The 129,153-nt window shown below is 40.5% G+C and overlaps 2 protein-coding genes across 2 annotated transcripts; both read right to left on the reverse strand.

Moving 5' to 3' along the window:
• Positions 1–10,553: 10,553 nt before the first annotated feature.
• LOC113544265 (protein eyes shut homolog) lies at positions 10,554–60,796 on the reverse strand. Its single transcript, XM_053230726.1, has 8 exons — positions 60,700–60,796; positions 41,589–41,708; positions 38,075–38,185; positions 33,036–33,158; positions 32,363–32,476; positions 31,860–31,973; positions 31,392–31,505; positions 10,554–11,548 (listed from the first exon to the last, which is right to left on the reverse strand). The coding sequence occupies exons 1-8, from the start codon at positions 60,794–60,796 to the stop codon at positions 11,379–11,381; spliced, it is 963 nt and encodes a 320-aa protein (XP_053086701.1). The 3' UTR covers positions 10,554–11,378.
• A 4,015-nt stretch (positions 60,797–64,811) lies between these two features.
• Positions 64,812–67,466, reverse strand: LOC128317648 (uncharacterized). The gene is made up of 2 exons (XM_053230887.1): positions 66,887–67,466; positions 64,812–66,532 (listed from the first exon to the last, which is right to left on the reverse strand). Exon 2 carries the CDS (start codon positions 66,331–66,333, stop codon positions 65,122–65,124), a length of 1,212 nt encoding a protein of 403 aa, XP_053086862.1. The 5' UTR covers positions 66,334–66,532; positions 66,887–67,466; the 3' UTR covers positions 64,812–65,121.
• Between the last annotated feature and the right edge of the window lie 61,687 nt (positions 67,467–129,153).

Genomic DNA, 129,153 nt, shown 5'->3' on the forward strand with positions numbered 1-129,153 from the left:
AACAAGACAGGTAAAGATTGGAAAAACGTTACCTGGTCAGATAAATACTGCTCAATTTCTGCTGCAAAATGCGGATGGTCAGGTCAGAATTTGGGGTCAACAGCATGAATCCATGGACTCAACTTGCCTTGTGTCAACATTCCAGGCTGTGGTGGTGGTGTAAAGGTGTGGGGAATGTTTTCTTGGTACACTCTGTGCGCATTAATACCAACTGAGCATCAATGTGAATGCCAAAGGCTATCTGAGTATTGTTGGTGACCATGTGCATTCCTTTATAGCCACAATCTACTATCTTATAATGGCTACTTACAGCTTGATAATGTGCCATGTCACAAAGCACAGGTTGTCTCAAACTGGTTCTATGAACATGGCAATGAATTTAGTGGCCTCCCCAGTCACTAGACCTGAGTCCAATAGAGCATCTTGGGTACAATGGGAGATTCAAAGCAATAATATGCAGCTGATAAATCTGCAGCAATATGTGTTGCAATCATGTTAACATGGACCAGAATCTCAAAGGATGAGTTTCCTCTAAAAGTATTGAAGTGAAAAGGCCAATTCTTTTGTTTTTGCTACATAAAACCGTTTATTTTTGCTAGACATTTGGGATTAAGATCAAAAGATGAAACTGAGGTGATTGAATTTCAGCTTTCATTTCCTGATATTTACATCTAGATGTGTTAACCTTAGAACATGGCACTTTTTGTTTGAACTGACCAAATTTTCATGTGATCGAAAATATTAGAACATGCGACTGACAGATGTTTCTAGTTGCCCAGGTGTGCCCTGTTAGATTATTTTTTAAACAATTAATAGCTCTGAGTGTCTACTCATGGTTTGAGCCCTTTGGTTTCGCTGTGAAGACTGCATTTTTTGTTGAAAAAGAATAAACCAACATTGCCATTGCAAATGCCATTACACAAGTATTGGTCATAGCCCAATAACAATTTACAATGTCCTGAAAAAGAAAGAAACCTCTGGTGTACTAATAACCAGAAATCGAACAGGTCGGCCAAGGAAAACAGCTGCAGCTGATGACAGAAACATTGTGAGAGCTGTGAAGAAAAACCCAAAAACAACAGTCAGTGACTTCACCAACAACCTCCACAAGGCAGGAGTAAAGGTCCCACAATCCACCGTTCGAAGAAGACTTCAACAGCAGAAATATAGAGGTCATAACACAAGATGCTAACCACAGATCAGCAGTAAGAATCAAAAGGTGTCATGGTCTGGCCAGATCCCGTATATCTCCATGTTTCTCCATCCTTGTGTTCCCACTGTTTTCTCTCCCTCCCTCTTCCTCGTGGTTCACCAGCTTATGGCTCCCACACAGCCAACCCGAGTTCAAGCCCCAGTCTAGCCAACACTCAAGCTCAGCTTCACAACCCCTACCCCGTGGTGCATCGCATGAACACCTATCTCCCATACTACTAACCCAGGTTCGACTCTCGACCTTGTTTGACATTGATTTTCAGCTCCCTTCCCAGACACAGCCACCCTCCTCATGTTGTTAATAAAACCCTACTAACCTGCTTTCTGTGTCTATGGTCTGCTTCTGGGTCCTCTTGTTCTGGCCAACATGGACCCAGCAGAACCAGGTCCTCGTCATGCAACCCTAACCAACCACGATGCCCTCCTTGGACGGCATGAGCAGCAGCTCTGTGAACTCACAGAGAGCCATCATGCCATGATTAACCAGATTGGGCTTCTAAGCCAGCAACTCAGTTGCATCCCCCCCCCAACCAGCCCAGGTACTACCTCGTCCCCAGCCAAATCAAGCTACCCCTGTGGCTCCCTCTGCTTCCTCTCTCAGTCCACCCCAGCATGAAGTGCACATCCCAGACCCTGAACCCTACGCAGGCAACTTAGGGAGGTGCAAGTCCTTCCTCCTCCAGTATTCACTCGTGTTTGCCCAGTAACCGTTAAGCTACGCTACCGATGAGGCTAAGGTGGGGTTGCTAAGGGGGAGATGCCCTAGCCTTGGCCACTGCTATCTGGGACAGGCAGCCTGCTCTGTGGCCCTCCTTCAGCACCAAACTTTGGAAGGTTTTTGACCACCCAGACGCCTGCTCTCCTTCCACCAGGGGTCCCTCAGTGGGGCGGAGTATTCTGTTGAGTTTCGGGTTCTAGCTGCCGAGTACGGCTGGAATTTGCCCCAGGGAGCATTTGTGAGCAAACGAAGGATGAACTAGCCCTAAAAGATGAGTCAGACTCCCTCGACCAACTAATTTCTCTTGCTATCAGATTGGATAACTGCATGCAGGAGTGACAGAGAAAGAGTCAGTCAACCGCAAGTGCCTCTAGCCCCCAGTCCTCCCCCCCTTTGATCATCTGACAATCCTGCCCCCAAGCCTCTGCCTAGTCCCAGAGTTCCATTGCCTAACTCCAAGTCACCAGGGGAAGAACCTATGCAGTTACTCTTATTACTGTTATTACTATTACTGTTAACACCCTGGATGGGAAATTCCTGGCTCAGATCACCCATTGCACTGCCCTGTTGCTCCTTGTGCTCTCTGAGAACCATAAACAGGTTCACCTGAGCCTCATCTCCTCTCCATGTAATCTGATGGTGCTAGGCTATTCTCGGCTGAAGAAACACAATCCCCAAGTAGACTGGTCTGCTGGGATGGTTGTGCACTGGAGCCCCTTTTGTCACTCCTCATGCCTGAAATCAGCCATTCCACCCACTGTAGCCACTACAGCTTCCCTGGCTCCCACTCCTCCAGACCTCTCAGAAGTGCCCCCTAACTACCATGACCTGGGAGAGGTTTTTAGCAAGGACCGGGCCCTTTCATTACCACCTCACCGCCCATACGATTGTGCTATCAATCTGCTCCCTGGGGCCATCCTTCCCTCGCGTTTGTATATATTTGTATATCCTGTTCCGTCTTGAGAGAGAGGCCATGGAGAAATATATAACTGAGCCCTAGCTGCCAGCATAATCTGACCTTCCACTTCCCCCCTCGGGGCCGGCCTCTTTTTCTGGCCAAAAAAGACAAAATAATCCGCCCTTATTATCGGGGTCTCAACAACATCACTGTGAAAAACAAGTATCCCCTGCCGTTCCTCAATTCTGCTTTCGAGCTGCTGCACAGGGCCACTGTTTTCACGAAGTTGGACCTGCATACCACCTGGTCAGGATCAGAGCATGGGATGAGTGGAAAACAGCATTCAACTCCCCCCTGGGCCACTTTGAATATCTGGTCATGCCTTTCGGCCTCACCAATGCTCCCACGGTGTTTCAGGCTCTCGTCAAGGACATACTCCGGGACTTCCTGGACCACTTTGTATTTGTCTGCAGTGGCTTCTGGAGAACTGCTTTTGTTAAAGCAGAAAAGTGTGAGTTTCATGTCCACACAGTCACCTTCCTGGGGTATGTCATCAAGAGCAGACGAGTCAAGGCTGACCTTGAGAAGATCCAGGCTGTACTCGAGTGGCCCAGACCCACTACTCACAAGCAGCTTCAGCAGTTCTTGGGGTTTGCCAATTTCTATCAGTGCTTCATCAGAAACTACAGCCAGGTTGTGGCACCCCTCACTAGATTCACCTCCACTTCCACGCCCTTCAGCCGATTCAAGTTTCAAGAGGTTTATTGTCATATGCACAGTGAAAACACAATGGCTTAGACCATACAATCAAATTCTTACTTTGCAGAATTCTTACTCCCTAAGAAAGAAGAAGAAGAAAAAGTAAAATATACGTAAAATATAATATATATGTAATATAAAAAAACATAAAAAAATTTACAGATCCTGACATGGTAAGTAAGGTGCTCTGTGCATTGTGTGACAACAGGATAACAGTAGGGTGATGGGAAGTGAGGTGATTAGTGTTTGAAGTATTGTTCATGAGGCTGATTGCTTGTGGATAGAAGCTGTGATAGAAGCTTTTTTTTTGTCCTTGATTTCACACTCCTGTAGTGTCTCCCTGACGGCAGAAGTGTGAAAAGACTGTGTTGTGGTCAAGCGTCTCAACTCCCATCAGGCACGCTGGGCCTTGTTCAACTTTACCATCACCTACCATCCTGGCTCCTAGAACGCTAAGCCAGATGCCCTGTTGCACCAATTTGCCCCAGAAGAGGAGGCTCTACATCCTCACACCATCCTCCCTCCTTCTTCTCTGGTGGGGGTAATCACGTGGGAGATCGAGGCAGTGGTGAGAGAGCATAATGCACCCAACCCGATCTAGCTAATGGTACCCCAGTCGTTTGTTTGTCCCTGTCTCTGAGCACTCCCAGGTCATCCAGTGGGTTTACTGCTGCCAATTCGCCTGTCACCCCGGCTCCAATTGCACCCTTGGCCTACTGAAGCGGCACTTCTGGTGGCCGACCATGGAAACTGACACCTGGGCCTTCATCGCTGCCTGTTTGGTGTGCACCAGGAGCACTCACACTGCCTGCCTGCAAGTCTGCTGTGACCTATGCCTGTTCCTAGCAGCCCCTAGTCCCATATTGCCTTAGACTTCCTTGTGTTCCCAGTGTTTTCTCTCCCTCCCCCTCTGTTTATGTTTTTGTGTGTGTGTCTGGGGGAAGCACTCCAGTTCGTGCCTCACCTGATTACAGATTGACCACACCTGGTTCTCATCTACTCACCCAATCAGCAGCATTTCTAAGCCCTGGTTCTTCAGCCACCAATTGCCAGATTGTTCTGGCCTCAGTGCAGTACACTTCCTCAAGTTTTCTTTAATGTTATGTCAAGTGTTTTCTCCTTCAAGTTATCCCGTGCTTATCCTGTGTTTTTCTCCTCGTGTTCCAGTTTCCCTGCTCATCCTGCCTGTCTGCTCATTCCTGGTTCTCTTCCTGCTATGCCCAGCCCTATACTGTCTTCCTCATGGTTCGCTGTATATGACTCCCACACCCCTGACCCAAGTTCAAGCTCCAGTCTAGCCAACACTCAAGCTCCCTCACGCTCAGCTTCATACCCCCCTCCCCTGTTCAGCATTGCATGAATGCTTGTCTCCCATGCTGCCGACTTGGGTTTGAATCTGACACTGATTTTCAGCTCCCTTCCCAAGCACAGCCACCCTCCTCATAGTGTTAATAAAACCCTTTTCACCTGCTTCCTGTGTTTGTGCTCTGCTTCTGAGTCCTCTTGTTCTGGTGTCTGTGACAGAAGATCTCCAGAGCCAAAGAAGCTCTGGAAGATTAACCTCTAGATTAAAGTGATGGAAAGGCCAAAGTGTGGAAAAAGAAAGGATCTGCTCATGATCCCAAATATGAGCTCACTGGTCAAGCATGGTGGAGGTAGTGTCATTGCGTGGTCTTGTATGGCTGCTTCTGTGACAGGCTCACTAATCTTTATTGATAATGTAACTCATGATGGTAGCAGCAGAATAAATTTAGTAGTCTACAAAAACATTCTGTCTGACAATTTACAGAGAAATATATCCAGTCTAATTGGGAGGAACTTCATCATGCAGCAAGACGATGACCCCAAACACACTGCCAATACAACACAGGACTTCATCGGGGGGAAAAAAATGTGGAAGGTTTTAGACTGGCCAAGTTAATCATGAGACTTTAACCCAATAGAGCATGCATTTCACCTCCTGAAGAGGAGAGAAGTAGAAAAAGAGAGAAGAATGCAACAGTTGATGTTGTCAGTGGGTCACCAGCTTGATACAGTTATTGCAAGCAAGGAATATGCAACCAAATATAAAATGTTATTTACTTTAAGACTATCTGTTCCTATACTTTCGATCACCTAAAAATTGGGTAGCCTGCCACCAAAAGTGACATGTTCTAAGTTGTTTAACACATCCAGATGTAAATATCAGGAAATGAAATTCATCTTTTGATCTCAAACCCAAATATCCTCAGTGTATAGCAAAAACAAAAGAATTGGCCTGTTCCAATACTTTCAGAGGAAACTGTATCTACATATTAGATCTTATATCTTTAGATTAGATCTAAATTGTTCCAATAAAATAAAGTAATTTCTAACATTCATCAACTGAATAAATATTTAAATAACAAAATACATATTTTGGGGGGGCATGGTGGCTTAGTGGTTAGCACGTCTGCCTCGCACCTACAGAGTTGGGGGTTTGCGACCCTGTGTAGGATAGGTGTTACAGAAGATGGATGGATGGATGGATGGATGGATATATTTCTTGGTTATATTAATTTTAGAGTATTTAAATATGGTCATTTAAACAAAAATGCTAAAATATATGCTCAAAAACCCTTGACGGGCAACCTTAAAAAAAGAAAAGTCAAACCTCCCTCCCAATGGCTACATCAAACAGAGATCCGAGAAATAAAATTAAAAATCTGTGTGAGATTCATAATGTTCACAAAAGCACATTATAACTTGAATGTATTTTAAGTAACATGTTTGTATTGTGGAATATGCGCTCAGGTCATCTGCAGTTCCAGGAAGCTGTAATGAGAACAAACAGTATGCATTATAATCACACAATAAGCTATGCATCTGAGATGTGCTCAAAAAGCTATCCCAGTGGTTCAACACAAAAAAATTCCTGTCACAGGTGAAATGCACATTATGACATTATTAAAGTATTAGATGTAATCCAGTGTACAGCAGCAGCACAATGTTCAGGGGAGGGATGTGAATACACCACTTTAAATGTATGCTACTTTACAGTTTTCTATAAAAACAAGCTCATAAAAATGAACAGTGGAAAAGGAAGTTGGCAGTACATAAACTGCTGGCAAAACACACTATTTCTCTTATGGCTGACAAAAGTGAAGGTGCTTTAAACAACAGCCTCACTTTTTCTCCTCTTCAGGGTTTTTCGCTCCAAGCTACTCTCTTCACTTCTGACTGAAAGAAACTAGCTAAAATTCCATTAAATAACTTGTGCCGTATTGATTATCGCTACTCAGCAGCCATGACAAAATGGCAAAACCACCCAATCATAAAAAATATTATATGACAGATATAAGAAAATTCTTAGCGTGGCTCAATAATAACCTTATAACTGTTCAGGAGAGTCCTAGTGCATCTGAAGTGTACAACATATAGAAAGGCTATGGTGGCCTGGGAAATCATATCACATGGTTAAATTTTGACACTTGCTTCTATATATAGTTCTGAAAACTACAGGCACTAAATATTTTTCCCTTTTGCATGCTTATTTAATTCCTATTCTACTTAAAGATGTCAGGCTTAGCTCTACATTTATAACCTAATCTACTTATGGAAAAACAACATTAATGCCAAATTTTACACAGTAATAAGTTTACAACAGGAACGAGTTGTCACTTTGATTATCGGCGTCATCCTCATCAGTGTCTGTTTCATCACCTGAGCTAAAAGTTATGGCATTTATTAATGTCTTTTATTAAGTCATATAAACATTTTACATCTTTGTCCACTGTCGCCTGTATGGAGTGTCTAAGCGCATTTGTCTGTTTTTATGATGATGTGACTGTGCAGGAGCACCATGGACATTTTGAGAGTAGACTGATTACAAATGGAATTGATTATTATGTCCATTTTGCTATGACACGTAGATATCCAAAAGCATAATCAAATCATAACTTGTAATGTATGCAAAAATCAAACTTGGCTGACAAGGTTTCAAACATCTTTAGTCAGACTGACTGTTTTTACCACTGTGTAAGCTAAGACGAAGTTAGAAAGAAGACTAAATAAAAATGTTGTTTTGATAAAATATATTTATGTACAGATATCAAAGTATATTACTGTTAAACTAAATTTTGGTCAACTTTCTGTCATTTCCAGAATTTAACAGCTGCAACATCTAATGGATTTTCCCAAACCTCCACACATATGTCTTTTATCTAAAACATCAATCACAACAAAACATTGCTCTTTATCTCTGTAAGGTTATCTCTGTACGGTTATCTAATAAACACAACACTTGCTCCAGATGCACAGATAGAACTTCATTAGCCAAAACTCTTCCACATGTAATGGCCTGACCAAGTGCACTATACCACACACAAAGCAGAAGACAAATCACATTTATCGACTAAATATGAAGTGATATGGGTCATGTGCTGTTTAATGTAAAGGCTCTTTCTCTTTTCATTTATTTATTTTTAACTTTTTAAAATACAGTGCTGCCAGCCAGCATGCAGTCATAATAGCCACAGGAACATGAACCATTCAAGTGCTCAATTACATGCTGGTGAGGCCATTTTATAGTCTGTGATTTCATGCCTGTGGGGTTGTAACAACCTCTAAAACCACTCACGCAATGATCCAACCATTCAGCATATAGAGTGCCTATTAATGGGCTCAAGCTTTTCTAAATCCATATCGCTGGCTATAAAAGTGTCTGGTGATGTTCTTCCATTACTTGCAGCCTTATTAACTACTTTGTTATATGCGTTTGTGAGGTTCAATATTTAATTCTACTTCTCTGATGTTTCCAACTGAAATTACTTGTTGCTTTGTATGGAAGTTTTCAAATTGCAACTGCTAATGAACCTGTAAAGGAACATTCTGTCATATTAAATATTCTGTAACCTTAATCATGAATAGAGCAATAAAAATGCCTTCATAACAAACTCTGTGCAGAAAATAACATCTTACCAAGAGAAAATATCATGAATATAGTCAAATGTATCTATAAGATTATGTTAAAACAAATATAAGCCTTTTTCTAGACATTTTAGCTTGGAATTGCCTTGTTCTTTCAGTGGAAATAAATGCTTAAAGTTCTTTCTTGAAATAAAGGCTTAAAGTATGCAAAATTATCTGCCCACAGAATAAGATAATAAAATAAGGTTCTTTTTACTTGCTCAGGTATCATTTTTTGCAGTGCTGACAAACAAATCACTTTTAGGAACAATTCATATCAATGTATGCTTTTTCAGAGTTGAACATAGATGCTTCTATAGATGCAGTATGCACTAAACATGTTTCACCTGTTCATATTAGTGCTGTAATAATAGTTCTAAAAAGAATCCATTTTATTTAAAATCTCCTGGCACCATGATACCATGTACCCTAACAAGGTTCCCAGCTCCTTCAAAGGAAAACCAACCTCACAACATCACAGATCCTCCACCATAAAGTACTTAACAGTGGGGATTTGTTTCTTTTCTATATAACCATATTTGAGGGCTCTCTATTGAGACAAGCTCTATTTTTGCCACATTTGACCATAGAATTTGACCATTCCCAAAACACCCAGCAAACCCCAGCTTTCTTTCGATACACTCTCCAAACGGTTTGTGGGCATGCAGATGACATCTAATTTTTGATGTCTTTGTGACCCCAAAAATGCTCCCTTGTTCTGCAAATCTCCATCCATGATCCTTAGGGAATTTTATCTGGCCTTTCAAACATCTTTCTCACTGTGCACTGGGAAAAATGCACTTACGTCTTCTTCCAGGCAGGTTCATTATAGATCCAGGTGTTTTAAACTTCTTAATTATTGCTCTAACAGTGGATATGGACAGTTTCAGACATTTTTACAGCCATTGCCTGATTTATAAAGTTCAACACACTTTTGTCTTATTTCATTGTGAATTCTCTAATCATCCCCATGTTGAGAAATGACTAAAGGAATGTGGCTTCCGTGCCACATTATATTTATACCTGTGTGAAACAGGAAGCCATGGATGACCACTTAATAGTTATGTCACTGTCATGGACACCATGCACATCACACAGGGAAAATGCTATGTTAATTCTCTCACACATTGTATATTTCAGTCTTTAATTTTCTACTACATTTGTCCATTTCTTGTCAACAATACTATTACATTACTGTGTATGTTGTAGCTCTTTAGAGCTGTGTATTCATGCGTACTTAATAAATGTCTCCTAGCCTGCAATTTGGGCACTCTGCATATAAAAAAAACTGCAGACATGCAGCAACTATCCAGAAATAGCTGATCATTTCATTTAAGGGCTGCCACTAACAGCCTAAAATATCTCCATTTCAGATCTCCACATATATCCCTATAAATATCTCCAGGGGTCTGCACTTGCATTATTCAACAGGAATAAATGACACACTGGTTTCCCCTTACACTTCAATGTGGAAGAACAAGTCTTAACACCTTGTTTATAATTTTGTGGGAGGAGGTTTTCCTTGCATGAAGTGGAGAAGAGCCAAGAAAAACAACAAAGACAAGTGAACAAAGCTGTGGTGAAGGAAGAGAGACTGTAGTGCCTGAAAATAGAAAGTGAGGACAGAAAGTGTATCAGGATGGATGGGGGCACTGAAGATGAGGAACAGGTCAGAAGGAAAACACTAAAATAAACAGGACAGGACAGATTCATTTACTGTAAGTTTAGATTGCACAAATGGATGGTGCAGCAAAGGAGGAACAAAGGACACTGAGTAGACAACAAAACCTGTACAATTAAATTTTTTTAAATATAATTTATTCTATACAAATTACACTTATTGACAATTTTATTACAAAACACCTGTGCACCTGCTCATTCATGCAAATTTACAATTAGCCAATCATGTGGCAGCAGCACAATAGAATTGTGGAAACAAACAAACAAAACAAACAAACAAACAAATAAATAAATAAATAATAACCATAATAACCATAATAATAATAAATTAAATAAATAACCCATCCAGTGATTAGCAGTTCTGCTGGTGGAAATGCAATTTCTGATGAGAGAGGTCAGAGGAGAATGGCCAGACTGGTTCGAGCCGACAAGAAGCACCACTCTTTACAACTGTGGTGAGTAGAAAAGCATCTCAGAATGCACAACATGTCAAACCTTGAAGTGGCTGGGCAACAACAATAGAATATCACATCAGGTTCCACTCCTGTCAGCCAAGAACGAGAATCTGAGGCTACAGTGAGAACCTAAAGTGGACAAATGAAGGACATATCGTGTGTTTGTTCACTGCCCAGTTTCAACTGTTGTCCGTGAAAATCTGAGGAGCTCTGCAGTTTATGAAATACTCAAGCCAGCCCCTCTAGCCCCAATAACCATGCCACAGGTTACTGAGACCACATTTTTTTTCCACATTGTGATATTTGATGGAAACATAACCTGAAACTTGTGAACTGTATCTATATGATACTATGGATTGCACTGCTGCCACATGATTGACTAATTGGATAATTCCATGAGGTTCATTAAAGAACTGCTTAATTAACAAACCAGTGTTCAATCACTAAAATCATAGAAGATTAGAAATTAGAAAAAAAAAACTTCAATGTCCAGAACAACTAAAACCAATAAGATTGTCACTTTAACTGAAGGCAGTTGGAAGCAATGCTGTAAGGTGGCTTGTGGCAATGCTGTTATATATCTTCACCAAGTTATTTCCCAGCACACAGCTTCTCAACTGCTATGACAAGCCATTGTAGTAAGTCTCTGCCAAACAAAACTGAAGCTAAACTTGATATTGGAGTCGCTAGTCACGCCAAAGGCTATTTCCAATAACAGGATGTCCGTTGTTTAATTTTCTGAGGTACACATGGATTTAACACAGCACTCCAAACTCACCAGATGGAAGTCGACACAAGTTGAGTTGTTCTCACACACATTGATAAGGCAGTCGTCAATGTCCTGCTCGCACCTCACTCCAGCATAGCCCGGGTTACAAAGGCAGTAAAAGCCATCCACAACTGCAGAAGAAATATAAGAAGCAAACAATTCTGTAGTCAGAGGGCTGGTAGCTGGCCCAGGCAGAATTAATGACTTTTGGGCAAATAAGCAATGAAATCAACTTCAACATTTGCTCTCAGTGCAGTCTCATCCCTGTGGGAGCAAGAGTTAGAACAACTGGTCAGAGTGTGGTTAAAAATAAAAGCTCTTTCTTATAAACCTCTGAACAGCCACTACAGGGGTTGGATGGGGTTGAGTAAAATCCCAAACTGATTATTTCGATTTGTGTCTATGACAGTCCAGTCCAAATGAAAAATGGCAAAAAAAAGAGCATACAGCATGCATTCCTACAGTCTTTTGAGAGGTAAAGTCATTGACCACCATTATCTAACCCTTTTATGCATTAACTTTAAAATGCAAAATATCTATTTACATGTTAGGTACAAGGTTTTTGTGGCTGTGTCCTTTACCAGCTGTACACAAGAAAATGTTGCACTCAGGCTTCACTGAATTTATCAGAGGCCCAATAGCACAATGATCCAGCCTTTAATTATTACACACAGGTGGATCTTTCACCTTTGCACATCTCGACAGCGGTATACAGGCGGCCAGTGACAGAGGTAATTGTGGGATTCTTCCAGGACCAAATTTATTGCAAATCCAGCTCTTGAGTCCCAAGATTCTTCATTATGCCTGAGATTTAGTGCATAATCTGTGCTGTCACTCTGGCTCGGCACGTGTAGCTGTTATTGCTCTAATTAACTGCTCAGGGTCCTGGGTGGCAGCCACCATTACTCACAGCAGCTGCCGCCAAGAAACCCCTCTTTGTCCCAGTGCACCCCTTTCCCATGTGTACAAGCACGCACACACACAGAGAGAGAGAGAGAGAGAGAGAGAGAGAGAAAGAGAGAAAGAGATGGAGGGGGAGAGAGGGAGAGATAAGGACTGATGTAAAAGAAAAGATAGCCAAGAGTCATATGTCTTTTATCTACCTTGGTTTTGCGCCAAAAAAAAAAAAAAAAAAAAACCAGCATATTCAAGCTAAAGTAATGAACTGATTTTCTTACAGGAAAATCTTTGTGAATGCTGTTGTGCTGAAATGATAGACAACCTGGACATTGCCAAATTCATTTAAGAAATGTTTTGTATTTTGAAAATTTGTGAGATTTGTGACTGCAGTATACATGTATATTACCCTAAACCAGGAATCATTGACTATAAAATACAGACCGTCAGCTGTAATGTTTTATTTTTTATGTATTACAATGAATTTATATCTCTGGAATGCAGGAATCCTTTTTATATGTATTCCCTCCCAAAGTAATTGGACAAATAGCAGCTCAGTTGTTCTTTGTCCTCAGTTACAAGGAAGGCAATTATTATCTCTCAATTAGCGATAGTAAAAAAAAAAAAACATAGTGATTCCTATACACTGCCAATTAATAGTTTTTGAACATGCAGAAAGCTATTTTTAACATTTTATTACAGCTTACCCATTACTGGCTTTTAAATAAGAGAAGAAAATTGTTGTCTATTAAATACTTAAATCTGTTTTAAAGATATCAGACAGTGCTAGTATCAGCTATAGGATGAATGTATGTTGTGTGCTACAAATGCCAAATTAGAATGATCCAAATAAGCCTCTATAGTTAGTTCTAGATTTTTTTCCCCAAAAAATTCACTTGGACATAATGCTGTTTAACAATAAACCTTTCAGCAAATCATGAAAGAACCACTGTAACTGATCTTGTTTAGTCTACTTTGTTTAGTTTAAAACACTGGTCTTTAAAATGTTTAAGTTTAAAACATTTAGTTTAAAATGGTCAGGCTAGTTATATTTCAGGTTAGAAAAAAAAATTCTAAAAGGATGAAAACCAACACAGAGCCTCAAGCTTTGATTGCATTACCTGTCATTTATCATCAATTATTCAAATTACAGTGCATTACTCCCTAATTGATCTGTTTTCATAGTTGAGTTAACATACTTGAGTGCACCTGAGCTAATATAGTTGCACGGTCACGCTGCATGCAGGATCTTTCTTCTCATGACACTACTTAATGAATGTTAATAAAGCTTTTGAGAAAAAGTAGCCCCATCGAAAAAGTATATATATATATATATATATATATATATATATATATATATATATATATATATATATATATATGTGTGTGTATATATATATATTCCCACAACATATGGTATATATCAATGCTACTCACACATGTACACGTATACAGTATATAGTTAATATAAATAAATAGTTAATAAATAATTTCAAGTTTTAATGACATTTTTGACATGAATACACAACATTATGAATACTGAACATTATGAAAGAAATGTTAATCATTAACATTAGAATGTTGTTATAGCATGTACAGATGTAGGCTACTCTCAATTACACTGCTTATTTTTACAAGGCTAATCACATACACAGAACATTTTCTTCTCTCTATTTTCAGGTTATTGTATGAACATACAGAATACTGAACATTATGAAGAAATGTTAAACATTGACGTTAGAATACTGTTATGTACTTGCAAGGACGGACGTAGGCTACTGTCAATTACACTGCATATTTTTACCAGGCTAATCATATCGTTCAGTGTAAACACATAACGCTAATGTCCACCTTGGGCTTACATGCCTTTGACTAGCGATGGTATGTCAGCTGTAATTGCAGTAACAGCCAGTCTAAAATCACTGTGGACTTCCAGTCTGTTGTGGGACTTTGTTTTTAAGTAGGTTTTGTCGTAGTGTCTAAACTTTTTCCTTACATCTGATGAAGAATCACTGCATTTTCGTTTCTCTGACATTTTTCCGTTCGCAATTGGCTAGTGTAAAAGAGAATCGTTAAATAATATTTTATATAAGAGATAATTGTTTTTTGACTGCCTTATTGTAAGCACATGATTTTTTAAAAACATACAAAAATATTTTAATATAAAACTATTAGTGGAACATTTTATGCATCTTTATTTGACCTCAAATCATATCGGCTCCCGTGACCCTCTTGTGAACTATGGCACCCCCTGGGCACGGACCCCAGGTTGGGAACCACTGATACACAATATGAGTGAATGAGCATCTGTCCATGTTTTCTGTGGAGGCTTTAATTTTCAGTATTAGACTACATATTGGCCATACAGTACTGTATTAGAGGAGCACACTTGCACACCACATGCAAACTCAATAACAGTTTTGTGGTTTTCCTGTGGACTTGAGATCATTTTCAACTGCTGCAGTGGGGAGTACTGAGTGTGGTATTTCTTTTTCCTTAAATTCATTGCTCCCATAAAAACAAATGGCAATACAAACAGAAATGTCTTTAATGTTGTATCTATTGCTGCTGAAGTCTCATCACATGAAAGTAGAAATCCTTCAAACTTATGATACTTAGGTGCTTGCCAAATGATCAGCTAGTGTTCTTTTGATTTCTATGGCATATAGCTGATTGCAAGAGATATAAGAAAAAAAATGGTTTGGGTCCACTTATCCATTTAGAGGGAAGGGCCACAGCAAATGAAGTTATTCTGACTAATCAGCTTGGTCTCATTCAGGATAATAATGGCTCCATTATTATCCAATGGCCCCATGAGGGGTCAGTGAATAATTTGATGGGTATAAATTTTATGTAAATCATATGCTAAAGCCAGTCATCAGATCTCACCAGTGATCATAAGAAAAACACACCGAATGGCATAAAGCAGCAAGGCTGGGGCTGATTTCTTTGTAGCCCAGAAGCCCTAGATTTGGGCTGATATTTTCTGCCCACTTCACTGACATGTCATCAGCAGGGATTGAGAAGGTACAAGTGAAGGACAACCATGGATGTACTGAACTCAAACGAGGTGCATTATTTACTCCATCATCCTTTTTTCTCCACAAAATGAACAAAAAATAAAAGTAGAGAGACTAAGCACACATAATCCAAACAAAGTGGAAACTACACAAAAGGACAGAAAACATAACTGAAAGTTTAGTGTTTTTAAAACCAGTAGAGCATTACAGAATCTAAAAAAAAATTAAAATTAAAATCACAAATATGATTGCTTTTGTTCTTTAAGTGTGTGTAATCATTTCCCCCCACATAATTTTTATTGTGTCATTGATGAAGACTTGTGATATAATGAATTGTTCAACACTAATAACCTTCATTATCAAACTATTGATACATTTTAGCCTTCCCTTATAGTATCATGAACAGGTATCATTAAAGTGATGTGCATTTCACAACAGACAAAAGACACAATCTCTAGAAGACGCACAAGTCTCTGTTTATGTGTGCACTATAAGTAAACTCTGGAACAAAATGGTGTTAATGGTCCACAGAGAAACCACTATTTTCTATACACAACATTGCTGCACATCTTTGCAAATAACCACCTTGATGTTCCACAACGCTTCAGGCATGTTCTGCAGACAGATGAGACAAAAAGCAGAAATGGACAATTCTGTGCAGGCTATGGAGGGAAAAAAGGCATTGCACAGAGTGTAAGCATGGTGGAGGGAGCATCATTGTTTGAGGTTGCATTACTGCCTCAGGGACTGGACAACTTGCAATCATTGAGGAAATAATGTCACAAAACACCCGAGAGAAAATAAGAGAGAGGCAAATTGGTGTTTTTGAGTGGCCAAGTTAGAGACCCATAACCTCAAGCCTTGCATGTTGCCCATGAACAGCTAAGTCCTTGAAATATCAATGAACTGAATTGGTTTTGTACGAAGGAATGGCCTAAAATGCCTAAAGTATGTTCACCTTGTAACAGCTAATGCCCAAATTCTACCCACTGCACGATTAACTTGAAGAAACCTCTAAGGTCATAAATTGAAGACACTGATTTCATGTTTTAGAGTTCTGTAAGTTCAATTTACTGACATGGACAGGGCTAAAATCTATGCTGCAGACAGTACATTTTATCTTCACTGTTCAATGGCTTTCCTGCTGCCTATCTTGTATATGGTCCATAATCTATCCAACCTAAAGTCCTTGAATTAGTGATTGTAGAGATTTGATCAGAAGACAACCCAAATCCTTTAAAGAAATGATTATACATTGTAGGAAAAGTAATCTAAATGCTAACAAATTATCACTTCTGTTCACAGACCCTCTTACTGGTGTATTCAGCATCATATAGTATATAGTATCCAAACCTGCCCCAGGAGTAAACTTTCCCTGATTCTTTTGTTGTTTTCCTTGTTATAATACACCTAATATAACTAATTGGCTAATTATTAGGCGCTTTATGAATGCACTGGGAATTTACCACCGTTCAACACTTTATTCCATCTGCAGAGTTAAGGCCTAGTTAAGCGAGCAAAACTGAACCTGAAAAACAGCCTTTTTCAGTCTCAGACTAGGACTTGATGACACATTTGCCTGTTATACTTTTCCCCATGAGTAGGACCAACTAACACAGAACTGTTCTCACTTTGAAATGTTAACAGGTCACCAGAGGACCTGTACCTGGCAGGGGAGAGCTAGAAGGCACATTTTGTCCCTATTGGACTGGCCCACACACAATCTTCCTCACCACTCAATCTGTGGCCTGAGAGTTGGAGTTGGATGGCTGTTTCTTATTTTCTACATTGAGATAGTTCTGTTCAAACACCATGTATTCAAGAAGAAGTAGGGGAATGTGGTATCTAACACCACAGCATGTTGGGTGCTGCTGAATCCACAGTAGGGGTGTGAAGCTATACAGTAACACTAACATAGAAATACAAATAAAGAGAGACTTGATAAATGTTCCATTACTGTTGCAACTTTCTATATACTCAGGATAAAGTTCATTTCCATGAGCCTCCAGCTGCTCTCACAACTTCTTATACTCACAGCACAGCACATTTCTTTCAGGACAACACTGATGAAAGAGGTCAGTAGGACTGCATGAATCTCATTTATCTTGTGGTTTCATGCCATTAAATAATGAAATCAGCATATTTATGCTTAGGTTTGAAACAGCAACAGGTTACAACAGAATTATTTCAAAGAAAATGTCTGTTTTTTGCTGTCCTTATGCTGGGAACATTTCCTACTAAGTAGAAATGAGTCAAAAGAGGTAATTGTACACTATATGGCCAAAAGTTTGTGGACACCTGACCATCACACCCATATGTGCTTTCTGAACATCTCATTCCAGATTCAGTCTCCCCTTTGTGGTTATAATGACTTTCACTGTTCTGGGAAGGCTTGTGGGCTTCTGTATGGTTGTGAGATATGACCATTCAGCCACAATTAGTGAAGTCAGGCACTGATGTCAGACAAAGAGGCCTGGGACGCAGTCATCTTTCCAGTTCATCCCACAGGTGTTCAGTGTGGTTGAGGTCAGGGCTCTGTGCAGGCCACTTGAGTGCCACACCAGCATTGTCATGCTGGAACATGTTTGGGCCCCTTAGTTCCAGTGCAGGAAACTGTAATGCAACAGCATACAAAGACATGCTATATAATTGTTTGCTTCCAACTTAGCAGAAACAGTTTGGGGAAGAACTATATTTACTGTATGTGTGCAATGGTCAGGTTTCCACAAACGTTTGGCCATATAGTGTAAATGTAGGAATTAGAATCTGTATGTTTATAATGGATGGCATTTTTAAATTTTGATTTTTCTGACTTCCAAGGCAGAGTGAAATGCAGAGAACAAAGAAATGAACAACTGCAGTTATTCAGGTGTGGTAGCAATGGCAAATATGCCGTCAATATATACAATATTAGAATCTTCTTGGCATAGATTCTACAAGTCTTCTTCTAAAGATATCCCCTCAATTGGTGCTTTGCTGTTAGTGATGGAGAGTGCTGTCTACCACATCATTTCTGACTGCTCAGAATCATGACTAAAGTGGATGAGTCATCAAAATATTCTCAACAATTAGGTGAGTGCATATGTGGCATAAACTGAAAGAATGCCAATGGCCTGAATGCTTGATCAGTTCAGTGATTTTGCTGACATGGAATGGGGCACTGGAAATCAATGCAAAATTATACTGATTGATTAGATCAGTACCCTATGATGAAACATTTCTAATGTCTATTTTCATGTGTCCACAGTAAGAAAAAAACACTAAGTAAGAATAGTGTTAATGGAAGGCCACCACAGAGGAAGTCAGTAATAATCACTTGAGATGTACAATCACTTTATTAAAAACACCTGTATACCTGTGCAATTATCCAATCAGCCAATCATGTGGCAGCAGTTCCTTTTTCCAATCATTAACTGTCCAGTCTCAGTGAGCTTGTGCCCACTGTAGCCTCAGATTCCAATTCTTGACTGACAGGAGTGGAACCCGATGTGGTCTTCTACTATTGTAGCCTATCCGTCTCAAGATTCAATGTGTTGTGAATTCTGAGGTGCTTTTCAGCTTAGAGAGTTGTTATTTGAGTTACCATAGTCAGCTTTAACCAGTCTGACCATTCTCCTCTGACCTCTCGCATCAAGAAAGCATTTCTGCCCGCAGAACTGTCACTCACTCATTGTTTGTTTTTTGCATCATTGTGGATAAACTCTGGGTAAACTCTGTGCATGAAAATCCCAGCCCATCTGGCACCAACACACATGCCACAGTCAGTCATGGAGATCACGTTTGCCTTATTCTGATGTTTGATGTGAACATTAACTGATGCTCTTGACCTGCATCTGTGTGATATTACGCACTGCACTGCTGCCATATGATTGGCTGACTGAATAATTGCATGAATGAGCAGTTGTACATGTGTTCCTAATATTTTAAAAATGCTGAGCCGTATGCCAAGAAAAGCCAAGAAGACTGCATCAGCTGAAAAGCAGCAGAGCTTTAGTTGTTTGAAAGTGTTTTTCCCTTTAACTCCTTTTGCTTACCATGCTATAGCATGACCCAAACCTACATTTTAAGTTACATCTTCACGAGTTATTTTTAGTGTTCTGTCGTGGTTTTTTTTTTTTTTTTTTTTTTTTTTTTCCTTTCCAGTTCGGTTGAAATCATTGATATCTGGCCCAAAATGTTTCCTTACAATAAATGCATTTTATAGGCAGTTATTTGATGATAAATAAAAGGCAAGGTTGATGAGGTGATTGACAGTTTTGGACATGACAGTCAAGTCACTTTCCAACATACACCTAAAGATCTTGACAGATCTGTAGCAAAGCCATGTCTTGTTCTAGTGTACCCCCACCCTTTGCAGTTTTTCTGGTGTTGCTCATTTTGATGTCTAAGCTATCTCATTGTACTGATATTATAACTGGCAAACCAATGAGAGTGAATGAGGTGATGGCATAAAACAAGACAGCTAACACTAGCTCAGTTTCTTAATTTATTGCCTGTATGACCATAGCTAACACTCAAAGTAGCTTGGTAAGGTTAGCCAGTCACTTTTTAAACAAACTCCCCAGAGAGAAAGAGCACAGCATAAAAGAACACGCTTCTGCAGTCAGGTGGGTAGCTGTAGGTGACAGAGCTAGATTAAAATCATGAAGATCACAACGTTTTTTTCTCAAAAACAGGCTGTGTTGAGTGTAAATGTTGACTGCTGTTTACCAGTATATTTTCAGTTGGTACCTTACATTAGCTATTTATACTTGCATTACTTTGATTAACATGATGGATAATTTCAGCTAGCTAGTAAATAGTAGCTCAGTCAGTCATGAATCCAAGCTCTAAAATCTTTCCCAGGCAAAGGTAAAATCAACATACCTGTGAAAATTATATGACTACAATTTAGAATTTTTCATATTAATTAATAATGCTGTACTTGCCACATTGATTTAGCCGATACACCATCATAAGTTGTACTTCAGGTAATATTTCACAGTGTACATGCTCCCAACATGAAAAAGTACCATGTCCATCAGCAATATAGGCGGGTGAGAGGCAGATCCACTGTCTGACTGGCCGTATCTACAGTGCAGATTCTGGCTCCAATTTTCGCAAGATAGTGACTCCAGTTTTGACCAAAAAAGGGTTCAAGACCGCACAACTGGAGTAAATAGCACCATGTTTTACATTCTTATATACAGTCGTTGGTACCTCAGCACTCAGATAAGAATATGTAATACAACACTTTTGGATAAGAGTCTACCAACATAGTACATCTTGATTTAGCAATTTTATTGCAAAAATGCACCAGATCCATCAACGCTCCTGCACACAGCCTACCCAAGTCATTCCACAGGTTTTCTATCGGATTTAGATCTTGGGTAGGCCTGCAGGTGTTGTGCTAAAACAGTTTGGTATTTGGCACTACCCATGATTCCCTCTATCTTGAATATAGCCCCAGTCCCAGCTGAAGAAAAGCAGCCCCATAGCATGATGTTGCCACCACCATGGCTCACCATGGGTATAGTGTTCTTTGGGTGATAAGCTGTCTATATATCTTTATAGAAATATGGCCAAAAAGTTCTACCTTGGTCTCATCAGACCCATAGCTCAGACTGAAGAATACAAGAGACTGTTGTCACATGCAGGAAGTGACCAGTACTTGACAGATATTCCTGCAGCTCCTTTAATGTTACCGTAGGTATCTTGGCAGCCTCCCTGATATGTTTTGTCTTCTCCATTTGTGAATTTTGTAAGGACGTCCTGTTGTTAGTAAAATCCATGGTTAATTCTGAGCACAGTCACATGTCCCAGTATAAAAGGGTGTGCACACTTATGCAAACAGATTATTGTTCATTTTTTTTCTTTTCTCCTAAAATGTTTCTGTTTGTTTTTCACTTGAATTTTGTTAGTAGTTATATCACATTAATGATGGAAAATGATCTGACATGATTTATCATGGTTTAATTTTTTTTAACATCACAAAAGCCTGAAAGAGCTTGAGAAAAAAAAAAGGCTGAGAAACCTGAAAGAGCTCTGATTATAGGTGACTATTTTGCGGCATGTGAAATTACCTAGGCCTTTAGGGGCACCAGCAGCTTTAGTTAGGTGTATACCGGGAGCCAGGTCGCCGGACATAGCAGGTAATCTTAGGGTCTTAGGCAAGCACAGGTTCTCAAAGATAGTTATTCATGTAGGAGCTAATGATATACACCTTTATCAGTCTGAGGTTACTAAGAGTAACTTGGTAGAGGTGCGTAAATTAGCGAAGGCGATGTCCGATGCTGAAGTATGCTCTGGCCCCATCCCAATGCGGCGTGGCGATGTAGCTTACAGCAGGTTAGGGTCGCTGAACTGCTGGATGTCCAGGTGGTGCTCCGAAAACAATGTGGGCTTTATAGATAATTGGACTAACTTTGAGGGCAAGGCTGTCCTGTTAGGGCGGGACGGTGTCCATCCCACTCGGGATGGTGCTGCTCTCATTTCTTGCAGCATAGCACATAGTCTCAGAACAGGCCTAGTTAATCGGTGACAATCTAGGGCCAAGGCCAGGGAGCAGACAAGCAGGCTAAACCGATCGTCTGCTAGCTGCACTGAGTCGTCACTTAGGTTCCACCATATTGACTGTGTCTGTTCCCCGAGCTAAACAACATTATAGACTTACTCAGACAGTTTGTTTTAGTAACCTAATTAACATAAAATTAAACCAAACTGAATGCATAGCCAGCACCATTGATCTGAAGCTAGGACTGTTGAATATTAGATCTCTTATGTCTAAAGCGCTTATTGTTAATGAAATCATTACTGATCAGGAGTTTGATGTACTGTGTTTAACAGAAACGTGGATTAAACCAAACGAGTTTGTAGCATTAAATGAAGCTAGTCCTCCCGAGTACAGTTACATACATCAGCCCCGTCATACGTAGCCACTAAAAATAGGTCTACCCAGGTGATTCCAGTAATTATTATTTACAGACCCCCGGGGCCATATTCGGAATTCCTATGTGAATTTGCGGATTTCGTCTCTAACCTGGTTGTTTCTTTAGACAAGGCATTAATTGTTGGAGACTTTAATATTCATTTTGATAATCCAGATGACCCTCTGAGAACAGCAGTTGTGTCCATTCTAGATTCTGTAGGGGTTAATCAGAATGTAATAGGACCCACCCATAGTGGTGGTCACACTCTTGATTTAATACTAACATTCGGATTAAATATAGAAAATATAATCTCAGATAAGAAAATATAAGGTTTGCAAAAACTGTGATGAATGTATTGGTTGCACAATTGCACTATTTGTCCATATAGTACACAATAATAGAAGGGATTTATTTATAATCGCACTATCCGTTGCACCCAGATGAGGATGGGCATATCATCTCGGGGAGTTTTTCCTTGCCACCATCGCCACTGGCTTGCTCATTAGGGATAAATTCACAGTGATAAATTCAAATATTTACAATTTATTTTTGTGAATCCATTTATTTCTGTAAAGCTGTTTTGTGACAATGTCCATTGTTAAAAGCGCTATACAAGTAAAATTGAAATTAATTGAATTATTTAGTTTATATTATAATCATATTAAATGTTTATATGTTTATGGATGTGATGATGTATACTTGCCTTTTTATAGAAGGTTGATGTGCTGATACTTACCTGAAAGGTACATTCCAAGTGGGTGGAGCATCAGCTTTATAAGTGTGATCATGTGTCATCATTCTTGTGCAGAGAGCCTCTCACCAACACTATATATATATATATATATATATATATATATATATATATATATATATATATATATATATATATATAGACAGTCAGGTCCATAAATATTGGGACACAGTTCTAACATTTTTGGCTCTATACACCACCACAATGGATTTCAAATGAAACGAACAAGATGTGCTTTAACTGCAGACTGTCAGCTTTAATTTGAGGGTATTTACATCCAAATCAGGTGCACGGTGTAGGAATTACAACAGTTTGCATATGTGCCTCCCACTTGTTAAGGGACCAAAAGTAATGGGACAATTGGCTTCTCAGCTGTTCCATGGCCAGGTGTGTGTTATTCCCTCATTATCCCAATTACAATGAGCAGATAAAAGGTCAAAACAACTGTTTGGAACATTCTTAAAAAGAAGGAACGCACCGGTGAGCTCAGCAACACCAAAAGACCTGGAAGACCACGGAAAACAACTGTGGTGGATGACCGAAGAATTCTTTCCCTGGTGAAGAAAACACCCTTCACAACAGTTGGCCAGATCAAGAACACTCTCCAGGAGGTAGGTGTATGTGTGTCAAAGTCAACAATCAAGAGAAGACTTCACCAGAGTGAATACAGAGGGTTCACCACAAGATGTAAACCATTGGTGAGCCTCAAAAACAGGAAGGCCAGATTAGAGTTTGCCAAACGACATCTAAAAAAGCCTTCACAGTTCTGGAACAACATCCTATGGACAGATGAGACCAAGATCAACTTGTACCAGAGTGATGGGAAGAGAAGAGTATGGAGAAGGAACGGAACTGCTCATGATCCTAAGCATACCACCTCATCAGTGAAGCATGGTGGTGGTAGTGTCATGGCATGGGCATGTATGGCTGCCAATGGAACTGGTTCGCTTGTATTTATTGATGATGTGACTGCTGACAAAAGCAGCAGGATGAATTCTGAAGTGTTTCGGGCAATATTATCTGCTCATATTCAGCCAAATGCTTCAGAACTCATTGGACGGCGCTTCACAGTGCAGATGGACAATGACCCAAAGCATACTGCAAAAGCAACCAAAGAGTTTTTGAAGGGAAAGAAGTGGACTGTTATGCAATGGCCAAGTCAATCACCTGACCTGAATCCGATTGAGCATGCATTTCACTTGCTGAAGACAAAACTGAAGGAAAAATGCCCCAAGAACAAGCAGGAACTGAAGACAGTTGCAGTAGAGGCCTGGCAGAGCATCACCAGGGATGAAACCCAGCGTCTGGTGATGTCTATGCGTTCCAGACTTCGGGCTGTAATTGACTGCAAAGGATTTGCAACCAAGTATTAAAAAGTGAAAGTTTGATTTATGATTATTATTCTGTCCCATTACTTTTGGTCCCTTAACAAGTGGGAGGCACATATGCAAACTGTTGTAATTCCTACACCGTTCACCTGATTTGGATGTAAATACCCTCAAATTAAAGCTGACAGTCTGCAGTTAAAGCACATCTTGTTCGCCAAAAATGTTAGAATTGTGTCGATGTCCCAATATTTATGGACCTGACTGTACATATATGTATGTATATTATATGGCTGGAAACATGGCAAGCACATCACATGCACGACAGTGTTGCCAAACTTATTAACAAATTCAAAAAGACAGGTGGTGTTGAGGACCAACCAAGAAATGGATGTCCATGAACATCCACTGACAAAGGCACAACCGAAGTGATGCTGGCATACATAGTCCCCCACGTATAGAGACTTTTGGGACAACCTGTATAAATGGATTCACCGAATTAAATCCTTCAGATAATAGGCAAATTATTACTATTTCATATCTTGATGATGATTCTTCAAGTCGTATATCTTTCTGATGTATACCATTGTCATAAAAAATAATGATAATTTCTAATATTTTAATGTATGAGCAGGTTACAGATCGAGCCGCCCTGATGAGCCTCTTATACTCTTTCTACTCCCCTGTGAGCCCACTATTCAGCTCCCTCTCCCTCACCAGGATGATATAAGAGGACACCGACGCACCCCTGGAAATGTTCAAGGGCACCAGTGTAGCAATTTTTATGGCATGCTACTCATGAAACCAGCCGACCCTGGATGAACCTGCTCATGAGCTAATTTATTTTCCTACACTCATGCCACAGCACAGTAATCAAACAGAGGAAAAAAAACACTTGTAAATAACGAAATCTCTGATGCTTGTCAGCTGCCACTGTCCTCTTGGGTTTCTTCGGCTCACGTTCAAAGTTTCAGTTTACTGTTCAGAGACTGAGTGACACAAACAGCTCGTTAATATAACCAGCGCAGATAGTCATCAGGTTTGCCATGTTATCTAATTCCCAAGCAATCCCACCGCAGACTCCCACTAAATCATGCCCCATCTGCTACAGACATGTGCTTTTTAAACAGTTACACTGAATGTTCTGGAGCATCCATGAGACAAGTTAGTTCCTGTTATCACTTACTTTATAGCAGCTATAAAGAGTTGTACCCTACCAGCTTCTCCGTTTTCTCTTTCTTGAAATTTACGAGACAAAAATGCAGCTTGTCACGTTAGTGAGAAATTGGAAATCCTGAAGACTCTCCCATGGCAAAAAAACATACTGAATGTTACAAAGCAACGACACCTGCGATGCATTCCATAAATATTAAACAAACATATCCTAACAGAAAGCTTCACCATATCAACAATTATACATATTTTTCTTTAAAAAATTTTTTCCTCTGCAAATGAGCTGTTACTATAGAAACTATAACATATTAAAACCAGTGCATTAATATAAACCTATGTTTTAAATTACAGCTAATTTTAGAGCTGCTGTTAAAAAATTAACAATTAACACCTTCTAAATAATCAGATTTGAGACTTCAGTGCTATACAATACAAGCAGCATGATGTGACTCATGTTGAAGGTTACTTCTAATCCATTTTTACTGTTAATTTGTGCATAAAATTCTGTGATTTGTCATATGGTGGGAATAACAATCATGCTTATGTCTCCAAACTTCAATTTGGCAACTATTTGGCATTTATCACACTTTCATAACAGCAGCCAAGTTGTTAGAAGCCAGCCACAATGTACAGTGCCAGCTAAGAAGCAAAAGCTTCCCCACCTCAGTTAAGATAACATGGAGTTTTCCTTCACATTTACCCTTTTTTAGCTCTTTGGGGGTATTAGGCAAGGGATAAAATACAGTGTCATATAAATTAATGAACCTTGGGGGGCCTGCTTTATGAATGACTAGTAGGGGGTATCTTGGGAAAAGGGTTTTTAATTGGAAATGTAGATACAGTGAGAGTAAAAAGTATTTGATCCCTTGCTGATTTTGTTGGTTTGCCCACTAATAAAGACATGATCATTCTATACTTTTAATGGTAGATGTATTCTAACATGGAGAGACAGAATATCAAAAAGAAAATCCAGAAAATAACTTTAAAGAATATATATTAATTGATTTGTATTTCATTGAGGGAAATAAGTATTTGATCCCCTAGTATGCATTAGGAGTTCTGGCTTTCACAGACCAGTTAGACACTCCCAATCAACTTGTTACCTGAACTGAAGACACCTGTTCTAACTAATCACCTGTATGAAAGACACCTGTTCACAGAATCAGACAATCAGACAGATTCCAAACTCTCCAACATGGGTAAGACCAAAGAACTCTCTCAGGACCTCAGAGACAGGATTGTTGACCTGCACAAATCTGGAATGGGCTACAAAAACATTAGCAAGATGCTGGGTATTAAAGTAACAACCATTGGTGCAATTGTGAGAAAATTTAAGAAGTATAACGTGACCATCAATAGACCTCGGTCTGGTGCTCCACAGAAGATTTCACCTCATGGGGTGGCAATGATCATGAGAACTGTGAGAAATCGGCCTGCAACCACACAGCGGGAGTTAGTGAATGACCTCAAGGCAGCTGGGACCACAGTCACCAGGAAAACAATTGGCAACACTTTGCGCCGCAATGGATTAAAATCCTGCAGTGCCCGAAAGGTACCCCTGCTTAAGAAGGCACATGTGGAGGCCTGCCTAAAGTATGCCAATGATCACCTCAAAGATGTACAAAGTGATTGGGAGAAGGTTCTGTGGTCAGACGAGACCAAAATTGAACTATTTGGCCTAAACTCTACTCGTCATGTGTGGAGGAAGAAAAATGCTGCCTATGACCCCAGGAACACTGTGCCCACCATCAAGCATGGAGGTGGAAGCATTATGTTTTGGGAGTGTTTCTCTGCCAAGGGCACAGGGCTACTTCACCGCATCAGTGGGAAGATGGATGGAGCCATGTACCGTGCAGTCCTGAGGGACAACCTCCTCCCCACTGCCAGGAAGTTGAAAATGGGCCGTGGTTGGGTCCTCCAACATGACAACGACCCGAAGCATACAGCAAAGGCAACAAAGGAGTGGCTCAAGAAAAACCACATTAAGGTCATGGAGTGGCCCAGCCAGTCTCCGGACCTCAATCCAATCGAAAATCTATGGAGGGAGCTGAAGGTCCGAGTTGCCAAGCGACAGCCCACCAACCTTAATGATTTAGAGAGGATCTGCAAAGAAGAGTGGGCCAAAATTCCCCCTGATATGTGTGCTAACCTTGTGGTTAACTACAACAAACGTCTGTCCGCTGTGCTTGCAAACAAAGGCTGTGCCACCAAGTATTAAGTGCTTTTGGCTAGAGGGATCAAATACTTATTTCCCTCAATGAAATACAAATCAATTAAAATATATTCTTTAAAGTTACTTTCTGGATTTTCGTTTTGATATTCTGTCTCTCCATGTTAGAATACATCTACCATTAAAAGTATAGAATGATCATCTCTTTATTAGTGGGCAAACCAACAAAATCAGCAAGGGATCAAATACTTTTTACTCTCACTGTAAATGCACTCTCCAAATTAAAATCACTACAGAGTAAAATCACTTGAGATGTATAACAGACAGAAATAATGAGATGTTTTGTATATAGAATGATACATTTTGCTTACTTTTAAACTGTCATTTATAAAATGGTGAGCAGACACAAAATGTGGGTCTTTAAGAGTCAGGCTTTAAAAAAGTTTTTTAACAGCTTTGACAATATTATTTTGAATAAGGCTCTGATCTTATTTTGAATTTGCCCTAATATAATTCTATACATATAGATAGGTCTAATTCACCATTTGGTAGAAGAGACACTTCACAGCTGAGATCAAATAACATAGATCATTAAATTGTCATGTCCATGATTTTTCATTTTACTTTCGATTAAATTGTATTTTTTGATTAAAATTGTATAAATACATACATTTCTAATTATTTTCTTTATTTACTTCACAGGATTTTTATTGACATCTATAGCAAGGAACCTTGAACATCCTGTACTTAGAGAATAAAATATTCTGATTTCTATAGGACTGGGGTGACTGGGGAACATGACACTGTGTGTACCATCATAGCAGAAGCCGTGGATGCAGGGGTTAGAGTTGCACTCGTCAATATTGAGCTCGCAGCGGGGGCCGGTGAAGCCTTGGAGGCAGTGGCAGTGGAATCCCAAATGGAAGTGCTCCAAGTCGACTTCTTCCACACACTCAGCCCTGTTCTCACATGGATTATTTGCTTCACATGGCAGGAACTTGCAGTGTACACCTGGGTTTAAGAGCAGTGTGGTGTAAAGCAAATCATGCAAGATATTAAGCAAGCAAATAAGGTTGACATTCAAAGGTTCAGGCAAACACTGGGCTATGTAAAAGCTAGCCAGTTGCTAGAGACATTTGGGGGAAGAAACTTAGTCCAGGTCCTTTGAAATATGTAGTTAAATACAGTTTTATCTGAATGTCATTAACTTTTTCTATTACATCTTTTACACCTTAAGACATTAACTTAAAACATAAGGTCTCCAGAGCAGAAGCACTATATGACAACTATAATCTAAGATCACAAAAATGTAATTTCTTAATTAATGTTACAAATAAGACATTTTCACAAACAAACAAACGCTAGATGCAGCAATGGGGTATGGGAAACCTGACAACCTCTGAGGCAAGGGTTCTCAAATGTTTCCTAGCCAGGGACTGCTTTTAAATCTTAACAATATCCAGAACTCCCTCAGTACAGATTTTATTAACAAACAAGCTAGTAAAATTAGACACATTATTTAATTGTGTATAGTACATTTTTGGCTATGTGTTGGTGCTAGAGAGTTTTTTGCTCTACTTTCAATCTCTGTGGCAGCAGAGATTGAAATTCATCAGACCAGGTAACTTTTTTTTGGTGAGTCTACTGGCTCATTTTCTTGTTATGAGCTAATGAGAGTGAAACCTGATGTGGTCTTTTGTTGTTGTAGCCCATCTACTTCAAGGCTCAACTTACTGTATTTTGTGTTCAAATATGCTTTCCTTCATACCACTGTTGCAACACATGGATATTTGATTTACTGCCATGTTGTCTTCCTGCCATCTTGCAACAGGCTGACTATACTTCTCTGATCTCGTTCTTTAATGAAGTTGTGTGATTTTTGCCCATACAACTGTTTGTGGCACACTTGTAAATTGGATGGCTAGTGTCACTGAGGTTTAAGGGAAGGGGTAAAATTTTAGGCAGTTACTAAACTTAGGATGTGAGAAGAGAAGTGGAGGATCTGTATTAAAAAGACTGAATTTATGAAATTATGAGTTTAAAAAAAAAATGTCCAAATGACACGCAACATGAACATCTGCATTAATCTATGTGGCTAGCTAGCAAATTTAGCTAACAAAGCCTTCGTTTGCTCTTGTTAAAATGTTGAATGTCTAGATCTCTAAAACCCTGATAACTATAAAATGGTGAATGCTAAAAGACTAACCAGTGTTTCTACAGCTGATGAGAAAACCAGTGGGGCATTCACACTGAATTGAGATGGCATCTACTTTCTTAAAACTTGAAAAATCCAAGAATCAACTAAACTGCAATTCTAAATCTTTGAGATTTTCTTTGTCTCATCCTCAGTGTGCCATGGAGCACTATACACACTGCACATTTTCAACTGCTCCAGATTTTTGAAAATTTATAGATCTTATTTTGAACATGATTGTGCTGAATGATATTTTTAACTGCTTATGTATATTTATACACCTGACAGGCAAAAAGATTTTATAGTGTGCAATCTCACATTTATACAAAAAACAGCGACAGTCCTTGGAGACTGAAAGAATGACTGCAACCTAAGAGGCGAGGCTTAATATAGGCACTAACAATTTTTAAATTATGCCATGAAATTATAAAGGAAGCTCTTAGAACAAACTGTAATTTATTATAACATTACTAGTAACAATAACATCAGATAACACAAAGATAAAATACTGAACACAAAAAAAAATTCTTTCTGTTCACTGACAAGTGCCCAAATGACATTTCTAATTACAAAGTCATGACTTTTATTAAGGAGTTTAGAGAAAATGTTCCTCCTCTCCAGTCAAGCAAATTGCCATGCACCTCTGAATTACTTGTAAAGCTGCACAGAAGACAAAGTGGGTGGTATGCAAACTATTCATTTGAAAATTGTAGAAATAGTTATATTACAAGAAAGCGAGCACTGAAAAATTAAAAAAAATGTGCTACATGTTTGCACACTTAAAAATGCACACAAATTACACGTACCTGCATAATTGCCCTGTGGGTGAATGTCTGTCATTAATGTGAGCTGGTTCATGTGGTCAATTAATCAGTGTGTCAGTGTGTCCAGTTAAAATGAGACAGACACACACACACACACACACACACACACACACACACACACACACGCTAGGGTGGAGTATGAAGTTTTCTCATAAAATATCCACAAAGGTTAGACAGAAAAATATGTGCTTAACAGAATTTAGTTAATGGAGCAAAGCAATATTATATTAAGAATTAAGTCTAAAGATACATATATCCATTCCACATAAATGAACACAAGCCAAAAAGAGATTTCCTCTGACCCCTGCAATCAATCTGGCTAACGACACCAATCAGTATGAGTGGGGCTTTATGATGAACCATATTTAAGACCTACCTTTTCCTGAGCAATTATTTTTTAAAGTGCACATCCAGTACATTGCCTCCTCAAACATGTCCTTGAGTTTTGTTTTGTTTTTTTTCTTCCCCAGGTCTCAGCACAACACAGCAGGGCTTGCTGAATTCAGAGAGTATTAGCCTTTATAATTTGATGCACTGTTTCCTGTTTGTTTTTTTCCTGCTTAACCTCAGTGCATTCAGAAAACGAAGATGTACCAGTGTGGTAGCACTATCCAGATGGATTCAGACAGGCAAAGAAAAAAGCTTTCTGAAGTTAATTAACCTTGCTTTTTTGCCTACTGCTTCCCTACCTTCCCTATTCTGTGCTTATTACCTTTAAATAGATCCACACATTGGCACTGGTAATTACCAGGCTGGTCTCGGCAAGTGGCTTCATTCTTGCAAGGAGAAGAGCTGCACCCGTCAATATCCACATCGCATAAAGGCCCTTTGAGAAGGGAAACAGACAGCGGGAACAAATAAACTGGGGCACAAATACACAAATGGGATAATCGTCATTACCATCCTCCTTTTACACAAAATATTAGCTATTCAAATAGACACACAGGAGAAAAATGTTGATTTAATGTTAATTTAATTAACATTTTCTTGAAATTACAGAAAATTTCCTAGAAATAGACTTTTAGCAAATAAAGTTTGTGCTAAAATATTTTTCTAATAACTGGCATTGCCTAAAATATGCTGATGCCTTTTACCACATACTGATAATTAAATGAAAATCCTGTCTTATTGCTAATTACATTTAGCAAATATGTAGTCTGCATAATTTCTTGACACATACCAGTGAAGCCAAGAGGGCAAATGCATGTGAACCCATTGGCAAGATCCAGACACGTGCCTTCATGCAGGCATGGAGATGACAGACATTCGTTGATGTCAATTTCACATAAAGTGCCTGACGAAGACGCAGAGAAGGAGAAATGCAAGAATCTGAGTCTTGAGAAAATAACATGCATACCAATTATATATCAAAAGCTTGTACAGTATGCAGATGGAGATAAAAGGAAAACAATACAAAATCCTTTTAAAAGTTTTTAGTACTGCACCTCCTGCTTGAACAAAATATAAATGAGATGAACATTCTGTTGGGCAGGTGGTTACAAGCCTGTTTCTTTAGAAATTTGAATGAACATAAAATAAATGAGAGAAGAATGACAGAAGAATAATTTGCCTACATGTGAACAGCAACAGAATTTGTGCCTTCAGAAGGTCTAAAGTGAAGTATAAGGTAAAGAAATAAAAACAAGTAATAAATGTATGTGAATTCATACTGTGTAGAAGTACCTGTGGCACCATCTGGACAGATGCAGCTGAAGGAGTCGAGTTTGTCCAAGCAGGATGCCCCATTTTTACAGGGCTGACTTAGACACTCATTTACTTCAATCTCACAGTTATTACCTGGGGGAAAAGGAGGAACAGTTCACTTTATTAAATAAGTGCAGACTGTGGACTAGGTCTACGATAAATTATTATTTTTTATAATTAAAGTAGCTGATAATCAACTAATCTAACCGTTCTCAATGTATCAATGCCAATAACCACTTTAAGTTACAAGTAAAAAAAAATGACACAAGAAGCTTGAAATTCAAATTAATGAGAGAGTGTAATAATATGAATGTGATGCCGAATATAATATGAGGCTAACTTTAACAGGTTGGTCTATTTCAGTTACGAAGCAGGAACAATGGTTTTAAATTTAACAATGGTTTTAAATCTCAATGGAGTTTTATCATCAATGTACAGTTACTCTTTGTCCAATTAATGCAATGGTTGCATTTATGCAGAGATTAGTCTTAGAACAATTTAAAATGCTTGCTTAGTTGCAAGGCAAACAGATCTTTAGATCTAAGTCAAGGAAAGGAAATGGGAGATTTCCTATTACAGATATTTCCCCTATAGATTGGTGAGAATAAAACAACACAGGAAAAAAACAGCTAATCTTTAGCTGTTAAGGTACCAATGAATCCAGATGCGCAGAAACAATGGTAGGCAGCGATACCGTCTTTGCAGATGCTGACTGTTCCACAAGGCTTACTGGCACACTCATCAATGTTGATCTCACAAAATCGTCCAGTTAACCCTGAAAGAAAAGAAAAAATGACTTCTAGATCTTATAGCACACTCTGGATGTGATTACCCGATAATGCACATGAACAACAGGGCAAGAGGTTCACAGCAGTTTAAAAAGGATAGGTCCTAATCAAAGCACATACTCTAGAACACAATGGATTGATGAAAGCCTGGAAAATTAAATTATTCTTGGTCTTTAAAGGAAATTGTCATTTAATTAATACTTGAGGCCAAAAAATCCATGTGATGTCACTACTGATTCTGCTCCTGTTTAGATACCTTTATATGCCGTGTCAATGCAATGATGTACATCATGTTGTTCAAAGCTCTATTAATTTTGCATTAACCTGTCACACAAACAGATTAAGGGCCATTCTGATGGGCATATGGATGGCTGGCAATGTGTCACTACAGACTCTGACAAAAGTGAGAATAAATATTTGTGGCAGATACACTTATCAGGCAAACATTCACATGCAAACCCTCAGAGAAATCCACACATGTTGATCCATAGCAGCACAATCCCTTCACACAGTGTCTCATGGAGTTTCACACAGCTGCCCAATGTAGCCATGAAGGCACAAACACTTGAAATTTCCTCTTGGTTCTTCAAATGTGGAAGCAGCACATGGACAAACATCAGTTTTCTAACCACAGTGGAGAAGTCAATTGCTTTGTATCTTTTGTGAGTCAGGGCCAAAGCACTAGACTTAAAGGAAGACCGCTCTAAAAATGCTAATAAATAACGACTGTTAAGACTGTGGGTAGTATTCATCATTATAAATCTGAATGCTAACCAGACCCTAAAAGCTTTCACCCATCTGAGTTACATTAGCATTTACAGGTGATATTTGCTTTTTAAGCTTGCAATTTCTGTAGTTCTCCCATCACTTTTGTATCCTCAGCTGTTGGACACATTCCATTACTGATACTTTATGCATTTACATACATTGAGCCAAAAGCATAATCAAACTGATGAATGAGGCACAAGACTATTAAATTGCTGTGCAAGGAAAATGTCGAGGGTGCAAGAGTACATTTATTTTTAAGCAAATAATTCTGTTACACTCTGCTGTGTTTCTCAAATGAGGTTTTAACTTCAGCACAAGTCTGGTAGTTCTCTGTGGGATAAACAAATTGGATTAACAGAGAATAAGTGAGAATTGTGAATGGCTATGAAAGCCACAGTGGTCAAAAATTGTGTTTGCAAGGAGAATTGAAGAAGTATTGAATATCAAAGGCAGATAAATCAAATTGTCTAAGTAAACCCAACTAATAAAATTCCATCATTTAAATTATACAGCACTGCTGAGTACTTGATTCTGCTTGCTCAGAAGGTGTTGATTAATTTTCTGTAACAGCACAGCTCTGACACTACTTCTGGGTGTAATTTTATGCTCAAAGGCCCAGCAGTGGAGGCTTGGTGATGTTGGGATTTGAACTCATAACATTCCGCTCATTAGCTCGAAGCCTTAACCACTGTGCCACCACTGCCCACTGACCAGCACACCCATATGTGCTTGTTGAAAATCCCATTCCAGATTTAGTCTACCTTTAGACTATCTCTGGGAAGGCTTTCCATTAGCTTTTAGAGTGTGGCTCTGGGGATTTGCCCATTCATAATAGTATTAGTGGGGTCAGGAACTGATGTTGGGCCAGGAGGCCTGGGATGGAGTCAGCGTTCCAGTTCATCCCAAAAGTGTTCAGTGGGGTTGAGGTCAGGGATCAGTGCAGGCCACTCCAACCTTGGCAAACCATGTCTTCACAGGCCTCACTTTATGCACAGGGGCATTATCATGCTGGAACAGGTTTGGGCCCCTTAGTTCCACTGAAGGGAAATTGTAATGCCATAGCCTACAAAGACATTCTATACAATTGTATGCTTTCGACATTGTGGCAACAGTTAGGGAAGAACCACATATGGGTGTGATAGTCAAGTGATGTTTAAAGTTTAAAGCTAATAACAAATGGATTAAAAAGTGTTGTTCTTTAACAAAGAAAAACATATAATTGTCATTTATTTAACATTTATGGAAGTAGTCTCCAATGTCAGCTCTTTGTAATAGTCAGAAAGTTTTCCACCATGGGAGATTCTTCAGGACTTTTCGCTTTCTAGTTTCTCTGTAATATACAGTCATGTGAAAAAATTAGGACACCCCATTAAATATTCAGTTCTTTATTAAGAAATGTCAACATGTCAATTTCTGATCTTGTTTTACTTTGTATCTGTAGATGAAAGTGAAGTAATTGCATGTAAACAACAAAAAAAATCACTTTTTCACTTATTAAACAAAAGGAATCAACAAAAATGAGTATTTCAACTGAGGAAAAAGTTAGGACACCCTATGCCCTAATAGCTAGTGTTTCCCCCTTTGGCTGAAATAACCTCAATGAGACATTTCTTGTAGCCATCTACCAGTTTCTGACATCGACTGGAAGAAAGTATCCCTCACTCCTCAATGCAGAATTCTTTCAGCTGTGTGATGTTTGAGGGGTTTCTTGCATACACAGTCCATTTCAAATCACCCCACAGGATCGCAATAGGATTTAGATCGGGGTTTTGACTTTTTTTTGATTCTCCATTTTTTACTTTTCAGCCAGTCTTTGGTGGATTTACTGGTATGTTTTGGGTCATTGTCATGTTGCAAGGTCCAGTTCCGCTTCAGCTTAAATTTTTTGACAGATGGTCTCACGTGCTCCTCAAGCACCTTCTGATAAAATGTAGAATTCATAGTGGATTCTATGATGGTGAGCTGGCCAGGTCCTGCTGCAGCAAAGCATCCCCAAACCATAACACTTCCACCTCCATGTTTCACAGTGGATATGAGGTTATTTTGCTGAAATGCTGTATTTGGTTTATGACAAACATGCCCTCTGTTATGGTGTCCAAATAATTCGATTTTAGACTCATCTGTCCAAAGCACATTATTCCAGAAGTCTTGGCCTTTGTCTATGTGTTCTTTGGCAAACTTCAGTCTTGCCCTCATGTTTTTCTTAGACAGCAAAGGTTTCCTCCTTGCACACCTCCCATGATAATTCATGTTGTGCAGTCTCTTTCTGATTGTAGATTCATGCACTTTGACATCAACTGTAGCAAGAGCTTGCTGTAGGTCCCATGATGATAGGAGACTTCTTTAAGCATCTTGCAGTCTGCTCTTGAATTTGCTTGGACAGCCTGACCTGGCCATGTTGGCAGTTGTTTTAAATGTTCTCCACTTTTAAATGATTTTGCGGACAGTGTAATGACTGATTACAAATCCTTTTGAGATCTTTTTATATCCCTTACCAGACTCCTCAGCATCAACAATCTTCTTTCTGAAGGCCTCAGAGAGCTCTTTGGATCTCACTATGGTGATACCTCTCACTTCAACAATTAAGAGCAAACCAAACTAAATGTCTGAGGTTTAAAAAAGGCAAGTCTCCTTCAAAATGCTCTGTAATGATGTTCTAATAATTTGCACCTGATGTGATACACCTGAAGGTAATTTTAGCCATTTTAAGTACAAATAAATGTGGGGGTGTCTTTACTTTTTACTCACAAGAAATTTGGATTTTAGTTATATTACTCCCAATATTGTTAAAATGAAGATCTAATGTCCATATGTTTAACTATGTTTAAAAAACACAGGCTTTCATGGGATGTCCTAATTTTTTCACATGACTATAAGCTGCTTTTTTGTCTTATTAACTACAAGAGTAAGAAAAAAGATACTGGTGAGGGAAAGACTTTTGACAGCTGCTCGTAAAGTTTGTAAAGTTGCTTGTAAAGTTTCGTAAAGCTTTGTCAAGTTTTCTGTCACAGGAAAGTCTTCAGGACAGAGGAGTCTGTGCTTTGCAGTTTCTCAGTAATGTGACAAGCTTGTTTTATTTGTGTCCTATTAACTTCAGAGTAGAGAGAAAAGAAAGAGAGGCTAGTGAGTGAATGAATGTTATGAATGAATGTAGCTGCTATAATTGAGCAATATCACAATCACAATCGTGTGATTATACTGAATATCGGCACGGGTGTGATTCTGCTGTTGGTACGAGCCTGCAAGACGAGTGCCATGGGTAATCACAGCCATGCCGATATTCAGTACAACCGCACTATTGCAAGTGTGATATTGCTTTTATACAACAGTTCTATAAACATGAAATTAATATTGAGCAAGTAATATTACTGACACAATATGGCCAAATGTTCAGTTTATTTTTGTTCCGCTAACAGAAATAGATCCTGTAGAAGCCACACTTACTTTACGGCACATCAGCTATAAAGTGAGTTTGGCTTCTTTAGACTGTATTTCCACTAGCGATGCAAAAATAATTTATGGATGAAGTAACTACTAACAGGAGCTAGCTAGCTCACAATGATTTGTACATTCCTGTTAAAGGAGCCTCCAATGAAATTGGCATCCCTTCTTCGTTTTCATCTTCAAATGATGAACTTTCATATTTTAAGCAAAAAGTTCCTGAAAAGTATTGTTTGCCATGTCCGCTGATGATGTCACTAACACTACTGTTTCGAAGTAGGAAGTGGAATTTTATGTGGTGAACATAGACAAGTGGAGTGACAGACACAGTGAAATGTCCCAGTGCCATTAAAGTAAATAGAAGCACTCTTTGAACACCACTCGACCAATCAAATTAGTGGACTGGAACTAACTGTTGTATACTTTAAGTGATAACAAGAACTAACTTGTAGTGAGGACATTACACACCATTAAGTGTAAGTGGATGATGAGTATGATCATTCTTTTTCTTATCATTCTTTAATAAATGAAAAAAAAAATTAATCATTAGCAAATTGTTGTGGTATGATAAGCAAAACACTTCAGGATATGCTGCTATTAGAAAATAATCAATGACAGAAATGTTTTGTTCTCCTATAACAGCACATCATATTTTATTCCTTAGTTAATGACTGCAAAGAAGAACCATTTTTACCTGGTGGGCACCTGCAGTGGAAGTCTCCGTTCTCTATGTAGCAAGTGCCATTATTTTGACATGGTTTATTCAGAGACGTGCAGTCAGTAACCTCTGTGGAGCCGTTCTTATCTGAAAGAAACAAACTTAACTATTGCTGCATGGAATTTACAGCCAAAGTTTTAAAAAAGCCTAATTCTTACATTGGTACTGATTTTGCATACAATTATTACAAATAACTATAACGTACAACAATGAGCTTGGCAATATTTCAATGTTAGCTTTATCCACTTAGAATCCAGTTATGTAATTAGTTATGAGTACTGTACCAAGTTCCTACATAGGCATCAAAGTGTTACACATCTCTTTGTAGCCTATCTTAATGTACGTGTAGTGGCATGTCTCTGACGTTCCATGGTCCCAAGATATTTATGGGGACAAACTGGTGAGTATATAAATATACAATTTCAGTAGCAAATGACATATTATGAGAAAGAACCTTCTATAAATTCATATATAAGTTAGTATAAATTATTTGTACATTTGTAGAATATATATGCATCCAAAACATTATTCAAAAATGGGTAACACTTTATATTACAGTACCCCTTTTCCAGTATACAAAACAGTGAAACTACAATTTAGCAATGAATTAGTTATGCATATATGGCTAATTAGACTATGTATTTACATGTGTATAATTACACACATGAATTCCACAATAGGTTCAGTTGTTGAGAAAACATCACAAATAATGCCATTTTATGACAGTAGGTCATAAAATATTAGTACAATAGTAAGTACAATCAATCAAATCAATACAAAAGAACACTACAGTTACAGTAAAAATGCAGCTGCAGTTATAGAACTTGGGGTCATGTTTTTAGTACTTTTTTTATTTATCTCTGATCATCTGTTGTTAGCTCTTAGATACTTTTAACAGTACTAACCAACACACATGCAAACCTTTTTTCACTGAAGTGCATTAATTAATGTCTATATCCACATGCAATTAAATGCTTCATGCTTTAAACCAAGGGTTCTCAGACTTTTTGCAGCTGGGGACCCTTTTAACTGTAAAAAAATAATAATTAAAAAAAATTCTATAAATCCTCAGACTACAGAGTGATATTATGAACATAATCTATTCAAATATTAGACTCATCATTTAAATGTGTATTTTAATATTTGGACTATTTATTGGAGCCATAGTGTTTTCCAGTTCTGATCATTCCACTATTTTTTATGAAAATTGTATAGACCTGCTTGTTTGTTGAGCATCTGAGATTTAGATTAAACTCTTTCAATTCAAGTGACCAGTCAAATGGGGGTAATAAATATAATATCAAATATAATATAAATCACAGACCCCCTGGCTATGCATCACAAACCCCTGAGGGTCCCTGGACCTCACTTTGAGTACCATGGCTTTAAACAACAAACACTTTCACAAAGCATCTTTACAGAAATTCAGATATAGATTTAGACCCATAATGAGCAAACAAGCCAGAGGCAACAGTGGCAAGGCAAAACTCACCTTCTGTCTTTTGAAGGGAATATGTGGAGAGTTTAAACAGGATAATGTCCAGAGGGATGGTACACTTACGGCATAAAAATATTTTTGGTCCCTGCAGCTTTACATGCTACTTAAAACTTTCAGAATGAAGAGTTTAACTATTCAGTAGACTGATCAAATAATAGATAATGTATTTGACAATTCATTTGACTAATACATGTAGCACCTTAGGAAATTTGACATAATTATATGCAGAAAATGTAAGTACAGCAAGATAGAATGGTTAAAATAATGTATAATACGAAGAGCGCCATCACAACTGTGAAGCATGGGGATGGCAGGATCATATTGTGGGGGTGTTTTTCTGGAAAAGGGACTGGTGCACTTCAGAAAATAGATGGCATCATGAGGAAGGATTATCTAGAAATACTACAGCGTGTCTGAGCGAGGAGGCCCACAAACCTGACTGAGTAACACCAGTTCTGTCAAGAGGAATGGGCAAAATTCCAGAAGAGTACTGTGAGAAGCTTTCAATTAAAAGGAAATACCACTAAATACTAACAAATTGTATGTAAACCTTTTATCCTACTGAAAATCTGATATAGTGAATAAAAGCTGAAATAAATCTATATCTTAGCTATTATTTTGAAATGGCCTTTTATGGAAATAAAGTAGATACCGTAATTGACATAACACAGGAAATGTATGGTAAAACTAATTATGTGGAGTTGTGAGTATTTGAATGTTTTTAGCTTAGGTGTTTGTAAACTTTTGTCCTCAATTGTATGTTGTGTTTCCAAACTTGGAAAACTGTTATACAGATCCCCTCATGTACAAGGCTGTAAATTTCCTTCAAAATGTACACAATATGGCCAAAAGTATGTGGACACCTGACCATCACTCCCTTATGTGGTTCTTCCCCAAACAGTTGCCACAAAGTTGGAAATAAACAATTGTCTAGAATGTCTTTGTATGTTGTAGTATTACAGTTTCCCTTCACTGAAACTAAAAGGCTCAAGTTTCAGCACGACAATGCCCCTGTGCACAAAGCGAGGTCTATATAGACATGGTTTGCCAAGGTTGGTGTGGAAGAACTCGAGTGGCCCAAGCCCTGACCTCAACCCCATTGAACACCTTTGGGATGAACAGGAATGCTAACCGCACACCAGGCGTTCTCAGGTAGTGCCTGATCTCACTTATGCACTTGTGGCTTAATAAGCACTAATCCCCACAGCCACGTTCCAAAATCTCAAGGAAAGCCTTCCCAGAAGAGTGGGGGTTATTTTAACAGCAAAGGGGAGACCAACATTGTGTTAATGTCCATGGTTTTGAAATGGACATATAAGGGTGTGACTGTCAGGTATCCACATACTTTCGGCCATATATTGTACTTCAACTACTTATATTTTAGCATTTTAATGCATTAACAGCATTAATAAGCCTAATAATTTAACACAATAATAAACCAATGGATCATGCTTAGTGGCAATAGCTGCAACTAAATTCTTCCCATAATTTGATGGTGGATGGGCTACAACAGCTGAACACCACATCGGGTTCTGCGTAAACTCTATAGACTGTTGTGTGTGAAAATCTGAAGAAATCAACAGTTCTAGCCTTACAAGATTCTGAATCTTGAGGCAAGAAACATATACAAAAAAGCTAGCAGATGACCTGTGGCCTGTGACAATTAGAATAATGTCATTATGGAATGTGACATGTAAATGTAATTGACAGGTAATTGTTCTGCATCAGAAAACATGGACAATATCCCAAAGTATACAATTCTGAAAATGTGAACTTTTACTTTGGTTTTGAATATTTATTTTATGTAATTCCATTAATAATGCAATTAAATGATTACTAGTGTACTCTTGCTCCCCACATTAAGTTCAGTAGTGTGTACTGGGTCATTTTTCATTGGTTTGCATGGACCTTAGTACCCCAATAAGTAGTTTGGATGAACATTATGTAACAAGAAAATTGGAATAATCAGACACTGATTGCATCAGCACTCACCAGCGAATCCCTTGGGGCAGATCCATGCATAATCCCCCAGTAGGTCAACACAGGTGGAATTATGAATGCAGAAACCAGAGTCACAGTTATGTGTTTTTTCCCAGAGATGAACCTCAAAACCTGTGTTCCAGTTAAAAAAAAAAAAAAAAAAAAAATCAACTTCCAAACGGAGAAAACAATTGTTTTATGGTACAGTTATGTTAAGTAATCTCAGAATTAGCTGTTAGGATGTTTTGCTGTCTCTGGTTGTTAAATGTGAAGAATTTGTTTTAATGAATTTTATTCTTTAAAATAATATGCCATGTTAAGAAAAGGGTCAAAATTTTATGCTCCCATAAATGTATCCCAGCGCATGGTCATGCTACAAAATGACTATCATTAGCTCTGTCACGGGTGACAGTGGCTACGGGAGTGCCGTGACTAATGCCAGGCTATCAGTGTCATTGGTGCAGGACAGATTCTCATCATTCCTCAAGCTGACCATGGAACCAATTTCCCCCTCTTGCCATGTCATAAAATTTGACAATTATCTCAACTTCATTAATAATGCACAGCCCTTTTCTGCAATCAAGCCTTAATCAGCATCATGTCTTGCAGGTAGAGGCATTGGTTGAGCCAAAAAATTTAGTGGCAAAAGGCAAGGATTTATTTTCCCCTCTCAGTCTCTCAGTTTAATGATATGACTTAAGGTAAATTACACTGTGGTCTGTGTGTATTGCAGTGAGTTAAGAAGCAGGACAGCTTTATCAGGAGACATTAGCAAATGCAAATGAGTAACATGCTTATGTGCTTATTAATATTTGTATATTAGTAATAAAAATCTGGACTACCCAAAGTGGTCAAATAACAGCAAAGGTCTTCTCTACTATCCCTACTTCACTCACAATGGGCTCAAAAGGAAAGAGCAGACAGTTGGACATGATAATCGATTTGCATCAGTGTTGATTTATCTCACAGAGCAGGCCATCAAAGGCCACAAACACAGAACTGGATCATTATCGGTGTCCCTTTGGTTGCTTGAATCCTACAGCCAATTAGGATTTGTATGACTTTGTTTTCTACACAAAATTAGCTTGACAGAGCTGTTACTGATTCAGAGAACTATGTGGGCATATGCAGCCTTTGCATACAGAATTGTTTAATCACATTTAATACAGACCAGTTCTACCCACTCCCATCTTTGCCTTTAAAAGGTGACCAGCCAAGGATAAATAAAAGACAGAAAGGAGGAGGCATGTACACAAACAAGTACACACACACAAACCTTTTCAGGCTAAGATTCATGTTCTCTATCTGTCAAACAACCAGTCTTATGACTACAATAATATGATTTTTTTTGACAAAATCAATAAACTGGGTTCACAGTTATTTACAATATGCATCCCTTGGCCAGTGGCCAACCACACTGAGGCACTGGAGTTTCATCAGTTCTGCATTTGACCAGACTAATGGTACACTGAGCCACAGTCAGCACAAACAATCTCACACTGTCATCAATTGCTCTCACTTTATCAATTGGCACAACGGGTTCATGGATATTTGCCATTGCACATAAACACGCACCAACAATAGCACTGGACATTCACAATACTGTCTCTGCGGCAAGATCTGTGTGTTAGAGTCATTTTAGGGCACATTTAATGAAACATATCAGAAAACTGTATTTGTGTTAATTAGCTAGAATTATTATTATAACGGTCATTGAAAGTAGTCATTTACAGATGATTTCTATTACTCAGATTGGTGGCTCCAAATCAGAACGAAATTGATACTTTTTGGTTTAGTAATTTAAAATAATTTAATAAACCCAAAAGCATAAAAAAGAAAAAACAAATACCAATAAAACTCTTTCATTCATCAATCAGTACCAAAGTATTTAAACTATTCTATAGCAAGAACAAGTAGAAATCACAGAAGCCAATAAAGCAAGGAGAACATAGATACAGAGGTATATAAATAATTTAAAAAATTCAATACAAAAATTCGTTTAACACTCAGGGCAAACATACCATGCAAGAGGTTGTTTAGAAGTCAAAGTGCTATGTTCTCACCTGCTCACATCACCGAGGATGTTTTCGATTCAAACAGACTAAACACTGCATATGTGAAAACATATAGGTATACTTTGTCTAAAAATACTTTCTAAATGAGCTCACAAAACCACGCTTCATAGTGTTTCCCTCTGGAGGACCAGTGAAGTTTGTAGAGAAGACTTAGTCAGTTCCACCTGAGGTTACATTATTAATGAATTCCTACAAAACCATTCCACCATCAGAACTCCGACAGCTCTACAGTTCATAAGCGACAACCTACACAGAAAGCCTGCAAGGTATTAGTGAAATGACTAATCCCATGTTCTCAGCGAAGGAGTCTGACAAGGAGTTCCATTTCATTTGGTTTGAATTTATAAAAATAGACACAACCCACTGTGTGGGGATCTGTGATGTATATTGTACATAGGTGACTGATGTACATTAAACCCAGAGTGTTTATAATGAAACCACAGGGAGGATCGTAATTCTTGGATTAGGGTTTTTTTTGTTATTATTATTATTATTATTATTATTATTATTATTATTATTCTTTCATTTATAACACAATAGTCTCACACCCAAAACAAAAACACTAGGGCCCATAAGTCAGAGTTGGTTTAAGTGCGTGGAGTGAGTGAACTGATGATATTCACACATGAAACATAACTACATACTTACATGCTATTCAGAAAGCTCTAAGAGATTTGCATACACAGATGGAGTTTGAATAAAACAGAGCTGTGTCTCATTCTGACCTGTGATTTAAGCCTTTTTTTTTGCATATTTTCATGCCCTCTTCATATTACATTACATTTGACAGCAAAGAATGATAAAGCTATTTCCTTCTTCATTCTGTATTTTCTATCCCACATTTTTTTCGGGTTATGTTTAAAGGTAGTGGTCTAGACACTATTGAAAACCCCATTTCGGATGGTTCTGCTCAAGAAAAATCTGCAGCTTTGGAGGAGTAAACTATATTGAGGTAATAATAATAGGTAATTTGCATAATCTCAGTGGATAGCCCAGAAAATTGACTTAAGCAGCTGTGTAAGGCAATCTGAATATGTATAACTTCCCCGACATAAATATTGATCGTAAGTTGCCAAATCTGAATAAGGCCCTAAGCCACATAATAGTAATACCCTTACAATAATGCATAACAGGAATGTATTTCTAACAAATGATTAACAACAATAAATGCCTCAAGAGCTCATATTTGTGACATATCTCTGTGACAGGCCAACCCCCAAAACATTCCTACTACAGATATGTTGCTTCAAAGTCAGGCGACATTAATGAAAGACACACTGCAGCTTGTGACTTGTCCTTGAGAAAATTGCATGGGTTGATTCCATTTACATAAGAAATCACTCACATCTCTCATTTTGATGTATGTCATAGAATAAGTGCAACTAGAGTAATGAAGTTGTGGTTATTGATACAGTAGCATGAACCACTATAAAATAATTTTTTTAGTTGGGTTGATTGTGTGAAGTGTTATGGTGAATAATGATATATGGCAAGCTGGTCTTTTCATCTTGCTTAATTCCTCCATCATATTAAACATAGTCTAAAGGGCACTTTCACATATGCATTTAGTCTGGATGAGTTGAATCCTGCTGTGTTTAACCCCTTGGTGTGGTTCATTACAGCAGATGTGAAAACAGTGACACTTAACACAACACATGGGGCTATTAGCGAACTGCAGAATTTACACCCTGACCGGCTGTTTATTGTTGCCGGAGATTCAACCATGCAAATCTCAAGTCAGTGCTCCCTAAATTCCATCAGCATGTGGAATTTGTAACAAGAGGGAAGAACAGGCTGGATCTTGTTTACACAAACATCCTCGGCGCGTACCAGGCAGAGCCCCGCCCCCACCTTGGCTACTCAGACCACATCTCTGTTATGCTAATCCCAGCATACAGACTGCTTGTCAGACGCTCCAAACAAGTTCTGAAGCAGATGAAAACCTGTCCAGCAGGAGCCATCTCTGCTCTTCAGGACTGTTTTACACACTGACTGGCACATGTTCAGGGAAATGGCAACTGATGGCGACTTCACCAACTTGGAGGAATACACGACATCAGTGACCAGCTATATCAGCAAGTGCACTGATGACGTCACTGTCTCCAAGATCATCACCACCTGCTCCAACCATAAGTCGTGGATGACTGCAGAGGTGCTTGCACTGCTGAGGACCCAAGACTCCACCTTCAGAGCAGGTGACAAGGTGGCCCTAAGAACAGCGAGGGCCAAACTGTCCTGGGCCATCAGAGAGGCAAAGCGCACACACGCACAGAGAATCCACAGCCACTTCAAGGACAGTGGAGACACGTGGCGCATGTGGCAGGCCATCCAGGCCATCACCAACTACAGGAAAAACATCACCTGCCTGTGACAGTGCTGCCTCCCTTCCAGATGCGCTGAACAACTTCTATACTCGATTCGAGGTGCAGGATGACGCGATGGCGAGGAAGACCACCCCTCCTCCCAATGACCAGGTGCTGTGTCTAACCATGGCTCATGTGAGGAAGACTCTACACAGAGTTAACCCACGGAAGGCTGCTGGACCAGACAACATTTCTGGCAAAGTGCTCAGAGGATGTGCAGATGTTTTCATGGACATCTTCAACACCTCCCTGAGCAGCGCCATCGTTCCAATGTGCTTCAAGGCCACCACCATCGTCCCTGTACCAAAGAAGTCTCCAGTGTCCTGCCTCAACAACTACCGTCCCGTTGCACTCACACCCATCATCATGAAGTGCTTCGAGAGGCACATCATGAGGCACATCAAGACCCTGCTGCCCCCCTCACTGGATCCCTTGCAATTCACATACCATCCCAACCGCTCAACAGATGACACCATCACCACCACCCTCCATCTGGCCCTCACCCACCTGGACAAAAAGGACACATATGTTCGAATGCTGTTCAGAGACTTCAGTTCAGCATTCAACACAATCATTCCTCAGCACATGATTGGAAAGCTGAACCTGCTGGGCCTGAACACCTCCTTCTGCAATTGGATCCTGGACTTCCTGACTGGGAGACCACAGTCAGTCCGGATCGGGAACAGTATCTCCAACACCATCACATTGAGCACTGGGACCCTCCAGAGCTGTGTGTTCAGTCCATTGCTGTTCACTCTGCTGACTCACGACTGCGTTGCAATGGCAACTGTGCTGCAATGGTAGTCAGTCTCGAATCACATCATCAAGTTCGTGGATGACACGACTGTGGTGGGTCTCATCGGCAAGAACGACAAGTCAGCATACAGAGAGGAGGTGCAGTGGCTAACAGACTGGTGCGGAACCAACAACCTGTCTCTGAATGTGGACAAAACTAAAGAGATGGTTGTTGACTTCAGGACAGAACAGAGTGACCACTCTCCGCTGAACATCGGTGGCTCCTCCATGGAGATCGTCAAGAGCACCAAATTTCTTGGTCTTCACCAGGTCTTCACTTGGTCTTCACCTGGTCCCTCAACACCAGCTCCATAACAAAGAAAGCCCAGCAGTGTCTCTACTTTCTGCGAAGGCTGAGGAAAGCCCATCTTCCACCCCCCATCCTCACCATGTTCTACAGAGGGACTATCAAGCGCATCCTGAGCAGCTGCATCACTGCATAGTTTGGGAATTGCACCGTCTCGGATCGCAAGACCTGCAACGGATAGTGAGGACAGCTGAGAAGATCTTTGGGGTCTCTCTTCCCGCCATCACGGACACTTACACCACACGCTGCATCCGCAAAGCCACCAGCATTGTGGATGACCCCATGCATCCCTCACACAAACTCTACACCCTCCTGCCATCTGGCAAACTGTACCGAAGCATTCGGGCCCTCACGGCCAGACTGTGCAACAGTTTCTTCCCCCAAGTCATCAGACTCCTCAACACTCAGAGACTGGATTGAAAACACACACACACTCAACTGAACATCACCCGATCCTTTTTGCAATTTTTGCACATCTCTGTATTCAATTTCTGCTGCTATAAATATTTATTATATACTGTATATAATCTTTATACTCTCTACCTGGCTGCTACTCCTTATGTTTACATTTACAGCAACTTATATTGTTACTCTTTGCACTACTCTCATCTGATTCACCTTCTACTAGAACTGTGTACTAGCCGGCGCTGCACTATAACTTACTGTGCCCATTGTCTTGTTTTGGCAGTTTTGTACTGTCTTGTGCTGTCTGCACATGTTTGCTCTGTGCACTTTATGTAAATATATGTAGCCTCCTGTAGTTCTGTGTTTGTTTTATGTAGCACCTTGGTCCTGGAGGAACATTGTTTCATTTCACTGTGTACTAACTAGCTGTATATGGTTGAAATGACAATAAAGCCACTTGACTTAACTCAAATGCATAATAAAGTGTTTCAGTACTCTTTCAAACAAATCCTGATGAGAACTGATTTAACACTATATCTTTTCACAGTTGTAGGTGGTGAACTAAACATGGTATTTTGGAATTCTTTATATTCTATATAAATTGTAAAATACATTTTCATAGGGGATGCAAACTTTCAACTGTAAGTTTGGATTCAACTGTAGAGGAGACACTAGCTGTCCAGTAAACTGTAATAGACCAAGCAAAAGACCGAGACTACAACACTGTGCAACCCTACTCTATTGTAAAATTAATTCAATTCTTTTTTCCATTAAAAATACTCCTTAATGAAAAAGCAAATACATGTTTTCAGAAGGTTTTTTAAATTTATTATAAATAACCATTTATACCAAAGTACTCTGTTGAAGCTCCTTGGCAGTGATTATAGCCTTAAGTCTCCTTTGGTCTGAGCTATAAGCTTAGCAAACATGGATTTGAGGATCTTCTCCCATGTCTCTCTGCAGATTCTTTCAAGCTCTGTTGGGTTGAATGGAGAGCATTGCTGTAGCACTAATTTCAGGTTTCTACTGACATCTTCAATCTGGTTCACTTCCTGGCTCTGGATGAACTACTGAAGGGCATTCACAGAATTGTCCCAAAGCCACTCCTGTGTTCACTTGGCAGTGTTTATTTGGGTCACTGGTGTATCTGAAGGTGAAACCTTGCCCAAAGCTGTAGTCCTGAACAGGTTTTGTTCAAGAATGTACTTTGATCTTGTACATCTTTTTCTTGAACCAGTCGAGCCTCCCATCCCCTGCTGCTTAAAAACCCTGCTAATATGCTGCCACTACCATGCTTTAACAAAGGGATGGAATTAGTCAGGTGATGAGCAATGCTTGGTTTCCTCTAGATCTAACAATTAGAATGTAACATTCAGGCCAAATAGTTCAAATTGGTTTCATCAAACAATAGAAATTGCAGTCATGAGCTCTTTACTAAGAAGTGACCTCTGACCAACTTTCATTCTGATTGGTGGAACACAGAGATGGCAGTTCTTCTGGCAGGTACAGTGTGTTCAGTTTGGCTCAATGGACAGCTCTAAGAAGGGTCTCTCTCTTTCGCTCTTTTCTATTTAAGAATGATCAAGGCCACTGCATCCATTTCCCAGAGCTGTACCTTGACACAATCCTGTCTACTGGCATTTCCTTTAACCTCATGGCTTAGTTTTTGCTTAGCTGTATGCTTTTTTTTTTTTTTTAAATCATGTCAATCACCTGATCAGCTGTATTGTAGAAACAACAAGAATGATTAATGGAAACGGAATGCATCTGAACTCAATTTCAAGTGTCACACCAATGAGTCTAAATATGTGGGTATTTTTCTTTTCTTTTTTATACTTTATACTTTAAAATTACAACAGTGTGTAAAAACCTGTCTGTTTTTTTTTATTATTGTGTTTTGCTGAGTGATGAGAATATGGGGCAGTCGTGGCCTAATGGATAGAGAGTCGGACTTGCGACCCGAAGGTGAACCTAAAGGTTATGGGTTCGAGTGTCAGGTCCGGCAGGGATTGTAGGTGGGGGGAGTGAATGACCAGCGCTCTCTTCCACCCTTAATATCACGACTGAGGTGAGACCCTTGAGCAAGGCACCGGACCCCCTAACTGCTCCCCAGGCGCCGCAGCAAAAAAGGCTGCCCACTGCTCCTGGTGTGTGTGTGTGTGTGTGTGTGTGTGTTCACTACTGTGTGTGTGCACTTGGATGGGTTAAATGCAGAGCACAAATTCCGAGTATGGGTCACCATACTTGGCCACAAGTCACTTCACTTCAAAACGGAATAAATTTGAGTTAAGCTGTACCAAAATGAGTATACAGTACACATGCAAAGAAATGCTGTAGAGAAAAGATGCCTTCAAAAATAAAAAGAAACTAAATGTTTCTACATTAAAAAAATACTATAAACAGTAATAAATGAAACAAAGTCAATATTTGGTGTGACGATCCTTTGCTTTAAAAAAAAATAGTAGTCTCAGGTACAATTCTTTCAGTTTTATAAGGAAATTAGCTGGTAAGTTTTACAGAGCATCTTGCAGATCCAGCCACAGTTCTTCTGGAGATTTTGTGACACTTGTTTCTTATTTTTAAACCCAGCAGCTTTCATTATGTTTTTTTTTTTTCTGAAAAGTGGTGTCTTATGTAATATGCTGCTTTCTTTACTGATATACAAACATTTTTCTGTAACATTTAATTTTGCGCTGGAAAACTAATGTTTGGAATTCTAAAATGTTTTTGTACTGAATCAATAATGTAGAAGTCATAAAATAAAAATCTATAACAAAGTTTGTACTAAAAAAATAGGGTGCCTAAGACTTTTGCACAGTACTGTGGAAAAAGTTCTTTCTGAATGCAACGAAAATGTTATCATAGTGTTAGTGTTGTAGTGTTTGTTACTTCCTTGGTGTAGAATGTAGTAGTTGGAAGGTTTCTGGAAAACAGCAGCACAGGACACTTCAGACAGAATGCCCCTTGTCAGCTGGGCTTCTTTGGTAATTCTATGTTCATTGTTGTGAAAGTGTTTATAGCTAATGGAAATTAAATTGCTTCTCATTCTTTGATGTGCTCAATAAAATAACCACCTATTCTTTTGATTTCTCCAGTGTAAACACAAATAGGAACTCCTCCAGCACTATGCAGAGGTTATTGCTGATAGAAACAGATCATTTGGGCAATTTAGCATAGCCAATCCTAACTTCATGGATGTTTTTGGGAGGTGGGAGGAGAATGTAAAGGAGCTCAGGATCAAACCAGGAACCCTGGAGCTGTGAGGGGGCAATGCTACTGACTGCACCATCCTGGTTGATGTTTGTCATGCTGGTAAGTTATTAAAGTGGCTTAAAATTTTAAACTGGTTTGCTAAATATTTAACACTGGTTTGTTAAACTGCATTTGTTAAACTTAGTAACAGACATGCCTTGCAAAAAATAATAAAAATAATAACCAGACATGCCAGAGCTGGATGAAAAAAAAAATAGACAGATCCCTTCAAGTGAATAAGTAAGTAAGTAAATTGTTCAAAAACTCAACCAACCTCATTTTTAAAGCCTATATGGATACCTCTCATTGTACATGGCTGTTCCTTCTTTAATTAAGGCTTGTTAGCCAGAACAAAATGTTTCCAAAATTAGAATTCTGTTATGGCTGCTTTATTTTTTATTAGGTAAAGCCATCTTTTTGACTTGGAGATTTATGAAGCCATCGATTCCTGCTCTAGCACTTTTTATGCTGCCCGGTATGGTAATAGGCTCATCTATGCCTCAGAGGCTCGGTGTGGATGATCTGATCCATATCACATTTGTCTGGCCTAGCAGAGTCACTAACTGTGAGCCACTGATGGATGAGTGCATCAATGGTCTTTGTTATAAATAAAACAGCCACCCATGGTAAGTAATATTCACTCAATGTCGCAGAACAAAGCCGAACAAAGCATGTTGCTTGACAATTGACAATTGAATGAAATACAACATATATCCATGGATCTTCATGTGTTAAAAATAAAGAAAATGGATTGGACACTAGTGTCAAACAAATACAAACACATTCATGACATCCCTCATCACACATATCCAAGAGAATTTACTGCCACTATCCTGCTTGCATCTGAACATAACTGCATCTGACTACCTATACCTAAAAAATATTCAGCTGAGAAATATAACATTAAATCATAATGATTTAAACTGCCTATATGCTGATTAAATCTTATTTGGTGGAAGTCACCAGCAGACAGCACGTGCTTCAGTCAAATCGTGGGAGAAGTATTTAATAACTAATTGCTCGTGCAATTCAGTGGGAGGTTAATGTTGCATGAAGGAATGTCATACTTACTGTGCAGCCTTATCCAAATGGGACTCGCTGACCCGACCCAAGGCAGGGAGTTACTTTTATTATCCAAAAAACACTGGAGCACTGCACATACCCATGGCTATACCACAACATTCATACCAGTGTCTCAATAAGCATCTTAACACAAGTCTTAAAAAATCATAATACATAATTAAGCTGGCACAAGCAACTGTATCTACTGCCAAATGCAAAGATCTCCTCACTGCTACGTACAGGATATGGTTCATAAGGAGGAAAATGAATGGCGGGCATTACATTGCATTTAATCTTAAGCTGTTCTCCAGCTGCTACACATAAACCATTAAACTCCACTTCCCCTTCTTGAAAAGGTAATAAAGCAAGACGTAATCCACATTCTGCCATGTGTTTTGTTGTAGTGCTTAAATGGAAAGCATAATTTCATGCAATACAAATAAAGGCGCAAAAGCATTGTGTGAATGTAGGTTTCTCAAATAAATAAATAAATAAATAAATAAATAAATAAAATAAAGCAGGATTAGCTATACTGTGGAGGAGGGATGTAGGGATAATGATAGAGATGGAGGGGTGTAACGATACATCATGATACAATGCAACGCAATGCAAAAATTTCACAATTGTGGGAATGTGAAATTCACATAATGGAAATCAGAATTCTATTAATAATGCAATTGCCCTGTTTGAACACCAGAGGTCCCAATCTGTGCAACCTATAAAGTATATAGAGACCACATTGGGCCCAATAGCACTAGATCGCAATGACAGACATGCATGTAATTATACAGTTACACAACCATGTTATAACAGTTAAAAGGAGCTCTTCTATAGCTTTTCATATAACACCAGCCCCGCACAGCTGTGATCTATAGTGCCCGAGAACAAGGCCACGGAAATCGGGCATTTTAGCTGACTTTGAAGCTTTATTTCCAGATAAAATGACACCTCGGGTGCTGCTACAGAGCTCATTATGTTTCAATTGATTTTCCCCAGGACAGAGATTGTTTATTCAATCAAATATTTGGGGAGAATTGATCAATTTAATTTTTTCTTTATTTATTTTTAAGATAAGGTGAACCTGTAGTACATTTTGTTTACAATATTAGACCTTTGTTCATAGCAATTTTTATTTAGTTAGTTTTATACAGATGAAATGCACATTGTTTTGCACTATTAATGATTCAGAAATTTAAAAAAAAGAGTCTTTTCAGTCCAAATTTTTCTTCCTTTAAATTTTGTTCAAATATTCTGAGAATCGAACTGAATAACAAATCGTGAAGCCAGTATTGTGAATCGATTTGAACTCTGAATAATGCATGTATTATTCAGAAGGATCAGATAATGTTTGCTAAATGTAAAGTAACCATTTTGACTCATTGGAGCACTGTTGCCCAGCTTCATAGTAGATTCTGAGAGTGTGCCCAGCAAGCATTCTTCGGATCTTTTTTGGAATGCAACATACTCAAAACTGAAGTAAACCTCATAAAATATTATTAGATGGTTGTTGTCAGATATGGGTCACATATAGTAAGATATAGACCACGCCCACTTCCACTTTAAATGTGAATACAGATATGAATATCTGAAGCACTAAAAATTCCAGATACAGCTAGTATCTGTATCAAAACATATCAAATATCTTTCCTTACATCTTACCCACACCAGACCATGGGAACATATCACCACCACACTTGGAAAGTTACAATGGCTCTCTGATTGATTCCATATACTGTATAAAATACTCCTGCTTTTTAAGTCCCTGCCTGGTCTGTCTCCCATCTATCTAGGTGGTCTATCTAGCCTCCTTCTTCCATACTCTTAGATCTCTCACTCACCTACTCACTGTCCCTTCAACTAGACTCTGCACTGTAGGAGACAGGGCTTTTAGTGTTGCTGCCCCAAAACTCTGGAACTCTCTTTCAGCATGTCTCTTCCCTATTTCAAAACTCAAGTAAAACCCATCTTTTCTGCCTTGCTTTTGCACCTAGCCAATGACTCCTTTGCATTCTGTCATACTGTGCCCTCTACAGTTTAGCTTACTATAATGTTCTATGGCAAAGTTTTAGATACACATGCATTTTATTATTATTATTATTATTATTATTATTATTAAGAAGAAGAAGAAGAAGAATTAATCCCTCATTTTGTTTTCCAAGGTCAGTGTCAAGGCTGGGGAGGAAGAGAGAGAAACATTGGAAAACACAGAAAAAACCTGAATAAAGCAATAATCTTACAAAACTACAGCCATTTAAGAAACCCGGAAAAGTATTGTACTGGTAAAGTTCACCCAATACAATAGCTGCATACAGTCCCCTCCAAAAATATTGGAACAGCAATGCCAATTCTATTGTTTTCATGAGCCATTTAGGTTTGAGATCAAAAGATAAATATGAGACAATAGATCAGAATTTCAGCTTTCATTTCCTGATATTTACACCTAGATGTGTTAAACAAGTATTGCGTAGTAATGCAATTACTTAATTATGAAATCTAATCATCACGGTATGGCATTCCTTACATCCATAATTAGCATAATTAGATTACATTTTATTCATGTACGAAAACACCATATTGGATAATGCACTGCTATATATATTTTTTTCCCAAATGAAAGATTTGGAGAGTTTATACATGACCCAGGTTCTCCCAAAAATGTTAAATATTTTTAATTACTCATTATTTCCACTATTATCAGAATATTATGATAGCTTTGCCTATACCTATAAAAAAGGATAATCTACAATGTTCACTGTTAGATAAGTGGCTAAAGGTGTGTCTATGCCAGGAAAGCAGATCACCTTTTCCTGGCATATTTGCTAACTCTGCATTGATAATAATCATATACCACTCACTTAACTGGACTTTTCAGAAGCCGATAAAAACCACAAATCTCATCTGCCACTAAAATCACACCAGCTAAAAAACCTAATCTGACAGGTCAGGTCACCTGTTTTCTTTCAGAATCAGGAATATATGAAGTATCTTTAACAAGCACAAGAAAACTTACACTGATGCACTGATGTATTTTTGTCACATGGGGTGGGAAATTAACTCCTGTTGCATGTTTGAGATACGGACCACATGTTTCTCTTGAACGGGAAATATATCTATGTGCAATGCATGTGCAGTGGATATATACATATACACACACACACACACTAAATATAAAATCAGGACCATAAGTAATTGGGACGGTGACACAATTTTCATAATTTTGTCTCTGTACACCACCACAATGGATTTGAAATGAAGCAGTCAAGATTTCATTGAAGTGTAGACTTTCAGCTTTAATTCAAGGGGTTTAAGATAGGCTCAAAAGTACATGGACATTTGACTGACAAACAGTTTTATGGCAAGGTGTGGCCTGTTTCCTCATTATTTCATGACAAATTAAGGAGATAAAAGGTCTTATTAAAAGGCCATCATTAGGCTTAAAAAAAAAATGACTAGTAAACAACTTCCCTTTTACATGGCGATTTTATGGCTATGTGTGTGCACTCTACTGTCCAAGTTACAACTGGTAAACCTGTGTTGACGTGAAAATCCATCATTATTGTTGCCTTTCTGGTACCGTATTTGGAAATGTAATATATTGCAGCATAGCTTTATTTGTTTACACAAAGAAACACCCCCAAATTGCTATATAGGATAAACAACTTCCCTTTAACATGATAATTTTATGGCTATGCGCCTGCACTCTACTGTCCTAGTTGATGTACCTGTGTTGATGTGAAAATCTCTCATGCCTCTCTGGTACCATATTTGGAAATGTAATGTACTGCAGCACGAGCAATATGAAGCATCTAAGACACATAATTATTCAGTTCATAGTTGGTTGGGAAATAGAAAGGAAATTCTAGAATAGAAAGGACTTGAGTGTGCACAGGGATGCTATTGCTGTGTTTTGTTGGCCTCTCCTAAATCATCATATCAACCTATCAGCATAGAGGGTCCTCTGCTCCTTAAAAACACATTCCTCCCTGCGCAAATCTCTGCATGCCAAACCATCAAACAAGACATCATCCCAATTAATCTTTAGATGTGCCTTTTAAATGATTTTACTTTACATTTTAGGCATCATCATGGGAGCTCTTCATAATTAGTCTACCTGCGATTACACATTTCTTCCACTTCTGCATATGCATGGTCAGGAGTGTGCGTAAATATGTGCACAAACTCATGCACAAGAATAACTTGATAAATTACATTCTGTGAACAGAAACCTGCATAAGCATGTTAACAAAACTATGCATATGTGGTTGATAAATGAGACTCCCGAAGTAGTCAGAGCTGTCTTGTTCTTCCAATAATTGTACTTCCAGTAGCTAGAGTTATTGGGCTAACTCAATCACATTGTATATCCGCAGAGCCATCTCTGAAGCAGATACATGCAAACCAACAGATGTGAAATTGTTCAGGTAGAGGACTACCTTAAACCCCTGATTTGTTGAAAAACAATACTTTATCAGCATATTGCTGTCATAAATAAACTAATTATGACTGATAAAATGTGTCATAAAGCAGGAGTGGCTCATGATCATAGATTTTGGTGGGGCAGGATAGCTTAAAGTCTAAAAAGAAATGTAGCTTGTTGATATTTCAGATGCATGACTTTTATTAAAAATCATACTTTATAATTTTATAAGCAACTGGTTTCTGTTTACTGATAATTGCAGTCCAAAGACACATTACTCACCCAGCTAGTTATGTAGCTAGCTAGATAACAGTGTAGATTAAACTTAAAGAACTGAAAACTACAACTGAAAGATGGTTCACTCTGCAAACTTATGTCAAATGCTGTTGTTGGATCAGCAGGTGTGGATCCTGCCGACATTGTCAAAGCATCCAACACAGAGAGACAAACACAGAAGAGATAATGTCATTAACTGTCCTGTCCACTGCCTCTTCCCCAATTGCTCATAGAATGGGGCAGCATGATTCGTGCCCTCTCTGTTAGCACTTGTCGTAGTTCCCATTTTTGACCTAGGTGCAATAATTACTCTATGGAGCTATATGGTGCAGTGAGCACACTGCCCCATGATCGCATAACCTCTAGAAAGGCAAACAAATCTGGCTTACATATCTGTCAAATAGCATTTTTTTTAAATGACCAGTCACGCAAACTAGGAAACTGGTATTTCAACAGAATTTAAATCTATGGGGCTTGGGTGAATGAGGACTTTATAAAGCTCAACATTTGTTGAATGGCTGATTTATATGGTTGGACTCTCCCCCACCTGCCCTATGGACGAGGCACCACTGTGGTAATGGCAAACAGTTTCATTCCTGACGATGGTTCAATGTGATGCAAACACCAACAGCCTCTAAATATGAGACCTCCATGCTGTTAGGCTGTTATCACAGATTAAACATGTGATCTTGCTTTTGATCACATTATGAATTCTTATTTTTATAATACCTTTAAGCTTCTGAATCCTTAAGCATGCATAGGTAGTTATTAATAACGTACTGAAATTTTAACTACATTCAGACCTTAGATGTAACTACAGTTCTACTTCACTTGTTCTTGACCACTAAGACAGTTTCCTTCTGAACTAGTGGAGTATTTCCATTTGCTCTTGCGACTTGAGACTCTCCTTGTAGCCACGTTGTCACCTTGTGACTGTGACCCCATGGGGGAGCCTATTGAAAGGTCCCAGGTATGTCATGTTCATCCTCTTTCCTATTCTCAATTTGCCAAGGAATAGAGGAAGAGAATTCAAGACACTAGGTATAGCACCTTATCTGCATTGTCCAGGAAGTGTGCATTGTAAATCTAGTCTTTGACTTCTTACTTACCATGGTTGACTGTTGCCTATGGTTTGTGTCAGCATGTAGCGGTATGGGCACTGTGGATGCAGAGTAACTAATTTCTAAATTTTATGAATTTATGAATTCAAACTTGTATTTCAAGTCAGGATGGTGAGCTGTTTGTTCTGCCAGGCCCAGATGGAGTTGGATGATGGACAGTGACCAATGGCCAAATTACTTGTGAATGACGCATCTTTAACAAGAACTTACAGAGCTTTTCTTTAAATGCGGAATAATGCCAACAGCAATGTGTGAAGCTCACAGGCTATGTAAATACTACTGACTACTCATTATGCTTAATTTGCAACTTGAGACACCTGATTTGTTTCCATTGTATTTTTATACTTTTAATTGAGTTAGACTGAATGTTTCTGAAAATATATCATCTCTTTGTTGTTCAGTAAGTTTCAGATTTGACCACCCACTCCTTCCTCCATCAGAGCAAAAATGTATCATCTCTGCATCAAAATAATGCCAGTCATGACTCCTTTTTTTACATTTTCATACAGGCATGTAGGGCATGGTTTCTTTTCCCGAAACAATGGTTCCAGTATTTAAAATTCTTACAATGAAATTAGGAATGAGATGGAGGCTTTATTAAACCTTGGGCAAATTTTCTATAGCTCAATGTAACCAAAACATGACCAGAATGAATTAATTCTAAAACTAAAAATAGCTTACAGAAAAAATGAAAAAGTATATTACACACATTATGATTTCATGGCCTCAATTTTGTATGTTATTTTTACATTAAACTGTGTTTTAAATTTATGGCAAATTAAATATAAAGTAAAAGAATACATTTTTGTGACATGATCACTCATTTCTGCAATATAGCATTTTTCCTCACAGCCATATTTTTCATGCAAAACAATATGTCTTTTATCAAGTGCTATTATATAGACTGATAATGGAGCCCATAGTTTTAATTGAGCAATTTGCAAATGTGATCAAATTAACATTCTTATCATAATAAGATCCTTTCCACATCCTGTTCTTGACAGTCAGACTTAATATATTCACAATATACACCAATGTGCACCTCACCTGTACACCTGGACTTTCAACTATCCAATCAACCAATTATGTGGCAGCAATGCATAAAATCATGCAGATACAAGACAAGAGCCAGAGTCAGAATGAGGACAACTGTGATGTCATTGATTTCAACCATGTCAAAGTTGTTTCTGCCAGACGGGCTGGTTTGAGAATTTCAGAAACTGCTGATTTTCGGGGATTTCCATGCACAACAGTTACAAGAGTGGACAGAATGGTACAAAAAACATCCAGTGAGCAGCAGTTCTGTCGGTAGAAATGCCTTGTTGATGAGAGAGGTCAGAGGAGAGTGTCTGGGCTCTTCAGAGAGTACATAAAAGTTACGGTAACTCAAACACTCTTTACAACCATGGTGAGCAGAAAAGCATCTCAGAACACACAAACCTTGACACCAAACCTTGAGGTGCATGGGCTACAACAGCAAAAGACCACATCAAGTTCCACTCCTGTCAGATAAGAACAGGAATCTGAGGCTACAGTGGGCACAGGTTCACCCAAACTGCACAGTTGAATACTGGAAAAACGTCCGGTGGTTATTTGAGTTACTGAATTCAATTAACAGCAAATGGGAAAAAAATACATATATCTGCTTTATCAAGCCATGTTTTCACTATTTATTTATCTATATCCAATTTAGTCACCTGCCCATTCCTACCCACTAGCTAGATCTCCCCTTTCATACAACAGCTATCAACTGGGAAGAGTGAAGGCTAACATGTTTCCTCCGAGACACGTGAAGGCAGCCAATCACAACTTTTCAATCTGCTGCTCATGCTGAGACACAAGGAAGCATAACACACTCAGAAGAAAGCCCTATCTGCCCTCTTACACAGACTGGCTAGTGTTGCTGTGATTGAAAGTGGTGATTTTTTTGATTAAAGAAAAGTGCCTGATTTAAAATGGGATGATCTAGACACAACTGAAAACACCCTGTTCTGAAAGCTCTACAGAAGAAGTGTGCTGTCCTCGATATATGTTCTGTATATAACTTGACAGCCAGATAAACTCTTCCCTAACATCAAGACTCTGAAGACAGTTGACTCCTTGTCCACAGGTTTATTGACATTGCAAGGAAAGGTGAAACTGAAACATACAAATGGGTAATCAGCACTACGCTTGCACTTTTTAACATGAACAGATATATTAACTTGAATACTATGAATTAACGTTTTTACTGTTACTATTTTTATGTCTTTAATAAACATTTCTGAATGAAATATATCGTATCATTTTAATCTGTAATCGCTTATCCAATCACTAAATTAACTGCACTTGTAGTATTAACTTTCAATGATCTAGGAACAGTACAGCAACTGACATAACATTACATTAGTACTATAGTAATGTATATGGTAAACAACAGACTTTTAACAGTAATTTTATAAAATGCAACACTGTCCCCAAAATAATGATCTGCAATCGTAGATATTGTTAAAAACAATCAATACATACCCACGATGCTACAAAGGGCATAAGATGTATGCAGATGTCACAGGATTATCTTAAATGCATTACACATACTGCTCTCTGTGCCATGCTTGACTACTTCCTGATTAATGGTCACATGTCATAGGACCTTACTGAACCCGAAGATTCTTAAAGAGGACACGGCTAAATAAAGGGATCACTTGAAGAGAAGAAACAAGACCTCGAAGATATTAAAGTGTAACAGAACACTCCCCGCCTGATGTGCTTACACATCACTCAACAAATTCTATTACAATCAATCTACTTTGGATTCTGGGGAAAGTAGAAGCACTATTTCTACAACTGGCCTAAGAAAATGTGTAGAACCTCCTGGTTTGATGACCTTGACCTCCACTTGACGTGCCTTCCTATCTTGGCTAGGGAAGGTCTGTGTGACCAGTCCAAGAGGCCATTCATTTCGTGGTACTTGGCTGTTCTTGAGGAGAACACCACTTCCTGGTCTGACATTTGGATGACTAGACTGCCATTCCTTGCATGCCTGTAGGGTTGGCAGGAACTGCTTTCACCATCTTTCCCAGGTGGTGTTGGAAAGTTGTTGCACTTGCCGCCACTGGGACTTATAGAGGTCTGCAACTCCAAACTCGCCTGCAGGTGCAGCAACATAGTTCACCTTTTGTGTAAGGAGAGCTGCTGGGGTGAGTATAAATGACTCATCAGGGTCTGTCGTCACAGGAACAAGAGGCCTGGCATTGATAATGGCTGCTACCTCCGCCATGAAGGTCACCACCACAATGGGAAGTGTGTGGAGGATTAAAGGTCCAAGTGCAACCTTGACTTGCCAGATACATCTTCACAGTTTTGCTATCAATGTTTGAAGGTATCTTTAAGTCCTTACACGCACCGACAAAGTTTGTGCCACGGTCTGAATTTGGTCCCCGCACAGCAAGAAAATGTCTAAGAGCATTGATGAAGCTAGATGTGTCGAGTGACGCTATAACTTCGATATGAATGGCTCTTATGCTCATACATGTAAAAATGACAGTCCACCTATTACTGTGAAAGAACCCTCCTCTTGTCTGTCATGAGGACATACTCCAAGGACCAAATACATCCACTCCAACACTAGTAAAGGGAGGGTCAACTGAGATGCGATCTGCTGGGAGGCTGGCCATTTTCTGGACACTGAATGGAGCTCTGAGCCGTCTGCAAGTCACACACTGATGGATGATGCTGCTCACACTTCGTTTCCCACCAATTATCCAAAAGCCGGCTGAACAGACAGAACCTTCCGTAAAGTATTGGCCTTGATGGTGAATGTGCTCATGGTGGTGTCTAATGAGCAAGGTTGCGATGTGATGCTTGCCAGGGATTATCAAAGGAGACTTTTCATTCTGACTAAGGCTTGAATGGTGGAGACGGCCTTCGACTCTCAGTAGACCTTGTGCATCAATGAATGGATCCAGAGTGTGAAGAGGACTACTTTTTGGAATTCTCTCTTGCTTTTGGATACATTTGATCTCTTGACTGTAAACCTCTTCTTGCACCGCTTTGATGATGATGGCTGAAGCCTTATTGGATTCTTCTACTGTGCATTCAGCCTTGCAGTAATGCCAGTCCTTACAAGAACTGTTTTCCTTCACAGCTTTGTTGAAAAGACGGGCTACGTGAATAAGGCGAGTGAATAAGGCGAGTAATAGCACCCGTTAGTGTGACCCCAACAACAAAGGGGTCATGGAAGCCTTTCCATCTAGAGATCATGCGAGTGATCTGAAAGATCTAGACTTTGAGGCGGATGCACTGCCAATGCAACGCAGTCTTGGACTTAACTGGAACCAATTCCAAACGATTTGGCAAATTGTTTAGAACCAAGCTGCTTGGATGATGCTGTAGTGCTTAAAGTGGTCACTAGAGGCCATGCGTCTGTGTCTGAACTTGGCTCAACAAGGCTGTAATTAACCTCAGAGGGAGCAGGTTCTGGTATGAGCAGAAATTCGGGTCCTCTTAGCCAACTGGTGTTTTGTAAATGGGCTGCGGGAACAGAACGCGTCGCATGATCTGCAGGGTTTTGGTCTGATGGTACATAGCACCATTGGTCAGGACGGGAGGACCTTCAGATACGTTGTACCCGGTTGCTAACGTAAACATAAAAGCGCCTGGATTCATTACAAATATAACCCAGAACCACCTTACTGTCTGAGTAGTAGGTTATAGCATCAAGCTGAAGGTCCAGTTCCGCTGAGACTAAGTCTGCTAACTCAACGACAAGCACTGCAGCGCAAAGTTCTAGTCTTGGCACTGTGTGCTCAGGGTGGGGTGCAAGTTGGGCTTTCTCCATCACAAACCCAATGTGATTATTCTCCACAGTAGCTGTGACTTTTAGATATGCCACTGCAGCGATGGCTTTGGTTGATGCATCAGAAAAGACACAAAGTTCCCTTCTGACAGCAGTTGATGTCTGAGTGAAATCTCAGTACAAGGCCTGGAGATGGAAAGTCTGGACAATTCTGCTAAAGAAGCTCTCCATGACGTCCAAGCTTCCTCCATTTCTTGCGGTAATGGAGCATCCCAGTCACCATTCTCAGTAGTGAGTTCTCTCAGAATAGCCTTGCCTTGGATCGTGACTGGCGCTACGAACCCAAGAGGATCATAGAGACTGTTGATAGTTGATAAGACACCTCACTGGATGTAAGGTTTTATCTCATCAAACACTGAAGAGGAAACAGTCCATATAGAGGTTCCAGTTAAGTCCAAGACTGCGTTGCATTGGCAGTGCATCCGCCTCAAAGTCTAGATCTTTCAGATCACTCGCATGATCTCTAGATGGAAAAGCTTCCATGACCCCTTTGTTGTTTGCTGCAATTTTATGCAGCCTCAGATTCGATCTGGAGAGAATGTCCTGTGTCTTTTTCAGCAAATTGATAGCAGCTTCGACTGTAGGCATGGACTTCAGGCTGTCATCTATGTAGAAGTCACGTATCACAAAATCTTTGACATCAGTGTCAACATGGAAATTGCTGATCCGAACAGACTGGCGTAGACAGTGAATAGCCACTGCAGGAGAGGGGCTATTACTGAAGACATGGACTTTCATGCGATAATCCACAACATCTTTGGAAAGGTTATTGTCCTGGAACCAAATAAAACGTAGAAAGTCCCTGTCTTCTTCCCTTACCAAAAAACAATAGAACATCTGTTCTATGTCTGCTGTGAATGCAAGAGCCTCCTTCCTGAAGGGGCTCAAAACTCCCAGCAGTATGTTGTTTAGGTCAGGCCCAGTTAAAAGCACATCATTAAGAGCCATTGTGTTTGGCACTGGAGTCAAACACTACCCTGATTTGCTTAGGTTTTTTTCGGATGGTACACTCCGAATGTTGGCAGGTACCATTGTTCTTCTTTCTCACACAGAGGAGGGGCTAACTCAGCATGGCCATTTTTGAACATCTTGTCCATGAAGCCGAGGAAGTGGTCTTTCATTTCAGGCTTCCTTTCCAAGTTGCGTTTGAGACACCTAAGATGTTTCAGTGCTTGAGGCCTGTTATTGGGAAGGCATGGACGTGGACTCTTAAAGGGTAATGGTGCTACCCAACTGTTGTTTGAATCCTTTTGTAGACCTTCCTCCATGATTTTCATGAAAGAGGCATTCCGGATCGAAGGAGCCACCTGGTTGTCATTTTTGGTTCGCTTAAACACGGTGCATCCCAGGTGGTCAGCATCACAGGTAGATTCATCCACAGAATATGTAGGAGAGTAGTTAGTTAGTTGGATGTCCCTGCATTTTTCCTTAACATGGAACACATTAGGATATGGATGAAAGAGAGTTGGGCGTTTTGTCTCTGTAATGTTTGTGTGGAAGGTTCTGAATGTCACCGGTCTGTGGACATTTCCCAGACACACATTGCCGACAATGACCCATCCCAAATCCAACTTCTGAGCATAGGGTAGGTTATGCGGGCCATTCACCTGTTTACGGACCTTATGAACCCTTAAGATGTCTCGACCCAAGAGAAGCATAATAGGGGCATGTGGGCCCTGTTCTGGAATGAGGTGTGCCACAGACTAAGTGTGCATGACGGCGAACCACATCAGGGGTTGGTCTATTATTCGGAATGTCATTACATTCTATAAGACTAGGTAATAGAATGCGGAGAGTTCCATCCAGAGATTCGACTTCATAGCCACTGGCTCTTCTTCCAGTTGACTCTTTTACTCTTGCGCATGTTCTTAATATGTACGGAGCACTTGGAATTTGGTCATTGAACACTTAAAAAAAAAAAAAATGTGAGCGAACCAGTGACCTGTTGCTCTGTTCATCCAAAATTGCATAGAGTTTTACTGCCTTGTCTCTTTAGCGAGCTGGAAGTACTCTTACAAGGCATATTTTAGAGCAAGATCTGTCAGTCTGATCTTCCCCACAGACTTCTGTGCATTTGCTGGTAACTTGAGATGGAAGTGAGATTTTCTCTCCCTCCCCACCATGCTCAGGAGCAGTGTCTACCTCCTTTATCCAGGATGCAGGTCCAGGATGGAGCACGGTATGGTGCCTTTCACTTTTACATTCAGAACACTGGACTTTAATCTGACAGTTTTTTGCAACATGTGATGTTGAAGAACAGCATTTAAAGCACACGTTATTCTTCTTCAAAAATGCCTTGCGAGCTTCAATGGGCCTTTCCCGGAACACACGGCATTTACGCAGAGGGTGTGGTTTTCTATGAATGGGACAGAATTTATCACAGTCATAAGATTTTTTGAGGGGCTCGCCAGTGTCAATGGGAACTCTCCAAGATACTGCTGTCTTGTGTACAGAGATTTCTCGTTGTTTGCTGGGCTTCCAAGCTGCCTTCTCAAAAGCTTGGATCATTTCCAATTCTAGCCTCCTGTCTAACAAAGTCTACGAAGTAGGCAAAGGGAGGATAGGGAACACCGTTTTGTTGCTTGTAGGCTGCACCCATAGACACCCACTTTTCTTACAAACGAAATGGTAGCTTCTATACAATAGGATTGACACCTCTTGCCGTATCTAGAAAAGCAAGGCCTGGCAAGTCTCCTTCGGACTTAGCAGACTGAAGCTCCATTAGTAGATCACTCAACTTTGTCAGTTTAGGATAATCTCTGTTAGCTATTTTTGGAAAAGTGTCAATTCGTTTGAACAATGCATCTTCTATCACTTCGGTTGAGCCATAAGATTGTTCAAGTCTGTCCCATGCCATCACCAGTCCTGCTTGTGGATTGTTGATATGTATTGCCCTTATCTGTTCGACATGCTCTGCTGACTCCTTGCTGAGCCACTTCAGCAAGAGTTCCATCTCCTCGCTTGGTGACAGGTTTAAATCAGTAGTTGCAGTCTGAAAAGGACATTTCCAGGCTCGGTAGTTCTGAGGTTTGTCATTAAACTGGAGTAAGCCTGTTGCCACAAGCTCACGACGAGCTAGATATCTCACAAAGTCATTTATGTTTGAGCCGCTAACATTTGAGTTTGGGGTTATGGGATATGATAGAGGAGTAGGATGACCACTGTTATTTTGTGGTCTGAAGTGTTGCACAGGAGTAGCATGGCTGCTCTCAAACCTAACTTCACATGACTCACGAGCATATTCATTTTTATAGATGCATGGCTGATTTGAAGTAACATGAGGTGTTTGGAAGCCAGCATTTGTTTGGTGTGAAAGGAAGGATTTGGCTTCAGGATTGAGATGTGAAGCTGAAATGCTATAGCTTGGGCTTGGTTCTATTTTGGGGGGAATATCATCACATAGCAGTAGTTCTGTTTCTTGTACTTTGGTATGTTCAATAACATATTGTTCAGTGCGTTGTGCGGCTTCTAAGGGAGCGGAATTTAAACTTAGTCTGCAACTGTGTTTCTCTGTATTTTCATCAATAGCGGCTTCAAGCACCTCCGCTTCTGCTATTGCTGCAGCTATCTCTTTCTTATGCTCAAGCATTTCCATAGATGCCTCCAGCTTGGTCTTTTGTAGCTTAAGGTTAACTTCTTCCTCAGCAAAGGCAAGCCGTGCTTTTGCTGCTTCTGCTCTCCCTCTCACCTTAGCTGCTGCTGACCCAGTTGATGATGCTCTTGACCATACTGAAGAACATGAAACACGAGAGCATGTCTTTAATGAAGATGTTTCTGTTGCCATGGCACAGTCTGGTGGTGTATCTCTCCATACACTGATAATCAGATAGTTGTCCACTGGTTGCATGTGACAATGCTTTTATTGGCACCTGTCAGCTGACATTGCGTTATCTTGCCTGTTGAAAAGTCGTGGTTTCACTGTGCTGTCCTCGGTATATGTTCTGTATATAACTTGACAGCCAGATAAACTCTTCCCTAACATCAAGACTCTGAAGACAGTTGACTCCTTGTCCACAGGTTTATTGACATTGCAAGGAAAGGTGAAACTGAAACATGCAAATGGCTTGCACTTTTTAACATGAACAGATATATTAACTTGAATACTATGAATTAACGTTTTTACTGTTACTATTTTTATGTATTTAATAAACATTTCTGAATGAAATATATCGTATCATTTTAATCTGTAATCGCTTATCCAATCACTAAATTAACTGCACTTGTAGTATTAACTTTCAATGATCTAGGAACAGTACAGCAACTGACATAACATTACATTAGTACTATAGTAATGTATATGGTAAACAACAGACTTTTAACAGTAATTTTATAAAATGCAACACTGTCCCCAAAATAATGATCTGCAATCGTAGATATTGTTAAAAACAATCAATACATACCCACGATGCTACAAAGGGCATAAGATGTATGCAGATGTCACAGGATTATCTTAAATGCATTACACATACTGCTCTCTGTGCCATGCTTGACTACTTCCTGATTAATGGTCACATGTCATAGGACCTTACTGAACCCGAAGATTCTTAAAGGGGACACGGCTAAATAAAGGGATCACTTGAAGAGAAGAAACAAGACCTCTAACATATTAAGTGGTAACAGAACAAGAAGAATCTTGCAACAACAGAGGCATGAACTGCATAGAGGTAATTTTAATAATCAGCTTAAGCAGATGTGTAAGCGACTCTAAATACTTTCCCTCTGTAAAATACTGACATATTTTTGAGTTGAAGTTGCAATAACCTTTAGTAACTAAATTTGGCATAATAGGCCATATAACTCATTGTACATGGCTTTCTTGCATAGCATAAAGCACTTTCAACAGATTTATAATTTTTTTTTGCCATGGTCTTGCCGGTTAATAGTGAAACCTGATGGTTGAATTTTGTAACTCTCGTCCTCTGACTTGTTACAATACTGCCATTCACCAGACATGAAACTCACAGCTGTGTGACAATTCGAGTAAAACCAGAACAGGGATTTCTGCATAACAAATCAATGTGCAGAACACTTCTGCACAAACTCTTAGGAGATAAGTGGTTCCAGCCTTACTTATCATATGTCCAAATCACCAAACTTTGCACTATGTGGTTTAGAGTGGAAGCATTCCTGTTCAAGCCTTGACAAAGCAAGCACATGGTCAGGATCAAAAGTTAAGTTATAAATTATGATACAGATTTAATTTCCAACCTTAACATCGCTCAGCAAAGCCACTCTTCAATCTGTGAAGCTCACCATCAAAACCAGCAGCACAGAGGCACCAGTAACTAGCAACAATATCCATGCAGGTGGCACCATTAGTACATGGGGAACTCATTCATCTGTCTTGATCTGGTCCACACAGACACCATGTTCTGAGCACTGGTGCCTAATGCAATAATCAATGTCAAGCTCTCAGTAGACCCCAGTGTATCCATGGTCACACTGACAACTGTCAATTCAGTAATAAAAAAAGATTATAACAATTTCACATCTAAATAAGAAACTGCTATTCTTTGTGAATACATCTTGTGTCATATTCTTCAACCCTCTCACACTTATTAAATATTTATCAGTGCTCTGTTTATACAATGCCACTGAACATGCACATTATTATTTAAGTAATGGTTTGTATTGCAGTTCACACATTGAGATGCTGTTTTCAAAGTGTACATTGATAAGAATTCCACTGAAACACTAAAAATGGGGAAAAGAAGAAGAAAAATGCATATGCCACTGTAAATTGCTTATAATAAAAAAATAATTTTTTCATAGGTGATCTTTACATGCATCAGGAAATCTGCATGATGTTTGCTGCTGGTTGGCACAGCCCACAAATACACATTTTTTCAGGGAAAAGAGCTACAGGTACTCATATGTACTCAGCAACTTTGTCCACACAAGTGGCTCAGTGCTGAGTACAGTCATTAATGTTAACCAAACAGCTTGGTCCTGTCCAACCTGGTGCACAAATGCAGCTGTAACTGCTGGTACCATTGATAAGACACTGTCCCCCCAGTTGCTACACACCTGTCAAAAATCAGAATGTTTTATTATCTACAATCATTCTAATACATTATAAGTAATTAACTACCTCAAAAAATTAAAGCAGATGCTCTCATTATTTAATCCTATTCCTAATAATCAGATTTAAAAAAAAAGTTTAGCTATGTAACAAAGAAAAATGTATAATCATTGATATGGTGAATGTTTCTGTAAGACTCCAGTGCTTTGTATCAGAGATAAAGCTCTTACTTTAAGTTTTCTGCCATGACTCTTTATGGTTTATTAGGAACTGGCATTAGTAACAATAATATATTGTAAGCAACAGGGACTACCTTGGTGTATGGACATTCCACAACATTAAATATAACTTTAAACAGATTTAAACAGAAGTATGGCATTTCTTTCTTTAAAAAATAAAAATGTGCAATAAATGGAAATCACTGCTGTGGCATAAGCAGAATGAAGCATTTCAGGACGTGCAGCCATAAGAAATTAAACAGCTCCAGGGTGGTAACACATCACACCTCCTAGTCATAGAGTATTTATAACAGAACACCCTGTGATGTTTTATTCCTTACTTAATAAAAACACCCCTTTTTATCATTCTCATTACAAGCAAAGATTATTGATGTGAAACTCCATCAACTCATCTCACACTCTCCGAGTTCGTATACACCTCAGCAGTACTGTATGAGTCAACAGGGAAAGCACAATCCCACTGTGAGCATATCACCATGAAGCAAACATGTCAACTATGCGAGACAACTATGAGTCATGTTTCCACTCTAAACCACATGTTTTTCCAACTACTTGTCTGTAAAACTGAAAGCACGTCACGATTTTCAGAATAGTCTTTTGAAGACCACCATTTTTATCAAACACCAATGCTGATTCCATGCATTTCATGACATTTTGGGGGCAAGTAGCACAGGAACAATACAGAATGGATTTCTACCGTGTATGAGATAAAAAAAGTAGCTGGAGTTCAGTCAACTAACCTGTAAGGTGCGGGGACACGGTCTGAGACACATAATGCAGGTCCTCAGGTGTGTCCACACACTGTGTTCTTGCAGGACATGTGACATCTGGCAGTGTGCCAGAAGTTCACATTCACTTCGCAGTTCAGCCCAGTAAATCCTGGCAGAAAAAATACTAGTAATCTGTCATTTAATCTGAACATCTGATTAAATGACAGCTGGATAATTCAGATAATCCTAGTCAGGGCTGTTGTGGATCCTCAATGTATCCCGGTAACACTGGGATCAAGATGGAAGAATTCACCGCGGATGGGACACCAGTCCATAATTCAGTAAAATTCAGACATGATTGTTTGAAGATAATTCAGACATCAGTGGTGGAAATGATAAACAAGGACGTTAACACTTTCAGTAGGGCTCTGGGCTGCTAACCTGTTCGAACTGACAATTACCCTGAGAAAAAAAGCAAAGAGATGGACTTTCGAGAAATAATTTAAGAAGTTTCTTTATATGCTTCAGATTTGATTAGTTAAGGCCCAGCAGAACATGGTGGAAAAAAATAAAATTGCAGTTTCAAGGATAAATTTTCTCTTCAAAGAGCCAGGGAGAAATGGTTGAATCCATATATATAACACCCGCTACACACTGATGATTCTGAAATGTGCAGTATATAGAAAAAAGACCATTTAAAATAGCTGCTTTGTACCATTTTATAAAATCAATCACAGTTATTAGGACTTTATAATGATCAGTTCATTAAATATTTTATGTGCTACTGCTCCTAGCCTTTGTTGGAGCTGTTGATACACTAATTTGCAGCAGTGTAATAGAAAAAAAAGTCTTGATTATCCAAAAAAAACAAATGATTTTTACTCTTACAATGATCCTAGTTGAATTAGTTATCACCATCATATCATACGTTTTATCATATGTAAAAGCTTTAAAATGGACCACACCTATTTTTCCTCTATTATCAAACATCCCAACCAATCAAAGATGTTCATATTGTGAGTCATTCATAAAATTATTTCCTTCTTATTGGAGCCTAGGAGTGAAGACAGCTGGGCAAAAACGGTACCATAAATCTCTCAGGCAGAAGAGTTGCATGAAAACCAGCCAAGTGACTGCACAAAATGGGAAAAGGTTTTTAGAAATTCCTGACAATATTGACAATTCAAAAGGAGCTGAAAAGGCATGTGAATTTCTGAAGCCATCAGTCAAACCAGGTGGCATAGACATAGCAGCTGGCACTGGCATTGGGGTTGAGGGCAACTATCACATCACTGTGGACCAAAAGGCACTACATGTGGTACCCAACAAAGTCACTGCATGCTCCACCATGCAGGCAGGGACTGGATTCACACTCATCTATTTCTGCGTCACAGTGGCATCCTATAGGAAAGAACAGTGTAGGGAGTGATGTTAAAAGAATAAAATAATAGTGTGTATAGGCTGACAGTGAATAAAATTTGGTAGTGATAACCAATAATATTTTATCACATTTTGGGATTCGGCATTTGGCAGCTGTTCGACTGGAGCTATGAGATGAGTAGTGGTCAGCAAATTAGTTCATAATGATAAGTGAAGAAAGCCAATAAAAAGAAAATGAGAAATGTGAGTAGGAGACAGAGGAAGAAAGCAAAAAAAAAAAAAGGAAGAGGTCAGGTTAAAGTAGACGAAACTCCTCCTTTGAAAGACACAAATGGAAAAATAGCTACAGATAGATATATACATACATGTTGTGTTCTCTAAATATAATTCCATAAATTATCCTGGACACTGTTGGAGTTTTTTTGACAGTATCGGCAAAAAATAAATAAGCAACATACTGTTAAAAACCACACCAAATTCCTTTCTACCTAGTGAAGTGTAAGTGGCACTCAAAAATCAGAGCAGAATAAATGAGTGACATTATGTCAGCTGATAAATGTGGAACTTTTTTGGAATATTAAGGAAGCAGAGACAAAACAATCAAACAAATGTGCATCAGTTCTTCTACAGTTATGCTGTGGGTGGTAATGGCAATATATCTCACATTCCCATGATAACACTTTTAATTAAATTGTCTATCCACAGACACTGTTTGTTCAAATCCTGGGCACATTTTCTTTAGACAAAAGCACAATTTTTTAAACTAAAGTTTAAATAGAAAAAAAGTAATTACATGACCTCATTTTAGTAATCATGCACATGGTATATATTTAATAAGATATAATATGCATGATTTCCTTTATTTATAAAATGCTTCTAAATACATGGTCTGATCATCTTTACGTTGAACAAGTCTGCTCCTGAGTAAGTTTGAGTTTATGGATTTGGTGTCTTGGTAACAAGTCTGAAAACCACTTTGAAGAACCGACAAATCCAGGGACCTGTCAAAATATCAACAATCCAATCCAGCCAACTCACAAAGAACAGGTCCCAGTTTATCAAACACCTTCAATGAGAGATAACAAATAGGAGTCCAAATGCACTGCGATTGATTTCCTGGTGACAACATTTGCTCTCTGAGCCTTTCAACATTATAAAAGCCTATGCACACATAAGGAAGCTCTTCACCAAACAGTAATTGGTTCATCTCTACAGTCCAAGCATCTAATCCAAGACCACATAATTTGCTCAGACAACAATTTCAAAGCTACTCATTTATGGTAGCTTTTCATCTTAAGCCCTCATCAACAAATCCACTGGACATCCTGCTCATCTTTACTTTAAATTTTTCTTAAACTGAATGAATCCTGCTTTGTCTAATCATACCAGCTATTCTGCTTTGTCTAATCATACCAGCTAATCGTATCAGCTATTTCTTTCATGCCATATAAAGTCTGGGGAATTGTGACACACACAGTCATAGACATTTAAAACTAATAATATAGATGCCAGGGATATAAACACAATTGATTAAACAAAGAAAACAGCATGTCCAAGACAAGGTGATGTTTTGTCTTATGGTCATATGAGGCCAGAATCTAAATTTCTGCCCAATTACAGCATTAGCATGCTTGGTGAAAGGAGGATACATACAAGGATGATCCCCCAAGCCCACTGTAAAATAGTGGTGGATTATTGATGTTTTGAGGCTGTTTTGCAGGTAGAGGTGCAGAGACACAAATCCAAACATAAATCCAAATCAACACAGAAATCATTGTGGGACACAAAATCAATGTCTTGCAACAACCATCTAAGTATCCTGATGATAACCCTATGAAAGACTGCAGTCTGAATTAAACAGCCCAGTCCACCTAACGACATTGTTTAGTTAAGATCTCATAAGCATTCTAGTTTAAATTAAACATTAAACCTTGGACTTTGTGTAGGATATAACATAATATATTCACTGAAAGCAAAAGCAGAGTTAAGAAAAGCAGAGCAGGCAAGAGAGAAATTAAAAACAGATTCCTCAGATGGTCTGCAGAGAGACTTTCAAGATGCCAGGAAGTGATGAATGCGAGATAGTGTCATCACTGCAGCATTAGAGATTTGAAGCTTGCACAGAATAAAAGGCAAAAGCTGCTAAACAGCAAAGGAGATGCTCAAAAATGTCATCTGTTGAGAAAGATAAAAGTCAGCTATGAGGAGGAAATGCATGAAAATACTTACAAGGCAAAGTTTTCTGGAGGGAAAAATGGGCAAATCTATTTCATTATAAGTGTCACATAATAAGAAGCTTATTTATAATTCAGTCATGTCCAACACGACAGAAATATGAGTGTTTCACAGTAAGAATGGAGCATAGAAAATGAATTAAAGTTTTATTGCTACCCTAATCTTATACTCCTGATTCTCACATTCAGATTCATAATATATACCCCCCCACACACACACAAACACACCCACACAAACACCGACCAGCCATAACATTAAAACCACCTGCCTAATATTGTGTAGGGCCCCCTTGTGCCGCCAAAACAGCTCTGACCTGTCAAGATATGAGCTCCACAAGACCTCTGAAGGTGTGCTATGGTATCTGGCACAAAGCCATTAGCAGCAGATCCTTTATGTCCTGTAAGTTGTGAGGTGAGGCCTCCATGGATCCAGCATATCTCACAGATGCTTGATCGAATTGAGATCTGGGGAATTTAGAGGCCAAATCAACATCTTAAACTCTTTGTCATGTTCCTCAAACCATTCCTGAACAATTTTTGCAGTGTGGCAGGGTGCATTAGCCTGCTGAAAGAGGCCACTGCCATTAGGGAATACCAATGCCATGAAGGGGTGTACTTGGTCTGCATGAACACCAGGACCCAAGGTTTCCCAGGAGAACATCCAGGAGCATCACACTGCCTCTGCCGGCTTCCCCAGGTAAGTGATGCACAGGCACCCAGCCGTCCTTCTTCCATTGCTCCATGGTCCAGTTCTGATGCTCACATGCCCATTGTAGGCACTTTTGACAATGGAAAGGGGTCAGCATGGGCACTCTGACTGGTCTGCAGCTACGCAGCCCCACACGCAGCAAGCTGTGATGCACTCTGTTTTCTGACACCATGGAAACAGAGTGGTTGTCCTTCCTTGGACCACTTTGGTAGGTACTAACCACTGCATGCCAAGAACAGCCCCACAGGACCTGCTGTTTTGGAGATGCTCTGACCCAGTCGTCTAGCCATCACAATTTATCAAATTGTGCCCTTGTCAAAGTTGCTCAGATCCTTATGCTTGCCCCATTTTGCGTGCTTCCAACACATGAACCTTGAGAACTAACTGTTCATTGCTGCCTAATATATCCTATTTTAATGTTACAGCTGATTCGTGTACACAATGGATATAAAAAGTCTACACACTCCTGTTAAAATGGCAGGTTTTTGTAATGTAAAAAAAAGAAACCAAGATAAATCATGTCAGAACTTTACAATGTATAAAAATTAAGTAACAGAATCAGCAACATTTTACAGAAAAATAAAAAAGCTACAATAACCTGGTTGCAAGTGTGCAAACACTTTTATAATTGGGGATGTGGCTGTGTTCAGAATGGACCAATCACATTCAATCTCATGTTCAAAAGTAATTATGATACAGGCGTCATCAATGAAATCATTCTGTTTAACCCCCAATAAAGATCAGCTGTTTCTGTAGGATTTTCTTCACCTCTTCTTGGTTTCATCCAACCGCTGAAGCCATGGTCTAAAAAAAGAGCTGACAAAGCACACTTTATCTCACTCGTTGAAAGCTATTGATCAGGAGAGGGGTATAAAAGAATTTCCAAAACATGAGATGTACCATGGAACACTGTAAAGGCCATCAACAAATGGAGAAAATGGAGCACCACAGTGACAAGAAGAGAAGATCCCACAAAAATTTATAAAAATACAATACAAAAACATACCAGGAAGTCTGCCAAGAGACCAATGGCAACATTAAAGGAGCTGCAGGAATATCTGACGAGTACTGATTACTCTCTGTAACAACAATCTCTCGTATTCTTCACATGTCTGGGCTACGGGGTAGGGTGGCTAGACAGAAGCCCTTTCTCACAAAAAAACATCCAAGCTCAACTAAACCACCCCAAACCATGCAGCAAAAAAATTTGCTATGGTCTGATGAGACCAATTCCAAAAGGTATAATAATTCCATAATTTCAAAAGGTATATTTAGTGCAAAAAAAATGAACATCACCAAAAGAACACCATACCCATGGTGCAGCATGGTGGTGGCATCATCATACTTTAGGGCTGCTTTTCTTCAACTAGAACTGGGGCGTTTATTAAGGGAATCATCATCATGGAGGGAATCATGAATAGCTACAAATACCAGTTGATTTTAGTCCAAAATCTTGAGGTATCTGCTAGTAAGCTGAAGATGAAAAGGAGTTTCACCTTTCAGCATGACAATGAACAAAAACATACATCCAAATCAACAAAAGGAATGGCTTAACCAAAAGAAGATCAATGTTTTTGAATGGCCTAGTCAGAGCCCAGACCTGAATCCAACTAAAAATCTGTGGGGTGACCTGAAGTGGGCTGTGCACAGGAGATGCCCTTACAATCTAGAATGTTTTTGCAAGAAAGAGTGGGAAAATATTGCCAAGTCAAGAATTGTGAGTGGTGTAAATCAAAAGGGGCTTCAACAAAGTATTAGTTTAGGGGTTTGCACACTTATGCAACTATTACTATACTGTTACTGTTTTATTTTTATTTTATGACTTCTACATTATTGATTCAGTACAAAAACTTTTTAGATTTCCAAACATTAGTTGTCCAGCACAAAATTAAATGTTACAGAAAAATGTTTGCATATTACATAAGACACCACTTTTCAGACAAAAAAAACCATAATGAAGGCTGCTGGGTTTTACTGCAAAATTAAGAAGCAAGTGTGACAGTCAAAGTCTACAGAAGAACTATGGCTGGTTCTGCAAGATCCTCAGTAAAACTTACAGCTAATTTCCTTATAAAACTGCACAAATTGTACCTGAGACTACTTTTTTTTTTCTTTAAAAAGGGTCATCTCACCAAATATTGACTTTGTTTCATTTATTACTGTTTACTGATCTTTACAGTATTTTTTTAAAATGTAGAAACATTTAATTTCATTATTTTTGCAGGCATCTTTGCTCTACAGCATATCTTTGCATGTGCCTAAGACTTTTGCACAATACTATATATATATACTATACTATATATATATATATATATATATATATATATATATATATATACATATATATATATATATTCCTCTAAACTACTTATAATTATTATTTGCTGAAGATAATCTGTAACTAGTTTTTTCAATTTTCTCCATCTACCCCCTTGCCTCTGATAAATACACATAGCAGTGGTGAGTACAACTCATAGGTCCCTACCTAGGCAGGTAGACCCATATGAGAAATGTGTTTACCATTACAAAACTGCCTATATCTGTAATGCTAGGTTCGGTGTCAAAGTTTTGATTATCCCATCTCTTTTGAGCTTCTGCCACATGTTGGTTCAGTGCTTTACCCAATACTTTACGATAGTGTCACATTTTTAGTTTCACATTTAACAGAGAAGAATCCCCCAACACTTCCATCAGGGTGGGTGCACCCATGGGCAAAAACATTGTCGTTCCTGTCATATGCTCAAATGGTTTTAAGTCTCTAACTTGATCTGGAGTGGCCACAAAGTCCATGAAATGGCTGGTGGCAATATATGCCCTCTCCCTCCCTGTTTTATGAATGGTCAAACTAGTGTGCAGTGTCTGACTAGTCTTCATACGTGCTGTTATGCTTCACACCCTGGGGACTTATGTCATTTATCATACCGGGTTTTCATTTAATCATTGTTTAATCTGATTCTCTATCTAGATGTCAATTGTAGGCATACTGCTATTTACTGAATACTTGTACCCGAGGTTCACATTTGTAGGTGGGGGTGTCATAATGGGGGTTGTTCTGTGGTCTTTTTTCGGTGTGTTCTGTCTTCATTCATAATCGAATGTTGCACAGTTGGATGACATGCTGAACTGTGCTCTTGAACTGTGCTTTTGACTTTAGCTTGACCCGTTTGATACTGTTTGCAGGATCTGTATATATTCCCACTGTACATCTTAATTTATCTTTAGATTTTGTTTACTTTCTGTAAATACTACTTCTGCTTGTGCGCTGGATAGTCCAAGTCACTGGGGTAGGGATTGGCCTTCTGTGTATTGGGAAGGTATGGAGTTAAGAAAACAGATTGTCTTTTGCTTGTGTTTTTCTTTGTTGTTAAAGTGAAGTTGGTTGGTTCAGTAAGCCTGGATAATTTTTTATTAGTTATTTTTGCCTGAGCCTGTCTGATGCCATTGAATGGTGGCTGCATAAATAGTGTTCATTCAATATATCTGTTCTAACTTGTTAGAAAGTTGTCCAGTGTGTTTTCTTCATAGACTGTATGTTAACATCTCAACCCTAGACTGGAGTATAATGGTTAAACCATACTTTGTGGATGATAGGACACAGAAATTCTGTTTAATTATCATCAGTTCCATTGCCTCCTAAAAGCTGGAGGTGAGTCCATGGATCTTTAGGTCTTAAGGTATGTGACATTTTTACCTTGACTGGCTTAGTCCTACATTATTTTTCATACATATCAGACAAAGGTGACAGTATTAATCTTTATCTCTCATCATCTGCAGCTACTACCATGTCTCACTAATTTGAGCTCTGGTACGAATTTTTCTGTGATACAAATTCATCAGCTCCCACCTTTCTCTAAATCCTGCCCTCATCTAGGTTTGCCCTCTTTTTTCTCCAAATATTATTTTCCTAATCTGCAGCAATTTGATATTCAAGTAGAATATACTCAGGAGACACTTCATGTACTGAAAAAACTGTACTGTTATCACAGGTACTGGAGTTAATAATGCTGCCTCTGGCTTCTCTTCCCCTCTTGTCATAACCAATCATTTTGACCATTCCAGGGTCAGCTAATGCTGGTAATTTGGCTACCCAAAATTTTCTCAGGAAATTGAAGTTCATCTGTGATGCACCTTCATGAGGCTTCAACAACACTGTATTTGGGTTTAATTACATATTTCCTGCCACTTCTACTTCTAGATGCTGATTCTAGATGCATCTAAAGTTCACACACTTGGTTGTCCCTTCATAGTTGCTAGGATATTAGTAGAATATTATCCTTGTGGTTTATACCTACCTCCTTTGTTCTGACACAGAACTGACACAGAACTGCAGAATATGTCTCTTCACCATACTCATACCCAATCAAGAAGTCCTAGTTCAGCTCTAATTGGGTATTTTTAATGTGGTACAAGACATGGCTCTTCTACGCACTGGAGCGACATAAGCTTGCCCATATTTCAGACTATTATTGGCACAATAATCCCCATAAAGCTTTTCCTGCCGGTTTTTATAAATAGGTTTAAGGGAATTAACTGAAGTGATAGCATGTGATGGATCCTTATGCAGTTTGCTTTGTTGTGCTATCACAATCTCAATAATTTTTAATTCTACACTATAGTACCTACACCATAGGGTCCTACCCAAAAATGTGACCTATTATATAGTCTTTGTGAATCTGAAATGGCACATATATGCTCCACTGAAATGGTACAAGTCCTCCTATTCCTTCAAATATATATCAACTGTTGTGACTGCTGTTCCCTTTTGTGTAGGCAAACCATTCTTCTTAGAATGTTTAGCCAACTCAATTTATCTAGCCCACCTCATAATATAATCATAAGTTTCTCATGGGTCTATTTCTACTGCTAATGCAGCCTGATGAACTGATTGAAAGCCTTCCAACAATGACTTAAACTTGAAGCCTGTGATCTGATTTCAAGTCAACACTAAAAGCCAACTTTCTGCAAGCATCCCATTTCTGGGGTTCGTATTAATTTTTTTTTTAAAGAGAGAAAAAAAAAAGTCAATAGAACTTTTTAAAAATGTCTTGTATTTCCAATGTCTCGCAACTCATCTATAGCTTCTCAGAAAAGGGAGATCCCTGAATTTACTTCACATAGTTGTCCATCATCTTTCAGCCAGAGACTCTAAATCACTCCAGATCTATGCATTTGGATCTTGTGAAGTTAAGATGCTGTTTAGGAACAGTAAACGAATGCTCTTTAGCTGTCATCTCAACACAATGGTCTTCTTCAGGTGGCACCGCGCGAGTGGCTGCCTGTTACAGCGGCTCCCACTTGCTTTTGAGTTTTTTTCTTAAATTCTTGAGTTTCTCTTATTTTTATTATCTTTCTTCGTCACTTATCTTCTTTTTTACGTAACTTTGCACCAAGGGGACCAAGGTAGTGTTATCTATCTTGGTAATCCTTATATTTTTTGCACTGTTTGAAACCACGTCGTCGTGCAATCACAGCTCCATTGTTTACAGTAAGGATCAGCTGCTAGCACTCCGTAACACAGTGGTGTTGCCCCAGGAGAGACCTTACATTCCTCGTAAGCTGAGGAGGAGGAAAAGGGGGAGCTGAGCCAGAGCTCGATGCCGGGCCAAGAGGAGACAATACAGACCCGTCCTCCCGTCGATCATCATGGGGAATGTAAGATCTCTCCCCAGTAAGATGGACGAGTTAGCAGCGTTGTCCTGGCACCAAAGGGAATACCGGCAATGTAGCATCATGTTGTTTGTGGAGACATGGCTAACCAAGCTAACTCCAGACATGAATGCAACTTTGGATTGATTCCACCTGATGAGGGCAGACAGGAAGAAGGAGAGCGGTAAGAGGAAAGGAGGAGGCTGGCAGTATTTGTAAATGACCCCCCCCCCCCCCCCCCCCCCCCCGGAACATCAGATCTCAACCTGGTTCATCTCCTCCCCATATACAAACCCATTGTGCACAGGGAACCAGCAGTCACCTGCACAGTGAAGAGACGGTCTGAAGAGACTGAAGAGGCTTTGAAGGATTGTATTGAATCTACTGTATGGGAAGTACTTTGTGACCCTTATGGGGAGGACATTGACAGTCTTACACACTGTGTAATGGACTATATAATTTTCTGTGTGGAGAACACTATACCCACCAGGACTGTATGGTATTTCTCCAATAACAAACCCTGGATTACTCCTGCTATAAAGACACTACTCAAGGAGAAAAAGAGAGCCTTTAAAGCAGGAAACAAAGAAGAACTGACGGAGCTGAGGAGGAAGATCAGGGAGGGTAAAGACTGCTACAGAAGGAAGATGCAACTGAATATTATCAACAGAGTTTGGAATGGACTAAAAACATGTGGGGATAGGAAGTGGGTGAATGATCTGAACCTTTTCTTCAATAAGTTTGACCAGTCACATGCTCCTCCCCCCAACCAACCATCTCAGCTGTGCCCCACCATCTCTGTACTCCCAGCAGTCTGCCCCTCCCCCACCCCTAGCCTCTCCAGGACTTCCATCTCACAGCCACCTCCCCAGTCACTTCCACCATAACCCCATCCACACCCTCCAGCACACAGTCCCCCTGCTCTAGCATTTCCTTAACTACAGACCAGGTGAGAGCTGAGCTCAGGAAAATAAAGGCAAGGAAGGCTAATGGTCCTGATGGCATCAGAGGTAGGCTCCTCAAGTCCTGTGCAGACCAGCTATGTGAGATAGTGGAGTTCATCCTCACTATGAGTCTGAAACTGGGGAGAGTGCCACAGCTGTAGAAAACATGGTTCCGGTGGCGAAGACACCACACCCCAAGGACTTCAACAGCTAAAGGCCAGTGGCTCTGACATCCCACCAGATGAAGACTCTGGAGAGGCTGGTCCTTGTGCATCTCCACCATCTGGTGAGCCCATCAATGGACCCACTCCAGTTTGCATACCAGCCTGGCACTGGGGTGGACGATGCAGTCAATTTCTTGCACCACCTCCTGCACAGTGCCCTCTCTCACCTGGACAAGCCTGGGAGCATTGTGAGGATTATGTTTTTTGATTTTTCCAGTGCTTTTAACACTATACAACCTGCGCTACTGAGAGGCAAGCTGGAACACACAGGGGTGGACCAGCACCTTGCATCCTGGATCCTGGACTACATTACCAACCGTCCACAGTATGTGAGGGCTCAGAACTGTATGCCTGACATGGTAGTCTGCAGTACAGGGGCCCCGCAGGGAATGGTCCTGGCTCCATTCCTCTTCACACTCTATACTGCAGACTTCAGATACAACACAGTGGGCTGTCACCTGCAGAAATTCTCTGATGACTCTGCAATCGTCTGCCTCATCACTGGGGAGGATGATGCAGAGTACAGAGAACTGATCCAGGACTTTGTAGTCTGGTGCCAGCGGAACTGCCTCCAGATCAATGGCAGCAAGACCAAAGAGCTGGTGGTGGATTTTTGCAGACAGAGACACTTGACACAGACCCCTGACACCAGTGAACATCCAGGGAATGGACATTGAGATAGTGGACTCATATAAATACCTGGGTGTTCACCTCAACAATAAAATGGACTGGACGGACAACTCCACTGCACTCTACAACAAAGGACAGAGCAGATTGTACATGCTGAGGAGACTTAGGTCTTTTGGAGTGCAGGGAGCACTTCTCAAGACTTTTTTTGACTGTGGTGGCATCTGCTATCTTTTATGAGGTTGTCTGTTGGGGCAGTGGCATCTCTGCTGCAGACAGGGAGAGACTTGATAAAATCATAAAGAGGGCCAGCTCGGTCGTGGACTCTTGACCCAGTGCAGGTGGTGGGAGAAAGGAGGATGATGGCCAAGCGATCACATATACTGGAGAACGACTCCCACCCCATGCATGAGACTCTGGTGGCACTGGGCAGCTCCTTCAGCGACAGGCTGCTCCACCCCAAGTGTGTGAAGGAGCGGTATCGCAGGTCCTTCCTCCCTGCTGCTGTGAGACAGTACAACCAACACTGCTCCCAGCAGACCCCACCACTTAACTGGACAATAAATCTCTGGTACTAATTGGACAGTAAATCTTTGGTAACCCCCCATCTCATGGGAACAGTGCAATAATGCAGGGTCACTTTAATACTGTTGTATGTTTGTGTTTTTGTGCATTCTTGGTATACCTCTTTTATATTTTTATACTTATATATTTTTAAAATTTTTATATCTTTATATCTGCTGCTGTAACAATGCAAATTTCCCTATTGGGGGACGAATAAAGGATTATCTTATCTCATCTTAATGATGTCACATTGGAGTAGATGGAATTAGTGATGAACCCTCATCAAGAGCTGTAATTCTGCCACCTAGAATGTCTTTGTATGCTGTAGAATTAGGATTTCTCTTCACTGGATCTAAGGGGTCCAGATATGTTCCAGCATGACAATGCCCCTGTTCACAAAGTGAAGATTACAAAAACATGGTTTGCCATGGCTGGTGTGGAAGAACTTGAGTGGCCTTCATAGAGCCCTGACCTCAAGCTCATTGTCCTCAAGGAATTGGAACGCTGACCTCACTAATACTCCTGTGGATGAATGGGCAAATCCCCACATGTTCCAAAATCTAGTGGAAAGCCTCCACTGGAAGAGTGGAGGTTAGGATAACAGCAAAGGCGTTGAAATGCTTTTGGCCATATAGTGTATGTAATTCTGCTATATTATACTACCACCTCTAATGCCTAATATAACTAATAGTGTTGAATCTAGTACACATTAAGCATTACTTTAAACTGCAGTAAATGCAGTTGAATGCACTTGTATCATCAGTCACATTTAGCATGAAACAGTCAGTCATATCAGACCAGTCAATCAGTAACAATCTGCCATTTAGATATCTTATCATACAATCTTCATAAACAAATTGAATCATTTGTCATACTACTCTCACTACTATTTAAATAATGCTAAATTACTGTATTTTCGGTCTGTAACCATTTCAGACATTTCAAAATTCATAGACAGTTAATACCATTGTGTCAGCAGGGCACACCTAAACTGTTCTTGTAAATCAACAAACAGCGTGTCATATTTCCAAGACCCTAAGACAACTTCTCTAGACATACACTATATTACCAAAAGTATTCGGTCACCCATCCAAATGATCAGAATCAGGTGTCCTAATCACTTGGCCTGGCCACAGGTGTATAAAATCAAGCACTTGGCATGCAGACTGTTTTTACAAACATTTGTGAAAGAATGGGCCGCTCTCAGGAGCTCAGTGAATTCCAGCGTGGAACTGTCATAGGATGCCACCTGTGCAACAAATCCAGTCGTGAAATTTCCTCGCTCCTAAATATTCCACAATCAACTGCCAGCTTTATCATAACAAAATGGAAGAGTTTGGGAACAACAGCAACTCAGCCACGAAGTGGTAGGCCACGTAAACTGATGGAGAGGGGTCAGCGGATGCTGAAGCGCATAGTGCAAAGAGGTCGTCGACTTTCTTCACAGTCAATTGCTACAGAGCTCCAATCTTCATGTGACCTTCAGATTAGCCCAAGTACAGTACGCAGAGAGCTTCATGGAATGGGTTTCCATGGCCGAGCAGCTGCATCCAAGCCACACATCACCAAGTGCAATGCAAAGCGTCGGATGCAGTGGTGTAAAGCACGCCGCCACTGGACTCTAGAGCAGTGGAGACGCGTTCTCTGGAGTGATGAATCACGCTTTTCCATCTGGCAATCTGATGGACGAGTCTGGGTTTGGCGGTTGCCAGGAGAACGGTACATTTCGGACTGCATTGTGCCGAGTGTGAAATTTGGTGGAGAAGGAATTATGGTGTGGGGTTGTTTTTCAGGAGTTGGGCTTGGCCCCTTAGTTCCAGTGAAAGAAACTTTGAATGCTTCAGGATACCAAAACATTTTGGACAATTCCATGCTCCCAACCTTGTGGGAACAGTTTGGAGCGGGCCCCTTCCTCTTCCAACATGACTGTGCACCAGTGCACAAAGCAAGGTCCATAAAGACATGGATGACAGAGTCTGGTGTGGATGAACTTGACTGGCCTGCACAGAGTCCTGACCTGAACCCGATAGAACACCTTTGGGATGAATTAGAGCGGAGACTGAGAGCCAGGCCTTCTCGACCAACATCAGTGTGTGACCTCACCAATGCGCTTTTGGAAGAATGGTCAAAAATTCCTATAAACACACTCCTCAACCTTGTGGACAGCCTTCCCAGAAGAGTTGAAGCTGTAATAGCTGCAAAAGGTGGACCGACATCATATTGAACCCTATGGGTTAGGAATGGGATGGCACTTAAGTTCATATGTGAGTCAAGGCAGGTGACCGAATACTTTTGGTAATATAGTGTATAAATAGACTTAAATAGTGTCTGAGTCTCTGCAACAGGCAACGCCCATGCCCTACTTCACACATATTATCAGTGAGTTCCTTATTCAAGCAAATTTCATTTGAAATGTCTCTGCACTTATTAAACCTTAAAAAGAGTCTTACCTACCAGTTGGAGACACCCATTCAAAATTGTTGATCCTGGTGATTTTGCCAAATGTAGATCTAAAAAAGGTGTCTTAATAACTGTATTAAAGATCATACTTAACCCCAGGTTGCTGCAATTTATTGTATGCGCATAGCTGAAACATCAAACATCATATCAGGGCATATTCCTAATGCTTAATCCACATGTATATATAGTATATATTTAAAGTATTTGTTTCCAAACTGCATAGCACGTTCTTTCTACTACTAATATAGGTGGGCCGACCCTGAGGTCTCATGTTCAGCATTCTCCTGTCTTCAAAAAAAAAAAAAAAAAGAGTAAAGTATATACATCATACAAACAAATAAATACAATACAGAGCAAAACAAAGTAACAAAATAAAACAATATTTAAAGAAAGAAATAAAACAAAAACATTCAATATATGTAAGGAGGAAACAAAAATAAATCTTATGAAAATATAGATATTAGCTAGCGTTATACATATTAAGGAAAATATAGCTGAGATTGTGAACATACTGTATAATTCTGAGTATGGTGCCAGTCCAGGTGTTAACTATATTTCACTAGGGGTGCAAAATGGTCTTGAAGGGGCTTACATAAGGCTTGTCTAAGGTTTAAGCACGGACTACTTTTGAACTGCTGCATGTGTATCAGTGAATTGGCTTACTTATTGCGATAGCTATTCTTTATGATAATATATCGTGCATACGTAATAATATGAGAAATGTTTAATACTTTAGTGAAAGGACAAAAACTGTATTTGTAGTACTGCCTCATTAAAATATATAGCATAAAATCATTTAAAATTTCTATAATACATTTTTCAATAGTAGTCATGCTGCTGTATGTTCAAAGCAGTGTGCAGGGTATGGAAGGAGAATATTTTAAGTAATGGGTTAATTTTTGGACTGGTTTTGGCAACCTCCTAATCAGAACACAAAACAGCAGTGATGTGAAAGAGACACAAATGTATCAGAGAGCTGCACTGGCTGTAGTGTATGTTCATTTTGCAAAACATGTTCTGACAGCTACCAAGACTCTGCCTTCATGCAGTGATCCAAGTAATCATGTAATGTACTGATGAATCACCAACATGGGGAGGTCTCTTAACAAAATATGTGATGGTTAGGAGTTCTGTTCAACAGCTCATGCACAACATGGTGGATGAACTCACCTCACAACATCTTTTCTTTGTACTGACATGCATTCATTTTCGTTTGATTCACAACAACTTTTCATTTTTAGTATACTTACTGAGTCAGCTTAAGAATACACCACAGCAATCTAATGGGATATATTGGAGAAAAAGACTTTGCTTAAATTACACGTATGAATTTTTGTGTTCCTTTACCTGTAGTCGCAGAATTAAAAGCAAGTTTTTATGCTCTACTGTAGTTACAAGTCCTGATTAAAGTCCCACTGCGTCACCTTCACGGACTACAAAATTAAGAAGAAGCATTAAAGTCAGAACTCTCATTTTGCCTGGACTGGAATTTGTATCAAGTGGGATTTCTTACAGCATTCCAAGATAAATGATAGCAAGTTTTAGAAAAGGCCAATGGAAAAACAAAATATTTTCATGAGAATATGGAAGATTTTATGTTGTTTGTTTGTATTTACTGGTACTAAGAACCACTGGCGATATTTGTTTGCTTTGTCAGATTTACCTACAAATTGGCCTCTAACCTCCATATGCCCTTCATTTTTCCAGACATGATGAAATGAATTACAGAAAAATCCATTTAGGAAAAGGCAATGTGCAAAGATGAGTAGCGGGAAAAGCATGGCTTTAGGCAACTGGGCTCATTTGAGGAGAACAGATCCTCTGGCTTCCATTCAGGACTCACAGCAGATAACATGACTAGGGAGTTGGTAATTCAATGAAATTTAACAATAGGGTACATCATCATAAAGACAAAACCTATTGTCTTGTCAGTGTCAATTCTATTAAGGGAAAATGTGATGTCTAAAGAATAAGGTTTATTTTTTTTAATATTTATTTTCACCCTAGTCAGTCACTGTGTACAATCAATCAAATTTATCAGTAGGTGGGTTATTTTTTTCATTTAACCCTGACAGCCTGGCCACTGTCAAGCTCCTTAACACTGTAATAATATTATCATTTATATGCCACAAAAGAAGTGTACTTATCTAAAGGTGTAAATTCACCTTTAGATCATCTTAGTCAAATTCACATGCACAATTAGCTGGTCAAGAACAAAGAACACAGTTACAAACTATATTACCCAAAAAAATTGTAAAAGACAATCAGTATAATTGGGAAAAATTGGGACGCCCCTCAGTGGGACTTTCAGAGGGCTAATATTCAAGATCATCCAACAAAGTTTTACAACTGCAAATATGTAAACATCTACACAAGCCAACTTGTAAAAATGTTTATGAATGTTTACTGGAAGGTTACACAATTAGTGGATATAACTCTTCCTACTACTTCATCTGTGATTTCATTGCATTTCATTTAATCAATGAAACACCCGATGTGAGATTGAGTTGGATGAGCCACAGAGCATTGAGAAAGAAAATTACAAGATATAATTTACCTGTGTAGCCAGGGGAACATGTGCATCTGTAAAGAGGAGGCGCAGTTGGCTGATTCGTGCTGATGCATGTAGCTCTATTCAAGCACCAGTTCGGGTAAATCAAGCAGGCTTTGTATTGACAAAGTCCCTCCATCCAGCCCTGAGCACAAAGACACTATTTAAAAAAAAAAAAGGAGTGTGTCAGGGTTAGCAAAATGTCTAATTAGACTTAAATACTCACTGTACTGTAGAACAGCAGTGTTTATATTTGCTCAGTATTGGCTTGCCACTAGGCTCACTCTGAGAATAACATACTACATAACCCCCCAATTGAATAATCAATTTTACAGATTATGTTCAGTATTACGGATTGTCGCTATGAATTACAAGGTACCATTTAAGGAAGGAGGAGGGCACTTATGGTATTGTGGATGTGGATAACTCGAAGAGGGTACTAGTAGAGGTACGCTACTGTGTTCCTAGGGTAATATTTTTTTTTACCCTAAATTTATTTATTGTTTATTTATTATTTATTTATTTATACAATTTATTGAAAATTATAAACAAAACATGATTTGGATGACTTTATAAAATCCCCCAAATATTCTCCCGATTCAGTTTTCTCAGTCGCCTGAGGAGTAAATCATTAGTCATTAAAACATATTGCTAGTTATGTATGTAACATTTGTTCTATAAGCACTAGATAAGAATCAAAAACACACATACAGTATATCCAGTCAGGTCCAGAAGTATTTGGACAATGACAGAGTTTTTGTGATTTTGCCTTTATACACCATCACAATGGATTTGGATTGTGGATTAATTGGATTAAAACAATCAAGATGTGATCGAAGTGTAGACTTTCAGCTTTATTTTAAGAGGTTCCACAAAAATATGGCATTTACCATTTAGGAATTGCAGCCATTTTCAACAAAGTACCTCCATTTTCAGGGGCTCAAAGGTATTTGGACAAAGTGACTTAATTGAAAATATAACCATAATTTTAATACTTGGATGAAAATCCTTTGCAGTCAATGACTGCCTGAAGTCTGGAGCCCATGTTCTCAAAACTCAAATTCTGAGTTTCCTCCCTGGAGATGTTTTGTTGTAAACCCTCTGTATTTACAATCATGAAGGCATCTCTTGATTGTAGATTTTGACAATGATACGCCTACCTTCTCCAGAATATTCTTGACTTCTGTTGATGTTGTGAAGGGGTTTTTCTTCACCATGGAAAGGATTCTGCGATCATCCACTTTAGTTGTCTTCCGTGGTCTTACAGGCCTTTCGATGTTGTTCAGCTCACCAGTGCTTTCTTTCTTTTTAAGAATGTACCCAACTCTTGATTTGGCCACGCCTAAGGTTTTTGCTATCTCTCTTATAGATTCAGGTTGTTTTTTCAGCCTAATGATGGCCTCCTTCACTTGCATTGAGATCTCCTTGGACTTCATATTGGTAGCTCCAGTCGAACAGCTGCCAAATGCCAACTCAATACCTGATATCAACTCCAGACTTTTTATCTGCTTCATTTGTCTTGAAGTAATGAGGGAATGGACCGCACCTGGTCAATTAACTTCTTGTCAGTCAATTGTCCAAATACCTTTGAGCCCCTGAAAATGGAAGTACTTTGCTTAAAATGGCTGTAATTCCTAAATGGTAAAAGCCATATTTTTGTGGAACCTCTTAAAATAAAGCTGAAAGTTGATCACATCTTGATTGTTTTATTTCAAATCCGTGGTGGTGGTGTATAAAGGCAAAATCACAAAAACTCTGTCATTGTCCAAATACTTCTCGACCTGACTGCATATATTATATATATATATATATATATATATATATATATATATATATATATACACCTTCATGAAACCTTCAGGTCAATGCAAGATCAATCAATTGGATAACAAAACTGAGTGATATGACCTTGTGCAGAAACACAAAGGGTGCCTAATCTCTCTGTAAATTGGGCACAATAGATCTACTTATGGAGGAAGCTCCCAAGACGTTATGACCGCTAGTGAAAGCAGCAGTGGAAACCAAAGTCTTCTCTGGGCCGCAAGTCAGACTGTGTGGCCTAGTTGCTGAATTCTGTGCAATGTGAGCTGAATCAGCAAAAGATGCAAATTTTGGTAGAAATATGTACAGTAGTCACCAGGTCCAGTCATGGGCCAGTGCATGCTGTCCCAGCAGGGTAGATTTGGATTTGGTCAAGAGGTATACCTGCACTTTGCCAAGCCTTTCCCAGGTCTGGGACACTAATTCTGGGTATAGATGCCACTCTCCTAGATGTAATACTCTCGACAGCAGGTCCACTGCACCATTGTGCAGTCCCAGGAGGTGCACTGCTCTCAGTAAGGCCCCCTGTATGTGGGCCTCCCTGAGGAGCTTTCATCCAAGACAGAGAGCACCATGTGACCTTATGCTGCATTGGTGATTGTATGTATCTGATGTATCTGACTGTCATGCTGTCCAAATGAATCAACGTCTGGCAATCCCTGTGGTTGCACCCCGACCCCCAGCCCGTGAGGGAGGCATTTGCGGTGATTATTTCTCTCCAATGAAACACCATTCCCAAGTGGATCTTGCATCTCCAGTGAACTAGAATCTGTGCCCCTCTCGGTAAGACGAGGATGCATCTCTGTCAGTGGCCTAGCCACAGACTGATAACTCAATCCTACTGAAAGTCTCTTAGCTCAAGAAGGCTCAAAAGAGCTACCTCTAGCTCAGCTGCAGTCATGGCTACCATTCTCAATGCATATAGCTTCATACTGATAAATTTTTGGTGTGAGACCAAGTATGGGAGAACTTAGGAGACAGTCATCCAAATAAGGCAGTATGCTGATGCTACTGGCCATCAAATGCGACAGGGATCCCCACATACATCTTTAGAAAACTTGTCCCTCTAGAAAGAGGTTTAAGTGTAGAAATTCAATTGGGATTGTATTGCCTATTCTTTGTATGCTCAAAAAGTATGTGTATAGGAACTATGGGAATACGGAACCATGCATAGCACACATCCACTCATATGAAGCATTCCTGTGGTTATTTGGCTTGAATAACATGTGATAACATTAGCATGCAAAAGGGGAGGGCCTTTAGGAACCAGCTCTCTCAAATCTAGAATCAGATGGACAACACCATCTTTCTTCTGAATGAGAAAATATGTTGAGTAAAACCAGTTGTTCTGAACCATGGGGTTTGTCTTTTCAGGTGTGCCTCTGTCCAAAGGTCTTGGCATGCATGCACTCATTAAGGTATCCAGGTGATTCTCACAGTTGGTTAGGAGTGTGAACCAGAATTACTTATTTCAATATACGACTGTGATGGCAGACCTGCAGCCCTCTCACTACAAACACTGTATGCTCCTCACGCGACTCCCTCACAGGTGCTGAATGGACATGGCCATTTCAGCACCCCGATGTTGTGGATAGAGCGAGAGCACAGGACTGCAAGGCAGAGTGGCAGAAACACACAGCTGGCAGCCAATGATTGTGGTGGCAGCTCCTCACCCTCCTGGAGATCCAGGAGAGTGTAAAAGGGTGCATCAGAGACAGCAAGGTGAGCCAGTCCTATCTTCATAATATAATTGATCCGTTTCTCTCTCTCTCACTTACAGACAGACAACTGTGAAGAAGACCATGCTCCCCTATGTGAAGAAGACCATGCTCCCCTATGCACTGCAATTGAAGAGCTGCTGGCCCTCAGAAGTCTCAACACCATCACTGCTATCTCTCTCCCTGATGCCTGCCAAGATGTCCAAGGCCTTCTTACCAAATTGACTGCCGAGGACGATTCTGAAGCATACCTCTGCACATCATAAGTCACCCTCAGGGAAGGCTGGCCGGAGGAGGGTTGTGCTCATATTCTCACTCCCTTCCTCTCTGGGGAGACCCAATTGGCCTGCTATGTCCTCTCACCATCAGAAGTGGCCAATTATGAAATCCTGAAAAGTGAGATCCTAGCTCGCTGTGGGTTGTCTCCCACCAATGCGGCAACAGAATTCCACCAGTGGGCCTATAAGTATGAAGCCACCCCTTAGGCCCAGATAAATGCCCTACTTCACATCGCCAGAAGCTGGCTGCAATCAGAGAAACATACAGCCACCTAGGTCATCAAGAGGGTAGTGATGGATAAGTTCCTTGAGCAGCCCCAGAGAGATGATAGAGGGCCTAGAGTGTGCCCTCGCCACCCTGGCAGGGGAGACCAGAGAGAATTCACCCCCAGTCCTCGCAGGAGCTTCAAGGTCCGACGCCCTGACCCTGGTAACAATGAAGAGATGAGCCAACTTAAAGTGTGAACAAAAGGAAGATGACTGCCTGAAACACTGCTGGGGCCAGGTGCGACAAATGGAGGAGGTGGACCAAGACCCAGACCAAAGACTACCTGCCTCCTATTTTCTGGTCTGAGGGGTACTCCTTTATTACTGCACAGAGCAACCTGGCCAAGTCTGCGACCTCCTAGTCATCCCCAAGACCCAGCTACTCATGGACCTGGCCCATTCACATCCATTAGGCATTCACCTGGGGGCCCCCAACACCCTGGAGAAACTGAAAGTCTGTTTCCTCTGGCTGGGTATGGATGCCAAGGTCCGGAACTTCTTCAACGTGTGGTAGGTGAGGAAGGGAGGAACTGGGACCTCCTCCTACCTTATGTCTTCTTTGCTGTTCGGGAAACACCACAGGCCGCCATGGGCTTCATCCTCTTTGAGCTCCTCTTCGGAAGGCAGCCGAAAGGACTGCTGGACGTGGCCAAGGAGGCATGGGAGGAGCAGCCCTCGCTGTTCTGCACCCTGGTCGAATACAGCCGAGACATGCAGGAACAGATTGACTGAGTGGCACCCATCATTCAGCAACATATGGAGGAAGCCCAGGTGGAACAGCGACAGATATGCAACTGGCCTGGCCAGCCCAGCCTCGAGAGTTCCAGCCAGGTGACCGAGTGCTCCTCCTGCTACCGAGTGCCAATTGCAAGTTCCTGGCCCACTGGCAAGGCCCCTACACAGTCCTTGAGAGGGTGGGCCTGGTGAATTATCACCTACAACAGCCCGGTAAGTGTGCAGACACCCAAACTTATCACACTAATTTGCTAAAAAAATGGATCAAGCCTGTCCCAGCAGTGTCCGCGTTTGCCACTCTCTCTCCAGACCCCGCAGAGTGTACATTGGTCCGGAAGGGAGAAGAACTCAACCTCCTCACAGTGCCAGGCGCTCACAAAGGTAGTGGATCAGTTTGCCAATGTCTTTTCCTCAACACCTGGGATGATGCATCTGGTCCAACACAAGGCCCGGGGGTGGTGGTATGCCAGCGGCCCTACCGTGTCCCTGAAGCCCACCATTGTGCTATTGAGGAGGAAGTCAGCTGGATGGTTGTAGGATCTGAAGTGAACAGGCAAGGAAAGCAAAGAAGCCATAAAACTAGGAATCCTGCTCCCAGACTTTGCAGACCCAAGTTAATTACCATTTGTTTACTGATTGCTGGACTTCAACTGTCCTGTGAACAATCAGCAACAGACAGGACATCCCTGACCAGAGGATGAACCCTCTCAGCCAAGAGGAACCTCTGTCAAACTTATTGATCTAGGCTGCTGGCCAAGACCAGATGGCTCACCCAACAAGATGGTAAAACTGATAACTACAGAAAAGGGGGGGGGGGGGGGAACTCACCCAAGGACCCTCATGGAATGAGACCTTTGTTCTCCCCCAGGAACACAAAGTTCACCACCCTTCACACATTCCACAGAACCCAGCTTTAACAGACTACATAAGTCTACTTTACATCTCCTGTAAGGACAATGACTTTTAAGATGATGCACCATAGTTTGGAAACTTGTTGCCTCTTTTAATGTCATTCCGTATGTGTGTCATGCTTATAGCCACCAGGTCATTATGATGCTTTTTGATCATTTAATCGGGGTCATAGTGTTCGTGTGTGTATCAATAACAGCAGGTATGTCATGTTTGGTATGTGTGTGATCACTATTGAATTTCCTAATCATTGGTATAACGTGAAGTTGAGTACAATGTATTACATGCATGTTACCCAATTCCTTACCAAAGTTCTAACCTAACCTTATGCAAAGTTTGCAAACTCGGATAACTCAGAGACCAGAATGTTAATTAGTGTCAAAGGAGGAGAATACAGTTTACACCCTGCCCCAAGATCCTGCTGATTGGTGCAAACACTTTGGGGTCAGCCCAACTGGAAAGGGTTAAAACCCCCTGACACAAAGGAAACTCTGAGTCTCATCCACTACATCTCTGCAGGAGTCTCATCCACAACATCTTTCAAGGAGTCTCATCCAACACATCTCTGCAAGAGTCTCATTCAACACATCTCTGCAAGAGTCCATCAACATCTTCAAGGAGTTCTCTTCAAGTAACAGCTCAAGAAAGTCTCGATCCACATCTGAAGGAAGTCTCATCAACCAAGCGCTTTAGAAGTTCATCAGCAGGAGATCACGCTTGTTCCGAGACTCAGCATCCAGACTGGTTCCTGCAAAGTCTCAAACTCTCGCCTTCGCACCGCTGTGAACCATTCTTCAAAGTTTTGCAACCCGCCTACAAGACTCCGCCGGGTTCGCGCCTCACTCTGTTTATCTTCCTCATTGTTCTTTCGAGACGCTCCATAAGGCCAACCAGACCGCCGATCAACATCGCCGGAAAATCATTCCAAACAACAACGCAATGAGGGAATCCCTGGCAACACAAACGCAAGTATAGTACCTCCAGATTCTCACTGAACTGGTGCATTTAATACAAATTGAAAGCCCTTCTAAAGCGAATGTTAAATCAAACTCATAAGTTGATGGTTCGTTCAGGTCATGATCTGAGAAACTGCTAGAAACTTGGAATTTCATTCACTCTCTTTTCAAAGCCATTTTCACCCCAGTTTATGTGTGTGTGTGTGTGTGTGTGTTAGATTAGTTTCTGTGTTTTAGAATAGTAAGAAAGTCTCATCTGATTTTTTAAGGCCAGTGTCTTGTGTCTCTGTGCTTCAAATTTATTGCCTTAAACTGCCGATCTTGTTACTGTGCTCTTAATATAGTGTTTCACTATATTTAGGATATTATTGCCGGTGGCCACAGAGGTAATATGCCATACACAATTAATAAATACACTTATTTCAACTTATCGCTGGACGAATAGTTGATCAGCGTATATATATTGGTGGAGAATACATCAGTTTAATCTAAATGAGCTAAATTTCCTTACATGGTACAGGATGGCATCATTGAGGAATCCGCCAGCCCCTGGTCCAGCCCCACTGTGGTAGTCCCAAAGCCCAAAGGGAGTCTCAGGCTATGCAATGACTTCCGGAAGCTGAACCATATCTCAGACTTCGATAGCTACCTCCTCCCCCAAGTAGTGACCTAGTGGAGCGGCTGGGGAGAGCTCGGTTCAGTTCGGTCCACCCTTGACCTCACCAAAGGCTACTGGCAGGTAGCCCTAGCCCCAGACGGCAAGGCCAAACCAGCATTCAGCCCCTCCAGTGGGCACTGGCAGTACAGAATTTTCCCCTTCGGGCTACATGGAGTGGTGATAGACATCGTCCTAAGACCCCATTGACAGTTGGCAGCTGCGTACATGGAGGATATTGTCATCATAAAGGGAGGTCTCCTCTTTAGTCTCCCCCATCTCAGATCTTACCAAGAAAGACCAACCAGACAGGGTGCGTGGACTGAAGAGGTAAAGCAGGCATTCCAGGCCCTTAAGAAGGCCCACACCAGCTCCCCAGTCCTCAGGAACACAGACTTTTACCTGCCTTTCACCGTTCACACTGATGCATCTGAGACAGGGCAGGGCACCATGGTCTTGCAATCATTTGATAGGGAAAAGCACCTGGTGCTGTACGTCTGCCAGAAGTTGACCCCAGCTGAAAGGCAATAGGCCGCCATTGAGAGAGAAGTCCTGGCAATAAATTTGGATTATCAACCATCAAGGAGCTGCAATAATACCTGGCCATTTGGAACTTCGCACTAGTGACATACCATGCTCCCCTGCAGTGGATGGCCAGGGCAAAGGACACCAATGCTAGGGTAACCCGGTGGTTTCTCTTGTTGTAGGACTTCTCATTCCAGGTGCAGCACCAAGCGGGGTCCACCATGGGAGCGCTGATGGCCTGTTTCGGCGGTACACTCTACGGGCGCAACCCTCAGCGGCAGTAGGCTCAGAGCTGAGGAGGGGGTACTGTGACGGCGGGCCTGCAGCCCTCTCGCTACAAACACTGCATGCTCCTCACACAACTACCTCACAGGTGCTGAACGGACAGCGCCGTTTCAGCACCCCCAATGTTTTGGACAGCAGAAGAGCACATGGCTGCAAGGCAGGGTGGCAGAAACACACACGGCTGGCAGCCAATGACTTGCACAGCAGCTCCTCACCCTCCTGGAGATCTCAGAAAAGTATAAAAGGGCGAAGCAGACACAGCAAGGTGAGCCAGTCTTACGTGAGCCTCACCTGGCACCTTTCTCACCTTCACCACACTCAAAGAATAAATAAAAAAGCACTTTTTTCCCCATCACTCCTGCCTCCTGTGTGTCTGTGTTTGGCCCGCCGCAGCCTCGAGTAGCTACAGCGACTTATTTCAATCTGGAAATACGATTCAATTGTACACATTTCAGTAAGTGGGCATTTCAATGCATTCTCTTTTATAATTATAAGAAACATTCTTGTAGGTAAGATTGCTCATTTCCAAGAAAGAATCGGTCTGGGTATTATGATTCTAGAGGCAGTATTTTTTTTTTACAAGAAAATTGCAGAGCCAAAAGCAAAATCTTTGAGCCAAAAAGACACAGCATTTGGAATTTATACACTGGGCTACCAGAATGCTCCTAAAGACCACATCTTTCATTCCACTTTTCATAGACCTCCCCCTTGGTACTCTTACAACTGAATGTTTGATGGTGGTTATTTTTCAGTGAATTTATAGTTTCAAGTATTCAGGTATATGGCCACATGTATTCTCATAGTCTTTTGCCTTTAATGCAGGCATTAACTGCACTGGTTTCCAGTTTCTTCAAAATGGTTAATGTGTCATTTAATAGTTTTGTACATTGTGGTGAAAGATTACTAATGGAGAGATCACCTAGTATACACCATTAAACTTAATAAAGAACAAGATGGATGAAAAACATATTTTGTATGTTTGCAGGTATTTCATTACTTTGCCCCCATATCAGGTTACTTCATCATACTCAGCAATTAGGTGGCTACACAATCCCTCATTCAAGCAGTTAACAAAGTGCAGCCTGCAATAATCAATTATATCTTCACAGTTCTGCCTGGTAAAGCCTCTGCTGCATCTACACTAGATAGAATTTCTGTTTGCACTAGGTTCAGTCCCTACAGCAGGGATAATTTTAATATGGATTCTATAAACATGATGAAACAAATAAATAATTTGTAACAGATTACTACTTTACAGCTTCACAATATTTTTTATACTATATTATAAAATTGGCCATTATATGGCTGTTCATGTGTTTTTTTTCCCCCATCATTTCCAAACAAGTCTTAACTCTCAGTTTTCAATGTGAAAAATCTGCAAGGATTTATTTGAGAATATCAGATATTTTATTAAATATTGATATTGTTTTAAATACATCACATAATCAAATTATAAATTTTCAACCAGTAAAAATGTGAGTCTTTGTAAAGTAATGCAATATGTTATGTTACTTTATAATCCTCTAAGCTAATAATATCACTAAATATTGTTCACCCAACATGTCAGTCTGCAAATTATGTGGACTTAAAAAAAATTCAAAGTAATAAACCAAATCCAAACATTTTGTACTTCACCAATTGGTAACAGAGTTGCTCTGTAAAAAAAACTCTTTTCTTTAAATGGTTTGGCATGAAATGACTATTTCACTATTTCCATAGCACCTTTCCAGTCTGTATACCTGTACTTTCTAATGCTACAGTAATTTGATGTTTACTAAAGCCTATGCATGCCAGCCTGATGCCCTCAGAATTTACACATTTATTTGCATGCATTGAAATATTATGATACATAATTGAAATATTATGATACTTTAGCATATAAATGTACAATGATAAGCATATAAGCATATAAATGTACAATGATACCCTATCACAGTACAACATAGTAAAGAAATAAAATTTCAGTTTTCTTTATCGCATACCATTAAGTGATAAATTTTATTAAGATAAATTTTAAAAACTCAATAGGTTATACAATCATATGCTTAATCTGTGGTGATGACTGTATGTACTCTCTTTCTCAGACACACACACATTCACTACCTCATTAATTCCCCAGTCATTCCTTCCTTCATTTAGATTTTTAATTTATTGTTTCCTCTGTCTTCTTTTTCCAATTGTCATTTCGCCTGAGAGCCTGTTTGAATTTATTGACTCGAGCGATCTCTGCTATTATGGCCCACAGAGATGTGCGGGGTGAGATAAGTGAGGCACTAGCTCTAAAATGCCCCTCAGAAAAAGCCAGGCTCAAGAGCTAATAGAGCCCTGTTATTTGTCACTTCTCCCCTCTGCTATTAGTGAAACGTCATTTAGACAATTTCGTCAGATGCGGCTGGAAACTCCCTCATCAAACCTGCAGCAAATTTAAAGTGTAGTAATGTTTGGTTGAGGGTTGACCCATAATAATCATAATTTCAAAGATACTCTAGGAAAAACTAGGATTTGCAATATTAATCTCAGTAGCTTTTTTTCTGTTTGTTTGTTTCAGGTTTACATTATTATTACATTTTATGGGGTTGGTCTCAGCCTGGCAACATCTATGATTTTTGACTGCTACGGTGATACAGGAGACTCCTGAAAACAACGCTTTTTATCTTTCTTATCTAAATCAGTGGCAAATAAAAATTTACTTACACTCAGCTGGCTGTTAAAGTCCAGACATTTCTGCAGATTGCCTTTACATATCAGTTCACATTTTTTAAATTGAGCTGTGCTGTCCACCAACGTATGCTCCAGTTCTTGTAGTAAAATTCTGTTTTTTCGCTCTGCCTGCTGGGATTTTCATGCTAGCAGTGTTGGCATCTCTGTAGTTTGAGGAAGGGGAAGGCTTATTGTTTTCTCTGCAACTGGTTGTAGCAGAGGGCTCTAAAAATTATCAACTGCTCCTTTCATACTACTAGAAATGTAACAAATTTGAGTGCAAATAGAATGTGACTTTTTTGACTTCCTTAAACAAGGCAAGAAGTGAGAAGAAATGAGCAAAACCCAATAAATAATTCGTAATTCCCAAATGGTACTATTCTGGTCCTACTGGTCTAAAATATAACCAGCATATAACTAGCATTATGTAGTGCATACAAGCACATCTAACTGCAGTCATACTGCATTGATCTATCCGTTCCCTGCACATTGTACCTGAGCACACAAAAGTGCCATTCTGCACACGCAAATAAAAATGAATAGAAATAAAACTCAGCCATAGCCATGGATCATCATGTACAATTAGGCATGGGCTTTAGAGATATTGGATGTGAGGGAGATGCAAATGTGAAAGTTAAAGGAATGGATCATGTCTAAAGCAGCATGATTAACTGTATTTTTACCACTATCAACATTTGAAAGGGTGAGATAACAGAATGAAACGCTGTGGCTGAATATCAGATGATATGCACTACTTGTACAGGTGTACAGAGTCATTATTTATATGCTAGTTAGAGTGCATAAATGGAGAATAGGAAGTAATCTGAGCTGACAGGAAGTGTACAGCAACTCAAATAATCATTCTTCACAACCGTGGTGAGCAGAAAAACACATGCCAAAGCTTGAGGTGGACGGGCTACTATACCTTAAGATCACATAAGTTTCCACTCCTGTCTGCCAGGAACAGGAATATGAGGCTACAGTGGGCACAAGCTCACTGTCACTAGACAGATGAATATAAGAAAAACATAATTTTTTTGTCAGATGGAACCAGACTGGACATTTCCCTCTGAACTCTCTCACCATCAAGGTGTTTTTACCCACAGAACTGCTGCTCACTGGATGTTTTCTTGCACCATTCTGTGTAGACTCTAGAGACTCTATGGAAATAGTGAAACTCTAGAGTTTTTTTGTCACAGCCTTACAATATGAAAATGCATTGCAATAACTATCCATACATATTTAGGGGTCCAAGCACTGAAGGTGCAGGAAAACATACTGAGATTTGTAAACAATATGGCCACCACACATCAATCAAGTTTAAGGAGGCAGAGTCTAATTTACTCAACTAGCTAATGATTGCTTGCATGGATTCACATGAAACTTGAAAGACATATATAGGATTAGATTTCATATCACCATATAGATACGCAAGATGCAAAGTTTGGGGCATGGTCATACAAAGAGGGTGGAGCTACGGTCAGATAACTGTTTCTCAGGAATCATAAGTCTGTGTGAGCTGAAATTTGGTATGCTGCATCTCTGTGCTAATGTGCAAGTGGATTTTTGAAAATGACTTAATTACTTAAAAAACATGGCCACCATTTTTCAGTATTCAGTATGCATTTGAAAGGGTTAACATTGAGGTATCATCCTGCACCGTGAATAGAAGTTTCAGGTATGGGCGTTCTACTATCTGATGCAATCTCATTTTTTTCGTTTTTATTTTTATTTTTTTTTGGAGAGAACTAATGCCATTATTGTTATGTAAGCCTAATAAATAGCAAAAATGATCTTTACGTTTTGCATTTTGCTGCACATTCAGTCAGGGACACATTAATACAGTCCATATTGCACAGCTAATTTTAGCAAAACCAACAATTCTGCATTACTGCATAACAGCAACCAGTTCCTTGTAGCTTTCATGTGTTACTAGCGGCACTGGGATCTTGAGTGAGATGCACCTTTAAACAAATAAGAGGCAGCATCAGTGAGGCAGCACTGGGGAAGCAGGAACAGAGAGAGACAAGTCATTAGCCAGCTGTACTCTCTGTGCTCTGTCTAACTGATCCTGACATCAATACTATTTTCAGACCTGGCCCTTCAAAAATGAGCAATATAAAAGGACCACAGTGCCAGATGACAGGAAAATAGAGCTGGCCTACTGCTACTGGACTTACATATTTGCAATGAGCATATTTGCAATTAGCAGAAAAGGATTTCACTTTCATACAGATGAGCTTCTTGAGAAGCTGCCTCAGACACTCCTAATCAATGTAGAACAGACCATTTTAATGTTATATGTATGTGAGAAAGAAAGTGGATTAGCCATTCAAGTTTTACTGTCCATGCTTTCAAGTGACTGAAATGCTTCATGGGACTGAAGACTGGGTTTGGATGGGAAATATGGAAGGAAGGATAATGAGGAATGGTCACCAAAGACAATTAGTTCATTTCCACTCATAACAGTAAAATTACCTTTCACTTAAAGTTTCCCGAGATCCCATAATGCTGTTAATTCTAGAAATGGCACCAAGTGAAAAGCTTATCTTTTCATAACACCAATTTCTGAATGAATGTGCATCTGTAAAATGCTATTAAAGCCACCTCAAAAGAGGGTTGTTGCCTTTAAAATGACAAGGTGATCCTGCTTTAAATGGGCCTTGTCAATTTACGTGCCTTTTACTATAAATAATCTCCTTAGGGGAAGAAAATGAACCCAAAAAAGAAAGAAATAGGACCTCACATGTTTGACAATGCCATACGCTTGTTCCTGCTGACAGCCGAGCGTTGTGCAGTTGTGTTCCAGCATCACTTCACAATTGAAACCGGTGAAGCCTTCTGGGCATATGCAAATGTACTTTTCAACACCTTCTTCACATTTGCCTCTGTTCCTACAGGGCTGTGAACTGCAGGGGGCTTTCTTCTCTGTGCAGAATGTGCCTGTTAGCAAATACATACAGTTATACATACAGAATAACACAGTTTCTCTTTTTAATTAGAAAAAAATATATAAAGAAGCAAAAAGAATGTTAACTTGCACAGCAAAATGATAAACACTGCTTACATATCCACAACTTTTAGAAACAGAATTCATGAACACACATATAGCCACAAACAATTAGAATGAAATGGCAATAGATCTCACACAGGATAACAAGATGAGAAAGAGCAAATCAACTGAGGGTTATCAATGCTGATAGTGGGCAATGGTTTATCATCTATTTTAAAGGTGCTGATTCAAATCCAGGCACAATATGGTAGAGTTCATTTTATCTATAACTACTATCTATCTATAACTCGCCTACATGTAACATTGTTCAGCTTGCTTTCTAATTCAGCTAATGAGAAAAATATTAACATTAAATATTCTGTACAGCTTATCTTATTGTTTTTAGATATTAAAGACTACATAAAATACTTTCTCCTATAATAAAAAATCTGCTGTTATTAGTGACTTGTGTGATAATGTGTGATGGAATGAAGGATGTAGAGCCATTCTCCATGGCATAAAACATTTGGAGAGATGTGTCTAAAACCAAAGCCCAAATACCAACTGAGCCTTCACATCTGGGGTGTCACTTCCCAACTGAAACCAAAAACAAACATAATATCTGAGGGATAACGGACCAGAGTTACATTGAGAAAGCTATAGTCAGAGACACTGCTAGGCCTCATATTAAGAGATATTTCAGACAACCACAACCACAACCTTTTTTCCAGGACAATGACCAATAAGCACACTGCTGCAAGGGCAGTAACTGAAGCATAGAGCATAAAACTGGGTTAACGCTCTTCCAGAATGCCTGAAACTGAATCTAATTGAGATGCTGTGGTCTGGAATGTAGTAGTTTTACAGAATTAACCTAAATGGCTATGACACCTATGGCATAAGTATTTCATCAGTTTCAACTATTTGATCAGCGATGAACTGTAACTGTAAACCTATAAACTATAAAATTCAATTGTTACATTTTTATACACATTGAATCAGAATGTGTCTAAATTCAACCATCCTAGCTTGGTAAAGCTTGTTATAGTGAAGTTCAGCAACATCACACTGACTATAACAAGAATAAGGGGGTTTCCCACTTGGTCCAAGTACATGAGTCTGCACTCAGGGCTTGTGTAGGGGCAGGGCTTATAATCACAGGTTTGTGCTGACATTAATAAACCCCTTCCGAACCATGGATTGATTCTGACAGTCTATACATCACTTTCATTCAGGCAAGCAAAATGATAGGCACTTTTGCAGGTTTTTAATTATTTCCCTATGGCACCAACATTCAAGCAGTAAAGAACAGTTTTTCTATATAAATGGCATGTCCTTGTGCAGGACAATTTGCAAAGGAGAAGCTTCAAGAAGATTTTTGGTACAACATGTGCATTTTTCACAATGCTTTCAGTGCAAGTACTCGCACCACAAAAGTGAGCTAATTACAGTGCTCCAGTCCTATCATAATCTGGTTTTATATATCAAGAAAAATAATAGCCCTTTCCCAGGTATCTTAAAAGTGGAAACAGGAAGTAACGTGACAAGCTGAACCAATCACATCACTCAGCATGTGGCACAGAGTGCAGATAGCTTCCACACCTGATGTGAAAAAAACTTAAGTGTAACATGCCATTATCAACTAATAAAACAGTTGGAGAAAAAAATTGTAATTAAACAGCATTTGTTACTCATTGGGCAGAAAACAGCATTTGTTAATCATTGGGAAGATAGTATTTATTTGGCTCATTCAATTCTAAACCTCAGTGTTTCATTATCATTATCCCCTGGGTAGCCATGTTTTGCTTTTTTTTTTTTTTTTTTTTTTTTTTTTTTAAACGATGAACACAAGTCTTCTCTGAACTCTCTGTGTCACCCAGCAGACGGTAGAAGAATTGCGACAGAATGTGAGTAATTTCCTGAGTGGTGGTGCATGAAAGTACATGATGGCTTACATGAAAGCTCCTGAAAAAATGTGAGCTGTGGCCACATCTTTTCTGTTCTACTCACAGAAAATGCCTATTTTGCATTGAAAGGTTATGAAAGGCTGATACAGGCTTGGTGTCAGGGTGACATCAAAAGCAATGACTTTCAAATAAATAAAACCAGACAGTGGAAAGCGCAACAATCTGAAGGAGATTCTTACTGACAGTAATGCTTAGGTATATTCATATTCATAGAGGTGAAAAAAGGAATCTTAGTTCAGTACCAGCAAGTGAATGGACCAACGCAAACACATGGAACTGACAGTGTCAGTTCATGAAAAAGCAAAAAGCTCAATGATTGTAATTGTAATTCATTAGAGAGGTTAAATAGTGTTAGTGTAGGAGGATATTATGGTCAAGAAAAACCTCTGTGTGTCATCCTTTAATTATGCTACATATACTATATGTACTGGGAGTTTAACACAAATGACATTTGTATCTGTTCATATCTGTATTCAGATTTCAAAACCCAAAGTGTGTGTGTGGTCTAAACCAGAAGGATTTACACATGGAAAACAGAAACACAGAGGTAGAAATGTCAGCTGTGTGTAAATTCTGGCTCTGACTGTTCCTCATCAATCCAGTTCATAATTCACAAATAATTATGTCAGCGGGGGTGCTTTCTGTAATTCTCCTTGCACAATTATTATTTTGCTTCGTAGATACCAATGATATTTTCTAACAAATTAGTTGGAAAATATAAATTTTAAATAGTGATAATAATTTTAAAGAACCACAAATTAAATTTCTTTAAAATTTAGTTTTAATTTCTTTAAAATTAAAGTCCTAATTTTAAAGAACCACAACACTGACAAGGCAGTTACTATGTCAATGCATCTGCAAGTGCCACAGGTTTATGTTAATGAACATGTTTTTGCTTCGTTCTGCAAGGTTCATATATGACTGCTCATGCCTTCATGAAAGTGAAAATGTACCACTCATGACTTTTTTTTTGTCATGTCCTAATGCATGTCTCTAGTCTACCCCACGTGCTCTGTGTGCCTTTCTGGCAAGTTTTCAAAAAAACAAACAAACGAACAAAAATAGTGTACTCCCTATTCCTGTCTGTATTAGTATCAGCTTAGAACACATTATCTGTTAATCCAAATAATGTATTCATATTCAGTTATATCTGTAATATGCACCATATTTGTTTATGTGTAATGTGACATGGTGCACAAATGTGCAAAACATCTCCAAGTTTGTGTATAATCATCTCCTTTCCATTTCACCATCTGCAATAAAAAACACAACAGCCTTGGGAGTGGCAGGCTGTCAGTCACTCCTCAGCATGGGCATACATTTCAGAACTGCACTGATGGCTGAGAACTAATCAGAAGTCTAAACTAAAATAAAATACTGAGGCAGCACTTCCTGTGCCTCAACAATATAAGTATACAGTAAATTCATTTACCCTTATGCCTAGAATTGTGGCAAAGCTTATTGCTGGTGCAGTAAACTTAAGTAGCCAAGTAGCATGATCTAATCTGCATGAAATAATGTGCTATTATCAACAAAGTTGAAGTGTTAATTCAGTCACCCTCAATGGCAAAACCAAACAAATCATACAAATACATGGCATCTCTGACACCAAACCAGGTTTGGCTCATGCTCTTTGTGGGTTAAATTTAGACATAACTGTGCATAGCAAAAAGTTCAAGGTGAGCATGATTTGATTTTATTCCCTGGTGGCATGCTTGGTTTTCTGTGTTCTTCAGAAGACACTAACTCATTTATCTTGCGAGTCCTTTTTCCCCCTTAGCATATTCCTCTATGCTAAGAGGCAGGATGATATAAAGTCGGCTGTCTGTGAAGCACCAGGTAGATTTTGAGGAATGTCTCACTGGGCTCCATTTTTCATACATTTTTCGGTGTTTTTTTCATGGTACAATGCTGAACTTCTTCAAAGGTTAAAGCCACTTGACATTTCCATATTTTTCAAAGGAATCCCTTTGGATAAATCTCCCAACCCCCATTCTGTCTTTAATTAAGAGGCCTAAATAGCTAAGCTTTTTAACATCAAAAGTAGCATACAATATATAATAATAAATATATATATATATATATATATATATATATATATATATATATATATATATATATATATTTATATTGTATATACTATATACACAGTACTGTGCAAAGGTCTTAGGCACATGCAAAGAAATGCTGTAGGGCAAAGGTACCCTCAAAAACAATGAAAATTAAATGTTTCTACATTTTAAAAAATTATAAAGTAATAAATGAAACAAAGTCAATATTTGGTGTTATGACCCTTTGCTTTAAAAAAAAAAAAAGTAGTCAGGTACAATTTGTGCAGTTTTATAAGGAAATTAGCTGGTAAGTTTTACTGAGCATCTTGCAGAATCATCCACAGTTCGTCTGGAGATTCTGACTTTCGCAATTGCTTCTTATTTTTGCAGCATTATGTTTTCTGTTTGAAAAGTGGTCTCTTATGTAATATGCTGCTTTCTTTACTGACATACAAACATTTTACTGTAACACTTAACTTTGTGCTGGAAAACTAATGTTTGGAAATCTAAAATGTTTTTGTACTGACTCAATAATGTAAAAGTCACAAAATAAAAATTTTGTGCTAAAAAATAGGGTACCTTTACACATTTGTTGCTTTTTTTCCCAATTCAGTTCCACAAACCAAGTGAGCTCAGCCAGCCAAAACTACATGAATTAGAAACTGCACCAAAAAAATGGATAAAGGAACAGCAAACCAATTAACATTAAACTCTACTGGACATCCCTGGTGATGTGCCCTATCAGTTCCCTAAGACCTTGTTATGATCGATTCTAGCAAAAGTAGAAGCACAGGAGAAAGTGCACAATCAAAAGAAAATATGATTTGATTCATCCCACAACTGGGGCCTCATTATTATGTGTGAGGGCAGCCACTAACTTCACAATGATTAATGGCATGACAGCTAGAGCAGAGTCAAGGAACTGTTAACACCAGTGGGGCCAGGAAGGAACAGAAGTGAAGGTGAGCCCTTTAAGGTATCTCCCAATGCACTACCAAGAATGCAGCTGGTTGGATTCAGGCTAGATAGAAAAGCTGAAGTACAGATATTTTATTGAAAGCATTAATGTGGTTACTTCCCCTGAGGAGAATTAGTCTTGGATAAACAGGGGCTAGAAGAGCATTAGCAGGCAAAATTACGATAATAATAATAATAACATTAATATTAATTCTCTTATGAGAATTACTACTGTCAGTGAAAAAGTTGTTTACAGTTTTTTGAGTTAAAAATTTGCTTCAGTATGCTATGCAATAAATACCTGACATAGCCTGGGTGTACTTAGGGTAGTAGGAGCCCAGGTACAACAGACTGCTCACAAATTCACAAATTCTATTAATGTAATCTACTTACTCTTACATTAAATTTTCATACTTTACAAACTAAAGTCTTGAAAAAAGATGTACACTTGAATCACAAACATACTTTAAACACACACAGATCAAGATTTCCATGAGTGTAAATATACATGATTGATACACAGAAATTTCAGAGCCTCAGGCCAGAGACCACTGCTTAATGAAACATAATTTATAGATTTTATCATACGATCAATAGATCTGCACCAAATGGTCCAAACTTTAACTTCATTTATTACATGTACAAGAGACCATATTAAAAAATATTATGAAAATTTTAAGAAATAAAAGGGGGCACTATTTATAGCAAACTCTATGCCCTGGGGTCTTTTAAACATGGTATCCTAATCCTAACATGAAATTGGCACAGACAGCTCTCAGCTACTAGGACACAATGTAGCTGAAAGTGAGACCTTGCATAAATGACATTAATAACCTTAAAGTCCTTGGGAAAACATGTTAAAACAGACATTCACATTCAGTTTTTGGATGTAATTTCAGGTTTCTAGCTAAGACTATACTTCCTCACCTTTTCTTTACTCTGGCCAGATTACTTTCTACATCTGGGACTAGAACAATTTAGCTGAACTGTTTAGTTGTACTAATTGTACTAGACATATTGACAAATAGTTTTCTGGCTTTTCTGTTTTCTTTTTTGGGGGTGGGGGCAGCTGTGAACCTTTCATCATGTCAGTCTATGAATTTGTGAGTAGGTCTCTACTTTCTCATCAGTTAAGATCCATCAGTGTTGCTGAGCCTTTTATGTACCCTGCAGTTTTCTGATTTGCAGTGGGCTGCTGGTGTTGACCAACATATCTCTGCTCTGTGGGTTTGATGTGGACCTCCCCCTGAGCTTTGTTTCTTGATAGGCCTATTTGCCATCATGTCATCTTTCAAATAGTATGTTGTTTTGTAATTTCATGCTTCAAATTCACCAACTTGAATGTGACCAACTTTTTCACCTGGTTCTACATAACTATTCCCCATCCCAACCTCACCAGTGCTCATTTAGATTTGCTTACTCATAGAGCTGTACCCAGGAAAAAAATTTTACTTTGCTTTTATTTTTCTGGAGTAAGCACAGACTTGTATAAAATGTGTTTTTGTATAAAGATGTGTTTTCTTTCCTCCCTAGAAGGCATGAACTATATTTAATTTGAAAAAGCAGGTAAGTTTAGCTAATTTGCAAATATTAACTGGCTATATTTAATCAAGTTAGCTTGTTTTCTTTGCTAAAAAACGGGTCAGACTAACATCAACCATTAACATCAGCAGTTTTTGGGACAGTAAATACATGTTCTAATACAAAACATACTTTTATATAGCATTTCCAGGTATTCTTTAAAATAATTTTTTAATTATCAATTTAAAAATTATAAATGTAAATAATCACTATATAACTATTTGTCTTTCTTGCATACATTTTAACGTAAACATAAGTTTCACATAAGCAAACTCAACCAAGGGCAAAAATCAGGACCAATACTGCTGCAAGTTCATTTCTGAAAATAAATAAAAACACCACTGTACACATTAATTAACTTCTTAAGCCTTTTTAATACTTTAGAAATGCCCACACAATAACTTCATAAGAAGTTATGAGCAGCAGAGGTGAACAGTGGCCTTACAATAGTTCAGCGTGTTTAGGTTCTAAGCAGACATGCTGAGTGAGTGTATAGCAACCTTTACTGTGGCAGTGTTTCCCCACACACAGACATTACAGACTTTGCCCAAGTATACTGTCCCTTTAAAAATGCATCTTATTTATTAATCCATTTCCGAAAAAATCAATGTGCTTTGTTTTCAATTTGGCAGTACATGAACACAGCTCACTGTCAGGGGGGTGGGGGGGGGGGGGGGGGGGGGAGAGAGAAAGAGAGAGAGAGAGAGATGCAGTAAAAAACTAATGAAAGAAAAGAAAAGGGCAGAGCTGGCAAAACATTTCCTATTTTCCTATTAATGCTTAAATGTTAAATGACCTATGAGTATGAATGCTAGCCAGTAACATCTGGGTGTAAAAAAGCTGGCAAACTGTGAGCTCATGTAAAATTCATTGTCCGTGCTCTCATTTTCTGAACATTTTTCAGCTATCTTGAAGCACAAACATCAACAACAAAGAGTATAGCCCGCTGGAATACAGTAATTTTGCTTATCAAAGTGTAACATGGACTAATCTACCAAACCGATGAGAATATTTGCTGACTATTTTCACTACTCACGCTATCCATAATAAACTGCTTCAAATGTAGTCATGCAATGAATTTTCAAGCTGCCAAATTCAACTGATAGATAATGGTATTTCAAATAAATAGAAATTTCTTTTTGTCAATGTCATACAACAACACCTTGCACATTCTTTTAACCACCTCAGACAGTTTATAATCAAGACCTGTGTTCAAGTGGCTAATGAGAAGCTCAGGCCCATGAATTTCACTCTTATTAGAAGCTGAAAACACAGTCTAAAAGGTTACCAATAAATTAACAGTTTTTCATCTATCAGCGATTTGACTGCTACATGTGACCCATGATTTAATGCTGTAATACAGGTATATTTGGAATGAAACCTAGACTATATCAGGGTTGGAGGCTGATAGAATCAGATGGCTTATTTACTACATATCTTTTATTAACGTACTCTGGGTTAGTGATTTGTCCATGATTTGCACCAAACATCAATGGTTTAATACATTTTAATGAAGCTGAAACCATGCATCCATGATTTAACCATATATATTCATTAAAAAACCTATATAAATAGCTTGATTACATCATACCCACATCTGCAAAGAAATATATAAAAACAAATTCCATGGAGGCCCCACCTTGCAACTACTGACCTTTACTGACTCAACAGTGTGTGTGTGTATATATATATATTTCTCTGGATCATCTTAGAGATGTTTCTACACTCAGACTGAGCAATTTGGGGAGACGATGTCTGCCCACTCTACCTTAAAGCCCAGATCGGTGGAGTGTTGCAGTGATGGTTGACCTTCTGTAAGTTTCTCTCATCTCCAAACATCTCTGGAGCTCAACTGGAGTGACCATCAGGTTCTTGGTCACCTCTCTTACCAAGGAACAGTAAGTTTGACCGGGCGGCCAGCTCTAAGAAGAGTCCTGGTTGTTCCAAACTTCTTCCATTTAAGAATTCTGGAGGCCACTGTGCTCTTGGGAACCTTCAATGCAGCAGAAATTTTTTGTAGCCTTCCCCAGATCTGTGCCTTAACACAATCCTGTCTCTGAGCTCTGCAGGCAGGTCCTTTGACCTCATGGCTTGGTTTTTGCTCTGATATGCATTTTCAGCTGTTAGGACTTACATAGACATGTAAATCATGTCCAATCAATTGAATTTGCCACAGGTGGACTCCAATCAAAGTGCAGAAACATCTCAAAGATAATGCAGAGAAATGGGATGCACCTGAGCTAAATTTCAAGCGTCATAGCAAAGGTCTCTGAAGGTGTGCTGTGGTATCTGGCACCAAGACATTAGCAGCAGATCCTGTCCTGTAAGTTGCAAGGTCAGGCCTCCATGGATCGGAACTGTTTGTGCAGCACATCCCACAGATGCTCAATCTGCTTGAATTTGGAGGCCACGTCAACACCTTTAACTCTTTGTCATGTTCCTCAAACCATTCCTGAACAATATTTGCAGTGTGGCAGGGCACATTATCCTCCTGAAAGGGAATTAGAGAATCATTAGGGAATACTGTTGCCATGAAAGGGTGTACTGATTTGCGACAATATTTAGGTAGGTGGTACATGTCAAAGTAACATCCACATCAATGCCAGGACCCAAGGTTTCCCAGCAGAACATTGCTCAGAGTATCACACTACCTTCGCAGGTGACTTTGATCGTGGCGTGGTGGTTGGTGCTGATGCGCATGCTCCATGGGAATTGCATGGGAATTTCACATGCAACAGTCTCTAGAGTTTACAGAGATTGGTGTGACAAACAAAATACATTTATTGAGCAACAGTTCTGTGGGTGGAAATAGCCTGTTGATAAGAGAGGTCAGAGGAAACCTGTCAGATTGGTTCGAGCTTCCAGGACAAATATAGGAATTCAAATAATCACTCTTTACAACCACGGTGAACAGAAATGTATCTCATTCACATCAAACTTTGAAGTGGATGGGCTACAACAGAAGAAGTCCACATTGGGTTCCACTCCTGTCAGCCAAGAACAGGAATCAGAAACTGGACAGAAGAAAATCACCTGGTCTTTTTCCAGTCTTCAGTTGTCCAGTTTGGGTGAACCTGTGCCCATGATGGCTTAGATTCTTGTTCTTGGCTGACAGGAGTGGAACCTGATGTGGTCTTCTGCTGTTGTAGCCCATTCACCTCAATGTGTTGTGCGTCCTGAGATGCCTTTCTCCTCACCACAGTTGTAAAGAGTGCTTGTTTGAGTTACTCTCAACTTCCTGGCAGCTCAGACCACTCTGGTCATTGTCCTCTGATCTCTCTCATCAACAAGGTGTTTCAGCCTGCAGACCCTACACTCACAGGATTTTTTTTTGTTTTTCGCACCATTCTGTGTAAACTCTAGCTGTGTGTGAAATTCCCAGGAGATGAGCAGTTTCTGAAATACTCAAACCAGCCCATCTGGCACCAACAACCACGGATAAAGTCACAGAGATCATACCTTTTCCCCATTCTGATGTTTGATGTGAACATTAACTGAAGCTTTGTGCTGCTGCCACATGATTGGCTGATTTGATAACTGCATGAACGAGCAGGTGTACAGGTGTTCCTATTAAAGTGGACAGTGAGTGAGTGAGTGTGTGTGTGTATACATATACAAATATACATACATACATACATACATGCACACATTAGTAGTAGTAGTAGTAGTAGTTATTAACAGCTTAGGAAATCAATATCTTCACTGCTGTTATTTGGAAATAAGTTTAGAGAACTAATGAATCTTTACTTTAAATCACTGCAAGCAACATCTAGACCACCTACAACAGTGTGATATGTTGGCTGAGTTCTGGACCTGAAACAGACCTCAAGTAACCTTTGTCTGTGAATAGAGCTGCAAAGGTCTGAGATGCAACCATAGTATTAGGAAATGCTGCTTAGTTGAATAAATTGCCCCTGCATATGAAACAATTAATCACTGTGTACGGCCACCTGGATTTTGGACCCCAGAGTCGATCATAACATTATTATCTGGGATACCCAGGGGAGCGGGAAACTGTTGACACACCTTTGTGGGTGAGATACTCAGTATCCCAAATGGGATTTTATTATTCATTACTGTCCTAAAGCGGTGACACAGCTTTGTCTCATAAACTGTCTGGGATATTTATATCAGTAATTATTATTTATTTCTGTGTACTTTCTGGGACATATTCAAAATTTAAATCAGGCCATGGACTTTGGTTCAGTGCTGCAACACAAGCTATTTAAAAACCATTCAGTGGTACACTCTGTAAAAGAAACATTTCAGCATCAACAGCTGTTTACGCACACCACATCAAGGTGTACACTGACAACAAATCTGAGATATGTGTGTGTGTATATATATATGTATATATATATATATATATATATATATATATATATATATATATATATATATATATATATATATATACATATATATAATGTGTGTGAATATGTGTGTGTGTGTGTGTATATACACACTGCTCAAAAATTTTTTCAAAGGAACACTTTGAAAACACATGAGATCTCAATGGGGAAATATATCATGCTGGATATCTATACTGATATGGACTGGGTAATGTGTTAGGAATGAAAGGATGCCACATCGTTTGATGGAAATGAAAATTATCAATCTATAGAGGGCTGAATTCAAAGACACCCTGAAAATCAAAGTGAAAAAATGATGCAGCAGGCTAGTCCATTTTGCTGAAATTTCATTGCAGCAACTCAAAATGGTACTCAGTAGTTTGTATGGCCCCCACATGCTTGTATGCATGCCTGATAACGTCGGGGCATGCTCCTAATGAGACCACAGATGGTTTCCTGGGGTATTTCCTCCCAGATCTGGACCAGGGCATCACTGAGCTCCTGGACAGTCTGAGGTGCAACCTGGCAGCGTCAGATGGACCGAAACATAATGTCCCAGACGTGTTCTATTGGATTTAGGTCAGGAAAGCGTTCAATGGTATCAATTCCTTCATCCTCCAGGAACTACCTGCATACTCTCGCCACATGAGGCCGGGCATTGTTGTGCACCAGGAGGAACCCAGAACCCACTGCACCAGCATAGGGTCTGACAATGGGTCCAAGGATTTCATCCCAATACCTAATGGCAGTCAGGGTGCCATTGTCTAGCCTGTAGAGGTCTGTGCATCCCTCCATGGATATGCCTCCCCAGACCATCACTGACCCACCACCAAACCGGTCATGCTGAACGATGTTACAGGCAGCATAACATTCTCCACGGCTTCTCCAAACCCTTTCACGTCTGTCACATGTGCTCAGGGTGAACCTGCTCTCATCTGTGAAAAGCACAGGGCGCCAGTGGCGGACCTGCCAATACTGGTGTTCAATGGTAAATGCCAATCAAGCTCCATGGTGCCGGGCAGTGAGCACAGGGCCCACTAGAGGACATCGGGCCCTCAGACATTCACACCAGTGGCCTGCTGGAGGTCATTTTGTAGGGCTCTGGCAGTGCTCATCCTGTTCCTCCTTGTACAAAGGAGCAGTTACCGGACCTGCTGATGGGTTAAGGACCTTTTACGGCCCTGTCCAGCTCTCCTAGAGTAACTGCCTGTCTCCTGGAATCTCCTCCCTGCTCTTGAGACTGTGCTGGGAGACAAAGCCAACTCAATACCTGATATCAACTCCAGACCTTTTATCTGCTTCATTTGTCTTGAAGTAATGAGGGAATGGACCACACCTGGTCAATTAACTTCTTGTCAGTCAGTTGTCCAAATTGTCAGTCAATTGTCCACCTTTGAGCCCCTGAAAATGGAAGTACTTTGCTTAAAATAGCTGTAAGTAATTTTTTTTTTTGAACAAAAAGGGGAGCGGTGCATGCTTGTCACACACATCAACAAAACTGAGTGACTCAGGTCTCCAACCAGTACTGATGAACACATGTATAATTTAGTGGTACTTACACTGCAACTAAAATACACCTAAGTTATGGTTGAGCAATATAGTGCAAAAAAAAGACTTTTTTTTTTTTTCAGATATCGAAATCGAAAAATTCTCAATTACAATTTTGAATTTTTTTTTGTGATTACATAATGAAATTGAAAAATAATGCAATTTATTGCAAATAAACATTTTTTAAAAATTAGAATAGTCAAACCATCTATAGAAACTAGTGCAAACAATGGTTCTATTAAATGAAGGATATTTAAATAAAGGATATTTAAAAGAAAAATTGTTTGCTATTTGCTATAGATAGGGCTGTTACTATTTTTACACAACTTAATGAACCCTTCTTTCCCAAAAGAGTAAATGAGCACCATGTCGTTCACGATATGAAATGTCACTGTATTAATAATTTCTCCCAGTGCTCTTCTTGTTTTATGGAACAGCGCTGGAAAATGTTTCCGCTAATGCTGCGTCCGACTCGAGGTCGCAACTTGTAATTCCCAAACTCCAATCAGTAAAAACCAAACAAAACACACACTCAACTTGAAAATCCTACTTGTCAACTTGGGGTGGTCTTCTTAACTCTGAGTTCCTTCCCCATTTACGAAGTGACATCAAATCAGCATGGCTGCTCACAGCATCAGAAGTAAACAAAGTAGCACTTCTTACTTTTAAATGAATTATCCTATACACCGATCAGCCATAACATTAAAACTACCTGCCTAATATTGTGTAGGTTCCCTTTGTGCCCGTCAAGGCATGGACTTCCCAAGACCTCTGAAGGTGTGCTGTGGTATCTGGCACCAAGACTTTAGCAGCGGATCCTATATTGACTCAACACCTTTAACATGTTCCTCAAATCATTTCTGAACAATTTTTGCAGTGTGCATTATCCTGCTGAATGAGACCAGTGCCATTAGGGAATACCATTGCCACGAAAGGGTGTACTTGGTCTACTTTTTAGTCTGTATTTACATTCATGAAGAGGTTTCTTCATTGTAGACTTTAAAAATGATACACCTACCTCCAGAGTGAACGCCTGGAATCAACTCCAGACCTGGCCATGAAACTGCTTATCAGTCAATTATCCAATTACTCTTGAGTAAGTAATTTTTGACTAACCCTAACCCTAACCCTAACCCCTTGAATTAAAGCTGAAAGTTTACACTTCAATCACATCTTGATTGCGGAGCCTGCAATCAAGATTGCTGCCTCTTGATTGCTGAGCCTGAAGCTGAGCCTGCTGGATCTGACCACCTTCCTCTGACCACCTGCCTCTGCAACTAGATCCTGGACTTTTTGACTGGGAGACCCCAGTCCATCAGGTTTGGCAACTTCACCTCCAGCACCACCACACTGAACAACGTTGTTCCCCAGGGATGTGTGCTCAGTCCACTGCTGTTCACACTGCTGACTCATGACTGTACTGCAAAGTTCAATTCTAATCACATCATCAAGTTTGCTGATGACCCTACAGTCAGCAACAATGATGAGTCAACATACAGAGAGGAGGTGAACCAGCTCGCAGAATGGTGCAGAGACAACAATCTATCTCTTAATGTTGATAAGACTAAAGAGATGATTCAACTTCAGGAGTACCCAAGTGGACCACTCACCACTGCACAATGGAACAACTGTGAAGAGAGTCAAAAGCTCCACGTTTCTTGGTGTGCACATAATGGAGAATCTCTCCTAGACTCTCAACACCACCTGCCTAGCCAAGAAAGCCCAGCAGCGACGTCACTTCCTACAGAGGCTGAAGAGAGCCAAACTCCCCCCTCCCATCCTCACCTCTGTCTACAGAGAGACGATAGAGAGCTTCCTGACCAGCTGTCTCACTGTGTGGTATAGGAATCGCACAGTCTCTGACCGCAAGACCTACAGCGGATTGTGAGAACAGCTGAAAAGATGATCAGAGTCTCTCTACCCACAACCGACACCTCATTCAACAACCACTGCATCTGCAAAGCCACCATTATTGCAGAGGACCCCTCTCACCCCTCTCATGGACTCTTCACCCTTCTGCCATCTGGCAGAAGGTACAAGAGCATCCGTGCCACCACCACAGTTTCTTCCCTGAGGCAGTCAGATTACTCAACACCCTCTTGCCTCCCAATGCTCACCTGGGCTAGTCAAACACCTAACCCAGTATGATTCAGTTCCACTGCACACCGCACTTTACAAAGCTGCATCAGACACTTTTATATTATGTAACTTCCCTAGGTTATGTCTGTAACCATGGTTCCCTGAGGCAACGAGACGCTGCGTCAAGCAACGTCTTTGGGAACGCCTCTGCATGACCACGCTCTAAATCACATGTGTAATCTGTCCAAAGGAATCGCGTGACGTCACCAGCGGGATGACGTAGTGACCCGGAAGTATAAAAATGCATGCGGTGGAGCCGGCGCCAGCTTCAGGAAAGTGAAGGAAGCGCTTGCAGGGATGCAGGAAGTATGGCACCGAGACGAAGCGTCTCGTTCCCTCGGGGAACCATGGTTACAGATGTAACCTAGGGAAGTTCCCCTTCGAGAACTCGAGCTGCGTCAAGCAACGCTTTGGGAACGAGTATCTAACACCACCAGACTGACAAATCCCTGCCTAGTGTGGAAGGGCACAACTGGGAGCTGGGAGCGGCATCAAGGTCAAGGCTATAAAACCTGACAAAAGTCAGAGGAGTAGACCATCCCGCAGCATTGCAAATATCCTGGAGAAAAACACCAGAGGAGAAGGCCTTAGAGGCCGCCATAATTCGGGTAGAATGAGCCTTGACCCCGAACGGAGAGGGGAGATCAGAGGACTCGTAAGAGGTAGTAATAGCATCCACTATCCACCTGCTGAGGGTCTGCTTGTTCGCAGGACTATTGTGTCCTTATAAGGACCGTAACAGACAAACAGCTGGTCTGACTTCCTCCACAGGGCAGCTCTGTGGACGTATGTGTCCAGTGCTCACACTGGACACACACAATTAAGCCTTTCCTGGTCCTGGTCCCGAAAGGGAGGCGGACAGAATGCCTGAAGCACGACTGGCCGTGGAACCACAGAGGGCACCTTAGGAACATACCCCGGTCTGGGGTAAAGAAAGGCTCTGGCCATACCAGGGGCAAACTCTAGAAAAGAGGGGGACACAGAAAGAGCCTGAAGGTCGCCGACTCTCTTCAGGGAAGAGATGGCTAATAGAAATACAGTCTTGACTGTAAGAAATCTCAAAGACACCTCCTCCAAGGGTTCAAAGGTTCAAAGGTTCAAAGGTTTAGAAAGGGTCTCTAAAACCACGGCCAAATCCCAAGAAGGCACTCTAGGCCACACTGGGGGCCTCAGCCTCCTGGCACCACGGAGGAAACGCGTCACTAATGGGTTTCTCCCCACCCAGCAGAGCATGATATGCAGCAATAGCAGCCACATGAACTTGTAAAGTGGATGGGGATAACCCTGTGGCAATCCGCTCTTGCAGAAGTTCCAGCACTGAACCAACCAGGCAGTTAACTGGTTCTAACTGACGGTCTTTACAACATGACGTGAACAGATGCCACTTAGCGGCATATGATTTCCTCGAGGAGGGAGCTCTGGATTGGAGTATGGTCTCCACAACCATGGTTGAGAGACCTGAGGCTATGAGATGTGCCCCCTCAGGGGCCACAGCCACAGCCTCCATAGCTCCGGATGAGGGTGAAATAGGGTGCCCCCCGCCTGAGAGAGGAGATCCCGCCTGATGGGAATCTCCCAAGGAGAGTCTTTGAGAAGGGCTACCAGGTTCGCAAACCATGGCTGGCCCGGCCAGTAAGGGGCTACTAATAGAAGACCTACTCTGTCTCGGCGGACCCTCTCCAGAACTCCCGGGAGCAGAGCGATCGGGGGGAAAGCATACAGCTGCAGCCTTGGCCGTGTCTGTACCATAGCGTCCAGTCCAAGAGGAGCTGGGTGAGTGAGGGAAAACCAGAGGGGACAGTGCAAAGTCTCTTGTGCTCTGTAAAACATCCTCCATATCTGCTCCACCACCTCTGGGTGGAGCCTCCATTCCCCGGGCCTCAGCCCCTGCCATGACAGGATGTCCGCCCCCTGATTGAGATGCCCCGGGATGTATACTACCCTCAGTGAGAGCAGCTTCCCTTGGGCCCACAGAAGGATCTGGCGCAACAGCCTGTAAAGGGGGCGCGAGCGCAGACCCCCCTGCCGGTTCAGGTATGAGACCACTGAAGTGTTGTCCGTGCGGACCAACACACGATGGCCCCTCAGGTCTGGGAGAAAATGTTTCACTGCTCAAAACATGGCCAGCATCTCCAGGCAGTTTATGTGCCACTTGGGCAGAGCAGCCACTCATGACCGCCCCCCCAGCCCGTGAGGGAGGCATCTGTCGTTAGAGACAGACGTGTCACGCCTAGATAAGTGGTCCTCTGCACTGGAGAAAGCACACTTTTCTTTGCGTTTAGTCTTAACCCCAATTCTTTCATATGGGCGAGAACGACATCTCGATGTCGAACCGCCATCTGCTCTGATTGAGCTAAAATCAACCAATCGTCGATGTAATTGAGTATGTAGATGCCCTGGAGTCGCATTGGAGCCAGAGCAGCATGTACACACTTGGTGAAAGTGCGGGGAGAGAGTGCAAGACTGAAGGGAAGAACCTGATATTGGTAAGCTTCGCCCCCAAAAGCAAACCTCAGGTACCTCCTGTGCTGAGGAACTGGGAGAAGCGCTCGCTGGAGACCGCTGTGCCCTGAAGCACCGGGGGTGGCAGGGTTGACAAAATGATCTCCTGAGGGCACTGAGGAGAGACGGGCACCGTACGATGAGGTGTACACCTCCCTTCCCCAGAGGGGCCTGCCCTCAGAGGTCCTGAAATATCAGGACTTCTTTGTCAAGGCCCTCTTATTGAGGATGATGGTCCTCAGATCCGTCATCTCCCTGGGCCTCGACCTGGTGCGCCACCCAGGATACTTCTTTTCGGGGGACCACGAGTGGTGACGCTCCATTTCCGGACCTCAAGGTGTGAGGAGCTGGTACATGGCTGGGGCTGCTAGCGCCGAGCAGCCCCGTAAGAGTGGCGAGGGAGAAAATGCTGGAACGCCGCCGACTGTTTCTTGGCCTCCTGGAACCTGTCGACGACCATATTTACAGTGTCGCCGAACAGGCCAGTCGGCACCATAGGGGCATCCAGGAGAAAGACCCTGTCTCTGTCTTTTAAATTAGACAGGGTCAGCCAGAAATGTCTCTCCGTAGCCAACCAGGGCTGCCATAGACCGCCCAATTGCCCTGGGGGTCTCTTTAGTGGCCCAGAGAGACAAATCTGTGGCACGACGCAGTTCGGAAATGTCACCGTAATTAATTTCTTCTCCCTCGTCCAACTCTTTAAGCAGGTCAGCTTGGTACGCCTGCAACACCGCCATGGTGTGTAGGCAAGCACCAGCCTGACCCGCCTCCTTGTACACTTTGCCCACCAAAGCCGAGGAGGTCCGAAGCGGCTTGGAGGGCAGTACCAGGGCCTTAAGTTACGATGCACCACCAGCAGAGAGATAGCTCGCAAGCGTCTCCTCAACCCGGGGAATCGCCCCATAACCGCGCTCCTCCAGTCCCACCACATTAGAGTAGTGAGAAACATTGGGACTGAAGAGGCGGGCCGAATATGGATTATTCCATGATCTGGACACCTCGATGTGCAAATCGGGATAGAAGGGTAGGCCCCGGTGTGGAGACAGTGACTTAGATTGCAGAAAACACTCATCTAACTTGCTGCGTGGACGTGCCTCCTGCTTTTCAGGAGGCCAGTCAATATTCGGCTTAGCAACAGCTCGAGTCACCACCTCCAATAACTCCTCAAACTGGACAGGCTGTGGTGGCAAACCCACAGACTCGTCCTCAGCGGCGCTCCCCTCACCTCCCTCCTCAGAGGAAGACAAGAGGAGCATAGAGCCCTCTCCCAGGGGGGGGAAGAAACCATTTCTAAACGTGCTTCCGTTCTCTGAGAGTGAGCACTGGATCTGGCAGGTGAGGAAGAAGAAAGGGCTCTGCCCAAATCCATCTGCGAACCCCACGATCTGAGCCGACGCTCTGCCTCGGCAGAAGCAGGACCCAAACCGTGAGGCACGCTAGAGAGAGAGCGCCCTCCTCAAAGAGCGCCCTCCGGGAGCGGAGCATACACAGCGAAAGCCAGACGCAATGCGGGCAATCAGCTCCCTCAAGAGCTGATCGAACATGCTCCGCTCCCAAACAAGCCACATGCAGACTGTGAGTATCCCCACCCATAATGAAACGCGGGCAGGGAGAAACACACAGTCTAAATGACTGCTTGTCAAGGCTCCTTTTCGCCATAATATATATATTATTATGCCGGTGATGTCACGCTATTCTGTTGGATGGATTACACATGTGATTCAGAGCGTGGTCATGCAGAGGCGTTCCCAAAGCGTTGCTTGACGCAGCTCAAGTTCCCGAAGGGGAACTCGTTTTTGCTGCTACACTTGTGCTGCTACATTACACAATAGTTTTATATATAACTATATATATTGTACCTGCGGCCCCGCACACAGCCGGAGTGCGCATGGCGCCCCGTCCTCTGAGAGCGCCCGCTGTGAATCCTCTGTCCTGCCAGGACAACCTCTCACCGCCACCTTCACGCCACCTATCACCACTCCCTTCTCCACTTTTCCTCGACCTCCACTTAGAAAATAAAGAGTACATTTTTGCTCATTTCTGCCTCTGGGTGCTTGTGCTCAGCCTTTCTGTGATCTCGCACGTCACTATATATACATGTGTGTATATATATATATATATATACATATATATATATATATATATATATATATATATATATATATATATATATATATATATATATATATATATATATATACGCACTGCTCAAAAAAATTACAGGAACACTTAAATCACACATTGGATCTCAATGATTGAAATATTTAAGTTGAAAATATTTACTCATATACATTGTATAACTTGTTGAGAACAAAATGATGTCACGGTGGTCAGTGGAAGCCAAAATCTTCAGCTGGATTCAAAATCACACCGAAAATCAAAGTAAACAACTGAAATTACAGGCTGATACAACTTGCATGAATTTCATCACGGCAACTCATAATGTAAGTCAGTAGTGTGTATGGCCCCCATCTGCCTGTATGCACTCCCGACAATGTCTGGGCATGCTCCTGATGAGATGGCGGATGGCATCCTGGGGGATCTCCTCCCAGACCTGGATCAGGGCATCAGTAAGCTCTCGGACAGAGGTTCTCAATTGGGTTCAGGTCTGGGGAACGTGAGGGCCTTCGTCATCCAGAAACTGCCTACACACTCTGGCCACATGAGGCCGGGCATTTTCATGCACCAGGAGGAACCCAGGGCCCACTGCACCAGCATAAAGTCTGACAATGGCTCTTAGGATTTCATCCTGGTACCTAACAGCAGTATGGGTACTGTTGGCTAGCATGTGGAGGTCTGTGTGACCCTCCAAGGATATTCCTCCACAGACCATCACTGACCGGATGATGCTGGCAGCAAAACGTTCCCCATGGCATCTCCAGACTCTTTCACATCTGTCAAATATGCTAAGTGTGAACCTGCTCTCATCTGTGAAGAGAATGGGGCGCCAATGGTGACCTGCCAAATCTTTGTTCTCTGGCAAATGCCAATCGAGCTGCACGGTGCTGGGCTGTGAGCACAGGTCCCAATAGTGGACATCGGTCCCTCATGCCACCCTCATGGAGTCTGTTTCTGACAGTTTGTTCAGAAATATGCACACCAGTAGCCTGCTGGAGGCCATTTTGTAGGGTTTGTGCGCGCTCTGGAAGAGGTTTTCTTCAAGGATGCTCCTGCATTTGGCTGCAATCATCCGTCTCTCAATAGGTACCAGTCTCACTGTCCTTGCTGCTGAGAAGCACCCCCACAGCATGATGCTGTCACCACCATGTTTCATCGTAGGGATGGTAGTAGCCAGGTGAGGTCCAGTGGTGTACTGCTTACTGTTCTTCCCAAAGAGTTCAATTTTCATCTCATCAGACCAGAGAATCTTTTCCCACATGTTGCCAGAGTCCTTTGTGCTATCATATGCCTTTTTTACTCAACAATGGTTTCCGTCTTGCCACTCTGGAATGAAGGCCTGATTTATGGAGTGTTGCACCAATGATTGTCCACCCAACAGGTTCTCCCATCTCTGAATAGGAATTTTGGAACTCTTTTAGAGCGACTGTTGAGTTTCTTTTGGTACCACATCAAAGGTACATTCATGTCAGCTACTGCACAGTTTTTTATCACAGAGTTTTATCAATAATCTCCCAGAGTTACCAACCACAATTGGATCACCGTCTGATCCCAAAGAACTTGATCAAGCGACTTAATGCTTAGAGTCTACATTCCGCTTACACACTAGATAAGGTAGCTCCACTTAGAGAGAAATAATTAGAGATAGAAAAGCTAGCACCCTGGTATAACGATCACACATGCACCTTAAAACAGACCACTCGAAAGTTAGAACGTAAATGGCGTCAAACTAAATTGGTAGTATTTCAAACAGCATGGAAGGAGAGCCTCCTGAGCTATAGAAAACCTCTTAGTTCTGCTAGATCAATGTATCTCTCCACCCCAATTGAAGATAACAAAAATAATCCTAGATTCTTATTTAATACTGTAGTAAAATAATTAGGAATAAGACCACAACAGAAACATGCACATAATCATTATATAGCAGTGATGACTTTATGATTTTTTTCTATGGCAAAATTGAAAATATCAGGCAAAGAATTCAGACTATTAATTTAAAACCTGACAGTTTAGTAACTAACCCTGTAGATAATAATATAACATTATCAGATCAATGATTAGAATGGTTTACTCTCCTTCGAGAGACCAAACTAATTTCACTAATTTCCTCATCAAAATCATTAAATTGTGTATTTGATCCCTTTCTTACATTTTTCTTCAAACAGATAATTCCAGATGCAATAGAAACTGTTCTACAAATCAATTCTTCCCTTTACACTGGCTATGTACCTAAATCTTTTAAACTAGCAGTAATCAAATGCCTGAATAAAAAACCTGACCTCAACCCCTATTAATTGTCCAATTATAGGCCAATATCAAACCTTTATCTCCAAGATATTAGAAATGGTTGTAGCACAGCAGTTATGCTCATACCTACATAGAAATTACATTCACGAAATGTATCAGTCAGGATTTAGGCCTCATCTTAGCACAGAGACAGCATTGATTAAAGTGCTAAATGACCTACTACTGGCCTCTGAACAGGGTTGTGTCTCCTTGCTTGTGTTGCTTGACCTTAGTGTAGCTTTTGATACCATTGATCATACCATTCTCCTTGATAGATTAAAAAATGTTGTTGGCATTAAGGGAACGACCCTCTCCTGGCTCAGGTCTTATTTGACTGATCATTATCAGTTTGTAGATGTAAATGGCCACTTCTCTACACATACTAAGGTAAAGTTTGGTGTTCCACAAGGTTCTGTTTTAGGCCCACTGCTCTTTTCTTTATATATGCTACCTCTGAGAAAAAGTATTTGTAAACATGGTATTAGGTTCCACTGTTATGCTGATGACACACAATCATATGTTTCACCAAAGCCAGATGACAGAGAGCAGCTTAAAAATGTTGAGAAATGTGTAAAAAACATTAGACACTGGATGCTTATTAACTTCTTTTTACTTAATTCTGACAAGACAGAAGTACTTGTACTAGGACCACATACAGCTATAAGTAAGCTTTCTGATTACATATTAATGCTGGATGGCCTTTCTGTTTCATCATGGGCAGTAGTAAAAGACCTTGGTGTGATTATTGACTCCAGTCCTTCATTTGAAGCTCATGTAGATAATATTACTAGGATAGCCTTCTTTCATCTCAGAATATTGCTAAGATAAGAAATATAATGTCACTACACAATGCAAAAAAAAATCTAGTTCATGCTTTTGTTACCTCTAGGTTGGATTATTGTAATGCCTTATTGTCTGGCTATTCCAGTGGGTGCATTAACAAGATCCAGTTAGTCCAGAATGCAGCAGAGAGAGTCCTTACTAGAACCAGTTGATATGACCACATCTCCCCATCTTATCCACACTCCACTGGCTCCCAATCAAATTTCGCATTGATTAGAATGTACTACTATTCACCTATAAAGCACTCAATGATCTCGCGCCTCAGTACCTGAGCAAACTTTTGGTCTTTTATGATCCGCCACACCTACTTCTACTATCAAAAGTTGCAGGCTATTTGTAGGTACCTCGAATAGTGAAGGCTACAGCAGCAGGTAGAGCTTTCTCTTACAAAGCCACACAGTTGTGGAACAGCCTTCCAATTCGTGTTTGGGACTCAGAGACAGTCTCAGTGTTTAAGTCTAGGCTGAAAACATATTTGTTTAGTCAAGCCTTTTGTGAATAGTAAACGAGCATAGAGTGTTGTGGTGAACTTGACAGTGGTTTGTTGACAGTGGAGTGGCTGGCTGCTTTATGTCCCAGGGCACCCTCATATCTGTGTTACCTTCTGGTTCCCCCTTTTGGTTATGCTGTCATAGCTAGTCTTGCTGGCGTCCCTGCTTGCACTCTGTGCTTGTCCTTACCCATTACGGGACAAAAGCATACATAACAATCTCTCCCTCTCTCTCTCTCTCTCTCTCTCTGTGTCGAGCTACACATGCTGACCCCTTCTGCTCTCTGGACCTGCCTGTGGGATGGCCCCACATGAGATGGTGCAAGGATAGCTACAGGAGGAAACTGGAGGAGTGGTTAATGCAAAACAATGTCCGTGATGTGTGGAGAGGACTGAAAAACATCTCAGGGCATGGTCAGTGTGGCAGGAGAGGATCAGTAAATGGTGATCAGCTCTGGGCAAATGAGTTGAATCTGTTTTTTAACAGATTTGACTCTGTTCCCACTTCCTCTCCCACCCAGCGTTCTCCCTCTCCACCCTACTCCAGACCAGCAACCACCCCCCTCTCTGGACTGTCTTCACCTCCACCTCACTTACACCTCACTACACTTCCCCTCACTGCCCCCCCAGTCTTTCACAACCTTTCACCCCCATTCACTCATCTCAGTCCTCCCTCACCCCCCTCTCCATATCGGCCTGGCATTGGTGTGGACGGCTCAGTGATCTACCTGCTGCACTGGGCACTGACTCACCTGGAGACCACCGGGAGCACTATGAGAGTCATATTCTTTGACTTCTCCAGTGCTTTCAATACAATGCAGCCAGCACTGCTGCGTGGGAAGCTGGAGTGGTCGGGGGTGGATGACCACCTGGCTGCATGGACAATTGACTACCTCACCAACAGACCACAGTATGTAAGGACTGTGTGTCTGAAGTGGTAGTCTGCAACACCGGGGCTCCCCAGGACAAGGCACTCTCCCCTTTCCTTTTCACACTGTACACCTCAGTTATAACACCAACACCTGCCACCTCCAAAGGTTATCAGATGATACAGCCATTGTTGGATGTGTATCTGATGGGAATGAACAGGAATACAGGGACGTCATTAAGGACTTTGTTGACTGGCGTGAGTGTAACCACTTGCACTTGAACACCAGTAAGACGAAGGAGATGGTGATTGACTTCCGGAGAAGTAGAACACTGCACCACATACCAGTGACCATCCAGGGCTTGGACAGTGAGTTGGTGGACAGGTTCAAGTACCTAGGTGTCCACCTAAACAATAGACTGGACTGGCTGGATAACACTGATGCTTTGTACAAGAAGGGCCAGAGTCACCTCCACCTGCTGAGGAGACTAGGGTCCTTTGGAGTGTGCCGGACATTATTAAGGACATTTTACGATACTGTGGTGGCCTCCTCAATTCTCTATGCTGTAGTGTGCTGGGTGGGAGGCAGTACAGAGCGGGACAGGAAGAGACTGAACAAGCTGGTTAGGGGAGCCAGCTCTGTCCTGGGCTGCTCACTAGACTCTGTGGAGGTGGTGGGTGAGAGGAGGATGTTAGCTAAGCTGACATCTATTATGAACAACACCTCTCACCCCCTGTATGGGACTGTGGAGACCCTGTGTATCTCTTTCAGCAGCAGACTGCTACACCCCCAGTGTAGGAAGGAGCGCTACCACAGGTCATTCATACCACTTTACGACACTGCATTACAGTGATGTTCAGATGTGCAATATTTTATAATTTTATATAATTTTATTTCTTACAACACCGCATTACTGTGATGTTCAAATGTGCAATATTTTATAAATTTCATATAATTTATTTCTTTTATTATTCCTAAGGTGTATATATAGTTATAGTTTTAACTTTTCGTTCTTCCTTCCTTTTCTTTCTTCCTGCACTTTATCTGTCTGTGAGCTGCTGTGATAAGTGAATTTCCCCACTGTGAGATCAATAAAGTTTATCTTATCTTATCTTATCTTACATGGATGGCCTGAAGATCATTGGGATTGCTGGGGATGGTGCCACTTGGGGACTGTGGAGATGGTTTTGGACTGTGATTAATATAGGCAGTTGTACTGTGATGGCTTGGGACTGCGATTGCTGTGGTGGTTTCGAGGCTACTGTTGCCACAAGCAGTTTTGCACTCAGGATCTTTCAGAATTCAGAATCTCATTTCCTCTCTCCTTCCTGACGTTTCTGTTGCTTGATTTGCCTATAATGCTCTGGAAAATCTTGAAGTGCCATCTGATGAGGTCCAATGGAGCCAGTCTTGTCTCTCTGACCCTTGATAAATGCAACATCTTTCAGAGGAATCTTCTTCTCCTTAGGACAGTTACAGTTAATGTGAGCTTCTCTTGTGCAGTCAGATGGGCAGCTGTATTGACCACAGGGAACTCTTTCACACTTGCAGTTGAGGATGTCAAACAGCTTATCAAACTTTGCTATGAAACTTTCGACTTCTAGTTTGCAGAGTTATGTCTTTGGCCTGCTCCCTGCTGTGTTGAATCTTATTCAAGATAGTGATTCTGGAGTTAATGACAGGGGGTTTAAAAAAGTCTTTAAGTGGCTTGTTTAAGTGGCTTGTTTCCAGTTTCATTGGATAAATGTCTTTGCTAGATTAACTGCAGCGTATTTCCTCATATCATCATCACTGTGATCTCTAAGTAATAGGCCGTATCTTAAAACATCATGCAGGGTTGGCAGCTCAGATGGCAGTAGAGCTCTACCATTGCCTAACAGATTACTCATGTGTGTAAAGGTTGAGTATCTAGTTCGCGTCTCTGGTCCCATCCTAGAATTAAAATGAGCACTTGATATTTCCAAGAGTACACTGACTTCAGCTCATGTAAATAAAATTTTAAAAATTATACTTAAATTAACATAAAAGTCCAAGTACTGAATACTACCCCCTAGCAGAATAGCATTCAGTACTTGGACTTTTATGCTGACTTAAGTATAATTTTTTTTTTTATTTTATTTACCTGGTGGGCTGATGGCAAAAGTTCAGACTTTTGTATCTCCGAGCTGAATGTGATGAAAATCCAACAACTGGCAACAGACCTTTTTTTGTGCATTTTTACCAAGAACTGAGCACTTGGGATGAAATTAATGAATCACTCTCCAGCTGTTGCAAATTTGATGTCATGTAACCCATATAATTAATTTCAGATTACTCTCTGTATTTTAGGCTATATTTACGCTCATGTAGGTATTATATTTGGCATAGAAATAAGGAGATGATATCTGTAAATATCCACCAAACAATTTTACTGGTTTGACTAAATTCACTCAATCAAAGTTAAGTTTAATATGACAATTATGCATAATTTCTTTTAAGTGTTTTAAAGGTAATCTAATTGAAGTATATTTCTTGAATGTATACTAAAGTATACACACAAGACATTCAATGAGACGTTCCCCTTCAGGAACTTGAGCTGCGTCGAAACGCTTTAGGAATGAGAATACCCACTGCACCATACAAGCAAGTCCCTGTCTGTGTGTATCTGGCGAACACATCAAGACGAGAGAACTTGGGACCCTGGGGTAGATGTCAGGTCCAAATTGTAGAAACGGACAAATGTGTGCAGAGAGGACCAGCCTGCTGCAGCACAAATGTCCCGAAGGGCCACGCCTACTGACAAGGCCTTAGAGGCCGCCATACCCCTAGTCGAGTGCGCTCTGACCCCCATGGTGGACTGGAGGCCAGAGGACTTGTAGGCCAGTGTGATGGTCTCGACCACTCACCTACTCATGGTTTGCTTGGTCGCTGGAACCCCTTTCTTAGGCAGACTGAAGGAAATGAACAACTGATCTGCCTTATGGCACTGGGCAGCTCTGTGGACGTAAGTGTCCAGTGCTCGCACAGGAAAAAGCAGATTGTCTTTCCTGGCCTGCTTCCTGGAAGGGAAGAGGACAAAAGGCTTGCAGTACCACGAGGCCTGGCGAAGAAGTTGGCACTTTAGGGACATACCCAGGTCTCGGGTAAAGGAAAGCCCTAACCATGCCTGGGGCAAACTCCAGGCACGACACAGCAAGTGCCTGAAGATCCCCTATCCTCCTGAGAGAGGATATAGCAAGCAAGAAGATAGTCTTCACCGTGAGGAGCTTATAAGAAATATGTTCAATAATATGGTTCGAAGGGGGCATTACACAAAGCCTCCAGAACCACCTCCAGGTCTCATGAGGGCAGCTTGGTGCGCTGTACTGGCCTCAGCCTCTGGGTGCCACGGAAGAAAACGTGTAACGAACTGGTGTCTTCCCAATGACTGACCACCTAGAAGGGCATGGTAAGCAGCTATGGCTGCCAAGTAAACCTTCAGAGTGGAGGGAGATAGCCCTGCGGAGAAATGCTCCTGCAGAAACTTCAGAACTGTACCAACTGGGCAGTTGACTGGGTCTTGCATCTTGAAAAGTTTCCACTTCTTCGGCGTACAGTTTCCTCGTGGTGGGAGCTATGGACTGGAGTATGGTCTCAACAACCTCAGTTGAGAGACCGGATGCTAGGAGCTGTGCCCCCTCAGGGGCCATGCCCACAGCTTCCACAACTCCGGGCGGGGGTGAAGGATGGTGCCCCCCCGCCTGAGAGAGGAGGTCCCTCTTGATCGGAATCTGCAGTGGAGAGCTGTCGAAGAGGAACACAAGGTCCGAGAACCGGCCAGCCAGAACGGGGCTACTAGCAGAAGCCGGACCCCTTTCCGGTGTACTCTCTTCAGAACTCCCAGGAGCAGAGCGATCGGGGGAAAAGCATACAGACGAAGCCTCGGCCACGTCTACACCATGGCATCCAGCCCAAGCGGAGCTGGAGCCGTGAGGGAGAACCAGAGCAGACAGTGTGTCGTTTCCTGCAAAGCAAATAGATCCACTTCCGCCTGGCCGAACTCCCTCCAGAGGAGTTCCATTCCCCGGGCCTGATTGAGGTGCCCAGGGATGTTGGAGCGACTATGTTGGATTCCCCTTCCTCCCTTTCGTCCAGGTCTTGTAGCAGGTCGGCCTGGTACGCCTGCAACACCTTCAGTGTGTGTAATCACGCACTGGCTTGACCTGCCGCCATATAAGCTTTGCCAACCAGGCCGGATGTCAGTCTTACCGGCCTGGTGGGAAGCCTTGGGGCCTTCAGGGACGATGCTGAAGACGGGGAGAGATAGCTCGCAAGCGTCTCCTCCACCGCCAGCATAGCCCCGTATCCGTTCTCATTCAGCCCTGTGATGTTTGAGTAATTCGAAACTGTATGGCTGAAGAGTCGGAATGAATATGGTTTCTCCCACGATCTCGACACCTCGGCGTGGAGATCAGGGAAAAACGGAAGGCTGTGATTTAGCTCCAAGGAAGCGCTCGTCCAGCTTGCTTTTGGGACGAATGTCCCGCTTCTCAGCCGGCCAATCGATATTGAGCTTGGCTACGGCGTGAGTCACAACCTCCACAAGCTCCTCATACGCGAGGGACTGTGGTGGTGAGCCCTCAGTCTCCTCCGTGTCAACGCTCATTACGTCAACCTCCTCGGAGGAAGACAGATGAAATGCCTGGCTCTCTCTCCAGGGGGAAGAAACCTCGGGGCGGGCTTCCGATCCCTGAGAGGGAGCCGTGGATCTGTCACAGATCCCTCTGCTAAATCCACTTGCGATCCCCACGATAACAGTCTCCACTGTGCCTCGGCAACAGCGAGACCGGACCTA

The sequence above is a fragment of the Pangasianodon hypophthalmus genome, chromosome 28, assembly GCF_027358585.1.
Source record: "Pangasianodon hypophthalmus isolate fPanHyp1 chromosome 28, fPanHyp1.pri, whole genome shotgun sequence".
NCBI lineage: Eukaryota > Metazoa > Chordata > Actinopteri > Siluriformes > Pangasiidae > Pangasianodon > Pangasianodon hypophthalmus.

What these genes read in the sequence shown, in the direction of transcription:
- LOC128317648 (XM_053230887.1), bottom strand. Translation starts at nt 66,333, where the DNA reads ATGCAACCAGTGGACAACTATCTGATTATCAGTGTATGGAGAGATACA.
- LOC113544265 (XM_053230726.1), bottom strand. Translation starts at nt 60,796, where the DNA reads ATGTTGCTGCACCTGCAGGCGAGTTTGGAGTTGCAGACCTCTATAAGT. An exon ending in AACACCACCTGGGAAAGATG is followed by an intron (nt 41,709 to 60,699) that starts GTGAAAGCAGTT and finishes ACTGGAACACAG; the next exon opens with GTTTTGAGGTTCATCTCTGG. An exon ending in CTGCGCATCTGGATTCATTG is followed by an intron (nt 32,477 to 33,035) that starts GTACCTTAACAG and finishes CTTTTCCCCCAG; the next exon opens with GTAATAACTGTGAGATTGAA.